Genomic DNA, 142,092 nt, shown 5'->3' on the forward strand with positions numbered 1-142,092 from the left:
AGCTCCATTGACAATGCATCCCTCTTGATTTTTCTTAACTTTATTAATCATGTAGTAGAGGTTTCCTCGTCATTAATTACTGTGCAAATAGAAAAATCAGCCACTACAACAAAAATTTAAAGTTGAGGAGCTATAATGCAAATTTGTCAATGTCACCCCCCGTACCCCACGGCACGCAACATCCCTACCTCGGTCGACAAACTGCGACGTCCCAGGAAACGTCGCCGACCCAATGCCCAACAGAGATCAAGCACAAGCGGAATAAATAAACAAACCCTAACAATAATAAAATACGAGCCAAGGATAGCCAAGCAATAAACAACGATCAACGCAGAAAATATGTACATACTTATATTACTATTTTAAAACTCTTTTTACAGCATTCACTACAACCAAAACGGAAACACCAACAGTGGGAATAACCAAACAGCCACTTCTCATTTCTCGCTCCGTCTCCACCTGGGGTGCATGCTTGACGACCGCTGGATAAAATGCGGTATCCCAAAAGAGGTGATGTCCTCGGCATCCTACGGCTGGGGGTCTGAAAAGTTTCGGTTTACACAACCGTGAGACGAATCTCAGCGAGTTCAACCCCTAAACCTAAGTTAGGCTAGCATGCAATCTCCTGACCGGAAATAAATATTTGAAACCATAATGCAACAACAATCAAATAATTCTCTGACCCTGCAGGTTAGACAGATCAACATATAATAGTCACGGCACGTACGTGGCACACATTATCACACGTACGTCAATCACATGCTCATGCACCGAGTCTCACACACTCGCATGCCAGTCCATGCATGTTTATGCCTGTAAATGTCATCGACATGTCACAGGCATTTCCCGGCCCACTGGCCCACACTGGCAATCGTCCAATTTATTATTTATTACGACGACTCGAGTCAACAATATTCACGGCCCGGTGCGTCTAGCCTGCTTCAAAGTGCATGAGGCGCAACACTCGATCTCCTTACGAACCGAGCCCGCTTCAAAGTGCATGAGGATGGTCGTCTTCGGACGTACGGGCATCGTCTCCCGCTTCAAAGTGCATGAGGACGGTATCGACCCGAAGGTCATGACCCGAAGGTCCTTAGGTGATCACACAACTCATTGTTATCTGAACCCCGCGTAACACGCATCGGGGGTATTTTAGGTGATCACATGCTCATGACAGCACGCAGCCTCACACAATTTCATCACAAGCCTCATTCTCGGCATTCATAATGCGTGCCATGAAATGCAACATGAGCATCCACATAACATAGGCACAGCACACGCTCAATCAAAGTCATTCCACAAGGTGCCTAATTCACAAGCCACGTGCTTACTTGGCCTATTAATACCGTGCGGCCCAATTCCAAATACACAATTCAAGCCATCAATTGGCCAATCACACTCCGCACGATTCAGCCACACAAGCACGCAATATAGCATTTCGCAATTAAACACAATTGATCACCAATCAATCAATAGCCAATCATTCTGGGTAATCCCGGTCATTCAGCTAATAATTCTTGTTGTCCATTATAATCCGGTACATTCCTCAAAATATGGACAGCCGCTATTTCCTCAATCCGGGCCCAATAATTGTCCATAATAATCCCACTAAATTCCTCGGATTTTATTTCCACTAATCAGCCCTCAATCCAGTCCGAATTATACACCGATAATACCTAAATCGCCCGTAAAACGCACTATCGGTCCTAATCCGGGTTTAGGAATTTTACTCACTTAATCCGAGGTCACAACGACGGGGAACGGCAGCCGATCACCGGTGAACGGTGAAACCGGGCGGCGGAATTCCCGGCGACGCGTGAACAAGTGACCCGTACGGACGTGATGAACGATACTTCCGTACGGATCCTGCTAAAGAACTTCCGTACGGACACCGTACGGACAGGTATGGCCGGCGTCATACGACGAGTGGGCCGGATCTGGGTGGTGACGGAACAGCGATCCGAGCTCCGTGAAGCTCGGCTGCCCTTTTTGCCGGACGGGAAAGAGAAAAAGAGGGAGAAAGAGAGAGAAAGGGAGAGAGAAAGGGTCGGCCAGGGCAAGGCTGAGGCTGAGGGGGCTGAGGTGGTCCACGGCGGGGCACGGTGGTCGGCGGCGGTGCTCCGGTGGCGGCGACGAGCTCCGGCGAGCCAAACAAGAGAGGAAAAGAGAGAAAAATGGGGGAGAAAACTGAAGGGGCTGCTGTTCTGGGGAGGTTCTGGCCGTGAGGGGGAGTGAGGAGAGAGAGAGAGGTCAGATCTGGTCAAATACAGCAGCCTAGGGGCGCCACGTGTCGCAAATCCGACGATTTTGACCAAAATACCCCTAATCCAACGGCCGACGTTCGTTCTAGCTAAATAATTGATGGGCAATATGGTCTTTAGGTCCAATAATGCAGCTGATAATCCATATTTAATTACCCCAAAATTTTTCAAAAAATTTCGGACCCGAAAATAGCCCAGGGGCAAAACCGTCATTTTTCCGATCCTAGGGCGAAATTCCAATTTTCACACATACATGTTCCATATGTGCGTGGCCAACATAATATGGCGTCGGATTCGCGAAATTCACTTTTTAAGCCCTCGAAAATTGACTGCAAAGTTTCGGGAATAAAATATTATTATTTTTCCAATTTTTGTCGAAATTCCAATTTTTGGCCAAAACCACTCTAAATGTGCGTGGCCACCCCAAAATGACCTTGGCCGCGAAAAATAACCTCAAACGGCCTCCGAATCCAAGCATCGGTGTCCACGGGGCAAAAATGTAATTTTTCACCCCGGACCAAAATTCCACTTTTTAACTATACTAACTCAAAATATGCGTGGCTAGCATAATATGACGTCGATTCCCAAAAATAGTCTCTTAAACCATCGAAAATCAACATCGAAATCCGGGCCCAATTTCGTGATCAAAACTCGCTCAATTTCCAATTTCGGGGTCTCTCACTAACGGCGGCTGTTTAAAGGTTACGCGTATCGACCTAGGGTTATCCGAGTCATGATGGTCCCGATCATTGAGAGAATGAGAAATTATCACTAGTCCCAAAGGTCACGATCGTCCGTTTAAGTTCAGATGGTTGGCCAAGTGCACTCTCGGTCGTGCGGAATCACCGCGATCCGATTGTACATCGTTGGCCTTGGCCAAACCAAATCCATTACCTTCCCTAAGATCGGCCCACATTGATTCATAATATTCTCTCATCATTTCTCGTGATCGGTATCCGATTCGCGATCGGGTCCCTGATCCACGTACCGCTTTCTAGTTAGCCATACCCTATTGGTTAGTATCCCGAGAGTGATCAGCTCTGGGCGAAACTTACTAAAATGAAATGCGAAATAATATCAATTTTATTGATCCCGGAATTACATCGAAATTCGGGCTGTTACAGTCAAAGTTAAGAGAGATAAACTCTACTTTTTAACGGTGTATTATGAAACCTTGCTAAATTTCAAACTTTATAAGGGATTTTGAGCGATTATCCCAAAAAAACAAATAATTAAAATGATAAAACTTATGAAGCACCTTACTGATTCCATGAACTTGGTAAGACGCAAGTGAGATTAAAGAATGGGGAACGGGGACGTATCCATAATTTTTCCTTGGCTCGGGCACATATGATGCTTGATTACAAAGAAATCGAGTATATTTACTTTGGAAATAAAAATCTCAAAAGTCTGGTAAAAAGTAATGTTTTGTTTATCTACAACTACTATATTTTAGAATTGTTTATTTCTTTTTTTTGAGAGGGCAATTTCCCCATAATATGACTTGTTTATATTTTTTGAGATATTTAACGGGGCAAAACCCAATTTGAAGGTCTAGTAAAGCATTATTTAAGGACTTCATATCACCTAATTCATCTCAACTCCAAAGAGGGGAGTGGGGACAAGAGTCCCCCACGACCCGACATAAATTCTTCACGTGAAGTCATTTGTACTTAATGGTACGTGAAATCGAAATCACAAATAAATTTTTCCACTAATTACTAAGCAATTCTACGAGTGAATATACATATGCATATATTTCGAATCCATATTTCTCTTTACATGAAAATAATGACAACATTATCATCGCTTAATATTTTTCTTTTACCAACGGATGCGAGAGTAGCATTGAAGTCAGTTAAAAGGTGAGGTATGTCTTTCTTACTCTACTCTTTTTTTCCAACTAAATGACAGAAAGACAGTTACAATGATAAACTCAATTAGTCTTATAAGTCTCCAATTTATTCGGCGATAGGGTAACCACACCACTTGCCTTAACCTTTAAAATCGTTGGTCAATCCAGTCTCTTTACATTTTTTTTTTCTGGTTTCAGTATTTCAGATTTGTGGCAATGTGATCCTTTGAATAAATGTGGAACCATGGCATTTGTTTTTGGAATACTTTGACCTCGTGTGAATCGAATTAATTTTCCGTTATCCAATACCATGTATGTGGCAGCGAAGCAATGCCAAAAAAGCAGCACGTTCCTCATCGCGCACATTGAGAGAGAGAGAAAGAAAGAGAGAGCACCATTTGTGGCCTCCAGATTCGAATTCAATAGTTTCATACATGTCCATGTCGTTCTCCCAAAACAGGGAGAAGGACACTATCTTGAACACATAATGTGCAGGTGAGACATCTGTGTACTTCTTAGCTATTCCTATTCAGTTAAAAACAAAGCCAATGAACAAACAGAGAGTAATCAACTGACGGGTTCATGTCCAAGAATCACATATTGTCTGAGATACTTTTAATTCCAGGCTTAGAGAAACTAGGAGCGAAACTACGTACCATCATCAGCTTCGTCATACATTTCACTGTTTTAGTAGTTCCTTCTTGTACTGTTGCTTTTTCGCTTACATTTTTAGGCACTATAGATCTAGAGTAGTCGCGATGGTCTATAGATGTGCTATTCTTAGTGAGGTACGATCGCTCGGAGGCACTTGTCAAACATCCAAATAAAAAGAAAAAACTTCTCATTTCCATAAAGCCGTCTTTCTCACGCGATGCACAATTATTGCATAAAAAATGAGTACTTTTTTTTTATTAGATATGGTTAACCAATGTTACAGAGACACTTGCTACTAAGATCCTTTTTATGCTGCAAGAAATTCGAATCTCTCAACTCAACCAATTTCCTCATATGAATGCGTTCGCTGACTCTGGTTGGCTCTACATTAGGCTTTAAAGTGGGAATACATGCAAGGATTTGGAATTATGCCTTTTCTTTCTACAGATGCTTCCAAGTTTTGGATTGTTGGGTCCTGAGAGATTATTTAGGCTCCATTTGTTTTACAAAAGATGAATGATTTGAAAAATATTTTTCTAAAAACAATCAAATGAATTAACGTTTAATATTTTTATCATCTACAAAAATATTTAGACACAAATCGTTATAGGCGATGAAAATATTTTTCATCAACTAATTATTTCAAGCGACACAAGCGATCTTTTTTAAAAATATAAATATTTTTCAAATTATTCATTTTATGCAAAACAAATGAAGCCTTAGATGAGGTCAATCATCTGCAAAAAATTTTCAAAAATCAACCATTTTGTCTCTTTGATGCGTTCTGTTTCACTGAATAAAGAGTCCCTTTGACTCGTCGTAGACGGTTTGCTTTGGTTCGGATTGATTCGATTTGGTATACAAGTTTTCGGCTTTTGTAGCAACCCTGCATCAGGCGTGTGACTAATCCTTGTATTCTTTGATATGCTGATGATGTCGTATGATGCGAATGAATTGAGTTGTTAACAACTTGCACTATCGGGCCTACCAAATGGAGACTCAGGTTGAAAATGCGAAATCGTCGCAACTTGTTTGGAGCATCGACATGATTAATGAGCAATGTCTAGGAGAAATCTGACCAGAGGCAGGGAAGTCTGCAGACCTTAATGCATAAACATATTCAACCGATGTATTATTGTCAAAGAGGAAACAACCATCAGTAATTGTCTGTTTATGAACACATCCAGTACATATAGTGCTGTCATGCCAAGTTGCTAACTGTGCCGAGCACCGTGACTTCGGTCTCAACAACAAATGAATCATCCGCCAGGCGTTTCCGAACCTCTTCCAGTGGCATGAAAGCAGGCCAACCCCAGTTCGTTTGGGAGCTACTCAACCATACAGTACAAGCTGCAAAGTAGCAAAGACACGGCAAGAGTGCAGAAAATTACAGTTTGGAAAGATTAAAGCTATCAGCGGTTTCTAGCCATACCGACGGACTATATAAAAATCGAATACACTACTTATTAACAGGTGCAATTTATTTAGTGGTGTACTGTGGTGAGAAAGGAGCTCATCGTGTGATTGAGTTTGAGAATTGCTGTGGACTTTCTGTTTTTGCTACTATTTACAATAGCCTTGAAGTGTGGCACTCATCCACTCATGAGAACAAACATTTTACCTCCCCGCTGATAATGTACAACGTTGTTTCGGCCTTTTAACCGAAAGGCGAATCTTGTGTTCACTTTCTGTCTAGAAGCCGGTTTGCCCGGATCAACTAAAACGAGAAATATTGAAAGGCTTTTGCCCCTGGTAGCCAAATTACCCCTCGGGTATAGCCACACCTTCCTGGTGAAGAAAATGAAAATAGCAGCTTTAGATAGGAAAAATTATGTATCCGCAAAAGCAAGAGTTATCATTGAAAAAGTTTGTAAATAGAAGCTACCATTTGTGGCCTCCAACAGCGAACACTTCAGAGAAAGTTCCATCATCCAAGCTTGACAGCCTCGCTAGCTTCCATTCATGAATACAAGATTTGCTCTCTTTTAGCGTTAAACATTCGCCAACTCCCGAACTCTTGATGACGAAAACCTCCACGCCGAAGATACAAGTGTCGTCCACAAGGTACCCGTTAGACGGGTTCTTGAAAGTTTCCAATGGCATGTATTTCGAAACTCCCCATTCGGTTTTCAATGCATGAAACCTTATGACTCTCCCTTCAATTCACAAGCGAAATTTCGTCAATTTTATGTTAGTGTTCACAAGGTGACAATGTCTTGCCTTTTTGCTGTCATTACAGAGCTTTTACCTTGTTCAGTCCAATACCTATTGCAGTTTTGATCATACAAACAGAACCTGACGGCTGCGTGAATCTCCCCACCAAGTTGGAAAGGACTCTTCCCGGAAGCCGCCAGATATATAGAGACGTGATCTTCTCCGTTTCGGCTCTTGTCTCCACTGGGATAGAGGATCAGTTTCCTACAGAATCAAGATGCTCCCGATCACGTAACGTACATGAAAAAAAAAGGTCCAAACACCAGACTGTTAGCAGTAACAGAAATTAATGCCTGTAAAGTATTTAAACCATTCTATGAAAGAAAGGCCCAAATTTGGGGCATAGCCGTAGGATTCCATATGATGGACAATCTCTTCAAAAGTTAGCTGACCCGTGTTTTTGGCATGCGATGTTAAACCACTGTGAAATTGTAAATACTTCTTTTTATGCCTTCGAATGTGAGAGTGTGAGGTGGAGACTAGAGAGTACAGAAACGAACCATTTATATCCTCCTGCTTCGAAGTCGCCCGATTCATACTTCTCCACGTCATTCATCGTGAACAAAGAGAAGGACTTAATCTTGAGCACAAAATGCGCCGGTGCAACGTCTCTAACCTCCGTCGTCGTTACTGCATCGACAAAAAACCAGAAGAAACCAATCAAACGACAAGTTTCTTATGGTAACCTTCAATTCCGAGTGCAAATTATATCCGAGACTCCAAGTTATTCATGTAAAAATTGAAAAATCCTAGTACGTTGACAATCTTTTTACCACCAGAAAGAGAGAGACTCGTGCAGCACATGAACTATGTTGTTATACTTGAGGCGACGTACCGTGGTCGGCTTCGCCGCATTTTTCCATAGAAGTCATTTTCAAAACTTGGAGATCTTCAACTCAACCGAACTTTGAGGGTTGATTGAATGATGGTTGTAGAGGGGATCAATAGAGATTATTTATCATGACAGCTTTCTTCGTTTCCAAGGTACAGTTGCTTCATTCTCTTGCTTTGCCCGTTGCTTTATTCTGAAATCGTACCATTTGAGAGTTGAGAAGGGCAAGGAGAAGAACAGCTTGATCTATCCAAATTCTTTGCTTTTTCTTCTTTATCAATTTCACTAGATTCTTTGATTCTTGCCTGACCAGAGAAACCTAGGAGGAGGATACCTTGTGTTTTAGTTTTTGACTCTTAATACATGTTCGATAAAAAGTGTAAATACACGACTAAAGTTGAATGTACTAATTCGGGGATAATTCTATGATCCTGTACAGAAAAACACGACAATGGTCCCATTCAGTTTGTATCGTTAGATTAGACGATGAATTTCGACCGTAAGTTGATTTTAGAACGATACTAACTTACGAACGTGTAAGGAAAATGATTGTAACTACAAATTTGTCATTCTCGCTATTGGTTGAAGGAAATTACAATATACGAGGATAATTATTCACTATACGGGAACATATAAAAGAATGTTACAATCATTGAAATAAGTTAATAAGAATAGGTAAATTATTTACAATAAACTCGGTTGTTTACAATATTTCATAAGAAATTGCAAGTATTAGGGAAATCAACTTCACGAGACTTTTAGATGAATTTGTGGCATTTGAAGAATGATTACTAACTTGTCATTCACAAGAACTTAAAGGAGAAATAAAATTATTGGGGAAAATTACTAAGTATTGGTGCCGTCACCTATCAAGATTTATGACATTTCACATTGTGAACTCTATAGATGAAATTGTCCATAACGGTAAGTTACTAGCGATGAGTGACAAATAAGCTGTGACGACTTTAGATAAATTACAACCTATAAAGTTAAAGTGTGATTGATACGATAGTTTTAGGTAATGCACAACAAATTTTCAAAAATTACAACCTATGGTGGGACCGATTCCTTTTAATTTTTTTCACACGGGACTCTCAAAGCCCACTTATTTATCTTCCAAATGGTTAATTTCTACTATCTTTCAGTACAAAATTAGGTTTACTCCGACATCAGAAAAAACAAGTCGCAAGTTTCTTTGGTTTGACCCAACCCGACATCGGATATGGACAAAATGACTTCGTTAACAAGCGCTTCATGCCAACAGACACACGGCCTCACTGGTAAAAGGACTGAAGGATGGGGTTAGAGAGTACCAAGTCTGAGATTCGATGCCCCTAATGTGCTGTTTTCATCATTTTGCACGTAGTCGGTGCACCGAAAAAATGAAAAACGTTCCCTTACTCAATATGGCTAAGAAGTGTCCTGGGACACATGTTTAAAAGACAAAGGGAGGAAACAAAGAAGAGAAATTGACGCTGGCTTCCCATGCTTTTTACTATGACCATACCATTGAAATTTCCCTTCTTATTTTAATAGACAGTTATTCCCAGTCAAATTTTCCGCCGGTCCGACTTGAGAACCTGAGAACAATTCACACTTTCCTTCGTTTCCGTTACCTGCAAGAGTGGATCCGAATGATCCCTCAATTTCGGTCCAATGCGCGGCATGGTCCTGAAATTTTAGTTTGATTATGCAATATCGTCCATGCATTTTTAATTATTCAATACGGTCCCTCAATTTTTGGTACACATTCAATTTAGTCCCTGAACTACATGAAGATGCTCAATGTTATCCTCGAACTTAAATCAATGGTCGGGAACTAAATTGAATATGTATAAAAAAATTCATTGGCCGTATTGAACAAATTAAAAGTTCATGGATCACATTGCACGATGAGATAAAATTTAGGGACCATGCTGAAAAAAATTAAAAATTCAGGGATCACATTACCTATTTAAGTAAAGTTAATGGATTGTATTGAATAAAATTAAAAGCCTAAAGATCGTTTTAGTTGTTATCTCCTCGGAAATAACAAAATAATTAAAAGGAAAACATAAGGAAACTTCTCTCGAGGCCCCAAAATTAAAAAGAAGATTACAAAAAATTTCACGATCGAAAATCCAAAATCAGAAAAATTTGTTGCTGCCCAAACCTTTCGCCTCACCCACCTCCATCGCCAATCCGAGCTCGTATTGAAGAAAAATCGAAACTTTGAGGTTCGATCCCACCATAAAAAGCTTCACCTTCATCTTCATCTTCGCCGTCGTCATCGTCATCGTCATCTCGCAAATCTCTGCTCCTCCCGTCTCCGCGGCGATCCTACCCTGCGCGCAAGATTCAACGCTCCCCCCGCGGCGCATCTCCGATCGCCCCCCACCCCACGCCCCTCGATTTCGCCGGCTCTGCAAACCCTAGAGCGGCGCCGCCCTCCTTCCCCCCCCCCCCCCCCCCCCTGCGGAGGAGATGGACGATTCCTGCGCCGTGTGCGCCGAGGCGCTGGAGTGGGTGGCCTACGGCGCCTGCGGTCACCGCGAGGTCTGCTCCACCTGCGTCGCCCGCCTCCGCTTCATCTGCGACGACCGGCGGTGCTGCATCTGCAAGACCGATAGCGACGTCGTCTTCGTCACCAAGGTGAGGGCCCCCCCCTCCCCCTCCCCGACGAGTGGCGTTGATCTTGTCCCTGTGGATCGAAGTGAACGAATTGGATTTTCGTGGCGGTGTTGGGTTTTTTTTTTTTTTACTTTTCTTCGTGGGGGTGGATGGGTTTGCTGGTAATTGGTGTTAGTACGATTGTGTGCACGCGCCATCACCGCTCAGATCAATGATAATGCACCACTGCACACAGGTGATGCGATGAGTTCACGACCCATGATGTGATAGTGTTGACACGGTCTAAAGTCCCATGATATACTTTGTTTGATTGTGCGATTAGGCTTAGTTTGAGTTCAAACGGAAAGACTAAGCGCGATCTTTGATCGACTATGCTTTTGTGTGATCTGCATTCCTCTAAAGGTGTGAAGCCTGCGGAGTTGAAATTCTCTGTGCAGTTGATTGAGAAACTCCAGTGGCTATGGTGTTCTTATTAGTGTAGAAGGATTAAAAGCTGGATTGGTTACCGCCCACGATCAAGTTTAATTTTAGCTAAAGCTTGTATATGCTGAACGACTATGACATACCTTTTCTAATTCAGATAGTTTTCGTCGGAGGGTCTATTGCTAGATGTTGATTTTTTGGTGTGAAGTCCAAATTAATCTGCAGGAGTATTATCTGTTTTTTTAAAAATAATCCTTGTTATCATCTTATATGATACGTTAGCTCAACTGCATATTCTGGGATTCTTATAAGATATACTGATTTTGGGAATCGATATGAAGTCATATGCGGAGTTCCTTGATTTGAGATTTCATTTTGATTGTTACAACTTGCTATATTATTTTCCAAATTTACGCCTTTGCTGTTTCAGTGTGCCTTGGGAGTGATATCCTCTTCCTGGTTCAGGTTTCTTTTAGTTGATTCGGTTGTCCTTGTATTCAGTTCTAGCAGTGATTACTTTGCTTTGAATAATCTCCATGCTGCTGCTTTTTCCAGGCATTAGGAGATTATACGAGGACAATCAACGACTTTTCAGTACTGCCTTCTGAACCAAAAGAAGGTCGCGTTGGGTCATATTGGTTCCATGAAGATACTCAGGCATTTTTTGATGATGTTGACCATTATAGGATGGTAAAGGCAATGTGCAAGCTTTCATGTAGTATTTGTGACAAATCAGAGGAGAAAACCAATGATGTCTCTAAACGTCGGGCGAGGTTTAGGAATATCGAACAGCTGAAGGGTCATTTGTTTCATCAGCATAAAGCACTCATGTGCAGCCTGTGCTTGGAAGGGCGGAAGGTGGGGAGATAGTGGAATCTAACATGATACGAATGCATTTTAGATGGAATTCTTACCACAGGGCTTGCCTTCTTGGCTTTGTCTGCGTTTGATGTTCCGTTTTTTTTTTTTTTTTTTTTTGGTGATTCAGGTATTCATTTGTGAGCAGAAATTATATAGTCGCTCACAGTTGAATCACCACATAAGCACAGGAGATTCTGAGGTTGATGGAAGTGAGAGTGAAAGAGGTGGCTTCACAGGGCATCCTATGTGTGAGTTCTGCAGAACACCTTTTTATGGGGATAATGAACTGTACACTCATATGTCGACAGAACACTATACGTGTTTTATTTGCCAAAGGTAAATTTTTTGCAGTATTACTAGGACTTATAATACTATTTGAAATTCCGAATCTTCAGGAGAGCTCATCTTTACTGCTGATAATGCAGGCAGCACCCAGGTCAATATGAATACTTTAAGGACTATGATGATTTAGAAGTAAGATATCAATGTTCATATATCTTACCCTACAGTCTTAACTCTCTCTTTGGCGAGAGAACATCTCTTACATTTATGTATTATTAAAACTTGTTTCTCACAGATACACTTCCGTCAAGAGCACTTCCTGTGTGAGGATGAGGCTTGCCTTGCCAAAAAGTTTATTGTCTTTCAATCTGATGCAGAAATGAAGGTCTGTGATCATGGCTCATGAAATAGTCCGAATTGGACACTTGTTAGATTTGTTAAATGTTAGATTAGGAAAAAATTGCAGTCATTTGTGTTTTGGTTAGTCATCATCTATTTAGTATATATGCAGTTGTGTTAGCAGTCCCTCTAAAGGCGTGTATATCCGATTATTTCAGCGGCATAATACCTTGGAACATGGTGGGCGTATGTCTCGTTCTAAGCGGAATGCTGCACTACAGGTACATATGGTTTATCGATTTGAGTAATTCTGAGGGAAGAATATCATGCATCCTAGCGTTTTTCAGTTGGTGACCCTACTGTTGATCACTCGTTATTTTGAGTATGCTTATAGGCAAGTTGACTCTGTTATATAATGTTGGCATTCTTCCCTTTCTTGATGCTTTGGCTAAATGTTGTTATTCTACTATTAGATACCCACCAGCTTTCGATACCGTCGGGGCAATGAGCAAGATCGTCGCCGTGGAAGGAGTAGGACATTTCATCGTGATTTTGCTGAAGAGCAGATATCAATGGCCATTCAAGCCAGTCTAGAGACTGCAAACGTTGATCGTCCTCGGCCTGATCCATCCTTATCGACCAATGCACATATAATTACTGATCCTGGAGATTTGGACGATATAGATGAAATAGTCCAGCCGTTTGAGTCCCTTGACACAACTGATTCCGAACCTTCTTCAAGATATCTCCAAGCTTTGGGGCAAAATTCTCAGAGTGGACCTCTACAAGAAACTGCCTTTCCTCCTCTTCCCATGGCTGCAAGCTCCAGTCAACAGGCAAACAAATGGGACTCGGAAGGTCTGTCAAAGAACACAATGGCTGCCCGTCTTCGACGCAAGAATGTTACAAGTCCATCTCAGGCTTGGCCGGCTGCAAGTCGTTCCTCATTCTCATCAACTTCTTCATCTGCGCATACAGCAAATGTTGCATCTGTAGCGACCCCAAGTATGAGTAATGGACTTACTTTATCAAGTTATGCTAGTTTGGCTAAGGGTCAGAGTCGGGCTGCTAAAGCTCGCGCAGTTATGTCAGCTGGCTCTTCTAAGCATACTGAAAGCAGTAGCACCAATAAGATGATCCCTTCTTCATCAGCGCCTAATCTTGTTGAGAGGGCATCTATGGAGCCATCTCCATCTGAATTTCCACCGGTCTCTGCTAACCAGGTGCGCAAAATGGCTCCCACAAGCCAGGTTTTGCCAAAGGTGGAAGATGTCCAAGCTGCAAACAAATCGCTGGTAGAAAAGATACGAGCTGCTCTAGATGATGATCAAGAGAAGTACACTGTTTTCAAAGAGATTTCTGGTCACTATCGTCAGGGTTCAATTGACACAGGAATATACCTTGATTATGTGCAGAATTTTGGATTGTCACATTTGATTCTTGATTTGGCTAGACTATGCCCCGATACTGAGAAACAAAGAGAGCTTATTGAAACACATAATGCTAGAATGCGAAGGAGTGGTGTCGGGGAAAGTGGTTGGAGTCGGGACAACTTCTTAGGGAATGGTGATGGTAATAGGAAAGGTAAGGGTAAATCTACTGGTGCTGTTGATGGCAACCGGAAGAATAAGTTGGCTGATAGCATTATGAGCACCGTTCAGGAGATGCAGTCAAAGTACAAGCCGCCAGAAGAAGAGGTGGAGGTTTTATCAAGGGATGGATACCGATCTGTCAATGGGAAATCAAAGGTAGTGACTAGTGGCGAGCAGCAATTGTCACTGAGTTCTAGTAGTAAAACAAAATCAGAGGCATCTGCTGCCGCTGGTGGAACTAATAACAGTGTTGGTGATGGAGGTGGAGGGAGTAAGCAGCGGAAGAAAACGTCAAAATTTCACAGAGTTCGTTTGGGGGAGGACTCGAAGGCTGCAGTTTTAGACCTGAAGAATTCCGATTCCGATCCTGATCCAGTGGATAACAGATCAAAAGGCAGTGGAGATCCTGATGGTGCATTGCCTGTGCGTGGGGTTTGGAAGAACGGCGGCGGTCAGAAGCTCTTCTATTAGAAGCACTCTAGTGGTTCTGCTATATGAGTTTTGACTATGAAGCTCTTTGGGATTCTGGAGTTTACGACTGAACTCGAAACTCATGAGAATGTCTACTTCTCAGAGCTCATCGTGTTTGTAAGCATCATTTAGGTTCAGTTGGCCAGGGCAGTTAATTTAGGTGCTCAGCGAAGTATCCTTTTGCATCAAAGGCTGTTGGATGAAGGCATGATGCTCGATACTCGGCCAGTTTTTATGCACATGGGTTGCCTGGACCACAGCAGAGAGTGGATAATACACAAAGGTTACTTTTCATATGAGAATTACAGCGCTAGGTTCGATGATATTAGTTTGGTTAAGTTTCTGTTTCCGGTGCAATGGTCCCTCTGGTGTTTATACCCTTTTGTCGAGATACTTCGGGCCCTTAACGAGCAGCTTCTTTAATTGCTGCTGATTTGGGTGCTGTTGACAAACCATATATAAACGTTCGGTTTTGGTTGAAATACAGAATTGTGCGAGATTCCCTTTTAACCGATTTGACAATGTTTGCCCTACTACAGCATCAGCTTAATTTTTGCCGAAATGTCGGTTTTGGAGTCCCTCTCTTGCCAAACTAAGTACACGGCAATTTAACTTGCTAGTCGGGTATCACTTGCTAAACGTAATTTATAGAGTTCGGATAAGCGTGGCTTATCTGTGATCATTTGGTATTGCCTGCATTTTGGTCATCGTCATTCTCCGTGTGAAATGCCGCAATTAGGCCGTTAGAAAAATTGTAAATCATGAAACATCATCTTAAGGTCAACTCCCCTGAACATTTTGCCACCAAACAAAGGCACTCCAAGGCACGAGAACATCGATCGAACAAAGAGACCACGCTGCCCTTTGACTGCACTCCGAATACTTAGAAAAGAATTGAAGTGCAAGCAGAGCAAGCATACATGAAGAGACGGAACAGAAACAAATACTTCTGCATATTGAGGCTAGTGCAGAAAGAAAGCACTAACCCTTGCAGTGGCGTAAAAAGAAATTACGCCGAATAGACATTGAATATCCCGCAATGTAACATGTGGTGAACAATGTAATTTGAATGAATGGACACACGTATGATTGAAAATAGAGAGCTTTTACAAGAGGCCATTATCCACCCATCTACACAATTTGCGAGCCAAAGGTTTTCTCACTACTGTAACACATGTACAGAAATCCGTCCTCGTCCTTGAACGATTCATACACAGAGTCCATCAAACTGGCTGCAGCAAACAATCAAAAGAAGTGGGCAATGAATGCAAAGCTTCCCCACAAGTCATTCATACAGATAAGAGATCTAGAAGGCAAATTTACCTGTCTGTGGCAGCGTGTTCTTTACAAAGACGAACAGGGCTTTTCCAGGAGCTAGACAAAGCCTGCTGCTCAAGATGTGTATGAACTGTCCGACAGACATGTCTCGAGGAACCAAAAATCTGTCAAAGCAAAACAAAACGCTGTGGTTAGGGGCATAGCTGCATTAGCTCCGATGTTCGTTCTCGCCGCTGCGCTTGGAGTACTGGTTGATGTGTTTATGGACAATACATTCCCACTTTTCCCCATTCTTTTTCATCAGAACATACCAACAGCCATCACAAAAATACTCATTAATCGATTTTCCTCATCAACCGGTCGATAAGAAGCTCTAAAAGACACGACTTTTTCAACATCAGCTCTCATTTCTCAAAACTGCAGCGAGCACTTAAGTCGATAGATACAAGAGACCCTTAAGATAGTAGCCGCGACGACCATATGTCATCCGAGACAGCGGCTATCCTGTTCGGCTCAAATGTCCACACAAGCAAGTACCCATCTATGCCACAACTCAACGTAGCAAACCCCGCATGGCATACAGGAAGAAACAAGAACATTTCGTGCTTGCCAGAAAGAACCACAGAGCTTGAGAATTACAATTAACAGTTAGAATCTAAAAGTGGCTAACGAAACATTCATAGCTTCCGCTTGTATATTACGGGCTGAGCGATGCTTATGCAAAGTTCGAATGCTTCCGGTTCAGAACATGCTCACGCATCGCTCCTGCAAGCAAGCAAAACTACTCATTCGACTTACTTCTTTTTCTCCATATCAGGGAGCGCCGTTCTCGAATATCTCTCCACAATTACCTGCAGAAACCGTCCCGATCAGGTCAAGCAAACAGCTTCGCTCAAGAAAGAAGAAAAACAGAAACATCAAAAGCGGATAACGAAAAAGAACACCTTCAATTAGACAAGAAAAAACCACACCCACATCCCAAAATCACCCAGCGCCGTGCCCCGATACCACGATGAACAAGAAATGCCCCGAAAACAAGAAAGAGAGAGGAAAGCAAGGGATGTAAAAAAAAAGGGATTTTGACGGAGCCGGGAAGGGGGACTCACGGGGACGCGATTTGGGTATTTGGCGATGATGTCGCGCGACTCGTCCAGCCTTTCCTCTGCCGGGACAGAAACGGCGGAGGGTCAGTCTTGAGCAAGCATTTCAATTCAAGCACGCGGCGGAGCACGTAAAGATCGATCGAAAGAGAGAGAGAGGGAGAGAGGGAGGGAGAGGGAACGAACGAACCGAACGTGAACTCGTCCCTGAAGGAGGTCATCTTCCCCATCAATCTGCGCAGAAACTACAGAGAGAACTAGAGAGAGAGAGAGAGAGAGAGAGAGAAAAGTCTGGAAAGGTAGGAGGAAGAAGAAGAACCGAAACGGCAACTTATTACATTCGATCGGGACTCTCTTCTTTTTTTTCTTTGGTATTATCGTAATTAAAAATATTATATATTTATCTTAAGACGAGAAGGCTGACGGAAATGCGGGGATAGCTCAGTTGGGAGAGCGTCAGACTGAAGATCTGAAGGTCGCGTGTTCGATCCACGCTCACCGCATTTTTCCTTCTTCGCCATCCTTTTGATTTTTTGGAGAGGGATGACTATACAAAAGTTTGAACTTTATCATGTTTAATAAATTAAAAATTATATTACATATTAAATCGAAATTTAGTCTTAAATTAATGTTATATTTTTAGATTCAATTTATCCACTGAATTATTTAGTTTGTGAATTAAATTAAATATATATCAAATTTTTATTAATATATCAATAAATTAAAAGTTTAACTACATTATTTATTGGATTAAAAATTTATGAATCATTTTGAATAATATATTAAACATTTAGCGATGACATTACGTATTATCCAAAGTAAAGTTAAGGATCGTGTTAATTTTTTTGTTTTGGGTCACGGCAAAAACCTCTCTTGAACCTCACGAAGCGCACGCACACCAGCAGCAACTCTGAGCACGAGCAAGCAACAACAGTCGAGAGCTTCAGCTGCGCATTTCGCAGCGAAAATGGCGGACCCCGTCGAGGAGCAGCCGCCGCCGCCGCAGCAGCAGCGGCGGCGCCAATGGCGGATTCAGAGCGGGCAGTACCTCGGAGAAATCTCCGCGCTCTGCTTCCTCCACCTTCCTCCCCCCCTCTCCTCTCTCCCACTCCTCCTCGCCGGTACTCCCTCTCTCTCTCCCTCTCTCTCTCTCTCTCTTCCCGAAGAATCACCAGTCCGACGTGCTTGTTTCCCGGTTTCTGCTCGCAGGTTCCGGCTCGCAGGTATCGCTGCTCGACCTGGAATCCGGGGCCATGCCGCGGACGTTCCACGTCTTCCGGGGGATCCGCGTGCACGGCATCGTCCTCGGCGGCGCCGATCTCACTGGAGAATCGTCGTCGTCTTCTACTTCGGCGCTCGATCGCGCCGTGGCCGTGTACGGGGAGAGGAGGGTGAAGCTGCTTCGCTTGTCCGTGCGGGTCGGGAGGAGGGAAGCGCCGCAGGAGAGGGGAACCGTGTCGTCGGCGGATTTGGAGTTGATTTCCGCAGTGCCGAGGTTGAGCCACTGGGTTATGGATGTCCGCTTCTTGAAGGTGAGGTTTTGGCCAGCTTCTTGGTTCGCGAAATGCTGTTGTTCGAGCTTTGATTGTTCTTCTGTTTCCTTATGATGGTTTGATTGAGTAGGACGATGGAACTTCTTCGGATGAGCTGAAGAGGTGTCGTACTGTTGCTATTGGATGCAGTGACAACTCCGTACACCTTTGGGATGTCGATAAATGTAGCTTGATTCTTGCGGTTTCTTCCCCTGGTTAGTCATCAATTTACTGTTCTTTTCCGTTGTTTATATTTTGTTGTAGTAGCATGAGGGTATTGCAGTTTCCTTGCGCGATTCAACTGCGCGCAGTCAACGCAATGACAACACCGGACGCATTTTTAATTTTTCGAGATATATAATTCGCAAGCCTCTGCCCCTCCTCCCAATTCCCTGCAAAAACAGAAATCAAAATAAAAAGGAAAAAGATTTGAGAGTTTCCTCGTTTTTTACCTTTGGTTGGATTATTAATGTAGAGAGATGCCTTCTGTACTCCATGCGGTTGTGGGGTGACAATCTTGAAGATCTCCAAGTTGCATCTGGAACGATTTACAATGAGGTGGCAAATCATTCAATCCTTAAATTTTGTGAATATGTATTGCTTGCGTTCTGATTTTGCTCCTTTTTGGTGAACATGTGATCATTTTGCCCCGTTGAACATTAGAGATTTATTGCGAAACTCGACTTCTCTAAATCATTTTATCCTCCATTAGTTGTTGCAAGGGGTGAACTTTATCTTGTCCGTGAATTTCTTTTTTTATTTCATTCTTTGGTGTTCGTTCCTTTTCTGATAGTTAAATTAGGACAAGACTTTGTTGGATTATCTGGCATATCTCCCGAAATTTTACTAAAAGTCTGGGTCGGAAAGTTTTGCTAGCTATTAGCTTGCATCTTTATGCTTCTGGTTGAAACTTAAGCAAATTGCCTGAATGAATTGCACAGATTTTGATCTGGAAAGTGGTTCCCCGTCATGATGCTCCATCTTCGATTGAGCCCACAGGAGAAGGCCTCATAAACTCTCGTGCTTGCAACAGTCTCCTCCATGAATGTCTTCCCTATGAAGCTTTTCACATCTGTAGACTTGTTGGGCATGAAGGTTCAATATTTCGAATCGCATGGTCCTCTGATGGCTCCAAACTGGTCTCTGTATCTGATGATCGTAGGTTGATTTTTTAATCCTGCAGCTCCAGTGTAATTTTTCCAAATTGCTTTGATGATGGAAAATTTGCTGATTTTTGTTTTCTCATGCATGCAGTGCACGTATTTGGGAAGTTCATTGCAAGTCGCGATATTCTAAAGATGCAGGGGAGGTTGGATTGCTTTTTGGCCACAGTGCTCGAGTTTGGGATTGCTATATATCTGATAATGTAAGGTTCGTTAACAGAGTGATATAAGACTGCTGAGAAGGCAAAGGAACAGAAATATTTCGACATTGCCAATTATCTATTTTAAGCTGTGTGTAAGTTTTCTTTTGAGTTGAGTGACATTGATGTTCCTGTTGTTATTTGCTTGTTGCATTCTACTTTGACCAGAGCTAAAAACAAGTTGCTTTGGACTTTTAGTTGCTGCGATGGTGTACATGCAAGTTGGTGCAACATGAGCCATACTGGATTCCTCAAATGCAAACGGAAGGCTCTTTTATGCTCAATGAAATGAACCTTCATTCTTGGAGATTTAATAATATAAAGATTTAATCATGGGCAGTAATGTAAAGTAAACAGCTATTGTATTTCTTTTTGCTAGTGTCTCAGAAGTTGTCTCTCGGATTGTATTTCTTTTCACTAACGTTGTGGAAGGTGTCTTTCTTTCCTAAATACATAAGTCGTCAAGCTGATTCTTACGAAAGAAGCCTTGAAGTTGCATTGAAGTATAAAAATAGGCACAATAGAAACCGCATTGTAAGATCAAAGATCAAGCAATTGGTAGTAGAGATTTGGTATTTGCTATAGATTAGTTCAAATGTCACCATCAAAGGCATTCCATGTATTTTGTTACATATTCAAGTACAGAGAGTGCTCACTTGATGTTATGACCATCTTTTTAAAGTTGCTGTTCAGCAACTTGGAATCAAGTCTGCTTAATTCTTATTACTGTCTTTTCGATACTGTGACTAACTTCTGTTTCTTGTGATTTCACTTAGTTGATTGTTACTGCTGGCGAGGATTGCTCATGTCGTGTGTGGGGACTGGATGGACGACAGCATGAGGTCATTAGGGAGCACATGTAAGTCACTATAGTTGTTTCTTTTCTTTTTCACTGTCTTCGTTTCCATTGATGTTGATTCAAATGCACACCACATGTGATAGTGGCACTTGCCCCTTTTCAGTTGAAGAGAAGATTACTCTGTGTACATCATTGACACCTTGCTTGTGAAGGAGAAGGCTAGGAAGCTGGCATAAAGCAAATCAGAATTCTCAACCCACATTGGATTTTTTTTGTCTTCATTTATGGATAGTGCTGCCTATAGGATTTATTTACTTCATTGAAGAAACAAATACCAATTATCTGTATCCTGGTGAATTATTTATTTAAGTCTTTCTTGTTTGGTAGAAGTAATTACTTTTAGTCTATAGCTGTCCTCAAATGAATATCATTTGTATCTACACAATGATGAGTTGGTAATGGCATGCCACTATTGTGTTTCAGTGGAAGGGGTATATGGCGGTGTCTCTATGATCCAAGATCTTCTCTCCTCGTCACTGGTGGTTTTGACTCTGTAATTAAAGTGCGTAAACTGGATGCTTCTTTAGTTGAGGCTTCTGCAAAACAGTCCAACATAAAAGACTTAAGCGACGGAACTGAACTACTTACTACACATCTTCCGACTTCGTCAAGTCATAGCGGACACATGGACAGGTAATATTAGCTTACTTTAGATTTGGAAAATCAAAATACCGTTGTACTGAACAATCTTAATAGAAAAAGACTAAATATTTTGATGTTGAATCACATTGTTGGTGTTCAATTCAATTGACATGATTGAAGATCATTCTTCTAGGGTTTATAGTGAATCTGTTGTTGTATCGCTGCTTCGTCACATAGATGAGCAGGCTAAATGAGCTGTCACTCGAGACTGAATGAAGATTTTACATGGACATTTATCTGTGTTTGAAATGCTTTTAAGAAGTTCATATTTCTTTTTCTGTTTGTATTTCACTTTACTTTTATCATTTTATTGTTTCATGCACTTTTATTGGTTTTCTTAGAAAGTCTAACCTAAAAGGTTAAGCTATCAGGTGGAGGGAGATCATATGTATATAAAAAAACATATTAACCTAATAGACAAGCGATGTGGGATATTTTTACTCCGTTTTCACATTCAAACCGGACTTTGAACATACTTGGAAATGACGAATAGGGAGCCTAACATGCAAAATGAATCTAAGATGAAAAACCTTTAGTAACAAGTTATAAAGTCCAATGTAAAAGCTTAGGCTATTAGGTAGAGAGAGATCACATGTATAGAAAGATCATATAAGCCCTGTAGACAAACGATGTGTGATACTTTAACAGATTTTTTCTTAACTTGTTGCAGCAAAAGCGAGTACGTCCGATGCTTGAGCTTCTCACGTGAAGATGCACTATATATTGCCACTAATCATGGTTATCTCTATCATGCTAAATTATGCAATGATGGTGATCTAAGGTGGACTGAACTTGTTCGAGTAAGTAATGAGGTGCCAATTATTTGTATGGAACTGTTGCCCTCAAATCCATATGATCCTTGGAATGATGCTGATGATTGGGTTGCTCTTGGAGATGGTAAAGGATGGACATCAGTTGTCAGAGTTGTAAAGAATTCCGATTCTCCTAAAGTGAGTGCCAGCTTCTCTTGGGCAGCTGAAATGGATCGACAGCTCTTAGGAATCCATTGGTGCAAGTCACTGGGACATAGGTAATACTCGCTTCTTGAACATTGGAACATGTCGATGAACTGGTGATAATTAAATTCTCAAAGGAACGAGCAAACATTGTTGGAACCTCATCATGAGTTTAGTTGTAGGGGTTGAACGAGGCGAAAGGGGCAGGCCTGGTTACGCAACAAGTACACGGTTTAGGAAAAAAATGCTTTCATCAAAACCTTGTTAGGCAGGTCACTTTGGGGTGTCGAGAACAAAAAGAGATGCTTCATGTAGGAGAACTATTGTTTCAATAGTAAGGGTGTCAAAGTCAAAGGATAGCCATGTGTCTAATGGTTTTTCCTAATGGAAGTGGAGTGGACTCAGGATCTGGTATGTTTTGCCCCGGCACATTTGATTTAAAGTGCACAATAGTAATCCTAAGGGTTTCGTGTCGTATCAATGTAGTAAAAGCCCAAAGTCAAGTTTCCGAAACTATTGTCTACTGACGTACACAAGAGCTCTCTAGTCTCTGAAAAGCTAGCCTCTGCTATTTGTTTGTCGCTTATATTTATGGTGCTTGATCTTTTCTAGGTTCTCATAATCGTCTTTGGTTTCCATACTGTCTAGGTTCATTTTCACTGCTGACCCTAGAGGAGCCTTGAAACTTTGGAGACTGTTCGAGGTTCCACAGTCTGGTTCTCTTTATCCAGAAAACAATCCACTAATTTCCTTAATCGCTGAGTTCAAATCAGATTTGGGAGCTCGAATTATGTGCTTGGATGTGGCATTTGAGAACGAGGTATATACTTGTGATCATTGTTATCACCCTTCCTTTAATGGCTTGACATTATCATCTGTAAGAAAACCTATAAAAAAAAAGTATCTATAAGAAAGCTAAATTTTTGTTATACTATGAGGAGATACAAATGCTAATTTCTTGAAAATGGTGTTAATTTGTTTGTCATAACTAACATTATCTGTTGCACTCTATTGACTACATCTTGAGGCTAACATTTAAGAACCATGAGCTTTTTTATACTTTTAAGAAAATTTTAGCTTTTATTCCAATCATTGAATGACATGCCCATTTCAACAGTCATGAGTAAGCAAAATCTTTTTGTAGCAAGTGCATGATTATCTACGGTCACCAACGTTGGCCATTGCTGATGGCCGTCAGGGTTATGAATAAAAGGAAACTCATCTTCCTTCCATCATAGCTAGCAATCTTCATCCTATGAATCTATCAAAACAAGTAATTCTGGACCACATATTTGATTAGACACTACTTTTAGGAAACCCAACCTTATTATCAACTAGTCTGTATTATGCAGAGTCCATACAGACATGATCATCTTGCTTGATGTTGCAGCTGCTGATCTGTGGGGATCTACGGGGTAATCTGGTTCTGTTCCCTTTATTGAAGGGCCTGTTGCTGGATACCTTTGTCATGTTAGCAGCAAAAATATCTCCAGTAAGCCATTTTAAAGGAGCTCATGGCATCTCAGCAGTTTCCAGCATTTCTGTGGCTCACATGACCTTCAATCACATTGAATTATGTTCTGTAAGACCTTTAATTTCTGCATCTCTCTTGAGGCAAACATATCTTTACATGATTCCATGGAAATGGTGTCTGCTGGGACATTTTACATTAAATGACGCACACTCTTTGTGGTTTCAGACCGGAGCTGATGGATGCATATGCTATATGGAATATGACAAAGGTCTGCAATCTTTGAATTTTGTAGGGATGAAGCAGGTGAAAGAATTAAGCATGATTGAATCTGTTTCCACTGATAATGAATCTACCAGTGACAGAACAAGTGGCAGTTATGCATCTGGTTTTACATCCACAGATTTTATAATATGGAACTTAGTTACCGAGGCTAAGGTTCTCTTCCTTTTCTCCTCTTTATTTATTTGTTTCATTTGTTTTTTGTTACTTTTACTTATCTTCTCTTGTTCAGGTCATCAGGTAGATATTTGTTTTGATATCTTACAGTACGATTGGAACAGGTCCTGCAAGTTTCATGCGGCGGTTGGCGGCGTCCACATTCTTATTATCTGGGTGATGTACCAGAGATGAAGAACTGCTTTGCATATGTCAAGGTTTGTTCGTATTATCATACTGAAATGAGATCATATTGGAGATAGAAGTAGTGACTCCCGTTGGAAATCTATTCCTACAATTATCTTACATCATTCATTTGATTGTCGGAATTTATCTGTGGAAAAATCTGACATCATTTTATTCGATTGTCTAAGACACTTTCACCACTAGTTGGTTGTCTCCAGTTATTAAACAGTGGGACTTGCAGTGCGTCTCACCTCATAAATGGGCCTTCTCTACTCAAGATGAAATAATGCACCACAACAAAATTCTAGGGACTTCTCATTAAACGAGTCCTAGGAGAAAGCCTTTCCAAAATATGTAAATTTTGGCCCTTGAATTGATCATTCGGGTTTATAATATCCTCACTCTTTTGCCATGCCATGGCTCTTTAGAGAAATTGACATGTAGAACAGCAAACTCTTATTCTGCTAAGTTGGGTTGGCTACATCATCTTATGCCATTTTTTGTCAAGTTTTAGTATAATCCAAGGGTTCCATAAGTCATCTTATGCCATTATTCTCTTTTATCTTATTCCAGTAGGTGGGGTTGGCTACATGAACCATCTTATGCCTTTATTCTCTGTCTCGTATCTAGTTTCTCTAAGATCCAAGGGCTCAAGATCTTATTTTAAGTCTCTATTCACATCTATTTAAGGTCTTCTCCTATCCTTTTGGGAAAATTCGAAAAGGGGCGAAAGTGGAGTATTTTTTCAAATAAGGCAACTTGAAGTGGATATTATCTCAAATAAAGTGCAGGAAAGTGGCCAATGGCGTCTCAAATAAGGACCTTTGGCCGGCCGGTGACTATTCCGTCGCATTTGGAGAAGGGTATTTTAGTAAAAAGAAAATTATAAGTATATTTTTTGATTTTTTCACTTTCTTTTTCTTTTCCTTTTCTTTTCCTTTTTCTTTTTCTTTTCCCTTTTAACATCTTACCCACTCTCTGCTGTAAGATTTGTGTTTAGCAGTGAGATGCTTCCACCATGCATTGACGCACTTTTCCCTCGCCCGACCGGGGGGGGGGGGCCCCCCCAAGGGCGGGGGAAGAAGGGCCCCCAAAAGAAAGCGAAAAAAAAAACCAAAACAAAAAAAAAAAAAAAAAAAAAAAAAAAAAAAAAAAAAAAAAAAAAAAAAAAAAAAAAAAAAAAAAAAAAAAAAAAAAAAAAAAAAAAAAAAAAAAAAAAAAAAAAAAAAAAAAAAAAAAATAAAAAAGTAAGAAGACATGCTCTCTTTTGTTATATGCTTGAAATAGCCTTCTTTTTTCTGGTTTTCAATCATTTTTACTTATCTGGCCTGAGTTTGTAGAGATGCTCCCCCTGCATTACACTTCCTAGAAAACAAGCCCTTTTTGTAGATGCTTGTTTTTCTGGTCAAGCATACTTATTTGAAAATAACATATGGCTTCTACTTCCAAACATTGTTCTCATTCTAACTTATCCATTCCAGGATGACATTATTTACATCCATAGACACTGGACAATGGACTCAAAGGACAAGATACTCCCTCAAAATCTACATTTGCAGTTCCATGGAAGGGAGGTGCATTCTTTATGCTTTGTTACTGGAGATTTCCATCTCAGAAAAAATAGACAATCAAGTTGGATTGTAACTGGTTGTGAGGATGGGACAGTGAGGCTGACTAGGTATTGTAATGACTCTCTTTTACAATTTGGATTGACGTAACTCTGCTTTTGTTGACACCCAGAAAGTTTCTTTAAATTTAAGATGAAGGTTACTTGCTTTCACTTGACCATAGCTGGGTAATAGCCACAAGTGGTGTGACTGTGGCAGACACAGCGCCGTGGATCTCTGGATAAATTTACATATACAATAAAGCTAGCTTTTGTCAGAATCACCGAACCAAAGTCAGCTTCCTAGAGTCTCTTGTGTTGCCAATTTTTCCCTTAAGTGATGTCTCTTTCTAGTTCCTTTGACATTTCACATGCTATCATTAGAACCTAGTTTAGCTATGCAATGCTTAATAGGATCTTGTTCTCATTTTCCTTTCTCTGTTAATTCTTTCTCAATTTGTTTCTGTCCCTCCTTTTTTCTTTATTATCATTTTTGCCGGTTTCTATAAGAACTTTGTTTGATGCCAATTTAGACATCCTCAGTAAGAAATTTTGTTTAATTAAATCTGGGAAACAAGGTTAGAACAACTGCATAGGTAGAGAAAAGCATTTTGTGTATAGATTTTGAAGCTCCCATCTCAGATTTTATCCTTGATAACTCTGGATTTTGTTTTTGATATGGTGGAACTAAAAGTTGATGATTATTAAACACAAAGAAGGAAATCTCGTTGTCCGCCTGCCAAATTGTACAGAGTCACATAATTTTGTTGAACTTATCGATGAATATGCAATGACAAATCCTAGTCTTATGGTGATCTGTCAAACTTCCAACCATCTTTTCCTAGGGACATGCGGATTTAATATCAGTCCTCTTAATAATTTGGTTTCATCTATCTCATCTCATGAGCAATTAGAGATGCAAATTAAGGAATAGCAAACTCACATACTAAGCTATTTAATTGTGCCTGATTTAGGTATACTCTATGCACTGACAATTGGTCTTCATCCAAATTACTTGGAGAGCATGTTGGTGGATCCGCTGTCAGATCGATATGTTGTGTCTCGAATATATATACAACCTCATCAGATACGAACGTGTCTGATATAGAGGATATAGAGAACCTCCCGAAGGATCTAAAGGGAACTCTCATGGAGGATGAACATAATCCATCTTTGCTTATTTCTGTTGGTGCAAAGCGAGTTCTGACTTCTTGGCTGCTGAGAAGAGGAAAACCAGATGGGAAAGAAGATGGTGTTACTGATTTACGATTACAGGAAGCCATAAATGGCTCATTGCCTTCATCAGCTGGGTCCTCTACATTTTCATTCCAATGGCTTTCCACGGACATGCCAGTTAAGTATTCAGTGCCTTCCAAAAAACCAGGAAGCATTAAAAAGCAGAATGTAAGATGTAAATCACTTCTGCCTGAAAGTGAGGCTCTGCAGTCGAAAGTATCTTCAGGTGATAAAAATGAAGATGACTGGAGATACCTAGCTGTCACTGCTTTTCTCGTTAGACATTCTGGTTCAAGGTGGGCATATTCATTTCTGTTTTGTTTGTAACTTTCTCAAATTCTGATGCATTTTGTCTTATCATCCTTTTTGTCTTCGTTTCAGGTTAACTGTCTGTTTTATGGTTGTGGCTTGTTCAGATGCTACACTTGCAATACGAGCTCTCGTCTTGCCCTATCGTCTGTGGTAATTTCAAGGAGCTTATAGAATGGTTCCTTATCTCCACTCCCTCTTTCCTCTTACTCAAATATAGTTACTCCTTCTCCACCCTATTGCAGGTTTGATGTTGCTCTGATGGTACCTCTATCATCACCAGTTCTATCATTGCAACATGTCATCATTCCACAACTATCAGATGGTTGGTTATTTACCTGAGAGCATTGTTTAGCATATGTTGACAACGCTGTCATATTAGATGTGCAATTTAACATGTATATGTCAAATTTTGATAGAAACCAATCATACTTGGCACAGCTTAGGCAGCTCATGTCCACAATATTTTGACTCACATGCTATCGTCCCCTACAGCTATAATATTTAGAGAAGTCGTGTTTCGGACTTATGCATGCTTGATGTTATGTGTTCCTGACAAGAGTTGTTAATTTGATCTTGCATTTTGAATTCCAGAAAATGTGCAGATTGGGAATGTATGTGTCGTGGTTAGCGGAGCCACTGATGGGAGTATTGCCTTCTGGGATCTGACTGAAAGTGTTGAAGCTTTTATGAGGCGGTTGTCAAATATCCATCTAGAACAGCTCATGGATTGTCAGAAACGGCCACGGACTGGGAGAGGAAGCCAGGGTGGAAGATGGTGGAGGTCGCTAAGCAAAGTTGCTCGTGCAGAACAGCCAATCAGTGATCCTGTTACTGTGAAAGCTATAAAGGAACTAAACGGGAAGTTGACTGGTGATGTTGCCTCCGGGTCTTCATCTTCTATGCTAGATGCCTCCCCTGAGTTAGATAGCAAAGCAGCTAATTCCTTATTCGAGATTATTGAAGTAAATCCTATTCATGTTCTTAATGGTGTTCACCAATCTGGCGTGAATTGTCTCCATGTTTGTGAAACAAAACTTGGCCAAAGTTCCAATGGTCGTTTTCTGTACCAATTAGTCAGCGGTGGTGATGACCAAGCACTTCATATTCTTGAATTTGAGGTGTTGGTACAGACTCCAGTCCAAGATCCAGTTGTTCCAAGTTCAGACGTCAGTAATTCTATACTCGTGGAGGAATTTCTTCATGATGAGCAGAACCAGAAAACCAAGTGGACGATTGAATTCATTTCTCAAGAAAAAATAGCTTCTGCTCACAACTCCGCTGTAAAAGGTAGAGGTTGCATCAATTTTTTTTTTCTTTATATGTAATTAACTTTAATTGCCTTCTCTTGAGATTGAACGTGCAAATTAAGTGGTAGATATTTTGGTTCTTGATTCTATCTTTGTCAAAGTCGCATGTCTTCTGCAGTTCTTCTACTTCTGACCTTTACATCCCCTTGCTCTGAACTTTCTGAAGTCAGTCATTGTGATTTGTCAATTTTTCCTCGAGAATATCTTCTCCTACAAACCACATTTTTGCGCATCTTTAACGATATTTGCTTTTTCCCATAGTTTTGAACCTTATCCCTTTGTCCTCAATGTTGTTTGCACATGGTCAACTCCAAGTTATATTTTTTGTAACCATTAGGGATGCTACCTGTTTCTAGAATATCTTTTCCCCTTCTAGATAGTTGCCAGTTGAATTTTCTCCAAGTTTTAACTTCTTTAAATGATATACACGACACACCTCGAATGCCTTCCTCTTCTGTAAGTTCTAACTGTAGTCATTGTTATGAAGGCGTTTGGACAGACGGCACTTGGATTTTCTCGACTGGTCTTGATCAGCGGGTCAGGTGCTGGATTAGCAAGGAACAGGGTACACTAACGGAGTTTGCTCATTTCATCATTAGTGTGCCAGAGCCAGAAGCGTTGGATGCAAGATCCTTTGGCCGGTTAGTGATGCATATTCCCCTGATACTATATTCGCAGTTATTGTGAAAAAAAAGTGAAAAATAAGCCTGAGCAGCACAAAATTATCCTCTGGCAGTTTCTAACGCTGCTTTTTTTTAAAATCCCATTCCAGGGACCAGTACCAGATAGCAGTAGCTGGAAGAGGGATGCAGATGATCGAATTTCACTCGCCTTCTTCTGAGATTCGGTAACAGCAATCAAAGCTTTTCCCTTTCCTTTCTTTCTTCCCTTCTAAAGATTCTTCGGGGCAAAGCCAAAAGGTTTATCCCTCATTGGATTCGATATATAAACTGAGATAGCATCTTACACGTTTTAAATGGCCCATCAACAGTGAATTGCATCTACCTGTCAGCTCACTTTTACTGGGTATCTCTCAACATGTACCTGTCTAGATTCTCTGGTTTTCTTTTCACTCTCCTGGATCTTATTGCTCAAAAAACGTTGAAAACAGAGATGCTCGAGGAAGAAGCAAATCGCTAGGTCTTCCATTTATATGCAATAAATTATCTTCTCATGTGATATGCCGGCACGGGTCGCGATTCCCCCAGTAGGAAGCTTTCTTTAGTTGCTCTCCAGTCCTTATCACCTTTACCTTAATTCGCTATCGTGCATTTATCATGTGAAGCTTAGCTTATTTTAGTTCCCCGTGGGCGTCGGCCTTTGAAAAAGGGCAAAGGACCATGAAGTGAAATATCGTCTCATTCAAGCTGGGCCTCCTTGTCCGAATAGGACCAAGAGTTGCCCTGTAAACGAAGAAGACAACTTGGCTTCGTCGCCATTAAAAAGCTCCAGTAAATGAAGAAAAACGAAATTAGAGGTGTCGGTCCATGGGGAAAACAAAAGGAAAAGATTTGGGACCTGGAAGTGGCGGTAAAGTGTCAGCCGACACGCCAGGAGACAGGTCATTCTCCCCATTGATTGAAGTGCTGAACAGCGTAAACAGCCGTGGCTCCTACCACCACCCATCCTCATTATATATCCCCCATGTGGGGCTCAGAGTTGCGCATTTATAGAGTGAACCCATGTTGTCATTACCTTTGTGTTTGTATTTATCTTTTTGGGTCCCGTTAACGAGTGTATCGGGGTTTTATAAGACGCCCGTGCCTCAGAAATTGAAATCTTTCTTTTCTTCGTCATGTTTCGATGATAATGAGATATGTCGAATGCGGCTGGACTTGGGGTAAAGCTTGTGTAATCTCATGGCGAGCTTGTGTTCAATGACACTTGACTCGAGTGGCTTGTGAGCATGATTAAATTAGCCAGGGTTATGTTAATTAGGATGACATGTCGAAGTTTTGAACATATTAACCTTTTTATTCTTTTCCGAAAACTTGTTAATGTGAACTCAACTCGAGCATTGAAAATACGGTATCAAGATAGTCCCGCGCTTCAGAAATTGAGCTCTATTTAATCCGAGTGCGATCATGACCGATCGATTCCAGAGCGGAGTTGAGTTCAAGTAGTTAGTAAACTACCCCTGCTCGACTTAGTTAACTTTAAACCTCTAATCAAGGCACTCTATTCTTCCCATCACTCTTTAAGATTAGTTCAGAAGTGTAAAACGATGGAGCATATGGGAGGAGTCGTGGGGGAGCACCTAAGCAAAGTGACCGACCGTGTAGAATTGTGGCGACCCACAATTTAAGCATTCCCTTCTCTCTTTCTCTCTTCTGGAAGCAGGATATTAAAATGATGGTCTTGCAATCAGTCGGGTTTGGTGCAGTATGAAGTGTTCTTCTTCTCCGTGGGAAAGTCAATTTCAACAACTTTTTCAAGCGCAAGAAATTGTCTCGAGCAAGATCGGGGACAATTCTCCAATAACACCATTTGCTTACGAATGACCTTTTCTCCCTCTCTTTTTGGTGGTGGGTTGTGGTTGAATTGGTGGTACAAAGATTTTGAGCTCTATATAGTCACAAGATACAGTCTCTTCTATTAGAGTGAATCTGCCCAGTTATGACCTTCACCATACGAGTAGAAGTATCTTGGAAGTACTTTGGAGATCTAATATAAAGCATAGCTTTTTGTGCAAAACAAGAAACGGTCATAACATATCATAATATCTCTTTTTCTTTTTCTCGGAACAGGTAAAACCAAGGTACTTGTAATTTCTTGGGGATGCAACTATGTAGACATCTCTCTCTCTCTCTCTCTCTCTCTCTCTCTCTCTCATATGCCCATATACACATCATGGGGTCCAACGACGTGGCCACTATTCTTATTTTCCATTTAAAGTATGGTTTTTAGAAAATGAAAGATATTGCAACATCACTATAACCATAGAGACGTACCTAACTGGTACAATTCTCTTTAATTATTTATGTATTTTATTTTCGTGCTCCTTATATGCCATGGTCGATGATTTTTCGCTGACCCCGACGAAAGACGACACAATCATAAGAGGGCATGTCATGACTCACGGATGTAATGATCGATCGAATGTCACTACGGTTGATCCGGTCCATGTGTTCAGATAAAATCTTTGCAGGTCAAAACTTTGCTTCTAACCGGTCAAAATGGTTAATCGTGTAGCGAGTATCGTATAAAAGTAACGTCTATTTTCCCTACCAGGAACTCTTGGTGCGAGAGAGAGATGATCGCGATGGCGAGTAGCGGGCGCTGTCCATAATTACATCTCTTAAACACATTTTGATAATTACATCTCTTAAACACATTTTGATAATTACATCACTAATTTTGAAAATTGGGACCAAAAAAAACACGTTTTGATAATTACATCACTAATTTGTCAGCAGTCAGTCACAGCGCTACGCGACACGATTTTCCTAATCTCTATTTTATGTTTAATTTTGTGTTTTTGGAGCCAGTCAATTTGCTCATGTGGTTGACCGGTCATCTTTTGTGGGTGGGCCCCAATCTAAGCCACGGCTTACTTCTTCAGCGGCTCGAGCTTATAGCTCTGATGGCTTTAAATGTAAATCTCTTTGATTTATATTTTACAAACAACGAGATAACAATCTGGTTTATGAGGAAAATGGTAATTCGGTAGGTGACCAAACTCCATGGTCTCTGATTTTGACTCGCGAGCACGATAAAAAAAATAAAAGAGATCTCGATTTTCCAAAGCACTAATTAATGCCACGTCATCAGATACAATATGAAAATTCAAATGTCAATTCCAAAACTGGACCCCAGATTTTTGTATTGGCCCGTCTTTCCATCTAGATCCACGTAAACGGAGTGCTGTTTACGAAATTATTGCATTCATTGAAAGTCTTTCGATTGTTTTCTACTTATTTTTATTTATTTAATTTGGGCTTAGGCAAATTCTAAGATGTGTGCAATAATATATAATGACCAAAAGCTGTTGGGAGTCTGAAAATCTAATGAATGATCTCGTTCGATGTGTTGGGATATGGAAAATGAGCTACTTATATAATCTATGGATAGAGACGAAAACACTCGTGTATTCCAATGGGCAAAAGTTAAGCCTCCTTGCGAACTGTGGAATTTTTTTCTTCAAATTCGTAGTATTTGTGTATTGGGTTGTTATCACGAAAAATCCCAAATTGGAACACCTGTGATAAATTTATCTCAAACTAATTTTTTAACCACCCAAAATCCAAAACCGATACCGTTAAATATGTCTTGAATTTTATGTATTTGGTCCAGTTTATCACCCAACCTGAAATATTTTTGTGCGACCCGAAAGTGGAGAAAAAATTGAGATTTAGTTCGCGACGTGAGATGGTTGGGCCGATAGGCCCAACTCATAGAAAGCGAACAAATCTCTATGGCGGTCCGCTCGAGTTGGAGAAAGCGAACAAATGTCTCGGGGGGTTCGGGGGCGTAGGCGCCGAGGAAATTTTTTGGGGAGCACTATTTATACCGCGGCTAGGTTTTCTCATTGATGAATAGAGAGAGAATTTTGTTTTCGGAGAGTTTTGTGAGCCTTGAGCTTTTGTTGTTGTTTCAACTTCTAAAAACTGTACTCTCTTTGATTATAGTGGAATCTTGTCTTGCCTCGCCCGTGGACGTAGATCACCTTATGATCGAATCACGTAAATCTCTGTGTTCTATATTTGTTTTTTCGCATCTGTTTTCAACAGATACACATGTGATAAATTTATCCTCTGTTAGTTTCCGTTAAATTTTACCATTGAATTGCTAAGTTGGATGATATGTGACATCCGTTAATTATTATTCGTCGAAAGGACTAAATTGACCAAATTGAAAGGTTAATTACTAAATTGGCATCCGTTCAACAAATTTATGATTCTCTATGAAAATGGTCCCACTTCATGGGACATTCTGAAATTTTCCCTATAAAAAAAAGAATGGTGTCTATGTTACAATGGGTTTGGTTGGCAAAAAGAAAAGAAACTCATCAATTTGTTAGCTCGTAGTAAGAGACACTATACATATATGTATCTCCAACAGAAAATTGAAGTTGTTTCCTACCTAACGTTCACATATTGCCCTCATAAGATGAAGGAGGCAAAGAAAATGGAGAAGCACCATATATCCAATGTCATTGCAGATTATCTTATTGTGACAGCCCAAGCTAAAAGGCGGAGCGCGGGGAGGAGGTATGACAGTGCGTCCGTGCCACTATCTCGAACGTGCACAGGGAAGTGGGGTACCTCTCTTGTCCCACATCGCCTAGGGAGGGAGCCTTGTGCCTGCTTATAAGGCTTGGGGTTCTATATCTGTATAACGCGTTTTATACAAACTTTTGTTGTACTGAGAACAAAGCCTTGAGGGAGACCCGTAGTTAGGATGGCGGTGCGTCCACGCCAGTGCGGGAGGCCCTAAGAGGACAATATTGGGCAGGGATGAGGGATGGCAGTGTGGCTGCGCCTCTTCCCCAGATAACGCGTTTTAAAGCCGTGAGGGTCAGTGGATCCAAAGCGAACAATATTACACAGTGTAGACCCGGGGTGTTACAGGTGGTATCAGAGCCGACTCCTAATTGCGTGTGGGCCCACAGCGAGGGCGCTGTGCCTGTAAGGGGTGGAGAGTGTGACGGCCCAAGCTAAGCGGCGAAGCGCGGGGAGGAGGGATGGCTGTGCATCCGCGCCACTACCCCGGACGTGCATAGGGAAGTGGGGTACCTCTCTTGTCCTACATCACCTAAGGAGGGAGCCTTGAGCTTGCTTATAAGGCTTGGGGTTCTATATCTGTGTAATGCATTTCACATAAACTTCCGTTGTGCTGAGAACAAAGCCTTGAGGGAGACCCGTAGTTGGGATGGCTGTGCGTCTGCGCCAGTGCGGGAGGCCCAAAGAGAACAATATTGGGCTTGGATGAGGGATGGCAGTGCGGTTGCGCCTCTTCCCCAGACAACGCGTTTTAAAGCAGTGAGAGTCAGTGGATCCAAAGCGGACAATATTACATAGTGTAGACCCGGGGTGTTACAAGTGGTATCAGAGCCGACTCCCGACTGCGTGTGGGCCCACAGTGAGGGCGTTGTGCCCGTAAGGGTTGGAGAATGTGACGGGCTAAGCTAAGCGGCGGAGCATGAGGAGGAGGGATGGTAGTGCATCCGTGCCACTACCCCGGATGTGCGCAGGGAAGTGAGGTACCTCTCTTGTCTCACATCGCCTAGGGAGGGAGCCTTGAATTTGCTTATAAGGTTTGGGGTTCTATATCTATGTAACGTGTTTCACACAAGCTTCCGTTGTGCTGAGAACAAAGCCTTGAGGGAGGCCCGTAGCTGGGATGGCGATGCGTTCGCGCCAGTGCGGGAGGCCCAGAGAGGACAATATTGGCCTAGGATGAAGGATGGCAGTACGGCTGCGCCTCTCCCCCATACAACGCGTTTAGTGTGACAGCCCAAGCTAAGCGGCGGAGCGCAGGGAGGAGGGATGGCGGTGCGCATCCGTGCCACTACCCCAGATGTACGCAGGGAAGTGGAGTACCTCTCTTGTCTCACATCGCCTAGGGAGGGAGCCTTGGGTTTTCTTATAAGGCTTGGGGGTTCTATATCTGTGTAATGCGTTTCACACAAACTTCAGCTGTGCTGAAAACAAAGTCTTGAGGGAGGCCCGTAGTTGGGATGGCGGTGCGTCCGTGCCAGTGCGGGAGGCCCAAAGAGGACAATATTGGGCTGGGATGAGGGATGGCAGTGCGGCTGCGCCTCTTCCCAGCAACGCGTTTTAAAATCGTGAGGGTCAGTGGATCCAAAGCGGACAATATTATACAGTATAGACCCGGGGCGTGTAGACTTGGGGCGTTACAGGTGGTATCAGAGCCGACTCCCGATCGCGTATGGGTCCACAGCGAGGGCCTGTGCCCGTAAGGGGTGAAGAGTGTGACGGCCCAAGCTAAGCGGCGGAGCGCGGGGAGGAGGGATGGCAGTGCGTCCGCGCCACTACCCCGGATGTGCGCAGGGAAGTGAGGTACCTCTCTTGTCCCACATCGCCTAGGAAGGGAGTCTTGGGCTTGCTTATAAGGCTTGGGGTTCTATATCTGTGTAATGCATTTCACACAAACTTCCGATGTGCTAAGAACAAAGCCTTGAGGGAGGCCCGTAGTTGGGATGGTGGTGCGTCCACGCCAGTGCGGGAGGCCCAAAGAGGACAATATTGGGCTGGGATGAGGGATGGCAGTGCGATTGCGCCTCTTCCCCAGACAACGCGTTTTAAAGCAGCGAGGGTCAGTGGATCCAAAGCGGACAATATTGCACAGTGTAGACCTGGGGTGTTATACTTATGATCTAATTTTTGGTAGTAACTAAAGCCAATTGCCTGCCTTGAAGATTTTTGCTGATTAGTTTCCATATGAAAGATCGCTTGAGCACGAGCAGATAAAAAATCTAGATGCTCATAATCAAGCAAAAACTGAATAGGGAGTAGGCTTGGGGTCCGCACATGATACCTAGGTTTTGATTTTTGAATTAGTACTAGATTTCATGTAGCACCGAAATCTCCTTTCTTTCATCTCATAGCATACACCGATAGGGTAAAAAGAAAATTTTAACTATCCTATAATATGTACTTTTTGTGTTGATACTTATACCGAAGTGACAAATTATTGAATGTGCATGATAACTTACTCTTAATTTTCTCGTTTTAGTCTTGTTATCGAGTCATCTTCGACATTGTAATTCACTCTGAACTGCTCTTTTACTCCCCTACTTCAATTTCCTAGAAAACGGTATTTGAATTGGGATGGCCAAAACAAAAATATGTCGGAATCAAAATCGTCAATGAAGTCACCATCGATGGTTGTGATGAATTGGCGGTTCTTTCTTTTTTGAAATATCTTGGTAATTAATTTCCTATAGTTGTCGACCTAGTTAAGGAGGGAAAAACTAACAACATGTGTTGATTGCTTAATGTCAAGAATTTGAGATTTGAAGAGATAAATTCAAGGCGGCTTGTTTACATTTGAGTATAAATACAGCATTGTTTTTAATTTTTCGGTCAAACTCCAAAATATTAGTCAAACTTTAAGGAAATTATGAAAAAACTATATGTAAAATTGCATGTCAACATTTCTGTATAGTGAAAGTTTCAAGTGTTTCGAGTTAAGAAAATGTCAAAACAAGTCTACTGCATTATTTCGATCAAGCAAAAACAAAAGTAGAAAGGACAGCAAAACTATTGATTGTTGGTTGTTGCACCATATAGGGAAGAACTAGTGCGTGTGTACCTATTGCACTAAAATCGATTCTTGATAGCGACATCTCCTTGGTTAAGTTAAGAAAGATTCTGAAAATCACATGCTAAACTGACTTTGTTCTTACAACTTTTTGGCCTGTGCGTAATGCTTCCCTTTACAGCATTCCCTACAATCACTACCATTCTAAACGTGCAATTAATTTACTATGCTAGCTATCATCCTAGATGGATCGGCAAAATCTATACTAAAAAATAAAAAAGATTCGTGAAACTTTCGGCCTCAAATCTTTACCTAAATCTTTCCCGAAAGCCTTTTGCCTATAAAAAAGATACATTGATAACTTTATGTTGCTTCCAAATGGACAGTAATGCAGTTATGGCTTAATTTCAAACATTCTGTAGTGGGTATGGGGATTCATAAGTTAACACCTAGAGGTATCAATTCAATCAATGCTCTTTTAATTATAAAAAAAAAAAAGATGCCCAGTAATGTAGTTTTCTAACAGTCAACACACCTTCCATGTAATTTCAACAATCAAATCTTTCTCATGGGACATTCATCAAGTTCATTCCTAACAAGATTCAAATGTCTGTACGTTTTATTTTTCTTCACAAATATGTAATTTTTTGATGTTTCGGGTGCAAGTGAGTTATATGTAGTAGATTATATATTCCAATTATTTAGCGACAAACTATGTAGTTGTGTTGTCATTAAATTGATTTACCTGAAAAGTGCAACACACGCAATTTCCACAGTAAAGGGCTAGTGTGGAAAAAGAAAAATAAATCATTCTTAAATCGCCGGAGCTGCCGTGAATATTGATGCACTTCACGTGGTAATTTAGAAATGGAAAGCCAAGAAAAACCTAAAGATCGTATGTAATTGGAATGTCAAAATTTGAATATTCACTAAAAAATAATACAGAAATATCATGAAAAGCATTTGACCACATTCATACTTTTCAGATTTGGGTACAAAAAAGTGGCTTCCAAAGCCGGCTATCATACAGTATTATGCAACCGGCTCAAGTCAAGCCACCCAAGCCGCACAACAGGCTAGGGTTGGTGAGAGACCGGCAGTAGCCGGTAATTTGCAGCCACTTAAACAAAACAGGCAGCAGACAATTGGGAGGGAGAGAGAGAGAGAGGTCCCCCTACTTTTCAAAGCAAAGCAAGCAGATGTCCTTCTCCCCCACCAACCACTAGCCAATCTGAATCTCAACAATCCCTGACACAATCCAACGGCTACATTTCTTGGACAAGGCCCCAACCAACCCCCACTTGGTCCCAATCCTCTTTCACGTTGAAATTTGGTGTAACAAGATTAGACCGCTATGAAAATTGATTCTATTGAGTATGTTGGGATGATTATGTTTTTCTACTTTGACCCCATGTGAGGAAATGCTCTCTAGATATTTGGTTAAGCAGCCACGTCATGCTGAATCGGATGTAATTATTGATTTGTATATCAGTGAAAGAGCAATGCGCATTATGCATGGAAGAAAATGAATGAAAGCATGAAGATTTGGTTTAGCTTGCAGCTAATGTATTCTGTACTGTTTAAGATGAGAAAGATCGTAGTCAAATTGGTTTTGAAGCGTAAGACAAATTAAGAAATCGAGCTCCTGTTGTCGGGACTACTTTTGGATTGCCATTTTGCGTCTTCTTTATTTAAGGTAGAGATCTAATGAGAAAGTTTTAAAAGGCAAGCGTAAGGCACTCGTTGAGGTTCAATCTTCAAATATAAATATGCTTATATGATGCAAGAGTTTCCATTTCAAAAAAAGGGCAATTGCTCGAAATTCCTTTTTTGCCCGTGTTAGCAAGATTCTTGGGACGCCAAGTTAAACGATCCGAAATATTCTTCCGATCTAATTAGTAATCAATGCCAGTGGCCTTCGCAGTTGAGTTTGTAACTTTCTAAACCAATCGAATATTAATAAGAAAACAAAATCGATTCTTCAACCTAAACTAAAAAAAAAGAAATTGCAAAGAAAAAACCACAAAATAGAAAAGAAAAGAAAAAGAGTCGCAACCGATTCACCCGGTTCCCGGTAAGAGTGGCATGGCATCTTGGGCTATAAATGGGCGACGATGGCTGCCAGATTCAGTGCGTTCTGTTCTGCTGATATCTTGGGGGTTGGTCCTTTAGCACGAACAAAGAGGCATCTCAATTCAATCTGGGTACTCCTCGTTTCTCCTCCTTCGTCTTCGTCTTGGTCAAAAGCCTCGTTCTTTACTCGTTATGGTTGCTTTCGCTCGTTTTTTTTTCCGTTCTGGTGTTGTTGCTCTGTTGTGCTTTTCTGTCTGATCGATTCGCTTGAAGTGTTGAAGAAGACGGGCTTTGCTTTCTTGTGGATAAGCCGTTGGATCTGGTTGGCTCTGGCGTTTCGGGGGCTTTTTTGGGTTCTTGGGTTGGTGGGTTTTTTGGGTAGGAGTAATTTGATTGTCGAGTGTTGTTGTGCCGAGCTGAATCTGAGTCGAAATGGGCGTAGATCTGGGAGTTTCGGTTGGTGGGTGTTTGGTAATGCTGAAGATCTGAGAGTTTTGGGCTTTTCCTGCGTGGGGTTTTGTTGAATGTGTCGACTTTCTCGTGGATCTGAAGAGGATGCTGTTGTGGTGAGATGGAAGCTATGAGATCTGAGTGTTTATTTTCTCTTTTTGTCGTTTCTTGTCTCGTCTCCTGTTTGTCTACTTGCTCGAGTAGTAAAAATTAATTGAGTTTTCAAATGGAGTAATTTGTGGAAAAAAGTTGCCAAGTTGTGCGTGCGTGTCAATACGTGGGCAATGTTGACGCTTAGGACACAGAATATGAGTGTATTATGAAGCACTATCAGATCGAGACTCCCTCATTCTTGTTTTCGTTCCAGAGTAAGGAAGTCGAAAGGTTTAGGACTTGTTGTAGATCCTTGCTTAACCTCTTGGATTCGGCTCGAACAATTAAAAGAGAATTGGCAACTTCATTAAATTTGAATGGTTATCTCTATTTGGTAGATGTTTTTCTTTACTTCAAATCGGTTGAGCTTCTTCAAAGTTAGTTTGCCGTAAATTTTCAATTTTTAGTAGTTTCTTTGATTGATCTGGTATTTGATTCCATTAATATGCAGTTTGAAAGAATGGAGACCTTTTTGTTCACCTCTGAATCCGTGAATGAGGGCCACCCCGACAAGCTGTGTGACCAGATCTCCGATGCTGTCCTTGATGCATGCCTCGAGCAGGACCCTGACAGCAAGGTCGCTTGTGAAACATGCACCAAGACCAACATGGTCATGGTGTTCGGAGAAATTACCACCAAGGCCAATGTAGACTATGAGAAAATTGTCCGTGACACATGCAGGACTATTGGATTTGTCTCTGATGACGTTGGTCTTGATGCTGATCACTGCAAGGTTCTGGTCAACATTGAGCAGCAGAGCCCCGATATCGCCCAGGGAGTCCACGGCCATCTCACCAAGCGCCCAGAAGAGATTGGTGCCGGTGATCAGGGCCACATGTTTGGTTATGCCACCGATGAAACCCCTGAATTGATGCCTTTGAGTCACGTCCTTGCAACCAAGCTCGGTGCCCGCCTCACTGAGGTTAGAAAGAATGGAACTTGCCCTTGGCTAAGACCTGATGGGAAGACCCAAGTCACTGTTGAGTACTACAACGACAATGGCGCAATGGTCCCAGTCAGGGTCCACACTGTCCTGATCTCCACCCAGCACGATGAGACTGTGACCAATGACGAAATTGCGGCTGATCTCAAGGAGCATGTCATCAAGCCTGTTATCCCAGAGAAGTACCTCGACGAGAGAACCATCTTCCACCTTAACCCATCAGGCCGATTCGTCATTGGTGGCCCTCATGGTGATGCAGGTCTCACTGGAAGGAAGATCATTATTGACACTTATGGTGGATGGGGAGCCCATGGTGGTGGTGCTTTCTCAGGCAAGGACCCCACCAAGGTTGATAGGAGTGGTGCCTACATTGTCAGGCAGGCTGCAAAGAGCATTGTGGCTAATGGTCTAGCGCGGAGGTGCATCGTGCAGGTCTCGTACGCCATTGGAGTGCCGGAGCCTCTTTCTGTGTTCGTTGACACTTACAAGACCGGAAAGATTCCTGACAAGGAAATCCTCAAGATTGTCAAGGAGAGCTTTGACTTCAGGCCTGGAATGATTTCCATCAACTTGGATCTCAAGAGAGGTGGCAACGGCAGATTCCTGAAGACCGCAGCGTACGGTCACTTTGGAAGGGATGACCCTGACTTCACCTGGGAGGTCGTGAAGCCACTCAAGTGGGAGAAGCCTCAATCTTAAGATAAACTTCCATTTTCGCCCGCGCTTTATGCCCCGCTTCATTAGTATTGATCTATTGGATGAATAAGTTGAATGTTTCCTTCCGCAACACTTTTATCGATGAGCTTAACTGGTAATGTCCTTTTTTATAAGAATGATTCTACTTTCATTTTTTCCCCTTTAAATTTGTACTTTCCTCATATTGTTTTAGCATTGATCTTTGTAATGAATATGAATATCTGGAATTTTGTGAGGATCAATTTGTGGCTAGATCTCCATACTTGCATTCAAGTATAGCAGGCAGGCAAGTATGGCCGCTCTTGCTTGTCCTGTGAAATGATAATTCTAAATGAATTGCGCCTTACTGCTTCTTGGCATGATGTCCTGCATCTAGAGTTGAAAAACAGATCTGCATATCTCTTCTCACTAAGCCATAATGTATCTCATCAAACGAATCAAACACTTATGGCAATGGATGTTTCATCTAGCGTAAGCTTTGTTCGTAGTATGGTAACGAGAACTCCCAGCCGAGTTTCCTTTATAGTGCATGGTTTGTAGTATGGTATTTGGGGTTTGAAGTGTTCGGTGACAATAATATACTCACAGCAAGAATTATTAGTCTCGTGTGTGCTGGGAACTTTGATTTTCTGGTAAGTGGTGAATAGATGTGCACAGCAGGAATGATCGGTCTCGTGTGTGCTGAGAACTTTGATTTCCTGTGAAGTGGTGAATAGATGTGCAGAGAGAGCGACCTATGGTGATTACTCCTACAGTCTTGTGAGGCGGGTACTTATGCATCGATGGGAGCTGTCTAATTCTCGAATCACATCTACAATTCCATTATTTCCTAGTTTTCTGCTGGAGTAATTCTTGTGTGTTTGGATTTCACTTGAGTTTTTCCAGTTAGCTACTTGTGTCAACTTTTTCAGTGCATTGACATAGGCATAAGAATCTTGTTCAACACAAATTTCTGCCATGGGGATGACATTTTGTATAAACCAATATTGGGATTTGCTCAGTGATTGCGGCAAGATGCGACTTCCGTACTCATGGCCACGGAAGTTGTCATGGTTGATGTATGTTGATGGTGAAATAAGATTGATTAGTCAGAAGATGCCGGGTCAAAATGCTCACCGATGATAAGAGAGCACATCAGTCGTGAAAAACGTGCTCTTTTCTCTCGTTTGGTTGCGATTTGGTAGTGTCCTTTCATGGATTTCGCGTCAATTTATGTTAATCTCAATCATTGAGATTTTGAGGGATCACGTTTTCTTCACTTGACATGAAATATGTCACGGGCAATGAATCCAAACCTCACTCTCTAAGGTCTGATCAATTAGCCAACCCAAAAAAAAAAAAAAAAGAGATCTGATCAATTTTAACAACTTGGATATTTTTGTAGATTTGACGGTACTAGTTATACAAATTTTGATGAATAGCGTCCAAAGTTGTTAAATATGTCAAAGAATGTCGATCCATCCTAACTAATCTGGCCAGCATATATATCGTTTCGGGTCGGCAAAGCTATCGGGCTAATATCATTGAAATCAAAGAGGGGGAAGCTAGCATCAGAATATGGAAGTGCAGATAGAGTGACCGGGAAACTGGTATTGGATAGCTGGTATCGATAGGCTAATTTCTTTGAAATTCAACGTTGTTAAATATAACCTAAAGTACTCATACACTACACTTTTTTTAAAATGACCCCTACACTTGATGAGTATGTAGGGGCATGCAATTGGACCGGTTCTACTGGAGAACCGCACCAGACCTCCCTACAAATAGGTCCGGAATCGGACCGACTAGACCGGTTTCATAAAGCTATTTCTTGTTTTTAACCTCAGCATCCCACTCTTCTTCCCTCTTCCTTGCACGGCACCGCAGGGACCCCTCACCGCCAGCTCGCCCATCGGTCCTCTCTCAGTCTCTCACTTCCACCGGCGCCCATAGCAACCTGGCCCGAGTTGAAGTGGAATAGATTTGAATTGCCTTAATATGTGAATTCCGTCCTTCGTCCCCGATGTGCTCTGTTTTTTGAGTGAATGGCCTCCTGCAAAGATGAACGAAGCTCGGTTTATCTCAAGGAGTCTGAGTTTGTAAGAAGATGAAAGGGAAGCTAGAAAGAGAGCTTCCCGTTCCTTGGATTCTTCATGGGCTGCCATTTTTTAAGCAAATCAGTGATGGGCCCGCCCAGTTTTATCCAACTCAAAAGTTTCGCACCACGCTGCAGAAAAATCAAACATAAAACCTAAAGATTGAAATGCACATGAGAACTAGAAAAGTACGGGGAAAGGTGCAATAGAAGTCATAAAATTTATCACGAAAGTGCAATCAAGTGCTAAAAACTTTCAAAAAGTGCAATTAAGTCTTAAAACTTGTCACGTAAGTGCAACTAAGTCCTGAAACTTTCAAAAAGTGCAATCAATTCCCAAAACTTATCAAATTGATCCAATCAAGTCATTCTGTTGATTGCACTTTTTGAAAGTTTTAGAACTCAGATTGTATTTTCACTACATGTTTTAAGACTTGATTGCACTTTTTGAAAGTTTTATAACTCAATTACACTTTTGTCATAAGTTTTAGGACTTTCAATGCACTTATCCCGAAAGTATACATGTGTTGTAACAAAACATACGGGGAAATTACCAAAAAAATTCTAAACCTATTGCACTTGTGTACTATATTTGCTACAAAAAGATAGGTGAAAAAGTTCGCCATTCTTCTCAGCCCATTTAAGACCATTAACTTATTAGGCATTTATTTCTTGGACTCACTTAAGCCTGTTTTTAAAACTTAAGGCAGCCCGTTTATGACATGCGCAATTAAATACAGGCTCTCTGGATCCAATTTTTCCACTCTATCTCAGATGCTGAAACCTGATTCTGTCTTTAAGAAATGATTAGCCTTTAAAAAAATGATTAGCAGGATCTTTTCTACATTCTTGGGTCTTTGTGCAATACAAGAAATAGGCAACCGCACTTCGGTTTTGCCATTTGTTGCTACCTATTTGCAGGAAAAGATTCGCCGGAATGCACGGTCCTATTCATTTGCTCAGGTCACTTGTACATGCTCCGTTGCTATGCATTTTCTTGGCTAATTACTGATGTATTTCTTGTTCTTTTGCATTTTAGCAAAGATATTATGCCCCTCAAATATGTCACAGGTGGTTTTCCCGGCCATACATTCTTCTGTCTCATTCAATAAAATGTTCTTGTAATTCTACACCATGTTCTATACACATCTCTATTTCAACTACTTAGGGATGATGCTTGTTTCACTGACATCTACATACTAAGTGGCTGCGTTGTTCGCGAGTTTTTCCTACACCGTGTTCGCTCTGTTCTCAGGGTTCCTCACTCCCGAACCCGTAATTCCGTGATTCAATAATTGCTACTCTATCAAGAGAGGCAGAAGCATGTTAGTCACTCTCTTCGCACTAAATTATGAACATTAGTTGTGGCTTAATACATGTAACTGCTCATTCTTTTCCGCCGGTTTTGGCAGTAAATTATGAGGTGGTGGCGTTGGTGTTACTGGATATGCCTGAACGAGTGGTCCTTGAGAGGTCTACTTAGTTTGCACTTTGCAATGCAGAGACATCCATAAGGAAATCATTATTTATGGACAACAAATTACAATCAACGCTTTCTAGAAAAGTTCCCCTAGCTTTCACGTCTATGTTCGCTTGTGCCATTGCAAAATTGAACTTCCGAAAGAGATGAAAAAAGTGTGGAGAGTGCTTAGAATAGAAGGAATTCTATTGGAAAGGTTTTAGTTCGCCTCTCATATTGCAACTTACTATTCCTACGTTTTTCCACATAATAGGGATAAACCTCAAAATTACTATTCATTTTTCAAAATACAAGCTTAAAGAATCATCTTTTTAGCAAAAATTGACATTATATAACCCAATCCAAATATATTAATCTATTATATATTTCTCAATATAAACTTAACTAATTTATAGGTTGTACCAAATTCAAAACGGAAGATTTCAATTAACCCCGAAAGTGAGTACAGTTTCGCAAAGTACCTCTGCACTTGACTTTTTTTTAGAAATGACCGCCTACACTTGATGAATATGCATCTATTCGCCCCATCGGCTAAATGCCGGCGAAAAAAGTGGCCAGTCGTGGGGCACGTGCATCTTACGTGCAATACGTGCACGATGCACGTAAAACTTGATTAGGAGCTTGTAAAAAAGTTTATCTTGAGGAAATGACGAGAATAATCTTTTCAACATACTTAGATCGATGGAGCAACAGGATCATTTCAAAACATGCTCGTAAAATAGTTGAGAGCAGTTCAAAACATGCTTGTAGAAACATCTAACCTATTGGAGAAGCCTTAAATACAACCTTGTGCGCCTGCATTACGGGGTCTAACTTGTTGTGTGCCGCTCTTCTTTCGCGGAAAGGAAAGGAAATGTAAGTGGTTCTTCATAAACCCGGTTAACCTGGGAAAAATGTTTTGTAGCTTGTCAAACATCGGGATTAGGAGCTTGTAAAACTTACCATCCAAGATGCTGAAACATGATTGTTTGTTTTGAAAAAATGGCGAGTAGGGTGTTCTCAACATACTTGGATCAATGTTTATCTTTGTGCAATTCATGGGAATAGGCAATTGCACTTCGGTTTTTCCATTTGTTGCTAGTGAACGTATCATTGTCTACGGGGAAGGATTCGCTGGAATGTACTCGTCCTGGTTGTATTCATTTGGTTCTATTCATTTGCTCAGAGCGAACGTAGACGTTATGCTAAATAAATGCCATGATAGTGGACACTCGTTAAAAAGTTTTATGTATATTTTTTTGCTTTTATTAGATCGATTCACAGTGTAAAAAATAGTTTACAAATCTGTGTTAGATGGTTGATACATGAAAGAATTGGGCTATAAAGTTATCTCTAAATGATCAGATCATTCGTTCCATGGCCAACGTGTAATTATATTTTTACAGAAAAAAATAAGTCTCGAATAGACGAGACTCACATGGTTTGTTGAATGCAAATAAATATTCTAAAATGTTTACTAATGTAGTTATTTCTTCAGGTTTTATTGCCAAAATCTCATAAAAGAATTCAGCCTTGAAAAAGCAAACTGCTGCTGAAATGCATATTTTTTTGAATTGGTATGGTACTAAGAAACCATGGAGATAGAGTTGCATTAATGAACATCTAGCTGATGACTAAGCATGAAATATCATCGAATTTTTCCTCAACGTCAAATATAAATAGTTTTTTAATATTTGGTTCACTCATTTGTAAGGACCCGGGGTCTACACTGTGTAATATTGTCCGCTTTGGGCCCACTGACCCTCACGGTTTTAAAACGCGTTACACAGAGTAGAGAACCCAAGCCTTATAAACTAGGCCAGGACTCCCCCCCTAAGCGATGTGGGACAAGAGACATGCCCCCCTTGCCATCCTAGAAGCCTGCCAAGAGCCGCTCCTTGTCCAGGCCCTCTGGCCCCGGCGACCACTTCCCGCCCTCGTCGGACCGGGTCGTTACATTCTCCCCTCCTTCGAGCACAGCGTCCTCGCTGGGGCCCCACACGCGGTCGGGAGTCGGCTCTGATACCATTTGTAAGGACCCGGGGTCTACACTGTGTAATATTGTCCGCTTTGGGCCCACTGACCCTCACGGCTTTAAAACGCGTTACACAGAGTAGAGAACCCAAGCCTTATAAACTAGCCCAGGACTCCCCCCCTAAGCGATGTGGGACAAGAGACATGCCCCCCCTTGCCATCGTAGAAGCCTGCCAAGAGCCGCTCCTTGTCCAGGCCCTCTGGCCCCGGCGACCACTCCCCGCCCTCGTCGGACCGGGTCGTTACATTATATGTCCTTTTTTTATTGAGAAAAAAGCTCCTCAAATTTAGTAATGTGAATATGTAATCAAATAGGATGTCAAGGCGATCAAATGTAAATGATGAGTTGAGCCCGATGCCATGGACCAAGATGCTTGGAACCGTGGGTTGGTTAGCAAATTGACTAGGAAAAAAAGATGGTGGGTCATAATCAATTTGAGGTACGTGTGGAGAACAAGGTCTCGGACTAACAAACCGGTGGTCCATCACATGAGCATGGCTAAGTACCTCATGGTGCGTAATTTCTCCATTTTAACATGCAGAATTCTCACGTCACAACCATCAATAGAAAAGGAGAATAAGAAGAATTTTCATGGTGCAGAAGAATTACTATTTCTATCTTAACGTATCTCTTAAGAAGAGAAATGGAAAAAAAAATGTTAATTTTCAGTAAATTAACTTACATACGTAAATCACTAGGATTTTTCCGGTGACCACCCTTCCTATTTGAAAAGGAAAAGGTGGAGAGTTTGATTCCCGCTTTCTCGGGGGGCTAGGGGTCATGGTGCATAATTTCTCCATTTTAACAGGCAGAATTCTCACGTCACAACCATCAATAGAAAAGGAGAATAAGAAGAATTTTCATGGTGCAGAAGAATTACTGTTCCTATCTTAACGTGTCTCCTAAGAAGAGAAACGGAAAAAAAATGTCAATTTTCAGTAAATTAACTTACATACGTGAACCACTAGGGTTTTTCCAGTGGCCACCCTTGGGAAAGGTAAGAAGTTTGATTCCCGGTTTCTCGGGGGTTAAGGGTAGGGACATTTAGTTTCAGATGTGGGTTTCGACTCTCACGCTCTGTAAAGAAATAGGGTAAAAATCTGAGAGTTAGTTGAGAGTTAAAATAGGACAGATAAAAAAAAAACGGCAAAAGGACACTATAAGTGCCATAATTTGTGTACGGCGCTCACTTTGATGCCATAACTTTTTTTCGGATCACTTTGGTGCCAAGTCGGAGGAAAAACGATCACTTAAGTGTCATAACTCTTTTTTGGATCACTTCAGTGCTAAAATTTTTGAAAAACGATCACTTAAGTGCTAAAATTTTTGAAAAACGATCACTTAAGTGCCAATCTCCGGCGAGACTCCGGCGAGCCACGTCAACTTCAGAAATTAATAAAAAAAATGACACGTCATATTTCCTGCGAAAAATTGTGTACGGCACCGGAGTTGGCACTTAAGTGATCGTTTTTAAAAAATTTTAGCACTAAATTGATTAAAAAAAAAGTTATGGTACTAAAGTGAGCGCCGTACACAAGTTATGGCACTTGTAGTGTTCTTTTGCCAAAAAAAACTTACATATGTATAATTTCTTCGGGAGACGTCACTATGACGAATGACCGATGGCAGGCGGACCAAGGAAGCTAAATTAGGCAACTATTTAAGAATTATTTAATAGAGTATGACCAAAAAGCATGTGATGTAATGGAAAAAATTGGTCAACGAGGGGCCATATTCTTCTAGTTTCTGTAACGCCAGTTGTCTTTCGTGTAGCATGCATTTTATGTCAAAGAAAATCATCTTTGGGAGGCAAAAGTTGACTAACATATAATATAACCCAATCCATATTCATTGATTTACGATATATTTCTCAAAGTGAATTGAACCAATTTTTAATTTGCACCGAATTTAAATTTCTGTGGAAAAATTTCCAATTGGTCCCCAGAAGTGAGCCGAGAAACCCCTTACAGTTGACCTTTTTTTTTTTTTTCTCTCAAATGACCACATACACTAGATGAATATGAATCCATTCGCCTCATCGGCTAAACGCCGGTGAAAAAAAAGTGGCTGGCCGTGGTGCATGCACTCCGTGATGTGGTTGTGCTAAAGTCAGTTTCAGTGCGTCGGAATTTAGAATACATGGGCAAGAAAACCCTAAACGGGACATCTTGATTGGAATAAAGATCAAACTTTTTGAGATATCAATTTGAAATCGTGTCAATAATTAAGCTAACCCTTTTGTAGTTATGCAATCAAATTGCGGGTTGCGGAATCCTGTGTGCAAAAAATGGACATTTGGCAATCTAAGGTTTTTTTTTTTTGGTCAGAATTTAACAATCTAAGTTGACTAGCACGTGTAGCCACGAGGTTTGCCAACCCAAAAGGAGAACAACGCATCTTTTAGAGTATGAAACCTTTAATGCATTAATTCAAATATAATGGCTAAATTGACCCATGCACCTTCTCACGCATTCGCTTAGCCGACATGGCGCCCGCTCCACACTATATAAGAAGAACTTCCCCCTGCCTTTGCCCCAAAAAGATCACACACAATCAGAATGGCACAGTCGGCCGCAACGAGCGATGAGCCGACCTCGTCCACGATGGAGCGAAGGCAGAACCGGAGCTTCTCTTCATCGCTGCGCCATCGCACCTCGAGCAGCTTCAGGAGCGTAGCTGCTGATTCGGATGACCAGACGCCGTCGGCATTTGGTGAGGATCGCCGGCGGGAGGACGACGAGCTGGAGCTGCAGCAGGCTGCGATTGAGAGGCTACCGACGTTCCGGCGGCTGAGGGCGGCGGTGATCGACCGCGAGGTGGTGGACGTGGCGAAGCTCGGGGACTCAGAGAGGCGGGTGTTCGTGGACGGCCTGTTGAAGACGATCAAAGAGGACAATCTCCGGCTTCTCCAGAAGCTCCGTGAGCGAGTGCAGAGGTGAGCCAACCCAACCCAACCCTTCTTACATTTTCGTGATTATGAATTAGTTTATCCAAATGAGTTTCACGATCACTTAAAAAATAAGTAAATAATAATTGTGTAAAATAGCCAGAGTTTAGGAATCACGTTAAATAAATTAAAAATTTATGGATCACATTACACATTGATTTTAAAATTCATGAACTGTTTGCGTCATTTTTCTCAACGTGATTTACATTGCTTTCGGAATATAAAAGTGACTTCAGAACCAAGTCAACATCAATGTGAAGTCAATTCGATAACATAATGGAATCTCACAAAGATGACAACGGAACAGTATTGAAGAATTCCACGGAGAACACAATTTGTCGTCTACCTCAAATGTCAAACCACAATAATTTAATTAACTTTTTGGACTTTGCTAATTTTAGATCATCCTGAAACCTTTGAATACACTTGTCCTTAATGTGATCGGTAGCCCACGATTCGCCTTCTCGTTAGCATCTCGTTCTCATTGGTAAAGCGACCACACTTTGTTGCGCTGGTGTGGCATCGACCCACACACTATAAGATGAACGTCCACACCTACATTTGTCCGAAAAGATCAAAACGATCGAAAGGGCACTGTCGTCCACCATGAGTGGCGATCAGGCCTCGTCCATGAGGATCGAGCCCTCCGAGATGGAGGGAGGACGAAGCCGGAGCTTCTCCTTGGTGCTGCACCACCGCGCCTCGAGCAGCTTCAGCAGCGTCCCTGATTTGGAGGGCCAGACGGCGTAGACATTCGGCGAGGATCGCTGGCGGGAGGACGACGAGCTGGAGCTGCAGTGGGAGGCGATTGAGAGGCTGCCGACATTCCGGCGGCTGAGGGCGGCAATGCTCGACCGCGAGGTGGTGGACGTGGCCAAGCTCGGGGACTCCGAGAGGCGGGTGTTCATGGACGGCCTGTTGAAGAAGACCGAATTAGGACAATCTCCGGCTTCTTCAGAAGCTCCGTGAGCGAGTGGAGAGGCAGACATTCTGTACTTTTATACCTGTTCTAATCTTACGGCTGCAAACGGCAGACATTTTTTTTTGTTTCATGCATCTTCAACTATTTTATATGCCAAAGTGTAGCTAAATATGATATTAAATTCTCAGAGTGGGTCTTGAATTACCGACAGTGGAAGTGAGATATCAGAACCTGTGCATAGAAGCTGACGTCGAAGCGGTTCATGGGGAGCCCATCCCAACTCTTTGGAACGCACTCAAGACCATTTTCTACGTGAGATTTTCCTCTGTATCTTCCTCTCTCTCTCCTCCAAGCTTGTACGTTTTCTAAGATTCATCCAGGACGATTTAACTGAAGTCAAAGAACAAATTTTCTGCTGTAGGAAACTATGTTTGGCCATAGCCTACTACTTTTGACACTTTTGTTGAAAGTTGGAATTTCAAAGAACGTCATTATTGAGACATCAGACCAGGACGTTGATATCAGCCATGCGTTCCAAATAGACCTTACTGTTAGGAAATTGGCAGTTTTAGAACAACCATGTCTCAATGGGACCAGATTGAAAAGCATCTAGTTTCAAATTTTTCACTTATCATGAAACGATGGGGTGCAACGTAAGCGTTGCACCGTGTCTTTGTATAGAAAACCAAGTACTGATTTTTGCAAGAAAAATTCCTAATAAAACCCATGCAGAATCCAGTCGCACCTACTTTCTATTCTAAAGAGTTTTATCAGGAGATAATATATGTACTCTTTCTTAACTTGATTTTTGTTATCTTTAAATGGCGTATTTGATATCAAAATTATTAGCTCATGCAACTGCTGCTCTATTCCATCAAGCTATTGTAGTCCATTCTGGTCAACTTCATAAGACATAAGCACAGGAACCATGATCCCTCTTTTTCCTGTGAAGCAGGCTCCAACAAATAAGGTTGGCTGCAAGCATCAGGGGAGCAAGATAAGAATTCTCAAGAACATCAGCGGCGTCCTTAAGCCTGCAAGGCTAGTAAAGCTTATAAAATACACTGATTTAGATTCACAAGTTGATATACATGATGCGGCTATGCGGCGTAATCTTTACCTCTTGAAATTGTTGCAGGATGACACTATTGCTAGGTCCGCCGGGATGCGGAAAGACCACCTTATTACAAGCATTAGCAGGCAAATCAGAGAAATCGCTCAAGGTATTACCTTTCGGTATTCAGTTAATTGTAGATGTTCCATGCTGAGAAGAATAGCTACTATTCTTAGAACATATTCAGACACAAATGATCACGCATTACTGTAAGATCAGTGGAATTGACAAATGATGTATGATCAAGGTCAAGGGAGAGATTTCCTACAACGGTTACAAGCTGAATGAGTTTGTTCCTCAAAAGACTTCAGCTTACATAAGCCAATATGATTTGCATATTTCCGAGATGACTGTGAGGGAGACGCTCGACTTCTCTGCACGTTGTCAGGGCATTGGAGGAAGGGCAGGTACCAGTTTAGTCTCCGACCTGGAAGTTACTGTTTGTTCCAGTGATCATTTCTGATCGTATTTATGTTGCTTTTGGTTGAAGACATATTGAAAGAAGTTAGTAAAAGGGAGAAGCAAGCAGGAATTAATCCAGAGCCAAGCATAGACACGTACATGAAGGTTAATGTTTGCATAAAGTTGGATTCATCTTTTTTGGGTTTTTCAATTTTCCAGTTATAGTAGCAATTGGCAAATACTGGTTTCTGATGACTTTATTCGATATGAACAGGCAATATCTGTAGGAGGGCTGAAAAGAACACTCCAAACAGACTACATAGTAAAGGTAATGTATCCATGAGAAAAAACAATTAGCAAGTTTATTTTTCACACACAATCGTGCACTTTTTTACCATCTCTCGCCTTCTCAGGTTCTTGGACTCGACATCTGCGCAGATACAATTGTCGGGGATGCGATGAACAGAGGAATTTCTGGTGGTCAAAAGAGAAGGTTGACGACTGGTTAGTTTTATGTGAACTGACAGCAAATAATGAGAAACTTATAGGAACAGCTTCTATGTCACATTGGAAGTTGTAGGCTTCATTACAGATCTTTCACAGTGTCCTCTCTTCCAGGGGAAATGATAATTGGTCCGGCGAGAGTTTTATTTATGGACGAGATATCAACAGGCTTGGACAGCTCCACTACCTTTCAGATCATTACATGCTTGCAGCAATTGGCACACATAACAGAGTCCACAATTTTGGTATCGCTTCTTCAGCCAGCACCCGAGACTTTTGATCTCTTTGATGACTTAATTCTAATGGCAGAGGGACATATAGTGTACCATGGACCTCGGACCGATGTTCTCAGCTTCTTTGAACACTGTGGTTTCAAGTGCCCAACGAGAAAAGGCATTGCTGACTTTCTCCAAGAAGTATGCACTCTCGCTTAATAAAGGGATATCCGAACTGTGAAAGGTTAGTGCTGACATATGCTGTTTTTGGGAATTCTTGGCAGGTAGTTTCCGTAAAAGATCAGGCACAATACTGGCATCACAAAGACAGGACTTATAATTTCATATCTCCAAGCATGTTTGCGAGGATGTTTAAAGAGCTTCCGCCGGCAAAGAAACTAGACGAGGAACTTGCCAGGCCTTTTGAGAAATCTGAGCTTCACAGAAGTGCCTTATCTTTTGAAATTTACTCGTTAAAAAAGTGGGAGTTGTTCAAAGCATGTCTTTCGAGAGAATGGCTCCTCATGAAGCGCAACTGGTTTGTTCATGTCTTCAAATCAGCACAGGTATTGCCTATTGGGACTCAATATATGCAGTCATACCAGATGGTTAATGAGAAATCTACGCGAAATTCATCGAGTTGGTGGTTTCTCTTTGCAGCTTGTGATAGTTGCAGTTATAACAGTGACCGTCTTCTTGCGGACGCGAATGAAACTCGACTTGATGCATGCGGATCTTTTCATGGGTTCCCTATATTACGCTCTCATCCGACTCATGGTTATTGGCATTCAGGAGCTGGCAATGACTGTTTCTAGACTTGCAGTCTTTTACAAGCAACGGGATTTTTTCTTCTACCCTGCATGGGCTTATACGATTCCAGCGGCCGTTCTGAAAATCCCATTCTCTTTACTTGATGCGTTTCTGTGGACAGCTATTACCTATTATGGAGTCGGTTATAGTCCTGAACCACAAAGGTAATTCCAAACTTTCGCTATATCAGAGAGATGATGTGAATTTTAGCCATTCTCATTTCCAACTTGTTGGATGACTGTCAGGTTCTTTTATCAATTCTTCCTGCTCTTCCTAGTACATCAAGTATCAATATCAATGTTCCGGTTGATAGCTTCTGTTGTTCGAAATCCACCTGTTGCGGCAATTTGCGGTCTATTCTCTTTACTCGTTTTGTTTTTATTCGGTGGCTTTGTCATCCCAAAACGTAAGTTCAGTAGTTTTACCGATTCTTGTGGTGGGGACTTTCAAAAAGTGACAGGAACTTAGAAACCTTGTCTCTCTGCAGCTTCTCTACCCGGTTGGTTGAAGTGGGGCTTCTGGTTCTCACCATTGTCATATGCAGAAATAGGTGCTTCCCTTAATGAGTTTCTCGCTCCGAGGTGGGAAAAGGTGACATCTCAAAGAACAAACCAGTATCGTAAGAGTGGATTCAACATGATGATGGTTTTGTTTAGTATTTGACAGGATTATTGACCTTCGCAGGTTTCATCTCTTAATGGCACTCTGGGGCAACAAGTGCTCAAAGAGCGTGGTCTAGATTATAGCAACTACTTTTACTGGATATCACTTGGGTCTTTGATTGGATTTTGGATGGTTTTCAACATTGGGTTCACCTGTGCTCTGAATTTTTCTAAAGGTAATTGAAAATGCAAGCCAAGATAATTCTCAGCGGTCAACATTTTTTCACTATGTAACGTGTATTTATCGGCTAATCACAGCTCCAAGTAGATCTCGAGCTGTTGTCTCTAGTAAGAAGCTCTCCCAGCTGGATAAAGACAGAGACATTAACCATCCTGCTCTAGGAGAACAGGTGGCTAACAAAGATACCACAGAAACTAGAGTTAGAGGTAAGAAGATTCATAAGGAGTTAGTCCATTATCATCTATTTTAAATATGCAAAACTGCAAATGAATGGTTGATATCATACATTCATGAGTACTAGTGAATAGTTTAAATAAGGTTATATTGCCTCTGGTTTTAGTGACAATTGCAATTTTGAAATTGGATAGGGATGGTTTTACCATTTGAACCCACAACTCTAACGTTCGAAAACGTTCGGTACTTCGTCGAAACACCCAAGGTGAGGCATTTCAGTTGTTGAACATAAAGTATTGTTGTGCATATCATATCAATTAATGATTCGCATAATGGAACCTCCAATGTTTGTCAGAAACTGAAAGAGCAAGGTTTCCCAGAGAGAAGACTACAACTTCTTCGAGATATTACTGGAGCATTCAGACCCGGAGTCCTAACGGCCTTGATGGGCATTAGTGGAGCAGGGAAAACAACGTTGATGGATGTTCTTTCAGGAAGGAAAACTGGCGGTTTTATCGAAGGAGATATAAAAGTCGGAGGGTATCCTAAAGTTCAAGCCACTTACGCCAGAATATCTTCCTACTGTGAGCAAACCGACATACATTCTCCACAAGTTACAATTGAGGAATCGGTGGCATACTCAGCTTGGTTAAGGTTGCCAGCCCACATTGACAAAAACACGAGAGCTGTAAGTTTTCTTCATCAGGATAGAATACGCCCGACATTTTGATACCCTCTTCCTTAATATTTGAGCCGGAATTTATCTTGGAACAAACAGATTGAGGATCAGAGAATTCAATAAGTGGATAAAACCGGAAGTTTTTTGTACATCACGCATTGAGACACGAATTTCAATCTTTTTTTACCTGTTGTTGGATAAATCTTGTTCACAGTCTTGTCCGGATATGTGCCAATTAACGGCTAAATCTTGTGCTCAACTGGACAGATTTTAGCACATCATCTGTAGTTATTTATAATTAGCTGATGTCTAGGAAGGACGAAGAACTTGTTCGCTAGATATTTTCATGTTGATCAAACCAGCAAGCAGAAAAAAACTAAATTTGGTCTCTTGCGTCACATATCGAGTGATGAGATTTTGCACCACTCAGTAGCTAAATCTGCATCATAACTGAATTATATGTTGTCAATCAGGAATTTGTGGCTGCAGTACTTGAAATGATTGAGCTAGATGACATCAAAGGTGCCATAGTTGGTGTTCCTGGTGTAACTGGTATATCAACTGAGCAGCGTAAACGGCTTACTATAGCAGTGGAGCTTGTTTCTAACCCGTCGATCATATTCATGGACGAACCTACTTCTGGTCTCGATGCCAGAGCAGCCGCCATTGTAATGCGAGTCGTGAAGAATATTGTTAGCACAGGGAGGACAATTGTCTGTACAATTCACCAGCCAAGCATCGACATATTTGAGGCTTTTGATGAGGTAACTTGTTAATGCATTTATTCCTATAACAGTCTATTCTACTCACTGTAATTATGCTTAGACAATAGAGTTTCGGTGTACATCGCATTCGCATATCAATTCTCGCATGATGCACAACTCACTCCACATATTTTCTCTAAATGTTATAATAACTGTGAAGAACATGACTAAAGCATGTCGCATTTGATAAATTATGCAGCTGATCCTGATGAAAAGAGGAGGTCAAATGATATACTCTGGAGAGCTTGGCGAGCATTCGGATAAGCTTATTAAATATTTTGAGGTAAGTGTTACACCTCTGGCGTGAGCTCTTCAATTTATGCTTCTTTTTCATAATTTGCACGTCGTTAAGGATGAATTGCTCCTATTGTAAGCTGCAAACAATGCTGATATAACTGAAAGGAAGAAAAATATACGAAATAGGCAAAACTATTGAATATTCTTATGAGGTACTCTACACTGGATATGAAAAAACTTAAATTGAATTGAGAAAGCTTGACTAATGAATTCTACATTTCCCTCGTCCAGAGTATTCCTGGAGTGCCAAAAATCAGGGATAATTACAACCCTGCAACGTGGATGCTGGAGATCACAAGTCCTTCGCTAGAATCTCAACTTGGTATAGACTACGGCATCATTTATAAGGAGTCTGATCAATGCAGGTAAGCATACAGTGCTCATTAAGCGCACAATTTGCAAAATTCAGTGCTCCTGTCTCTCATGTCATGCGAACTTGGAGTTCTGACCAGAAACTGACAACATGTGATCATAAATGATGCTTCTTGTGCTTGCTATGGGAAAAAAATGATGTCTGCTGATGCATTTTGTTGATCTCTATAGGACGAACCAAGAATTAGTTGGAGAGCTAAGTTTTCCGGCGGCTGGCACAAAACAAATATGTTTCTCTGCACGCTTCCCGCAAAATAGGTGGGAGCAGTTCAAAACATGCTTGTGGAAACAACATTTAACCTACTGGAGAAGCCCTAAATACAACCTGGTGCGCTTGCTTTTCATTACGGCGTCTTCCTTGATGTGTGCCGCTCTCCTTTGGCAGAAAGGAAAGGAAATGTAAGTAGTTCATAAACCTAGTTAGTCCGGGAAAAATCTTTTGCGGCTTGTCAAACATCAGGATTAGGAGCTGTACAACTCACCGTCTAAGATGCTAAAACGTGGTTCTTTGTTTTAAAGAAATGACGAGCAGGATCTTCTCGACATACTTGGATCGATGTTTATCTTTGTGCAAATCACGGGGATAGGCAACTGCACTTCGGTTCTGCCATTTGTTGCTACCGAACGTATCGTTGTCTACAGGGAAAGATTTGCCGGAATGTACTCATCGTGGTCATATTCATTTGCTCAGGTCACTGATTCAAGCTCCTTTGCTATGTATTCTCTCGATACTGATATATTTCTTGTTCTTCCTTATCTTAACAAAGATATCATGCTCCTCAAGTATGTTGCAGGCAGTTATCGAAATTCCATACATATTCCTGCAAGCAGTTTTGTTTGTGCTGATCACATTCCCTGCCATAGGTTTCTACCTTTCATTCTATAAAGTGTTCTGGTACTTCTACACCATGTTTTGTACACTGCTCTATTTCAACTACTTCGGAATGATGCTGGTTTCACTGACGCCAACGTACCAAGTGGCTGCGTTGTTCGCGAGTTTTTCCTACACCTTGTTCAGCCTATTCTCTGGGTTCCTCATTCCCGGACCCGTAAGTCTCTAATTCAATTTAGCATAACCCCATCAAGAAATGGCGGAAGCATATCTGTCGCGCTAAATCATTAATATTAGCTATCCTTTAACACATCTAACTGCTCGTCTTTTTCCACCCCTTTTGGCAGGAAATTCCGGTGTGGTGGCGTTGGTTTTATTGGATATGCCCGAACGCGTGGTCATTGAGAGGTCTGCTTAGTTCGCAATACGGAGACATCCATAAAGAGATTACAGTTCATGGACAACAAAACCACGATCAGCGCCTTCCTTGAAAGTTATTTCGGATATCACTACGATCAACTCTATATCGTAGCCATCATGCTTTTGGCCTTTCCGCTAATTTTCATGTCTATATTCGCTTGTGCCATTGCAAAAGTGAACTTCCAAAACAGATGAAAAGGAGTGGACACCACTTCATTGTGTACTTCCACCTAGAAAGATCATCATGTAGTTTCCGATAGTAATGATCAATCAAGCCATTGAATTTCCCATTGAATTTCCAATTATCGGAGCCTTCAATTGCTCATTATATTATCACAGTGAACTCCTTTTCTTTTCCTTTCCTAGACAAGCGAGTTACAATCACATGATAAACCAAGTCGAACCATATTGGAGTCTAATATCGCGCTCTCGATTCATGGGCCGTGCGATGTTTTACATCATCATTTTCGTTAAACGAGTGATTGAAAAATTTGAAAGGTGGATCTATTTGAATTGAAGGGAGTGTTGTCGAACTCTTTTGGCCACAAAGTATCTTATACAAATTTGGAAGACCGAGTGAAAAGGCAATTTATCCCTTGCTTTTGCTGAACATGGTTTTCTCTTGTCATATACTCTTATTTCGAACGTTATGCACGAGCTTTGGAAGTGACAAGTGAATTATTGTGGAAGTGAGACATGACTAGACCGACTGGTCGGCATGAAGTTAATAATGGTGCGTTGATGTGCACAAGTCAATGATTCCAGCTCTACTTCAAGCTAATTACAGATGCCGAGACATAGCAAAGTCGATGATTCCAACTCTACTTTAATTAAGCCAATCGCAGTTACATCCGCTCGTAGCCTAGTACTACTGGGTAGTGGGGACAACTCTTCTGGGAGAAATTACTTGGTGAATTTGCATAAAATGAAACTGGACCGTGGATTCGATGATGCACGCTATTATAGTGATTAAATTTGTTTGGATATATGTATGAGATTCATTAAACTACATTAAATAGAAGGATTGTACTTTGGTCTTCTCGACATGGGCTGTGCTCAATTATGTACAGTTTATGGTTAATCAATCTGAACCTCGCGTCAGATAAATGGATATATCATTTACTTTAGGGGCAATCGTGTAGTTTTGCCTAATACACATGATCTTTAGTTTTCTTTCTTCCTCATGGAGGAAATAGAGTACCTAGAGGGGCACATATGTGTTTTGGATCCCCTTTTAACGATATACATTTGATTAACTTTTCCAATGAAACGATCAATTAGAAGATTATACTCGGATTAATTGAGCATAGATGTTGCCTAAAGAGGACATATCAACCGGATTTATCACCATTTAGCTATTTTAACAGTCGGCCTTAGGGTCAATATCACGAAAAGTCCAAACCGGTACACTTGTGACAATTTTACCCTAAATTAATTTTTTTATCACAAAAAATCCTAAACTGATACATTTTTGACAATTTTACCCTCTATTAGTTTCCATTAAATTTTACAGTCAAATTGCTGAATTGGATGACACGTGGCAGTTGACGGGTATACCAGTTTAGGGTTTTACCCCTTTGTTCGTCACAGGTGTACCAATTTATGATTTTTCGTGGTATTAATCCAATTTAACGAAGGGTAAATTTGTAACAAGTGTACCAGTTTGGGGTTTTTGGTGATCAAAAGATTAGTCTGAGGTGAATTTATCACGGGTGTACCAATTTAGGATTTTTTGTAGCAAAAAAATTAGTTTAGGATAAATTTGTCACATCACATGTGTACTAGTTTAGGATTTTTCGTGGTATTAACCCGCCTACTTACTCGGCGCTTTTAAACAAACCAATTTTTTTTTTATGTCTATCAACGTACAGCTATGACGGTCCAATAGGTTTTTTGTTCTTGAGACCTTGAATAATTTTCTTTTATTAACTATGGAGACATCCATAGATAATAACAAAGGAGGATTATGCCTTCTTGGAAAGTTCTTTTGGGTATCACTACAATCACTCTATATTTGTAGCCTCGGAATAACCTGGTTTAGACTGTTGACTACCACGCCGTTTTAGCACTTGTTGCCCAAAGCCAAGCCCGAAACTTCATTAAGCTTTGGCCTTAAAGCTTCCACCGCCTAATAATAATAACAATATTAAAAAAAAAGAGAAAAAAAAAGGGGACGATCGAACGAATAGAGAAGAAAAGAGAAGAGAGACGCTCGTACGTTCCAGGAGAGGGAAATCAAGGAGAAAAGAGAGAAAAATTCGCGCATACTCGCTCTCGACAAGCCGGATTAACTTCGTTTTGTAGTGCCATGTAAGGATTTGTACTTTTTGTTCATCTAATCGGAGGAATTTTCGAAGTTGAGCCCTAAATTATGATCTATATGACTTCTGAGTTTCTAGATCCAATCTAGGAGTTCTTTAGCTATGAAATTATGTGTAAATAATATATCAGAGAGTTGTGGAGCCATGATATTTTGCAGAAGTTGATTCTGAGTTATGGTTTGGTCAGAATGAATTTTAAATTCCATGTGTGAATCTACCGAGTTCCGAATATCTATTTTTGGCAATGATTTTCGCTTGTCTTTGGCCATTTTTTTTGAGTCTGTGAAGTTTTGAATCTTTTAGTATTTAGAAAGGGCTTTCTTTTGATAGTAAACCCACTTGAATTGAAGTTCGGTAGAGAGAGATTATGGCGCGAGAAAATTTATCAAGCAAGTGGTTGTTCTTTGTGTTGGTAGTTTTTCATCCTAGTTGGCTGTTCTTGAGGTCTTTTATCGACTCACTCTATCCTTTCTCGTGTGTTCTATCAGTGTTTTAGAATTTGAAACCTTCTTTATTAAGTATGCTTAAACGATAGTTAAGTTAAGGTGTTATTTTTTGGATCGTGTTAACAAGTCCTCGGGGATCTTCAACATGATAGAGTGTAATTAATTTCAAAGGGAAAATCACCAAAAAAAGTCATAAATCAATTGCAATTGTGTCAATTTAGTCATAAACTTTTTTTTTGGCTAAACAAGTCAGAAATCTTTTGTATTTGTGCCATTCAGTCTTTCGGCCAATTTTAGCCTACGGCACTCCCGTGAACAATTTTTAATAATATATTTTTTTATTTTTCGAATTTTTTAATTAATATTTTCTTTGTCCTTTTTTCTTTTTTTTTATTTCTTCTTCCTCTAGCGGGTCGCCGATGGCGAGGGCCAATGAGGTCGACCTCGCCAGCTAGGAAAAAGAAAAAAATAATTAAAAAATTCGAAAAAATATTATTAAAAATTATTGACGTAATTGCCGGCAAGCCAAAATTGGCCGGGTGTACTAAATTGACACAAATGTAAATGGTTTAGGACTCAATTGGCAAAAAAAAAATTTAGCACTAAATTGGCATAATTGCAATAGATTTATGACATTTTTTTGGTAATTCGCCCCAATTTCAAAAAAAACTGGTAGCACATAACAACACGAGGAAAAGAGTGGATTCTAGACTCCAAAAATTAAGAAAAACCACCGTCCAAAAAGTTTAGGGTTTCCTCTCTGCAGTACCATCATTTTTATAGAAAAAAATGAGCCTCGAATATATAAGACTCCCGTGATTTGTCGATTATAAACGAATATTTGGAAGTTCTTAATCATCTACTCTTTCCTTCAAGCTCTATTGCGAAAACCTTACATAAAATTCAGCATTGAAGAAACAAATTGACGCTACAAGGTGAATTTTTGAATTGTTATGATACTAGGAACCCAATGAGATAGAGTTGCATTAATGTATATCTAACAGATGGCTAAGCATGAAGCACGATCGATTTTCCTCACCATCAAGTATAGATAATTTTCTGTATTTGGTTAACTCATTCCGAGCTTTGCCTCGCTTCTTATTTGGATTCCATATACATAATAGTTGGTGATTCTGAATAACCTATCAAAATGGGTTTCCTCATCACTGAAATAAAAAGTCATGGCTGAGCACAGGAGCCAAATTGGAATAAATGGGCACACTACCTTTTCAGAAGAAAATGAGCCTACGCCGATGCTTACATTGCTACCAACATGACTTGCATCGATTTAGAAAATAAAGTTACTCTAGAATCAAGTCAACATCAATGTGCAATCAATGAAATGATCCAAAGTATTCGAATACAATTTGGTTGCGTTTGGTCGTCTGAATTTTTTTGTCGGATACGATAAGGTCAGATAGGCTATAGATTAGATACGATAACAATGGGATTTATAATAAACGCGCCCAAATCAAATCTTAATCTTTTCACTCCTCCTTCCTTTGTTTTAAGTCTGAAACACAATCTTCTCCCTTCTAGCGATTCCACCCCAAAAAATTGGCTCTGTTTCTTTGTCACTTTCTCGGACCGTGTCAGCTTTTAACTTTCTCTCTATGCTAACTGGGGCAAGTTTCTAAGTGTTTCTTAGCCAAGCGGCCGTAAAGGCCACCGGTCGTGACACAGAGGCCATGACTAACGAAAGGACAAGGCCCAGCCTTAGGCGACCTCCAACCGTTGGCCACGAACTCTAGTTTCGACGAATGCAATCTTGCAGTTGCGATCTCTATCTTTGGCCGCAGCCGACACCGAGTATGAGCCCGCCCTTAGGCGACCCCAACCCTAGGGTCCCTGAGGCCAACAACCTTGGAACCGAGGTCGTAAGTCTCAAATCTGAGGTCTAGAGTGTCGGACCGCATCAATTTAATGGGTCTAAATAGAGAGAGGGCGAGACAAATGGGAATGATGGCTAGGTGGTGCTCCGACGTCAAACGATGATGGAGCACGCGGGAGTGTCTTCTCGTCCATAGTCTTTGACTATGGAGTTTGACGGTATGATAAGACTGCCGTGAATGGGATTGTCGCTTGATGCGCTCTCAATCTTTTTATCCTCTATGGATGGATCTCTTGTGATTTCAACAAAAAGTGTCTTCTCGTCCTTCATCATTTCTTTTTTTTTTCTTTTCATTTTTTATAATCCTTATCATATCCAGTATATCTGACCTCCTAGGTGGGATTTTTATCTCCGGATTATATCCAAGTTATATCCGGAATTCAAGTCACCCAAACGCCAGATGGGATAATTTTATATCCTATCCGAACTTATAGCTGGTCTACTATATGTAGTTTTTCTCCTCTGCCTCAAACATCAAACCGCATAAATATAATTCCTTTTATACTTACTTTCCCTATTCTTACCGCTTGCAACCGTAATGCTCGTGATTTGCAACTTTTGATATGCCTTTAATTAGTGAGCTTCCCTTCCCTTTTTTTTTAACTTTCTTTTCTCTGTGAAAAAGATTATTAAATTTTAATAACGTGGGTTTATAATCAAATAGGATGTTAAGGTGATTGAATGGTATTGATGGGTTGAGCGCAATGCATGTGGACCGACATGCTTGGAACATGGGATGATTAGCAAATTAATTAGGATAAAAGACTATATTTATAATCAATTCGAGGTAGGTCCAGAGAAGGTTCTCAACCTAACAAACCGGTGCTCCATCACATGCGGACAAGAAAACCCTAAACTCCCATCTTCAAAGGACTTGCGCTGTGAATGAATATCGAACTTTTTACATATAAATTATGTTAGCCGTCTCGCTAATTAAGCTAACCCTTTGGTTGTTATATGATCAAATTGTGAGTTACGGAATCTTGTGCGCAAAAATCGAATTTTGACGATCTAAATGGACTAACACGCATGGCAACGAGGTTGGCCAGCCCTAGAAGAAGAATAATGCATCTTTTTGTAGAGCATGAAATCTTTTAGTGAACTTACCGAAGAATATTGGACTATGAGTAGTTTTCTGAAGCAAATCCAATTATATATGTTTTTCTTGATTATATTTTTGGAAATTTCTCTGTTTTGTTGACGACTCTATCTTTTATTGCAAGATTTTCGTCTGCATGTCGGCGCTTGGTTGGGTTCTGTTTTGCAGGATCAATGAGAATGATCTGTTCAAGCATGATCGGAGAAGCAGATCCAAAGTGCAATTGTTGCAGTACATCTTCTTGAAGTGGACACTGCCTTTTCTAGTTGGACTCCTCAATGGCATCATCTCATCAATCTTGCTGTGGAGAAACATTGCCGCATGCAACCTTCTCGGGTGGTTCATTTCATAGAGAAGGAAAGGCGTGATCAGTGGTCACGCCTCCATGTGTTGATATCGTCCTTCATAAGCATAATCGTTTGGGGAAAATTACCAAAAAAGTTCTAAACCTTTTGCGATTGTGCCAATTCAGTCCTAAACCTTTTGCAATTATGCCAATTCAGTCCATCCAGCCACTTTTGGCCGGCCAGTGCTGACGTGGCCGCCGGCCGGCGTCCACGTAGCAATATTTTAATATTTTTTTTATTATTTTCGAATTTTTTTCCTTTTTTATTTTTTTTTTCTTTTCCTTCTCCCCCCTGGCCTGTCTGGCCAGGGGGGAGGCTCGCCGGCGAGGGCCTAGCTCGCCATGGCTGGGTGAGCTCCGCCCTCGCCGCCGCTAGGCGAGCCTCGCCCAACTCCGACGAGGCGGAGCTCGCCATGGCTGGGCAAGCTCCGCCCTCGCCCAGATCTGGCGAGGCGGAGCTCGCCCTGCCGCTAGGCGAGCCTCGCCCAACTCCGGCGAGGCGGAGCTCGCCATGGCTGGGCAAGCTCCGCCCTCGCCCAGATCTGGCGAGGTGGAGCTCGCCTCGCCATGGCAAGCTCCGCCTCGCCAGATCGGGCGAGGCGGAGCTCGCCCGGCCTCCGACGAGGCGTAGCTCGCCTTGGCCGGGCGAGCTCCGCTCGCCCGCATCGGGCGAGGCGGAGCTCGCCCAGCCTCCGGCGAGGGCCTAACTCGCCTCGCCGGAGCCGGGCCCTCGCCGGCGAGCCTCCCCCCTGGCCGGACAGGCCAAGGGGGAGAAGGAAAAGAAAAAAAAATGGAAAATTATATTCAAAAATAAAAAAAATATTAAAATATTACCACGTGGACGCCGGCCGGCACCATGTCAGCCGGCCGGCGGCCACGTCAGCGCCGGCTTGCCAAAAGTGTCACGCCCCGTACCCCGCAAAGCGCGAATATCCCACAAAGAGGTCGAATTTGTTGCGACGTTCCAGGACGCGTCGCCGACCCAACGCCCAAAGGACACAGATCAAAGCACATGTGGAAGCGACGTATATAAATATATATATACACCTGTACAAAAATCAGACAACCAAGGATAGCATAATAGTCAAAACCAATGACACTGGAAACGTACACAATACATTTTTTTGTAAAATGTTTACAATATCCGTTTTACACCAAAAACACTTATTAAAGCCAAAACGGGTCAATAACCACCAACATCAAAAGAGGGTACATGGCTCTGCGGTCAAACACCATATCTATCCAGAGCTCCTCCCAATATGTGTCCGCTCACCTGCCATCCTCAGGGCCGGGGGTCTGAAAAGAGTGGGTTTATACAACAATGAGACAAGCTCAGTGAGTAAAAACCCCTAAACCAAAATTAGGCTAACACGCACCTCCTGACAGGAAAAACCAAGCACACACTGCATAACAATTTCAATCAATTGACCTAGGCCCTCGAGCCCAGATCGAATATACAACCGACCCTGCAGGTTAGGCATTTTATATAAGCCACGGCACATACGCGACACACTGGTCACACGTACGCCATACGCATGCTCATACCTCAAGTGCCTGACTTATATACGAATCACCGGCTCGCACATTAGTCACATACTCTGGCACACATTTGTCATGCTTATGAATCTCCTCAAATCATGCACTCTGGCACACATCTCATTTTAGCAATTTATAAACCGACCCGAAGGCCACGGCCCGAAGGCTCACAACACTCCGCGGCCCGCGCCAAAGCGCATCTAGCCCAGTGTCTCTAGCCTGCTCCAAAGTGCATGAGGCGCAACACCGATCTCCTTACGGACCAACGCCGTCTTCCGGACAAACCGGGCATCGTCCTGCTTCAAAGTGCATGAGAACGGCACGACCCGAAGGCCAAATAAGTGATCACACGGCAGACTGCCTAAATTTTATCTGAACCGCGCGTAAACGCATCTGAGCATTTAGGGTGATCACACATGCTCATGTCAGGCACGCAAACTCGCACACTTTTCTTCTCATGCCCATTCTATGCACACGAAATGCGTGGTCATGCAATTTCGGCACTCGGGCATTCACATGATGTACATTGAGCGTTCAATATCACCTAGGCACATATTCCAAACATGTCAAGATATGTTCACAACCAACCACAATATGCCCAATCAACATATTAACATGCTTAAATGCCCTATTAAATTCAATTTGGCCTCGGCCTATAAATGAGCACATCACAATAGGCCATAATTAGCACACGACCTGGCATCACAAAATTCAAACCCAAATCAACACAATTCCACCACAAATTGCACAATGGGAAGCATTAATCACCATAATACCATTAATCGCCAATTAAACCAACTTGAACCAAATTCGGTTCTAGTAATGGCAGCCACTATTCCGACCCTTCATGGCGTCAAACGACTTCATTAGGCTCCTCAAATCGTCACATTACTAATCCATAAACCATAGGCCATTAATCTAGCCTAATCAAGCCTAAATAAGTCTAATTAACCACTAATTACCTACTAATCCTATCTAGAAAATGCTTAATTATCCTAATTAAGGATTAGGGACTAATACTCACTTAATCCTAAGCTGATTCGGCGGGGAGAACGGGCGGCCAATCGCCGGCGAGCGGCGGTCGGCGGCCAATCGCCGGCGAGCGGCGGTCGGCGGCGGTGTTCCGGCGAACGGCGGCTCAAGGCGGTCACAGCTAGGGCGACGGTGATGGTGATGGTCGACTGTGGTAGGAGAGAAAGTGGCTGTCGGGTGGTGGTGAGGTTGGTCGGTGGCGCGGCGGCGCTCGGTGGCTTCCGGCGAGCGGCGGCGCACGGTGGCTTCCGGCGATCGTCCACGGCCGAGCAAGGGAGGGAGAGAGAGGAAAGGGGCTGATCGTGGGAAATGGTGGGGGAACCGGCAGTGAGGGCTGGAAATGAAGAGAGAAAGAGAGAGAAAGTTGACTAATTGGACCAACATTTTCAAAATGCCCAAAGCGCCCTTGAACACTTGGCCCACATTAATCTTTATCCAAAAATTGAGGGGTATTTTGGTAATTCACTAGGCTGCATTATTGGGCTGATATTATCCATAAAATATCCCCAAAATAATTTTTCAAAAATTCGGAATCCCCAAAATTAGGCCTAGGGGTAAAATGGTCATTTTCCGGTCCCGGGTCGAAATTCCATTTTTCGACCGTACCAACCCCAAATGTTTGTGGCCAACATAATATGGCGTCAGAATCGCGAAAATAGCCTCTTAAGCCCTCGAAAATCGACTGCCGAGTTCTGGGAATAAAATAATATTATTTTTCACTTCCGAGCCAAAATTCCAATTTTTGACCGAAACAACTCTAAATGTACGTGGCCACCCCAAAATGACATCAGCTTCGAAAAATAACCTCATACGGCCTCAAAATCCAAGTCGGTGTCCCGAGGGGCAAAATCGTAATTTTTCACCCCCGAACCGAAATTCCAATTTTCAGCCATACTAATTCAAAATATGCGTGGCCAGCCTAATCTAACGTTAGATTCCCAAAAATAGTCTCTTAAGCCATCGAAAATCAACATCGAAATCCGGGCCCAATTTCGTGATCAAAACTCGCTCGATTTCAAATTTTAGGGTCTCTCACTAATGGGCGGCTGTTTAGGGGTTACGCGTATAGACCTAGGGTTATCCGAGTCATGACGGTTCCGATCATAGAGAGAGAGGAATCATCACTAGTTCCAGAGGTCACGATCGTTCGGGTTAAGTTCGGGACTGATTGGCCGCGTGTACTCTCGGTCGTGCGGAATCACCAGCGATCTGATCATACATCATTGGCCAAACTAAATCCTTCACCCTCCTAGGATTGGCCCACATTGGCCCAAAATATTTCCTCGTTGTTTCTCGGAATCGGCGTCCGAATCGTGATCGGATCCCTGGTCCACGTACCGTTTCCTAATTAGCCATTCTCTATCAGTTAGTATTCCGAGAGAGCTCAATTTTAGGCGAGACTTACTAAAATTAAATGAGGAATAATATCAATATTATTGATCCCGGATACGAGTCGAAATTCGGGATGTTACAAAAAGTGGCCGGATGGACTGAATTGGCACAATTGCAAAAGTTTAGGACTGAATTGGCACAATTGCAAAATGTTTAGGACTTTTTTGGTAATTTTACCTAATCGTTTGCTTAAGCAAGAAGACTGATGGAAATTTTCATTTCTTTTACAGGGTTCGTTTTGTTCATCAGGGCGAATTCCATACAACTCCGTCTGCCGCCGTTCTCTACGTGTGTTTCTCTCCAACGGCAGCAGGGCCGGGTGAAATTAAAAGCTTATCTCAATGGCGCCGACACTCCCGGCATGTTCGGAGCCTCGACACTGAAAGTCAAGGCGGGTCGGGCTTCACCATCAATTTTGAATTGGCAGGATGGTAGGAACAACAAGGTAGAGTTGCATTATTGTATATCTAGCGGTTAGGCTAAGCACGATAACATGATCATTCTTCTCACCATCAATTATGAATAATTTTTTGCATTTGGTTTGCTCATTCGAGCTTTGCCCCGCTTCTTATGGGTCTTCTCAATATTGAAAAGAATAATCATAATGGCTGCCCAAAAAGAGGAGCCATATGGGAATAAAATGAGACTATATTGATGCTTACGTTGTTATTTTAACATGACTTGCATTGGTTTAGAATATAAATTACTCTAGAATCAAGTCAACATCAATGTGAAGTCAATTCAATAATGTAATAGGCTGCCCACGAAGATAGACAATTGATGTTACTTTTAAACTGTTCCATGGCATGTCACTGGTATTAGGAAAGGGACTGTAATTTGATGTGCTTATGAAAAATATTTGCCTGTATATGCTCGAAAATATCAAAACGAAACGAAATGCCGTAGTCATCCATGATGAGCAACGAGCCGGCCTTGTCCATGAGGATTGAGCTTGCCGAGATGGAGCGAGGACGAAGCCGGCGCTTCTCTTCGTCACTGCACCACCCCGCCTCGAGCAGCTTCAGGAGCACCGTTGATTCAGTGGACCAGATGCCATCGACGTTCGGCGAGGATCGCCGGCGGGAGGATGATGAACTGGAGCTGCAGTGAGCGGCGTTTGAGAGGCTGCCGACATTCCAGCGGCTGAGGGCGGCAGTTCTAGACCACGAGGTGGTGGACGTGGCGAAGTTCGGGGGCTCAGAGAGGCGGGTATTTGTGGACGGCCTGTTGAAGACGATCGAAAAAGACAATCTCCGACTTCTCCAGAAGCTCCGTGAGCGAGTGCAGAGGCAGGCATTTTATACTTTTATGCCTGTTCTAACTTTACAGTTTTAGTAAAAGGCAGACATTTTTTTTTTATTTCTCGCATCTTCAATTATTTTATATGCCAAAGTTTAGCTAATATGATATCATTACCGACCGTGGAAGTGAGATATGAGAACTTGTGCATAGAAGCAGATAGCGAAGCCGTTCATGGGGAACCCATCCCTAATGTTTTGAACACGCTCAAGTTCATTTTCTACGTGAGATTTTCTTCGCTATCTTCTTCTCTTATGTTTGGATAACATAACCTACTACTTTTGATTCATCCTTTGAAGGCTGGAATATCAAAGAACTGTCATTTTGGAAACATTAGATAAAGACATTGATATTAGCCACACGATGCAAATGGACCTTACTGCTAAAAAGTTGGCAGTTTTAGAACATCCAAGTCTCAATGGTACAGCATACGTGCGGCACTGTGGCTTTAGACATGTTGAAAGGGTAGTTTAGTATTCTTCATAATTAGTGAGCCTTAATGCTCACTATATATATATATATATATATATATATATATAGATGATGTAATCTGATTAAGTTAATGATGGTTCTGTTTTTCATCATGATATCAGAGCCAATAAACAAAACCCTAGTCCTTCAACCGTTACCCTAGCCGCCGGAGGCCACTGTTGTCACCGGAGAAGTCACTGCCGCCGGCCTTGGAATCTTACCCACCACGCCGGCGGTAGCTACCACGACTCCCGCAACAACTGCATCGCCGGCGTCTGCAATGTCTGCAACGTCCGCGACTCCCGCGACTCCAGCAACTCTTGCAACACCATTCCAACGTCGATATATCTGTCAATTCACCAAATCGACACCTCGTTACCGTTGCCTTGAGTCGTCTTGAGTCGCACCGCCCTATCGACCTCACCCAGCATTGCCCAGTTCTAGTCCGGCATGGCCAGGCCTTGCTGAACTCAGATCTGGCGATGTTCCACCAAGTTCTGAAGCCGCGAGTTTGAGTTCGAAGCCACGACGAAATCCAGAGTCCACGAGTGTTGCTGGTTCTACGAGGGTTGCTGGTTCCACAGAGCCAATGACGATCTTCAGAGTCACTAGTCGCAAGGTGAGTGAGAGGAAAGTGAAGCGAGCTCGTACTCAAGTGTAAACCAGCATTATTGGTTCAGCGGGCAGAAGGAATATTTGAGAATGGGATTATTAATTTTTGGTAAATCATATTGTTACTTGCCCGACGAATATCGCATAGGCATTCTTTTCTTGCGAAATTAAAGTCCCTGCCTGGTGTTGAAGTTTACTCGCGATGATTGATAATTGGGTTTGTTAATGCCCTATGTAGATTTGTGCTTCTGTTCTGATGAGTTATTGTGTTTGGTGGTAATTGGTGGTAATTATTACATTTGGTGCACAAGGTGCAAATTTCGGTTAAGTTCACTTTTCTATTATTTTGAGTTATGGCTGGCGATTCTAGAAACACGGATACCAATCTCACTAATATGAAGTTGACCTCTGTTAAGCTCGATGGGACCAATTACCCTTCTTGGTCTATGGCAATCGAAACATATCTTTTAGCCACCAAACAGCTGAGTTATCTGATTTCATCTCCACCTACGAATAAAACAAAGGAGGATGATTGGCGCTCTGGCGATGCTGCTATTCAGACATTGTTGTGGAATACCATGGATTCCAAGATTAGTTTTCAGTTTATGGAGTGTACATCAGCCAAAGCTATTTGGGACAAATGTGCTCTTATGTTTTCGGGTTGTGATAATATGACCCTTGTTTGTGATGTGTGGGAGGAGATATTTGACCTACGTATTGGAGACATGTCTGCATCTGATTACTATTCTAGGTTCATCACCCTTTGTGAGAAACTGGATACTTATTTGCTTGCCACCGATGACATTAGAGAGTTGGCCAAGTGCCAACAAGATATGAGAGTTGTTTTATTTCTCCTGGGGCTTGGTCCTACTCTTTCTTCTCTCCGACAACAGATTATCTCTCAAGGAGCTCTTCTATCAGTAGATGAAGTCTTTTCTCAGGTCCTTCGATGCGAACCCTGTTAATACTTCGATGGATCCTAATGTGAAGCTTGATGCAAAACATAAGTGAATTACTTCATGATCCAAGTAAGTATCTGAGACTGGTAGATAAGCTCAATTATTTAACTGTTACCTGACCAGATATCTCTTTTGCGGTTAGTGCTGTTAGTCAATTTATGTGTTTCCTCGTACTACACATTGGGAGGCAGTGCTACGTATAGTTAAATACTTGAAGGAAGCACCAGGTAAAGGGATATTGTTCAAGAATCATGGACACCTTGATGTTATTGGCTACTCTGATGCTAATTGGACTGGTTGTCCTTTTGATAGGCAATCAACTTCTGGTTATTGTGTATTCTTGGGAGGCAATCTTGTGAGTTGGAAAAGTAAGAAACAACAGGTGGTGTCTCAATCAAGTGCTGAGACGGAATATCGGGCCATGGCTCATGTGACTAGTGAGTTGATTTGGTTGAGGATGTTATCATCCGAACTTAGTATGTCATCTTCAGCTCCTTCAGTTCTATGTTGTGATAACCAATCTGCTATGCATATCGCTTCAAATCCAGTTTTTCATCAGCGCACGAAGCATATTGAAGTGGATTACCATTTTGTGCGAGAAAAGATTCAAAACAAGGAAATAACACTTCAATACACACAGACTAAAGACCAACTTGCTGATCTTTTTACTAAGTCATTGCAAGGCAGTAGAGTGATTACTTTGTGTAACAGGTTGGGGCACTTTGATGTTTATGCTCCAACTTGAGTGGGAGTATTGAAAGGGTAGTTTAGTCTTTTCCATAATTAGTAAGTCTTAATGCTCACTACATATATATATATATATATATATATATATATATATATATATAAATGATGTAATCTGATTAAGTTAATGACGATTATGTTTTTCATCAAGATACAAAACTATTAAGAGACCAATGAAAAGAGATCTTCTAAATTGTTTTAGAGAGTTTACAAAATAATTTGGGATTTGGGATTTGGGATTCGGACCCTGATTCAGGATCTTGAATCTAATTTTCCCTTTTTCTTGCAAAATCTTTTTCAGGACCCGTATATTTACTTAAAGCAGTAGATGAGGCTTTCTTTTTCATTTAAGAAAGCAAAGATGGATAATATGGGTACAGAAACTTTTTATTTGACCAATCCCATTAATGCACAAAATATCTGACTCATAAAATCTCAGGTCGGATGGGAGAGTTCATGTTGGGTGATTCATAAGTAACATCCACCTCCAAATAGTCACCACCTAGTGGTGTTACTTTTAGCACTCCTAGGAGCTTATCCCACATGAACCAGGTCAGGTCGTTCAAAACCATATGCTCGATTCTTCGATGTCGACATATGGAAGATAATTACGTATATTTGCAAGACATATTCCTAATGAAACCCATGGAAAATCCAGTTGCACCTACTTTACGTTCGAAGGAGTTTTATGAGGAATTAATAGAACTCTTTTTAACTTGATTTTTGTTATGTTTAATTGGCTTATTTAGTATCAAACTCCTTAGCTCATGCAACTGCTTCTCTATTCTATCAAGCTATTGCAATCCATTCTCGTAAAAGTCATAGGACAAAAACACGGGAACCATGAACCTTTTTTTTTCTGTGAAGTCGCTTCAACAAGTAAGGTTCGCTGCAAGTATCCGGGGACCAAGATAAGAATTCTAAAGAACATAAGCGGCGTCCTTAAGCCTGCGAGATTAGTATTAAAGCTTAGCATATGCACTGATTTAGATTCACAAGTTGATAAATATGATTTTACTATATGGCATATTGTCTCTCGAAATTGTGTAGGATGACACTATTGCTAGGTCCACCGGAATGCGGAAAGACCACCTTCTTACAGGCATTAGCAGGCAAATCAGAGAAACCCCTCAAGGTATTATCTTTTTGGTGTTCAGTCTGTTGTAGATGTTCCAAGCTGACAAGAATAGCTACTATACTTAAGCTATATTCGTACGCAAATGATCATGCATATATATAAGATCAGCAGAATTGACAAACGATGTATGATCTAGGTCAAGGGAGAGATTTTCTACAATGGTTACAAGCTCAATGAGTTTGTTCCTCAGAAGACTTCAGCCTATATAAGCCAATATGATATGCATATTCCCGAGATGACTGTGAGGGAGACGCTCGACTTCTCTGCATGTTGTCAGGGCATTGGGGGAAGGGGCAGGTACCAGTTTATTCTCCGACCTGGAAGTTACTATTAGTTCCAGTGATCATTGCTGATCCTAATTATGTCTCTTTTCATTGAAGACATGTTGAAAGAAGTTAGTAAAAGGGAGAAGCAAGCAGGAATTAACCCAGAGCCAAGCATAGATACTTACATTGAGGTTAATGATTTCACAAAGTAGGATTCCTTTTTTTCCAGCGATATTCCAATTACAGTGGCGATTGGCGATACTGGCTCGTGATGACTTTATGACTATATGAACAGGCAATTTCAATAGGAGGACTGAAAAGAACACTTCAAACAGACTACATATTGAAGGTAATCTTTCCAATGGGAAAAAGAATTACCAAGTTTATTTTTCACAGACAAATTTACTTTTGCTACCATTTATGCCTTTTCAGGTTCTTGGACTCGACATCTGCACAGATACAATTGTAGGGGATGCAATGAACAGAGGAGTTTCTGGTGGTCAAAAGAGAAGGCTGACGACCGGTTAGTTTTACGTGAATACGCAGCAAATGATTAGAAACTTATAGGAATAGTTTCTATGTCACATTGGAATTTTAAGGCTTCATTACAGATTTCACAGCGTTCTCTTTTCCAGGGGAAATGATAATTGGTCCGGCGAGAGTTCTATTTATGGACGAGATATAAACAGGCTTGGATAGCTCCACTACCTTTCAGATCATTACATGTTTGCAGCAATTGGCACACATAACAGAATCCACAATTTTGGTGTCGCTTCTTCAGTCAGCACCCGAGACTTTTGATCTCTTTGATGACGTAATTCTAATGGCAGAGGGACATACAGTGTACCATGAACCTCGGACCGATGTTCTCAGCTTCTTTGAACACTGTGGTTTCAAGTGCCCAATGAGAAAAGGCATTGCTGACTTTCTCCAAGAAGTACGCACTCTTGCTTAATAAAGGGATGTCCGAACCGTGCAAGGTTACCGCTAACATATCCTGTTTTTGGGAATTCTTGGCAGGTAGTTTCCGGAAAGGACCAGGCGCAATACTGGCATCACAGAGACCGGACCGATAATTTCATATCTCCAAGCATGTTTGCGAGGATGTTTAAAGAGCTTCCAATGGGAAAGACACTAGATGAGGAACTTGCCAGATGAGGAACTTGCCAGGCCTTTCGAGAAAACTGCGCTTCACATAAGTGCTTTATCTTTCGATATTTACTCGTCAAAAAAGTGGGAGTTGTTCAAAGCGCGCCTTTCAAGAGAGTGGCTCCTCATGAAGCGCAACTCCTTTTTTCATATCTTCGAATCAGCACAGGTAATTGTCCATTGGGACTCAAAATGTGCAGTCACAATACAAGGTTAATGAGAAATATACGCAAAATTCATTGACTAGGTGGTTGCTCTTTGCGGCTTGTGGTCGTTGCAGTTATCACAGTGACCATCTTCTTGCGCACACAAATGGAGCTTGATTTGGTGCATTCGGATCTTTTCATGGGTTCCCTATTTTACGCTCTCATCCGGCAATTGGTTAATGGCTTTCAGGAGCTGGCAATGACTGTTTCTAGACTTAGTGTCTTTTACAAGCAACGAGATTTTTTCTTCTACCCTGCATGGGCTTATACCATTCCAGCAGCCCCACTGAAAATCCCATTCTCTTTACTTGATGCGTTTCTTTGGACAGCTATTACCTATTATGAAGTTAATTATAGTCCTGAACCACAAAGGTAATTCCGAAATACACTACAACAGAGAGATGGTATGATTTTTAGCCATTCTCACGTTTTCATGACTCCGGTTCTTTTATCAATTCTTCCTGCTCTTCCTATTGCATCAAGTATCAATATCAATGTTCCGATTGATAGCTTCCATGGTTCGAAATCCGCCTGTTGCAGCAATTTGCGGTTTATTCTCTGTATTTGTTTTGTTTTTATTCGGTGGCCTAATCATACCGAAACATAAGTTCAATTTTATCAATCGTAATTCTAGGGACTTTAGCAAAGTGACAGAACTTAACAGCCTTGTCTCTCTGCAGCTTCTTTACCCAGTTGGCTGAAGTGGGGCTTCTGGTTCTCTCCATTGTCATATGCAGAAATCGGTGTTTTGGTTAATGAGTTTCTTGCTCCAAGGTGGCAAAAGGTGACATCCTGAAGTCCAAATTAGTCTCACATGAATGGATTTCACATGACGATGGTTGGGTTTAGTATTTAACGGGCTTAATGATTCAGGTTTCATCTCTTAATGGCACTCTGGGGCAACAAGTGCTCAAAGAGCGTGGTCTAGATTATAGTGACTACTTTTACTGGATATCAGTTGGGTCACTGATTGGATTTTGGATGGTTTTCAACATTGGGTTCACCTGTGCTCTGAGTTTTTCAAAAGGTAATTGAATTGAACATTGCAGGTTAGGAATACTCTCAGAGGGTTGACACTTTTTCACCGAGTAACGTGTATTTATCGGCTGATCACAGCTCTGAGTAGAACTGGAGCTGTTGTCTCTAGTAAGAAGCTATCCCAGCTGGATAAAGAAAGAGACATTAACCGTCCTGCTCCAGGAAAACAGGCGGCTAACAAAAGTACCACTGAGCCAAATATTAGAGGTTAGAAGATTCATGAGCAGTTAGTCCCTTATCATCCATTGAAAAAAATCAGCAAACTGCAAAAGAAAGGTTGATATCGTACATTCATGAGTACTGGTCGATATTTTGAATCAGCTCATATTGCCTTTTGACGCCAGTGCAATTTTGAAATTGTATAGAGATGCTTTTACCATTTGAACCAACAACTCTAACATAAAAAATGTGCAGTACTTCGTCGAAACACCCAAGGTGAGGCATTTGAGTTGTTAAAAATAAGTATTCGTGTGCATATCATATCAATAAATGATTGGTATAACAGAACCTCAAATGTTTCCCAGAATTTGAGAGAGCAAGGTTTCCCAGAAAGGAGACTACAACTTCTTCGAGATATTACCGGAGCATTCAGGCCCGGAGTCCTAACCGCTTTGATGGGCGTCAGTGGTGCAGGGAAAACAACGTTGATGGATGTTCTTTCTGGAAGAAAAACTGACGGTTTTATCGAAGGAGACATAAAGGTTGGAGGATATCCTAAAAAGCCGCATATCTTTTGTATGCATTTGTGATTAGCTCATGTCTAGGAAGGATGAAGAACTAGTGTACACTAGATATTCTCATGTTGATCAAATCCAGCAGGCAGACGGAAACTATAGTAAGTCTCTGGCATCACATATTGAGTGATAAGATCTCGCACTATTTAGTAGCTAAATCTGCATCGCAACTAAATTATATGTTGTCAATAAGGAATTTATGGCTACAGTACTTCAAATGATTGAGCTATATGACATCAAAGATACCATAGTTGGTGTTCCTGGTGTGACCGGTATATCAACTGAGCAGCGTAAACAGCTGACTATAGTAGTGGTGCTTGTTTCTAACCCGTCGACCATATTCATGGACGAACCTACTTTTGGTCTCGATGCCAGAGCAGCGGCCATTGTAATGCGAGTCGTAAAGAATATTGTTAGCACGGGGAGGACAATTGTGTGTACAATTCACCAGCCAAGCATCTACATGTTTGAGGCTTTTGACGAGGTAACTTGCTAATGCATTAATTCCTGTAACAGTCTATTCTACTCTCCGTAAAATTATGCTTAGACGACAGAGTTTTGGTGCACATCGCATATAATTCTATCTACTACTCCCTTCACATATGTTTGTAGAGTGCATTAATAACTGTGACAGACATGACTGAAGCATGTTGCATTTGATAAACTATGTAGCTAATCCTGATGAAAAGAGGAGGTCAAATGATATACTCTGGAGAGCTTGGCAAGCATTCAAGTAAGCTTATTGAATATTTTGAGGTAAATGTTACACCTCAGGCATGAGCGCTTCAATTTATACTTCTCAAAATATGCACGTCGTTTAGTATGAATTGGTTCTATGATGAGCTGCAAACAATGTTGGTATATCCAAAGGAAGAAAAACATATAAAATTAACTAAACCTACTGATAGCCTTATCAAGTACTCTACACTGGAAATGAAAAAATGTAAATTGAATTGAGAAAGCTTGACTGCCGAATCTGTAACAGCCCAAATTTCGATGTAATTTCCGGGATCAATGAAACTGATATTATTTCGCATTTCATTTTAGTAAGTCTCACCCAGAGCTGATCACTCTCGGGATACTAACCAATAGGGTATGGCTAACTAGAAGATGGTACGTGGACCGGGGACCCTATCGCGAAAGGGATACCGATCACGAGAGACGCTGAGGAAATATTTTGGGCCAACGTGGGCCGATCTTAGGAAAGAGTAATGGATTTGGTTTGGCCAAGGCCAACGATGTACGATTGGGACGCAGGTGATTCTGCAAGACCAAAAGTGCACGTGGTCAACCAGTCCGGAACTTGAACCTAATGATTGTGACCTCTGGAACTAATGATAATTTCTCATTCTCTCAATGATCGAGACCATCACGATACGAATAGCCTTAGGTCGATACGCGTAACCTCTAAACAGCCACCCGTTAGTGAGAGACTCTGAAATTGAAAGTTTAGCGGGTTTTGTTCACGGAATTGGGCCCGGATTTCGGTATCGATTTTCAAAGGCTTAAGAGACTATTTTTGGGAATCTGACGTCATATTACGCTGGCCACTCACATGAGGAGTTAGTACGAGTAAAAATTGGAATTTCGGTCCGGGGGTGAAAAATTACGATTTTGCCCCCGGGATGTCAGCATCGCTTTTCGAGGCCAAATGAGGTTATTTTTCGTGGCCGACGCCATTTTTGGGTGGCCACGCATACCAGGAGTCGTTTTGGACAACAATTGGAATTTCGACAAAAATTGGAAAAATAATATTATTTTTATTCCCGAAACTTTGACGTGGATTTTCGAGGGCTTGCGCGGTGAATTTCGCGATTCCGACGCCATATTATGTTGGCCACGCATATATGGAACGCGTATGTGCGAAAATTGGAATTTCGGTTCGGGATTGGAAAATTACGAAAATGCCCCTAGGCCATTTTTGATTAATTCCGAAAATTGGATTTAATTTTGGGATTAACCAAGGTGAGTTAAGGTTAAACCAGGTCTGGTCAACCATGGTTAGGGGCAAAAGACCATTTCACCCCTAAATTATTGGATTAGGGCAAATCCTAGCCTTTGGATCAAGGGCAAAATTGTCCATTGGCTTGATTTTTGACACATGGCACCCTAGGCCCTAGTTTTTGACTAAGATAAGCATTTTTTCTCTCTCCTCTCTCACTCCCACGACCAGACCAGCCTTCAGAAAATTTTCTCTCCATTTTTCCCACACTTTCTCTCATTTTCTCTCAAATTTTCACTCTCATTTTCTCTCTCGCCGGAGCTTCGCCGGAGCACGCCGCCGACCGCCGTGCCTCGCCGTCGACCCCCTTGGTCCCCCGCTTCAGCTCAGCCTCGGTTCCGTCCATTTCTCTCTCCCTTTCCCCCTCTTTTTCTCTCTTTTTCTCTCTTTTTCTCATTTTCCATTCTGTGAATAGTACCGCCGGAGCTTCGCCGGACTCCGTCCTTGATTCCGTCGACACCCTATTGCTCAAACATGTCCATACGTCGCCGTTCAGCCCGGTCCGTATAGCGACCGTACAATTTACTGTTCACGCCCCGTACGGTCGCTGTTCATCCAGACCCCGTACGGCCGTCGCCGCCGTGTCCGGCGCCTCGCCGGCCGCCGTTCCCATCCGTCCGTACTGCATAGCTGTGTCCGTACGGTGGTACGTTTCACGCGTCCGTACGGAATCGCTGTTTCACCCCGTCCGTACACCGCGCCGCCGTCCGCCGGGAATTCCGCCGCCGGTTTCACTGTTCATCGTTGATCGGCCGCCATTCCCCGTCGTCGTGACCCTTGTTTTGGTGAGTAAAATTCCTAAACCCGGATTAGGACTGATGTTGCGTTTTTCTGGACTGGTTTAGGTGTTATCGGTGCATTTTTGACTGGCTTAGATAATAGCAGTGTGTATTTGAGACTGGGTTGAGGACCGATTAGTAGAATTTATTATCGGAAAAATTTAGTGGATTAATGAGAATCGTTGGGGAGGATAATAGGGGTTAATGACCAATTTAGGAGTTCATCGGTGAAATTGCCGGGTATGCCCGGGTTGTCTGAATTATATTGGTGCTCGTGGTTCATTGCATTGCATAACATGGACACGCATTGCGTATGCCAAGAGTGAGGCATGTGATGAAAATTGTGCGAGAATGCGTGTCCGCCATGAGCATGTGATCACCTAAAATACCCCGGCGCTATACACGGGTTCGGATAATAATGAGCGTGTGATCACCTAAGGACCTTCGGGTCGATACCGTCCTCATGCACTTTGAAGCAGGACGATGCCCGGTACGTCCGGAAGGCGACCATCCTCATGCACTTTGAAGCGTGCTCGGTTCGCAAGGAGAACAGTGTTGCGCCTCATGCACTTTGAAGCAGTGCTAGAGACACCGGGCCGATCGGATGCGCGCTCATGCACTTTGAAGCGTGCTAGATGCACCGGGCCATGAAAAATTGATGACTCGAGTCGTAATAATAATTAATTGGGCAAGTGTGCCAGTGTGGGCCAGTGGGCCAAAGAAATGTGCATGACATGTCAATGACATTTGCATGCATAAACATGCATTGAATGGCATGCGAGTGTGTGAGACTCGGTGTATGAGCATGTGATTGGCGTACGTGTGATAATGTGTGCCACGTATGTCCCGTGATTATTACATATTGAACTATCTAACCTGCTTAGGGTCATAGAATTGTATGATTATGGTTGTGTTATGATTTTAAATGTTTGTTTCCGGTCAGGAGATTGCATGCTAGCCTAGCCTAGGTTTAGGGGTTGAACTCACTGAGATTCGTCTCACGGTTGTGTAAACCGAAACATTTCAGACCCCCAGCAGTAGGATGCCGAGGTCACCACCTCTTTTTGGGAATATCGCCTTTTATCCAGCAGTCGTCAAGCATGCACCTCGGTGGGGATGGAGCAGACCAGAGAAGTGGCTGTTTGGATTATTCTCAGCTGTTGGTGTTTCCTTTTTGGTTGTCGTGAACACTGTAAAAAGAGTTTTAAAATAGTAATATAAGTATGTACATATTTTCTGCGTTGAATCTTGTTTATTGGATGGCTATCCTTGGCTCATATTGTAATTGTCTGGGTTTGTTTATTTTATACTTCCGCTTGTGCTTGATCTCTGTATGGGCGTGGGTCGGCGACGCTTCCTGGGACGTCGCAATTTATCGACCGAAGGTGGGATGCTTACGCTTCGTGGGGTACGGGGCGTGACAGAATCCCTACATTTCCCTTGTCCAGAGTATCACTGGAGTGCCAAAAATCAAGGATAATTACAACCCTGCTACGTGGATGCTGGAAATCATAGGTCCTTCTCTAGAATCTCAACTTGGTAGACTATGGCATCATTTATAAGGAATCTGATCAGTGCAGGTGAGCATACAGGAGACTAATGTTCAGAGCACACGTTAAGCACACATTAAGTACTCTTCCACCGCACAGTTTTCAAACTTCATTTCTTCCGTCTGTCATGCGATGCTAACTTGGAGTACTGACCAGAGAATGATAATATGTGCTCACAAATGGTGCTTCTCGTACTTGCTATGGGAAATAAATTGTGTCTACTGATTGCATATTTTTTACCTCTGCAGGACGAACCAAGAATTAATGAGAGAGCTAAGTTTGCTGGCTGCCGGGACAAAAGAAATAAATTTCTCTGCACGCTTCCTGCAAAATAGATGGGAGCAGTTCAAAACATGCTTGTGGAAACAACATCTAACCTACTGGAGAAGCCCTAAATACAATGTGGTGCGCCTGATTTTCATTACCGCATCTTCCTTCTTGTTTGCTGCTCTCCTTTGGCAGAAAGGAAAGGAAATGTAAGTTGTTCATACAACCCTGTTAGTCTGGGAAAAACCTTTTGATGCTTGTCAAACATCGACATTAGGATGTAAACCTACCATCTAAGATGCTGAAACATGAACCTTTGTTTTCAAGAAATGACGAGCAGGATCTGTTCAGCATACTTGGATCAATGTCTATCTTTGTTCTATTCATGGGGATAGGCAACAGCAATTCGGTTATGCCACTTGTTGCTACCAAACGTATCGTTGTCTACAGAGAAAGATTCACCAGAATGTACTCATCGTGGTCCTATTCATTTGCTCAGGTCATTGATTCATGCTCCTATTTGATGTATTCTCTTGGTTATGCTGATATATTTCTCATTCTTCCATATTTTATCTAACATATTATTCCCCTCAAATATGTTGCAGGTGGTTATTGAAGTTCCATACATTTTCTTGCAAGCAGTTCTGTTTGTGCTGATCTCATACCCTGCCATAGGTTTCTATGTCTTGTTCTCTAAAGTGTTTTGGTACTTCTACACCATGTTCTGTACACTGCTTTATTTCAACAACTTTGGAATGATGCTTGTTTCACTGACACCGACATACCAAGTGGCTGCGGTGTTTGGGAATTTTGCCTATACCATGTTCAATCTATTCGTGGGATTCCTCATTCGCGGACCCGTAAGTCTCTGATTCAACTTCTGCTATTCCGTCAAGTAACACTCAATCATGAAAATTATTTGTGGCGTAACACAAGTAGCTGCTCGTCTTTTATCACCCATTTTGGCAGGAAATTCCGGTCTGGTGGCATTGGGGTTACTGGATATGCCCAGTTACGTGGTCCTTGAGAGGTATGCTTAGTTCGCCGTATGGAGACATCCATAAGGAGATAACGGTCAATGGACAACAAACGACGATCAGCGCCTTCTTGGAAAATTATTATGGGTAACGCTACGATCAACTCTATATCATAGCCATCATGCTTTTGGCCTTTCCGCTAATTTTCACGTGTATATTCGCTTGTGCCATTGCAAAATTGAACTTCCAAAGGAGATGAAAGGAGTGTAGAGAGTGCTTCATTCCACCTAGAAAATCATGCAGATTTCATCAGGATATAAGGAATTCTTTGTAAACTCTGGAGCTTGATTACACCTCATATTGCAACTTATTATCCCACGTTCTTCTTATAATTGGCTTAAAGGGATACACCTCACTATTGGCATTGCGAAAACTTCCGATATTATGCATAAAATCGAATCAAGCAAAAGGAATTATATTGTGGCAACATCTGAATCAACTCTTCATCATCTAATTTAACGCCATAATTAACAATTAAGCAGATTTTTTGCAAACAAGGACAAGTAAAAACCTCATTGCCACAATTCTTGTCAAATAATAGCAAAAGTAATTATGCATTCGACACTTTTTTACGTATCCGTTAAGAGTGATCTTTAAAATACAAAGTAGAATCGTAAACATCAAAGGTGTAAATCGTTTACACACCAGAGGACCTTCCTGTTGTTGGTTCTTCTCAATACTCAAACTAGACCTCGAGCATGTGTCGCGCATGCGCCGAGTTTGTTTTAGAAACAATTAACTTACCAATTTAATATGTTTGAAAAAAAAAGAAGAAATGGACCTAAAAATTCGGTTTACTTTGAAAGAGCAATCTTTGAGAGTTTAACCGAATATTGAGTGAAAAAATTGATAAATAGAAGATGCACCCCAAAGCAGCAAAACTGTTGAGTCCAGAGCAACAGAGATTAACATTCGATTGTCCTTTGTCATCAAGATGATGATTGATATGAGAAGCGCAATCTGGACTTTTGAAGGTTGGAAAATGGACACCAAATTCCAAAATTGTCTTTATTAATGTTTAGATAGAATGGATAGATGATAGTCCGTTGATAAGTGGAAAGGTACCTATGCGCTCGTCGTAACTTGCTTGCTAATTAAATGACACAAACCAAACAAAGGGCAAACGAAACCTAAGATGTGCTCGTTTTTCTTTAGCGTAAGAACGAGGAAATTACTAAAACAGTCTTCAATAGGGAAAAGTGCCATAAAAGTCCTAAACCTTTTACATTGATGTCAATTTAGTCCTAAACCTTTTTTTGGTGCCAATTCAGTCCTAAACCTTTTGCAATTGTGCCAATTTAATCCTAAACCTTTTTTTGGTGCCAATTCAGTCCTAAACCTTTTAAATTGATGCCAATTCAGTCCTAAACCTTTTATTTTTGTGCCAATTTAGTCCTTCCAGCCAATTTTAACTGGAATTTACAGATGTGGACGCCTGCCGGCCGGCGACCGGTGCCGACGTGGCGCTGACGTGGACAAATTAAATAATATTTTAATATTTTTTTGAATTTTTATTTTTTCCCTTTTTTTTTCTTTTTTTTTCCACTTTTTTTTTTGGGTTTCTCCTTCCTCTGGCCGGTCGCCGGTCCGGTGACCGGCCAGAGGCCAGAGGCCGGCGAGCTCGAACTCGCTGGCCACTAGGGAGGGCGGCCTCGCCCGGTGAGGCCGAGCCTCGCCTTGGTCGGGCGAGGCTCGACCTCGCGCAGATCCGGCGAGGTCGGGCCTCCCGACCATGGCGAGGCTCGAGCCCTCGCCGCGGCCTCCGACAAGGGCTCGAGCCTCGCCATGGTCGGGGAGGCCCGACCTCGCCGCGGCCTCCGGCGAGGGCTCGAGCCTCGCCGGCGGCCTGGCCGAGGCTCGACCTCGCAGATCCGGCGAGGTCGGGCCTCGCCCGACCATGGCGAGGCTCGCCCTCGCCGGCGAGGCCGCCCTCCACGGGGCGGCGAGGTCGAACTCGCAGACTCGGCCTCGAGCGGCGCCGGACCGGCGGACCGGCCGCCAGGAGGAAGGAGAAACCCAAAAAAAAAAGTAGAAAAAAAGAGAAAAATAAAATTCAAAAAATATTAAAATATTATTTATTTTGTCCACGCGCACCACGCCGGCATCGTGACCGGCGCCGCCGGCAAGCGCCCACGTCGGCAAATTCCGGTCAAAATTGGCCGGAAGGACTAAATTGGCACAAAAATAAAAGGTTTAGGACTGAATTGACACCAATTTAAAAGGTTTAGGATTGAATTGGCACCAAAAAAAGGTTTAGGACTAAATGGCACCATTGCAAAAGGTTTAGGATTGAATTGGCACCAAAAAAAGGTTTAGGACTAAATTGGCACTAATGCAAAAGGTTTAGGACTTTTATGGCACTTTTCCCGTCTTAAATATATTACACTTATGCATGAAAAATGTCAAACCAGTAAGTATCCATCTTGCTGCTCATTTTAAATTATCAGCTAGTTTTTGTCCACAAACAGATGAAGATATAAAATATATATAACTATTATTTCCTCCAAAATTTACATGACTCATCGAACTTACTCTCCAATTCAACCGGCAAACTTAGAAAAAAATGGGTTTCTCCTTCCACACGCTCAAAAAAAAAAAACACTCACACAACTTCAACCGCAATGCATTGCAACTTGGGCAACTTCTCGAGCATGTCAAAAGTAAGCATCGAGGCCCTCGGCTTCGCTCGCCGGACTAAGAGCTCGCCGGGAGCGGGCTCAGCGTGGAGCGGTCGCACGTGCCGAGCCACTTGGCTTGCATGTACTTGTGCTTCCTCCACGGGCCCATGTGGATCCCCTTCTCCTTCGTGCACCTCTTGGCGGCTGCGCACAACGCCTTGATCAACAGCCTCAGCCTCTCGGCTTTCCCAACGAAGACCTCCGGCAGCCAGCCGACCAGCCGGTTGTACCCCTCGTAGGCTCTCGCCATCTCGAACTCCGCCCAAAAATTGAGCTCGATTATCACTCTCACCGCTCCCTTCTTGGGGCTTGATTCATCCACCACTTCCAAGTACGTGTGCAACCCTGAGGACCAAATTGAGTAGAGATTTCAACAATCTGGTCAATCCATAAAACAATATTTACTAAAATTGCTATTGGTAGATTAAGTTTATACTAAAGGGCATAATTGCCATTGCATTGTTTTAGCCCTAAACCCTATGTATATATATTATAAATTATTTCATCAATGAAAGTAACGTTTGCCCAAACTCTATATGTTATTAGAGCAGTGATCCTCAAAGCTCATCTCTCACGTCCCTTAAGCAATATCTGGTCCTCCTCTGATTCTGTTAGATTGATTCGTCGGGGTGGTTTGATTTCTCAGTGTCGTCGTTGCTTCCGTCCGGCTGTCTGGTTTTGCTTTCTCGTTGAAATTCTCGAGACCTTGTTTGCCAGTGTTGATCTTTGGCTCCTGTCCATCGTCGCGCATCCACCTCGCTTGCCGCGAACCTATTTGCGATTTGCTGCGTCCTCGCTGAGTCGCCATCATTGCTGCCTTGGTCCTGACATTCCTCCTCATTGGTCGTTGCAAGTTGCCATGGTAGACGATTCTCAAACCTCTTCGGCCATCGCTCCTGCACATGAGCAGCCGAAGAGCCCTTATTTTATGCATCCTTTTGATAAACCTGGATCTAATCTCATCGGCATGGTCCTTTTGGGTGATAATTACAATAATTGGTCTTGTGCCATGGAGATTGCCCTTTCCGCCAAGAACAACATGGTGTTTGTTACTGGAGAAATTGAAAAACCAGCCGCAGCCGATCCTGCCTATGCTTCATGGATTCGTGTTAACAATATGATTCTATCCTGGATTCTTAATTCCATCCATCCAGATTTGGTGCCAACGGTTCTCTACACAGAGTCAGTTGCGGATGTCTGGGCTGATCTCTGCGAATGTTTTTCACCATCGAATGGTCCTAGGGTTTTTCATCTTGAGCAAAAGATATGCACCCTTGCTCAACATGACGATGCTGTGACCAAGTACTACAACAACTTGCGAAGTTGCTGGGATGAATTGAATAATTTGGATCTGTTACCGCAATGCTCTTGTTCAACTCATTTTATCATCACCAAACAATAAGAGAATCGGCGATTGTTTCAATTTCTCATGGGTCTCAATCCGAGGTACGCTAATGTTATAAGTTAGATTTTACTAATGGATCTGTTACCTAGTGTTGCACGTGCATATGCACTAGTTCTTCAAGATGAATCGCACCGCCATATCCAATTGGATCGCCCACCGTCCGACCAGACCAACACTTTGCTTAGCACTCACGGCAGCCATACTCCGCGATCATACGCGGATTCCTCATCCCGCAAACAACCCGGCTCTCTAGGCACTCCTGCTTCGTTCGGCAACCTAGCTAAACGGATGAACACGACCTACGGCTAGTAAAGATGCGCCCACTGTGGCATCCCGGGATATACACGGAATGTGTGTTTTTTGACTTCATGGCTTCCCTCCTAACCACAAGCAGCGTCGTGGACAGCCATCTACCTCCTCCCAGCCCGCAGACAACAAGTCCAACCATACTTCCGATATGGGACCTCCTCCGTTTACAAATGATCAATATAAGCAATTGATGCGCTTGCTGCAACCTCTTAGGTAATGTTCTCGGCTTATCTTCGAATTCATTTAATTATGATACTTGGGTTATTGACACTGGCGCCACCAACCACATCACATTTGAACCCCGTCACCTTACAAACCCGACTCACTATCCCTCTCCACATCCCACCATTGGGATTTCGAATGGTGTTGGTGTCTCTATGACATCACACGATTCGGCCCCTCTTACCCCAATTATCTCCCTTGATAATGTCCTTTGCGCTCCCTCTTTCAAATACAACTTATTATCAATCTCCAAGCTCACTCAAACTTTAAACTACTTAGTCACCTTTTTTTCTAACCACTATATTTTTCAGGACCTCCTGACGAAGAACATCATTGATCGGGGCCATGAGCATGGTGGTCTCTATTACCCGGAGATTCCTACTGAACTTGCCGTCTTCTCTACTGCAACCTCTTCACCTCATCTTTGGCACATCCGCTTAGGACATTCATCTGAGTCAGTTTTATCTACTTTGCAACAAACTTTATGTTTTAGTCTAGCAAAACAACTGAGTCCATGTGATGCTTGTCATTTATCCAAGCAAACGGGTCTGTCTTTTGCGTCTAGCACTATTACTACTTTACGTCCCTTTGAGATTATTCATGTTGACATTTGGGGACCTTATGCTCATTTTACACATCAGACATGTCGTTATTTTTTATCTATTGTTGATTACTATTCACACTATACTTGGATTTTTTTGCTTACTTTTAAGTCTAATGCAATTGATTCTCTGATTCGCTTCTTTGCTTTTGTTGAGACTCAATTTCAAACCAAAGTCCAAAATGTTCAATCTGAAATGGGATAGAATTCATTTCCTCTCGATTACAAGAGTTTTTTCGTGCCCACGGCATTCACCACAAGCGCAGTTGCCCTCGCACTTCTCAACAAAATGGAGTTTTGAGCGCAAGCATCGTCACCTGCTCAATCTTGCTCGTGCATTTTGTTTTTATTTTGGCATGCCTTTTCATTTTTGGGGTAATTGTGTCTTAACTGCTACTCGTCTCATTAATAGACTACCTAGTTCTCTCCTACACAATAAAATCCTTTATAAACCTTCTCTATGGAAAACCACCTTCCTATTCTCATCTTCGTGTCTTTGGCTCATTATGTTATGCTTCTACTGGCCATCTTCACTCCGATAAATTTGGCCCCCGATCTTGCCGGTGTGTTCTAATCGGTTATCCCACAAATCACAAAGGTTACCGTCTCTATGATCTCCAAGACCAAACAACTTTTACCAGTTGCGACGTCGTTTTTAATGAACAAGATTTTCCTTTCCGTCAAACAATCGAACATACCACAACCGAACAGACCCCAATAATTCCATTACCCATACCCGACCTTGGTGAAACCTCCCCTCCTTCCTCCAGCCCGGTACTTGCATCGACCTCACCTCCTCAACCTCCTACACCCACGGCCGCACCATCACCCATTGAACCCGAAGCCGTGCCTCGGCCATCTCGGCCACGACGTCCACTTGGATATCTTCGAGACTACCACTGCGCTATTGTGGCCTCCGATCAATCATCTTCGGACTCTAAGATAACTGAATCAGGTACTCTTTATCCCTTATTCAACTTTTTATCGTACTCGCGTTTTTCATCCACTCACCGCGTTTTTTTAGCCTCTGTATCCGTAAAGCAGGAACCTGAAACTTATGATGCTACATGTCAATCTCCCAAGTGGTATGTCTTCTGAGATACAGGCCCTTGAACATGATGACACTTGGGAAATTGTTCATCTTCCTCTTGATAAACAACCCATTGGACATAAATGGATTTACCAAATCAAATATAATTTTGATGGCACCATTGAGCACTATAAAGCTCGTCTCATTGCAAAGGGTTACACTTAAACAGAGGAGATTGATTACCATGACACATTTGTGCATGTTGCTAAAATGGTAACCGTTTGCACTTTATTAGCTCTTGCTTCGATTCATCATTGGCCTCTCTACCAATTAGATGTGAATAATGCTTTTCTGCATGGTGATCTTGACGAAGAGGTCTACATGAGGTTTTCACTGGGTTTTCATACTAAAGAGGAGAATTTAGTCTGTCAGCTTAAGAAATTACTCTATGGCCTTAAACAGGCATCGAGGCAATGGTTTGCAAAATTCTCTTCTGCACTGCTCGATGTTGGTTTTCAACAGTCAAAGGCGGACTATTCACTTTTTACATTGGTCCGTGGCTCTCTCTTGACCATTGTCATTGTTTATGTTGATGATTTGGTTATCACGGGTGATGATGAAGTTATGATTCAACTTCTCAAGCAATTCCTTGATACACAATTTCACATTAAGGACATGGGTACTCTCAAATACTTCATGGGCATTGAAGTTTCGCATTCCAAGTCTGGGATTTTCTTGTCACAAAGGAAATACACTCTTGATATTTTGTCTAACGTTAGTCTTCTTGGAGGACGTCCTGTTGATACTCCGATGGAACCTAATAAACAATTTTCAGATTCCTCCCCAACTCTCAAGGATCCAGGTTCATATCGACTACTTATTGATAGATTATTATATCTTACAATAACTCGTCCGGATTTACTCTTTGCAGTGCAATATCTTAGTCAATTTATGCACTCTCCTAATGAAGACCATTGGAATGCCGCACTTCGCATTGTGCGGTATCTCAAGCATGATCCTGACACTAGTTTGTTTTTCTCATCCGATTCTACTCTCCCAACTTAATGGTTATACAGATTCTGATTGGGCATCTTGTTCTACATCTCGCCGATCTGTTTCTGGCTAATGCATGTTTCTTGGTTCTTGTCCCATCTCATGGCGTTCCAAGAAACAAACTACTATTGCATGTTCCTCAGCAAAAGGTGAATACCATGCTGTGGCATCTGCCGCTTGCGAAATCACATGGCTTCGCATGCTTCTCTTGGATCTGCACGTCAACACTACCACTGCTGATCTTTTTTGTGATAATAAAGTGGCCATCCACATTGCCACTAATCCCGTCTTCCACGAACGCACCAAACATGTCGAGATTGACTGTCACTTGGTTCGTGAAAAAATTCAAGATGGCACTTTGCGCACTCTTCATGTTCTCGGTCACTCCCAACTCGCGGACTTGATCACGAAACCAGTCACATGTGATTTATTTTGTACTTTTAAGAACAAGTTGTTGACATGTTTGCATTCACCAACTTGAGGGGGAGTATTGGTAGATTTTTTTTTTTTTTGGATAACCCAGGAACCCCCCGCACGGCCGACAACTGGAGGGGTAAACCTGGGGTGACGCTAGCGCAGGACCCACCACCACGGCACCACACTTAAGAATCCCTAACGACTACGCTGGGGTTCGAACTCTGATCCCTTCGTGGGGGGACTAGAGCGCAAGCCAACGCAGCTGCTGCGGGCGGTGGTGAGTATTGGTAGATTAGATTTATACTAAAGTGCATAATTGTCATTGTATTGTTTTAGCCCTAAACCTTATGTATATATATTGTAAATTGTTTCATCAATGGAAGTAACGTTTGCCCAAACTCTACAATTACAAACCCACCCACCAGCTGGAATTGGGTGTACTAATCAGTAATCACATTTTCGTGTCAGAATTGAAATATTTTAGTGTAATTCAAAGATAACCATTCTATAATTACATGACGGGATATTCAGTGAGCTCCTCCATTTGGATTTGCATATGGCGCAGTCGATGCCGTTGCGCCTGAGCTGGTCACAGATGTCCCACCGGAGGCAGCTCCGGCAACCCCTCGTGGCGGATTTGAGACAACCACATTGCGAGTCGTTCCAATTCAATTCCATCAGGCATTCCTTAGTGGCTTGCCTGATTCTGGACTCAATCGAACTGGTCCGATACAGCGTCGCTTGCGAAAAGCAAGAATTGCTCACCATCAATACGCATTCATAAGCTGAAAAATCAATCAAAAACTTCCGACAATCTAATCAACTAATCAATCAGCTACCTAGACGAGATGTTCCTGCGACTCCCAGAATGCTCTGCTCTCTTCGGCACTAGACGACCCGCCGTCCTCCTCGCCGTCCTTCGGATCCTTGAACCCGTCGTCGGAGCCACACGAGCTCTCCGGTGACGGCACGCCTTCGTCCAGGAACCTGAAGAAGACGTCCAGCCACGTCTCCGGCTCGCCGGGGAACTCGGCTTTCCCGAGGCAATTTCGGTGAGCCGCCGAAGTTTCAGCCATGGATGTTTCAATGGAAATTGGAAGGAGACCCTCTTCTTCTCCGCAACCGCAAATCCTAAGCCATGTGTGTCCTTGTATTTATAGCGACGGTACGGATTTTCGGTGATCCCGTCGGCCGGGACCCGCGGTGGTCCAAGGTGGATGAACGGGCCACCGCGAAAATGGTTGTCTGCTCAGTGCCAACGTGGCAGGACGGGATTGGGCAGCGGGCAAGGGAGGGGCTCATTGGGTGGTGGACCGGACAGCTGTGTTCCACGTAGGATTGACCAATGAGATCGGTCTCAGGGAGTTATTGTAATTGTGGATATGCTCGAATATCCTAAATTTAATTATTTTAGGCGGTTTTTCATACTGTAAAGTCTCTCGCGTTGCCACATTTTTATTGTTTATTCGGCCAAAAAAAATATTTAATTAGGTCAAAATAAAAATATATATGAAAAAATTGGTGAGGTCTATCCTGATCTTTGAATTTTTGGGGAGCCCACGTCAATCATGAAGAAAACATAGCAAGAATATTGCAAGTTGATACTAAATGTTGGGGAGATAAAAGATTAATTAACTAAATTAATTATGAATGAGAATATGCACACAAAAAAATACTTGTTACAGATCTGTCGTGTTATTTGCGAATCAATATTACAAATTAACAGATTTTGTTTTCAAAAGTGCATTTTATTGTTGAGAAAAACAATCATAGAGCCATCTACTCGTATTATCAATCTTGGTCGGGTTAAGTTAGTCATCCTATGAGGAGAACCTCACTCGATACTCATGGGGAGCAATAATCGTAAATATTAGTTGAGTCAAAAGATTCAGAAATCTCATGAAATCAAAAAGTTGAGTAAAGAAAAAAATTGCAATAAAGTGGAAATTTTATGTTAAAGTAAGAACCAAGTTAATCATCTATGTAGTCTGGAGTAAAATCTGGTGACATCTAAGTTTGTCAAATTTATAAGTGCGAGTACCTCTTTTTTCGATTCTAGAAATGATGTTAAATCAATCCTTCATCCGGCATGTCCAATCTCCAAATACAAGTCTCCATAACCTTCTTATTTTAGTCTGAGGTACCACAACTTATGCTTAACCAGCGTTTTCTTTTTTGTCGAAATAAAATTATAAAATAAAAGAGGACAACAAAGTACCAATAGGTTTAAGCACACACTCGTTTCAAAAGAACGAATCTGTTAAGCAAAATAATCAGCGGCCGATTACTAGGATCTCGTATTATCGTTAATCATCAGTGATGAGCGCACATTGTAAAATTCTTCTCCAATAACTACGGCATTGTCAGGTGGCAGTGCACAATTAGGTTCAGCTTCCTCTACACCATCGCCGTATGGAGACAACCAAAACAGGTTGAATAAACATAAGTCTAACTTTTGGAAGAGCAAATGTTTGTAGTTCAGCGAGATGATAGAAACTCTTGTAATCACCATTAAAACTAGAGCTAGATGACCTATACACAGACGGAGCACAGGATATCAAATCCATGAAAATATTATTAAACTCCCAAATCTAAATCGGGAGATAATAGTTCCTAGATCAAGAACTTGATTAGAGGAGTTTAAATTCTCAGATCTAAAACTAGAACAGGAGAAAAGAGCTCCCAAAGCTAAATCGGGAAGAAAAAATAAGAAAAGAACAGAAAAATCTAACAAAATCAACAAGAGAAGGAGGGGAGGGTGAGCTCAAACCCTCCCCCATAGCTGAAGGTTGAAGAAGGCGATGGAGAGAGAAGAGAGGGAAATAAATAAACTTTGCAACTGCTTGCCACATGTTTAACTAGTTAATCATCCATATAATCTCCATATCTTATGATATATATATATACACATTTTGTTTACACAACGATTCAAGGGGAAAACTGCCCAAATCAATCCTAAACTTATTGTGCAAATACCAATTCACTCCTAAACTTTTTAATTTTAGACAATTTAGTCATAATCCTTTACACAAAATTCAATGTAATCCAGTCAATTTTCACTAAAAATCGCCGACGTGACGGAGTGTCGCGTGAGACGACCGGAAATAACTGGACTATCACATTAGCCATTTCCGGCGAAAATTGATCTGAAAAACTACACTGGAATTTTCCGCAAAAGTTCATAACTAAATTGGTAAAATTGAAATGGTTAGGATCGAATTGGTATTCTTATAAGCGATTTAGGACTGATGAGGTCATTTTTCCATTCAACGATCATAAGGTCGCTCTTGAAATAGTTAATTTTAAAAAATGAAGATGGTGATGGATGGCATATCCAAAATTGAGCTGGACCCCACCGTTTCCACTAGACAGAAGTAACATCGGGTTATACTAATCTAATCCTTAATTAATGAGACTTGAGGATAATCATCCATGGCATATTCCAAATCAACATTGGCGCCTGTGCTCGCAATATGACACAAAACCCTTCCTGCCAAATTGTGTTCAGTTGATTAAACATGAATATTAATACTTTACAAGTACAAATCATACTCGCGGATGAAGAAGACAAAGATGGAGGAGGGTAAATTTGTCTTTCTGCAAGTGCAATTTTTATTCGATTGCTCTTAGCTTCATCGGTGTTCGGGATCCCGGAAACAAGCAAGTTCAAATACGGTGGGCAAACGGTGGTTTTGTCTGCGTTTTGGGTGTGTTGTGAAAGAGAGAGGAGGCAGTTCGGCGGTGGCCCGGGAATCCGAGCGGAAGTGACTCATGCGCGACCAACCTCACCCCCTGTTTTCTGCTCGCGAACAATGCCGATGAGCAGTTTGGCTATAGACTGACATGGGATCCCGATCCATTCGAGTCCGATACATATAAATGTTTTGATCATGTGAGTCTCACGTGAGACCCGCCTCATTTAGTAAATGTTTTTTTCCTTTTTTTTCTTTTTTAATCATTTGAATGTGCCTCAAGTACGAATGTCGACATTGTGGTGCAAGATAATCAACACATTTCAACATTATGAGGAAAATTTTGGCCATAAAAAATCATTAGGAAAATATACTTTAGAGCTGACTAACTAAAGTTTTTGCACATGTATACCTGATTTTCAATAATGAAAAATTTACCCCATAGTTTCTCCAGATTAGACGTTTCTTTTGTTTTCAAGTTTTTCGTCATTATCCGATTAGAGAGTACTTAGGTTGCTTAGCTAGAGAGCTTTGCAAGGGTGGACTTGACAATGTCAACGTGGACGAAAATGCCTCGAATTTAATCACTCGTTTGTACATGAAAGTCCACAAAAAAAAAAAACATAAGTTCTGAATTTTTTTTCTTTTTTTCTTTTTTTATCATTTGAATGTGCCACAAGTACGAATGTCGACATTGTGGTGCAGGACAATCAACACATTTCAACATTATGAGGAGAATTTTGGCCAAAAAAAATCATTAGGAAAATATACTTTGGAGCTGACTAACTAAAGTTTTTGCACATGTATACCTAATTTTCAATAATGAAAAATTTACCCCATAGTTTCTCCAGATTAGACGTTTCTTTTGTTTTCAAGTTTTTCGTCATTATCCGATTAGAGAGTACTTAGGTTGCTTAGCTAGAGAGCTTTGCAAGGGTGGACTTGACAATGTCAACGTGGACGAAAATGCCTCGAATTTAATCACTCGTTTGTACATGAAAGTCCACAAAAAAAAAAAAAAAACATAAGTTCTGAATTTTTTTTCTTTTTTTCTTTTTTTATCATTTGAATGTGCCTCAAGTACGAATGTTGACATTGTGGTGCAGGACAATCAACACATTTCAACATTATGAGGAGAATTTTGGCCAAAAAAAATCATTAGGAAAATATACTTTGGAGCTGACTAACTAAAGTTTTTGCACATGTATACCTAACTTTCAATAATGAAAAATTTACCCCATAGTTTCTCCAGATTAGACGTTTCTTTTGTTTTCAAGTTTTACGTCATTATCCGATTAGAGAGTACTTAGGTTGCTTAGCTAGAGAGCTTTGCAAGGGTGGAGTTGACAATGTCAACGTGGACAAAAAATGCCTCGAATTTAATCACTCTTTTTTCACGAAAAAAAAAAATTAGCACGGGATAACTTTAAATTTCGGTAGATCTCACGTGAAATTCGCATGATCCAACATTTATGTCACGTTGGACTCGTACGAGATGATGGTACCTCAAAACGACAAGGGTCTTTCCCTTGTAAGTTGTCACTCCATCATGTTTGGTGGCAGGCTCGGAAAGGAAAACGACGAGAAATGACTTGCGAGAAGGTTAAAAGGTGCTCCAATTATTATTATACGCGCGGCACTTGGTATGCGTTGATAATATTCCACCACGATTCTCATGACTACATCGACATAGGACCCGCTCTTTCCACGGCCCTTCCGAAAGATTACAAAAGGGGATTAGAAATTGCAAAATTGGGTTTCGAATGAAGCAAATCTAGTAGCTTGCTAATGGCAGGCAAAATCATGAGATTTATCCCATGTTTCTTCATGAATTTCTACACTTGTGGACGTCAATTCGCCCAAGTCAACATCGTGTGTCTTCCAAGGCATCTTTGGATTATTCGCACAATCAGCGTCTAAGTGAAGAAGTGGGCATGTAAAGCGGCGTTGTGTGGACGAAAAGAGCCTGTGTAATTGAGTGGGGAACATGTTACTTCTTCGCAACATCATAAAAAGAACAAAAGATACATGAATAAGGGCTCGTTTGGCAAGTTATCAAATAGTAAAAATTTCTATTCTTTTGTTCCCAGAATCAATTTGGAAATAGAAATCCGTTTGTTAAACTTTTTGTACCCGGTCACGAATTTACAAAAAATTATTCTCATAATCAGTTTTGAAACATAATTAAGAAGCAAAAAAAAGTAGCTTCTTGATTTTGGGAATAATTTTTCCATTTCTGATTCTTCTTGATTTTCTTCTTTCTTTTTGGCTTGTTGTTCTTCTTCTTCCCGGCCTGCCAGCCACCGACCACCAGCAACCGGCCACAGGCCAGTGCTGGCGAGGGCGTTGCGGCCCTCGCTGCCTAGGCGAGGACGGCTTGTGGCCGCAACTGCGAGGCCTTGCCCAGCCATGGTGAGGCTGACCTCACTGTCGCGACCCAGGCGAGGGAAATGAGCAGCGACGGCGAGGTCAGCCTCGCATTGGCTGGCCGAGGCTCGACCTCGCCTAGATCTGGCGAGGCCGACCTCGCCGTCGCAACCCAGGCAACGGCGAGGTCGGCCTCGCCAGATCTGGGCAAGGTTGAACCTCGCCAAGGCGAGGCCGACCTCGCTGTCACAATCCAGGTGAGGGAGATGGGTCACGATAGCGAGGGCGGTAGCGAGGGACGTAACGCCCTCGCCGGCCCTGGCCGGTGACCGGCGAACAGCCATGGCCAAGGAAGGGAAGGGAAAGAAAGAAAAAAAAAGAAATATTAAAAAATTCAAAATATTATTAATAAAAAGAAATTTTGTATAGTTACCAAACGCATTTCTGTTCCTTTTCTTTTTTAAGAATAGAAATTTTGGGCAGTTACCAAACGCCTTCAAATTCTTAAAAATTGTTCCCGGGCACGGAATCAAAAAGAATCATTTCTAAGCACAATCAGTTCTCAGGCACAGAATCATTGTCATGCGTACCCTAAAGGTTGTCCTTTTCTAGGGTTACATGATTGTGGGTCATGTGTGAATTATGCTAATCTGTCAATAATTCATGGTCAGTCTAGTGTGTCTCTCTGGCTGCACGTACTGTCGATTTAATTGTCATTTTTTGTTTATCGTGTGAGAGTAAATAAATCAAATTTCCAGGTGGCTTTCACCTTCAAAAAAACCCAAAAAATAAAAACAAGAGATGCTTGATTATTGCAGTTTTGTTGTTTTCCATGTGAGTCGATTCCCGATTTTTGTTTATTTTAGCAATTATTAAGATATTATTCCATACGAACAGATATTTTAGAAATTTCGACAAATTGTGATACATCAAGTGGAGGACATATGTTGCCACATTGAAGTTAATTGACATCTCCTTACCCTCAATCGTAAACCTATCGCATGAGTGTCAATTCAATTCTAAACTTTTTAATTTTGTCAAATTAGTCCTAAGCATTTGCGCGACATTCCAATCTAGTCTTTTCTATCAATTTTCACCCAAAATTGTTAATGTTTTGATCCAATCATTGTTGGCTGTCCTACGTGGCACTTCGTCATGTCAGCGAATTCCGATGAAAATTGGCCAAAAAGACTACATTAAAATTTCGTACAAAGATTTAGGACTATATTGACCAAATTGAAAAGTTTAGAACTAGGTTGGTATTCATATAATAGACTTAGGACTAATTGGACAATTTTCCACAGATAATTATAAAAAAAAATGTGCACGTCAATACAGGTCAATCTTGGCTAGAAATCGCTTACGAATATATCAATAGTTCTACGTGGCACGGTCGGCGCTGAAGTACACATTTTTTTAGCACTTTTTCGAAGTTTTTTATTTTTATTTTTTGGTTTTTTCTTTTCTTTCTTGTTTTCCTTTTCTTTACTTTTTTTTAGGGCTGGCAAGGGTCACTAACCGACCCTCTTTGTCCACAGGCGGGGGCTATCGAGGGCGTCATGTAACATCCTCATCTTGGGATTATTAATGCGACGTCCCGTTCGTTATTATCTTTTCGTTACGAACAAGCCGAAGCATAAATTCGGGACAATCACAATCAAAATAAACAACGGAGTTATGACAAGCATCATGAGAAAACCTTGTATTTACATGATAGCATACATGTTTTAACAAGCCAAACTTTTACATGCCCCTTTTTATGTTACAGACTTTTCCTCTTTTCAACGCACTACATGTATCCGTGTAAGTTGGGAGAAATTCCTATTTCCTCTAGCGTGACTATAACTCTCAAAACTAGTGTGAGACGTCCATGCCTACAAATATGAAAAAAAAATAACAGAGTAAGTCGAGGACTCAGTAAGTAAAACTCACTAAACTCCGTATAGGAGAACGCCTCGCCATCGAACAAGTACATGTCATAACCACATCAATTGATAGCAGATCAATAGCAAAGATGCTTCAAACACACTTGTTATTGTGCATGAGATTATCTCAACATGCCTTTCCATTCAAACAACAACATCTCAACCAAAAGCATGCACACGAGAGATTCATTATCTCAACCGTTGGTACGGTTCTTCCGGAAGTTCTCCGGCAACGTCCCCTAATCCAAGGATGACGGCTATTCATCTGAACTTAATCGGGCAACGTCCCCTAATCAAGGGCGACGGCTATTTCCTCCCTCGTGTGACTATGCCAACGAGCATCATGCCACCATGAATACTTCACGTGAAATGTGTGTCATACCATGTAGCCTCTAAATCTTACGCCATGCTAAGCACGGAACCAAGTTCGTGGACCAAACCGACTGATCATGACGCCGACCTACACTAAACAAGGCTTGGATCGATACGCCTCAATACCGATCCTCCAAGCAAGGCTCGTTTCGACACGCCTCGACGCCAATCTAAACCAAGTGAGACTCATTCATGGCCCGAACGTGCTTTCACGCATCATACTAAATACATGAGCAAACCTTACAAAATGCATAAACATGCATGGCAAGCTATATCAAGCGTTCACAATCAACGGAATCCATGCAAGCACAACAAGAACATGGCTTACCCAACAATGTAACACAACACCCTAACCAAGGTTTAGTAAGTTTACTTACTACCCTCCAAGATCATAACCGTATGTGGCCTAGGGGTGAGCCGAACGTCAAGGGCACGGCAAGGACAAGGCGCAGTACGGGCACAGGCACAAGCAAGGGCGCGATCGAGAAAGAGAGGGCAGCCAAGAGAGAGTGATAGCGTGAGAGAGAGAGAGAGAGAGAGAGAGAGAGAGAGAGAGAGAGAGAGGGGGTGATGGTGGAATTGTAAGCCAAAGGTTGAAAATGCAAGAGGGGGCTTCTCTATTTATAAGCCTCTTGCCAACTTACTAGGGAAGTTATCCAACTTGTAATGTAAGTTAGCCAAGCCAATTTGCAAGATAAATTAGCCAACTTGCTAGGGAAGTTATCCAACTTGCAAGGTAAGTTTTTAATATTGGGCAACTTACAAAGGAAGTTGTCAATAATTCCATTGACTTGCTAAGCCAATTCGTCCTCTTTCCCATGAAGTCTTTTGGGCGTATAATCCTTGTGCCTCTCTCTCAAGAACTCCCAATAATTGGTGGCTCTCACTAACTCCAATGGTTCATCTTTCTTTGAGCACTAAACTTCACTAATGCTCTACTTACTAAGCAAATTAGAACCATCAGGAGTTTTATGTGCCATACACAATCGACCATCATATTTGGAACCGAGGTTCGGGGCTAAATAGCACCCAACACGACTGGACCAAAATTTGAAATGACCAGGTACAAAACCTATTCGGCCAAGTCTAACTGGGCACAAAGCCGGGCTGGACAGGCGCTGCGCTGGGCATACGGCCTGGCCTGCACGGGCGCTGAGCCGAGCACACGGCCTGGCCTACACAGGTGCGGAGCCGGACACTACACAGGCACGGGGCCTGCGCGGCACGGGTGTGGAACTGGTCCATGGCCGGCATAGGGCCGGGCGTATGGCCGATCCTGACCGGCGCATGGATGGCCCATAGCCTGGCACGGGGCCTAGTCTATGACTCCGCTATGGCCTTTCCCGATCCGTCGCAACGATCCATGGCCGATTCGCGACCGATCCATATTTGAATATCAACAATCCATGGTTGACTCTCGGTTGTCATGTAGTCGCGTGGAATCGATTCGCGACCAACACACGGCCGCTCGGAGTCGGTCCATGGTCGCCCGCAACCAGTACACGATCAAACGAAATCACTCGCGACCGACACATGTCCGCGCGACATCAATCCATGATCGCCCGTCGATCGGCTCGGTACGCGATCATCCCATTGCCAACCCTTATGGTCGAACGGTCGATCCGTGGTCGATCACTCTGATCTACTTGCGTGATTGGGAAGCCGGTTCACTGTCCATCCCTTGGTTGCCTATTCCGACCAAACCGCTTGATCCATGGCCGACCCTCGAGTTGGTCCACATACCAATTCCCTGTCCATTTCCCTTGGTCGATCCGGGGTCCGAAACATAGATGTTACACGTGGCGATCCTCGTCCGATGCCCTTGCTAGCCACAGCAAAGGCGTCGCGGCCCTCACCCAAATCCGGCGATTACTTGGGCAAGGACCGCAACACCCTCGCCAAATCTGGGCCAAGCGAGGGCACTACGACCCTTGTTGGCTCAAAGTGAGGTCGCAATGCCCAGATCTGGCAAGGGCGTCCTAGTCCGCACCTGTGGCTGGCGACCCTTACCAACGCTCAATCTAAAAGAGTAAAGAAAAGAAGAGAAAAAACCAAAATAAAAAATATCCACGTCAGTGCTGGCTATGCCACGTAGGACAGCCAGCATCCAAAATTGTTCAGATGGATTTAATTGACAAAATGCGAAAATTTTTAGGACTAAATTGATACAATTGAAAAGTTTAAAACTGAATTGACACAAATGCAATAGGCTTATGACTTTTTTTCGTAATTTTCCCGTTCATGTAGCATTTGGCATTTGTGCAGCACAAAGACATATAATTGTTAAAAAGAAAAAGCCAATCCGTATGAGAAAGATGATCTCGATCTTCCTTTCCTCTCGTGTTGAATCTATAGTCCATTGTCAATTAGGTCCATTGTGGGAGAGTTGTTCAAAGGTAGCTCAATTGTATTAATGAATGCTTTGGTTTCATAATTTGGTTCGGCTTGCTCAATTTGCTGATGTTATGAACAAAGTTTAAAGGAAATGGAATATGTATTTTCCTATTTATTTTTCTTGAATTGAAAACCTTTTTTACATCTTGAGCAATGATGATTTTTTTATAACAATTAATATGTGAATTTTCTAAATAGCCGGATTTAGAGTCTTTCCCTTTCTTTTTATTGGATTCATGTATTGGATTCATGAGTTAATGATGATAAGAATGTCTGCCCTTATCCACTAGCGTATTGGGCTGCCATACTGCATTCCTTATTTTAACATGTTGGTGCCAACACGCCTTGCTCCCCCAAATTTTCCATGTATTTTTGTCTTTCTCGAGAGGAGGGAATACCCTCTTGTTATTTTTCGTCCGAGGGATGACGAGGTATGAAGCATTTTAAGGTGTTACTTAGGACCAATGGTACTCTTTCATGGGTGGTTCATAAGGGCATATTTTCCATTTGTACAGATATACAGTTTCTATCAATTAACGAACAAGATAGGATATAAAAATATCTGAATTTATTACTGCAATATACCAAACAATGTGTTAGATATCGCAACATTTATGAATTTGATATCCTATCCCTAAGCCTGTCTTGTCATAACTAGAAATTCAAACGACCATATACGTAGGGGGTTATGCAGTTAGTTGGAAAGCTACTTTACAATATACGGTTGCTTTGTCTACTAAAGAGGTGGAGAATATGACTTTTACAAAGACTGTTAAAAAGGTTGTATGGTTAAGAGGCTTATTTAGAGAGCTTAATGTGGATCATGGTGCGACTGTTGTCCATTGCGATAGTCAAAGTGGTATACATCTCACTAAATGAGAGGACAAAAGCACGTTGATGTGCGATATCATTTTATTCGAGACATTTTTTATGATAGTTATATTAAGGTGTTGAAGATTGGTATAAAATCAATCCAGGTGATATGTTAAAAAAGCCCTTGCCTATTGCCACTATTGCCAAATCCAAGCATGGATTTGGTTAATGTTTACTGCAACTAAGTTTTACTCTAGTGGGAGGAGAAGATTGTTTATTTCTTATGTATAATTAAAGGCATGGTGGAGATTTGTTCAGTATGTCTTGAATTTTATATGGGCTTGGGCCAATGTTAGAGCTTGAGAGCTATATAAATATTGTATATGTTGACGATGAAGAGAAGATTGTTTATTTCTTATGTATAATTAAAGGGGAAAAGTGTCAGAAAAGTCCTAAACATTTTGCATTGGTGCCAATTGAGTCCTAAATCTTTTTTTGGTGCCAATTGAGTCATAAACATTTTGTCTTTGTGCCAATTCAGTCCTTCCGGCTAATTTTGGCCGAATTTTGTTGATGTGGACGCTGGCCAACCGGCGGTCGATCACCGACGCTGGTGTAGATAACTTTTAATAATATTTTAATATTTTTTGAATTTTTATTTATTTTTTTCTTTTCTTTTTTTTTCCTCTCCTCCCTCCTTCCTCCAGCCGGTCTGGCGATCGGCTAGAGGCTAGAGGCCAGTGAGGTCAACCTCGCCGGCCTCTGGCGAGCCACGCTGGCCACGAGTGAGGCTCTCCCTTGCCAGCGATGGCAAAGGTGAGCCTCGTCGTGGCTGAACGAGGCTTGACCTGGCTAAGATCCGGTGAGGTCGTGCCTCGCCCAGCCGCCGGCGAGGCTCGAGCTCTCGCTAGAGGGCTTCGTCCTCGCGGCCTCTAGCGAGGGCTGGAGCCTCGCCGATGGCTAGGTGAGACTCGACCTTGCCAAATCCGGCAAGGGTGAACCTTGCGAGGCCGCCCTCACGGCCATCCGGCGAGGGTGAGCCTCGCTCGTGGTTCGCCATAGGCCAGCGAGGTCGACCTCGCCGGCCTCTAGCCTTTGGCCGATCGCCGAACCGATGACCGGCTAGCGAAAGAAGGGCGGGGAGAAAAAAAAGAAAAAGAATAAATAAAAATTCAAAAAAATATTAAAATATTATTAAAAGTTGTCCTTGTCAGCACTGGTCGACCGGCGTCTACGTCAGCAAAATCTGGTCAAAATTAGCCAGAATAACTGAATTGGCATAAAGACAAAAGGTTTATGACTTTTCTGACACTTTTCCCATAATTAAAGGCAAGGTGGAGATTTGTTTGGTATGTCTTGAATTCTATGGGAGCTATATAAATTGTTTTTCTCAAGTTATTAGGTTAAGAAGTAGAGATAAAAAGAGTCCTAAGGTTTTTTAGTCACCTTTTGTAATCCTTAAAATTCTAAGGTGGACTTTGCTTCTCGTACCCTCGTAAGTTTTCCCATAAGGATTTTTCACGTAAATATGTATGCTCTTTTATTATTCTCAATTGTAATTTTGTGGTTATTTCCGCCTCTGTCATAACATGTTACACATGCACCTAATTCAAATTTATAATATGCACTGAGATCTTTGACTTCTGATCTAGGGATCGCGAAACTGATCCCCCCATTCTATGATGATGTAGACATACTTGTGATTTTATAATGAGTTAATACCACAAAAAACCCCAAAACTGGCACACCAGTGATAATTTTACCCCGAACTAATTTTTTGACCACCAAAAACCCCAAACTGGTACATTTGTGATAAATTCACCCCGAACTATTTTTTTGACAACCAAAAACCTCATACTGGTACACTTGTGACAATTTTATCCCAAACTAATTTTTTGACCACCAAAACCCCAAACTAGTACACATGTGATAATTTTACCCTAAACTAATTTTTGGACTACTAAAAACCTCAAACCGGTACATTTGTAATAAATTTACCCTCCGTTAGTGTCTGTTAAATTAGATCAATATCACTAAAAACCACAAATTGGTAAACTTGTGACAAACAGAGGAGTAAAACCCAAAACTGATGCATTTGTCAACTACCACGTGTCATCAAACTTAACAATTTGATAGTCAAATTTAACGGAAACTAATGGAGGGTAAATTTATCACAGGTGTACTAGTATGGGGTTTTTCTTGGTCAAAAAATTAGTTTCAAGTTAAATTGTCATAGGTGTACTAGTGTGAGATTTTTGATGGTCAAAAAAATAGTTCGGAGTAAAATTGTCACAGGTGTATTAGTTTAGGGTTTTTTGTGGTCAAAAAAATAATTTTTGATAAATTTATCATAGATGTACCAATTTGGGGATTTTCGTGGTATTAATCCTTTTATAATTACTTGTACAGATCCCGATCTGTTCTTTTCCAACAATCGCCAACCGGAGATGTTGTCTGATTGCAAATTGCTTTATCAGAATCACCGTGCTTTTTGGCCTTTACACTAAATTTTACATTTATGTTAAGAAATCATGTAGTTTCATATTATAATTCCACCACGAAAGATCATGTAGTTTCATCAGAATAAAAGGAATTATTGACCTTGATTTCACCTCTTCATTTTTCCTACATTGGAGCTGTAGTTGTGAAAGCTTCTGATATTACACACCTCAAATGTGGAAGGGTTAACATCTTAATTGTGGGCCTAATTCCAAAAAAAACCCCAAACTTTATACTTTGTCCCAATTATACCCTGAACTTTTTTTTGTCTCAAGAAAAACCTCAAACTTTTCTCCGAGTCCCAAATCTACCCTACCGTTATAACTCCGTCCAATTAACGTCAGAAAAAAAAAAAAAAACAGAACCAGCAGCTGCGGCGTGGCCAAGCCTTCGCCGGTGGCCGCCGCCACAGCCGCCGGGAAGGAGCGGCGGCCCTCGCCTGGGCCTTCCCGAAGGCCGGCGACCCTCGCCGGCCCGGGCGAGTCGCCGGCGAGGGTGCGGCCCCGATCCGGGGCGAGGGTCGCGCCTCCCCAGATCGGGGCTGCAGACCCTCGCCGGCGACTCGCCTGGGGCGGCGAGGGTCGCCGGACCTTCGGGAAGGCCCAGGCGAGGCTGCGCCTGGGGTCGGTGGCCCTCGCCCTGGGCCTTCCCGAAGGCGGCGACCTCGCCGGCCCCGGGCGAGTCGCCGGCGAGGGTTCACGGCCCCGATCCTGGGGCGAGGGTCGCGCCCTCCCCAGATCGGGTGCGCAGACCTCGCCCGGGCCTTCGGGAAGGCCCAGGCGAGGGCCGCCGCTCCTTCCCGGCGGTTGTGGCGGCGGCCACCGCGAAGGCTTGGCTGCCGCATTCGCTGGTTCTGTTTTTTTTTTTTTTTTTTTTCTGACGTTAATTGGATGGAGTTATAACGGTGGGGTAGATTTGGGACTCGGAGAAAAGTTTGAGGTTTTTCTTGAGACAAAAAAAAGTTCAGGGTATAATTGGGACAAAGTGTAAAGTTTGGGGTTTTTTTTGGAATTAGGCCCTTAATTGTGAAATCAAATCAAGCAAAAGGAATTGTGTTGTGGTAAGATCTGAAGCCACACTTCATGATTCATTTTTATGACATGATTTAATTAATGAAGCCGATTATTTGCAAACAAGGACAAGTAAATGACTCATTGCCGCGACTCTTATCGAATTAGCGCAAACATAGTTATGAATGGTGATTCATTTTTAACGTTTTCCTCAATAGAGGCAAGAGTGGTTTTTAATATTACAAAATCGAATCACAAACATCAAACTTGTACATAATATGAACTAGACCTCGAGCATGTGTTAAGCATGCACCAAATTCATATTCATAATATGGGGGGAAGAATACTAGAAGTGCCAAAACTTATATACGGCGCTCACTTTAGTGCCAAAAGTTTTCGCCGGCTCACTTAAGTGCTAAATCGGAGGAAAAACGATCACTTAAGTGCTAATGGCGAGAAATTTCGGCCAAATTAATACGTGGCATTTTTAATTAAAATTTTAATCTGAGTTGGATTTTTTTAAAAAAAAATCAGTCTATGTGGCATTTTCATGTGTATAATTCGATTTTTTAAATATATTTTTTGATTTTTTTTTCTTTTCTTCCTTCTTTTCTTTTTTTCTTTTCTTTCTTCTTCTTCTACCTTTGGTCGGTGACCAGACACCGGCCATGGCTAGCCGCCTACCCTCGCCCGAACGAGGCCGCTGTCGCCCGCCATAGGCAAGGCCCGGCCGACCCTCGCCTTGGCGAGGGTAGGCGAGCCCCGGTGAGGGTCAGCCTCGCCTTGCCATATCCGGCGAGGCCGGCCCCCTCGGCCGGGCCTCGCCTGTGGCGGGCGACGGCAGCCTCATCCGGGCGAAGCCAGGCGGCCGGCCATGGCCGGTGGCCGGTGTCCGGTCACTGGCCAAAGGTAGAAGAACCGGCCACCGGCCAAAGGTAGAAGAAGAAGAAAAAAAGAAAAAAATCAGAAAAAATATTTAAAAAATTGAAAAAATATTAAAATATTATAAAAAAATTATCCCCATCAGCACCGATGTGCCATGTAGGACTGAGAAATTAATAAAATATGACTACGTCGAATTTTCGGCGACTCAAATCGGAGTTGGCACTTAAGTAATCTTTTTTTTTTTAAAGTTAGTGATCCGAAAAAAAACTTTTTACACTAAAATAAGCGCTGTACATAAATTTTAGCACTTCTAATGTTGTTCCCCTCATAATATGCACCGAGATCTTTGACTTTGAGATCTGAGGGTTGCAAAACTTATTCCCATATCTCTAATGATGTAGACGTGCGGATCTTATGATCACATTATATAAGAAAACATTCGCCTGCAATTGGCTGAAAGATCAAAATAATAGAAATGGTGCAGTCGTAACGAGCCAGCCTCGTCCATGAGGATCGAGCTCTCCGAGACCGAGCGGATACAAAGCCAGCGCTTCTCTTCGTCGCTGCGCCACTGCGCCTCGAGCAGCTTCAGCAGTGTTGCTGATTCAGAGGACCAGACGCCATCGACGTTCGGCGAGGATCGCCAGCGGGAGGATGGCGACCTGGAGCTGCAGTGGGCAGCAATCGAGAGGTTGCCGACATTCCGGCGGCTGAGGGCAGCGGTGCTCGACGGCGGGGTGGTGGACGTGGCGAAGCTCGGGGACTCGGAGAGGCGGGTGTTCATGGACGGCCTTTTGAAGACGATCGAAGAGGACAATCTCCGTCTCCTCCAAAAGCTCCGTCAGCGAGTGCAGAGGTGAGCGAAGCCAACTGCTTTTGTAACACGACCTTTTCGGAACAAAATGAGTATGCTTACGTTGATAGTCCAACACGACAGACAATGGAACAGTCCGAAGAATTCCGTGCTAAACACAATCTGTCGTCTACCTCAGACGTCAAACCACAATAAACTAATTACTTTATGCTCGTATTGATACTACAGCTCTAAAAAGGGCAGAAATTTTTTATAATACCACAAAAAACCCCGAACTAATACACTTATAATAAATTCATCCTAAATTGATTTTTTTATCACAAAAAATAAAAAACCTGTACACATGTGATAAATTTACCGTCAATTGATTTCCGTTAAAATTTACCGTCAAATTTCTGAGTTGAATGACACGTGACAGTTAACAGGTGTACCGGTTTAGGGTTTTGCTCCTCCATTTGTCACTGGTTTACAAATTCATGATTTTTTGTGGTATTAAACTAATTTAACGGAGGGTAAATTTGTCACAAGTGTATTAGTTTGGGATTTTTGGTGGTCAAAAAATTAGTTTGGGGTAACTTTATCACCGGTGAACCAGTTTGAGGTTTTTCGTGAGTCAAAAAGTTAGTTCGGAATAAATTTATCACAAGTGTACCGATTTAGGGTTTTTCGTGATATTAACCTTTTTTACTTCTTGCATGTTCAATTATTTCCTGTGACAAAGTGCAGCTAATGTGATATTAATTTTGCAGGGCGGGTCTTGAATTACCGACCGTGGAAGTGAGATATGAGGGTTTGTGCATAGAAGCTGATAGCGAAGCCGTTGATGGGGAACACATACCTACTCTTTGGAACACACTCAAGTCCGTCTTCTATGTGAGATTTTCTTCTCTGTCTCATTATCTCTCATTCCAGCTTAAACATTTCCTAAGAGGATTAACACCACGAAAAACCATAAATTAGTACACTTGTGATAAATTTACTCTAAACTAATTTTTTGATCACCAAAAACTCTAAACCAGTACATCTGTGATAATTTTATCCTCCGCTAGTTTCCATTAAATTAATCGTCAAATTTCCGAATTAGATAACACGTGACATTTAATGGATGTACAAGTTTGAGGTTTTACCCTGTTTATCACAAGTGTACCCATTTATGATTTTGGTGATATTAATCCAATTTAACGGAGGGTAAATTTGTCATAAATATATCAGTTTAGGGTTCTTGATGGTCAAAAAATTAGTTTACGATAGGAGTGTCAAAAACCAAACCGAAAATCGAACTGAAACCGAAACTGATCCGAAAATTCATGTATTTTCAATTCGGTTCGAATTTCAGTTAGGATAATAAGTAAAAAAAATCGGTTAGTTGATTATTCGATTTGGTTCGGATTTCGAATAGGATCGGATCAAATTTCGATTTCTTTTTTATTTTCTTCCCTTCACGTACACCCTCTCTCCTCACTCTCACTGTTCAGAATTCTGAACCGCAACTCTCTCCCCCTTTTCTCTCTCTTCCCACTCACTTTTCTCTCCCTGCGTCTCCTTCTGATAGCGATGCCACAGACCATCTCTCTCTCCCTCTGCACAGCATCACAAGGAGAGAAAAAGAGCAAAAGGCACTGTTTTGCCCTCTTCTTCTGCCGCAGCAAGCTTCTTGGCTTCGATCTTTTAATCCCTCCTGTTTCTTCCCCCCCCCCCCCCACATCTCTGCAATCTGTCTCCTCAAACCCTTTAACTTGAAGAAGAAGGGTGGTTGGTTTGTTCGGGAGCTTCAACGAGTGGTTGAGCGAGTACGGCAAGAGGAAGTGCAGGAGCTTCTTGCAGAGAGCCAGAGCTACGATGAAGAAGAAGAAGAGGAGGAGCGGCGGCAAGCCGCATCGGACTTCTTGGCCACCGCCGCCTCCTTGTACTCGGGGAAGCTCGCGGCTGTGGCGGAGGGCGATGGCGAGCTCGGGGACGACGTGGCCATGTCACCGGGCTGGGTCGGGAAGGGGAGGGTAGGGGTGTGCTTGCTCCGAACCAAAAGGCCACACGAACCGGATATGAGCCGAACCGAAAACGCGATTCAGTTCGAAAGACCGAACTGTTCGGTTCGGTTCGGTTCGGTTTTCCTAAAAATTCGAACTGAACCGAATGTTCGAAAGCACACATTCAAACTGTTCGGTTCGGTTTTCCTAAAAATCCAAACCGAACCGAATCATTGACATCCTAGTTTACGGTAAGTTTGTCATGTGCCAATTTGAGATTTTTTATGATTAAAAAAATAATTTTAGTTAAATTTATCAAATATGTAGCAGTTATGGATTTTTCGTAGAATTAACCCTTTCCAAAGATTGGTCAATAATGATATAATTAAAGTAACAACAAACTATTTTATTTTTGTAGAAACTATGCACTGATAACTTGCCCTACTGCTTTTGGAACTTTTTTTTTGAAGGTTGGAATATCAAAGAATCACTTTTGAGACATGAGGAAAAAACATCATATGAGCCACATTATGCAAATCGATCTTACGATTAGAAAATTGGCAGTTTTGGAATATCTATCTCTTAATGGGACATGCATTAAAAACATCTAATTTCAAATCTTTCACTTACTGTGAATGGATGGGGTGCGACATACGTGTTGCACTATGCCTTTATATAGAAACTAATTACCTATTTTCGCAAGATAAATTCCTAATGAAACCTATGGAAAATCCAGTTGCACCTGCTTTACAATCTAAGGAGTCTTAAGGGGAATTAATACAACTCCTTTTGACTCGATTTTGTTATCTTTTATTGGCTTATTTGGTAGCAAACTTATTAGCTCATGCAACTGCTTCTCTATCCTATCAAGCTATTGTAATCCATCCTGGTAAAAATCATAGGACATAAACACCAGAACCATGATCCATTTTTCTCTGTGAAGCAGGCTCCAACAAATAAGGTTGGCTGCAGGTATCAGGGGAACAAGATGAGAATTCTCAAGAACATTAGCGGCATCCTTAAACCTGCGAGGTTAGTATTAAAGCTTAGCATACGCACTCTTTTAGATTCACAAGTTGATTTCTATGATGCTGCAATACAGCATAATCTACATCTCGAGGAGTTGTCGCAGGATGACACTATTGCTAGGTCCACCGGGATGCGGAAAGACCACCTTATTACAAGCATTAGCAGGCGAATCAGAGAAATCGCTCGAGGTATAACCTTTTCGGTATTCAGTCTATTGGAGATGTTCCATGCTGACAAGAATAGCTACTATACTCAAACTATATTCAGACGCAAATGATTATGCATATATGTAAGATTGGTGGAATTGATAAATGATGTATGGATCAAGGTTAAGGGAGAGATTTCCTACAATGGTCACAAGCTGAATGAGTTTGTTCCTCAGAAGACTTCAGCCTATATAAGCCAATATGATTTGCATATTTCCGAGATGACCGTGAGGGAGACGCTGGACTTCTCTGCGCGTTGTCAGGGCATCGGAGGAAGGGCAGGTACCAGTTTATTCTCCGGCCTGGAAGTTATTGTTTGTTCCAGTGATCATTTCTGATCCTATTTATGTTGCTTTTGGTTGAAGACATATTGAAAGAAGTTAGTAAAAGGGAGAAGCAAGCAGGAATTAATCCAGAGCCAAGCATAGACACATACATGAAGGTTAATGTTTGCACAAAGTTGGATTAATCTTTTTTTTATTTTTCAATTTTCCAGTTATAGAAGCAATTGGCAAATACTGGTTTCTGATGACTTTATTCGATATGAACAGGCAATATCAATAGGAGGACTGAAAAGGACACTCCAAACAGACTACATATTGAAGGTAAGTTTTCCAATGAGAAAACAAATTGAGAAGTATATTTTCCACGCATATTCTTTTTGCACTGTTGCTGTCATTTTTCGCCTTTTCAGGTTCTTGGACTCGACATCTGCGCAGATATAGTTGTAGGGGATGCGATGAACAGAGGAATTTCTGGCGGTCAAAAGAGAAGGTTGACAACTGGTTAGTATTACGTGAACTTACAGCGAATGATGAGAAATTTATACGAACAGTTTCAATGTCACATTGAAAGTTTTAGGCTTCATTACAGATCTTTCACAGTGCTCTCTCTTCCAGGGGAAATGATAATTGGTCCGGCGAGAGTTTTATTTATGGACGAGATATCAACGGGTTTGGACAGCTCTACTACCTTTCAGATCATTACATGCTTGCAGCAATTGGCACACATAACAGAGTCCACTATTTTGGTGTCGCTTCTTCAGCCAGCACCCGAGACTTTTGATCTCTTTGATGACATAATTCTAATGGCAGAGGGACATATCGTGTACCATGGACCTCGGACTGATGTTCTCAAGTTCTTTGAACACTGTGGTTTCAAGTGTCCGACGAGAAAAGGCATTGCTGACTTTCTCCAAGAAGTATGCACTCTCGCTTAAAAATGGGATGTCCGAACTGTGCAAGGTTAGCGCTGACATATTTTGATTTTGGGAATTCTTGGCAGGTAGTTTCCAAAAAGGACCAGGCACCATACTGGCATCACAAAGACCGGACTTATAATTTCATATCTCCAAGCACGTTTGCAAGGATGTTTAAAGAATTTCCAATGGGAAAGAACCTAGACGAGGATCTTGCCAGGCCTTTCGTGAAAACTGAGCTTCACAGAAGTGCCTTATCTTTCGAAATTTACTCGTTAAAAAAGTGGGAGTTGTTCAAAGCGTGCCTTTCGAGAGAATGGCTCCTCATGAAGTGCAACTGGTTTGTTCATGTCTTCAAATCAGCGCAGGTAATTGCCCGTTGGGACTCAAAATGTGCAGTCACAACACATAATTTAATGAGAAATGTACGCGGAATTCATCGAGTTGGTGGTTTCTCTTTGCAGCTTGTGGTCATTGCAGTTATAACAGTGACCGTCTTCTTGCGCACACGAATGGAACTCGATTTGGTGCATGCGGATCTGTTCATGGGCTCCCTATATTACGCTCTCATCCGACTCATGGTTATTGGCATTCAGGAGCTGGCAATGACGGTTTCCAGACTTAGAGTCTTCTACAAGCAACGAGATTTTTTCTTCTACCCTGCATGGGCTTATACCATTCCAGCAGCCGTATTGAAAATTCCATTCTCTTTACTTGATGCGTTTCTGTGGACAGCTATTACCTATTATGGAGTTGGTTATAGTCCTGAGCCACAAAGGTAATTCTGACATTCACTATATCAGAGAGCTGATCTGAATTTTAGCCATTCTCACTTCCAACTTATTCGATGACTGTCAGGTTCTTTAAGCAATTGATCCTGCTCTTCCTAGTGCATCAAGTATCAATATCAATGTTCCGATTGATAGCTTCCATGGTTCAAAACCCCCCGGTTGCAGCAATTTCCGGTCTATTCTCCTTACTTGTTTTGTTTTTATTCGGTGGCTTTGTCATCCCAAAACGTAAGTTCAGTTTTACCAGTTCTAATGGTAGTGAATTTAGGAAAGTGACAGGAACTTAGCGACCGTGTCTCTCTGCAGCTTCTCTACCTGGTTGGTTGAAGTGGGGTTTCTGGTTATCTCCATTGTCATATGCAGAAATAGGTGCTTCAGTTAATGAGTTTCTCGCTCCGAGGTGGCAAAAGGTGACATCTTGAAGAACAAACCAGTCTCACATGAATGGATTTCACATGAAGATGGTAGTGTTTAGTATTTAACAGGCTTAATTATCCTTCGTAGGTTTCATCTCTTAATGGCACTCTGGGGCAACAAGTGCTCAAACAGCGTGGTCTAGATTTTAGTGACAACTTTTACTGGATATCAGTTGGGTCATTGATTGGATTCTGGCTGGTCTTCAACATTGGGTTCACCTGTGCTCTGAGTTTTTCTAAAGGTAATTGAAAATTCAACCTAAGAATATTCTCAGCAGGTTGACATTTTTCACTAAAAAACATGCATTTATTGGCTAATCGCAGCTCCGAGTAGATCTCAAGCTGTTGTCTCTAGTAAGAAGCTCTCCCAGCTGGGTAAAGACAGAGACATTAACCGTCCTACTCTAAGAGAACAGGTGGCTAACAACGATACTGCAATAACAAAAGTTAGGGGTAAGAAGATTCATAAGCAGTTAGTTAACTATCATCTATTTAAAATCTGCAAAACTGCAAATGAATGGTTGGATAAGGTTATATTGCCTTTGTTACCAGTGACAATTGCAATTTTAAAATTGTATAGGGATGGTTTTACCATTTGAACCCACAACTCTAACATTCGAAAACGTTCGGTACTTCGTCGAAACACCCAAGGTGAGGCATTTCAGTGGCTGAACTTGTATTGTTGTGCCTATCATATCAATTAATGATTGGCATAACAGACCCTCCAATGTTTCCCAGAAAATGAGAGAGCAAGGTTTCCCAGAGAGAAGACTACAACTTCTTCGAGATATTACCGGAGCACTCAGACCCGGAGTCCTAACGGCTTTGATGGGCGTCAGTGGCGCAGGGAAAACAACATTAATGGATGTTCTTTCAGGAAGAAAGACTGGCGGTTTTATCGAAGGAGACATAAAGGTTGGAGGGTATCCTAAAGTTCAAGCTGCGTATGCCAGAATATCTGGCTACTGTGAGCAAACCGACATACATTCTCCACAAGTTACAATTGAGGAATCAGTGGCATACTCAGCTTGGTTAAGGTTGCCAGCCCACATTGACACAAATACGAGAGCCGTAAGATTTCTTCATCTGGATTGAATATGCCAATCATTTTGATACCCTATTCCTTGATATATGAGCAGGAATCAAACTTGGAACAAACAGATTGAGCATCAGAGCTTTCAAAAAGTGGATAGAACCAGGAAGTTTTTTGTACATCGCGTATTGAGACACGAATTTCAATCTTTTTTATTAATTGCTGGATAAATCTTGTTGACAGTCTTGTCCATATATGTGCCAATCAACTGCTAAATCTTGTCCTCAAATGGACAGATTTTAGCATATCATGTGTATGTATCTATAATTAACAGATGTCTAGTGAGGACGAAGAACTTGTGTGCACTAGATATTCTCGTGTTGATCAAACCAGCAAGAAGACAAAAATTGTATATGGTCTCTCGCGTCACAGATCGAGTAATGAGATTTTGCATTAATTAGTAGCTAAATCTGCATCGCAACTGAATTCTATGTTGTCAATCAGGAATTTGTGGCTGCAGTACTTGAAATGATTGAGCTAGATGACATAAAAGATGCTATAGTTGGTGCTCCTGGTGTAACCGGTATATCAACTGAGCAGCGTAAACGGCTGACTATAGCAGTGGAGCTTGTTGCTAACCCGTCGATCATATTCATGGACGAACCTACTTCTGGTCTTGATGCCAGAGCAGCCGCCATTGTAATGCGAGTCGTGAAGAATATTGTTAGCACAGGGAGGACAATTGTGTGTACAATTCACCAGCCAAGCATTGACATATTTGAGGCTTTTTACGAGGTAACTTGCTAATGCATTTGTTTCTATAGCAGTCTCTTCTACTCGCCGTAATTACGCTTAGACAATAGAGTTTTGGTGTATATTACAATCACATGTCAATTCTTGCACGATTCACTGCTCCCTCCACATGTTTTCTTTAAGTGCATTGATAACTGAGAAGAACATAACTGAAGCATATCGCATTTGATAAACTGTCCAGCTAATCCTGATGAAAAGAGGAGGTGAAATGATATACTCTGGAGAGCTTGGCGAGCATTCAAATAAGCTTGTTGAATATTTTGAGGTAAGTTTTACACCTCAGGCGTGAGCACTTCAATTTATACTTCTTTTTCTACAATTTGCACGTCGTTAAGTAAGAATTGCTTCTATTATAAGCTGCAAACAATGCTGATATAACCAAAAGGAAGAAAATTATACGAAATAGGCAAAACTATTGAATAGTCTTATCAGGTAATCTACACTGGATATGAAAAAACTTAAATTGAATTAAGAAAGCTTGACTAATGAATCCCTACATTTCCCTTGTGCAGAGTATTCCTGCAGTGCCAAAAATCAAGAATAATTACAATCCTGCTACGTGGATACTGGAAATCACAAGTCCTTCGCTAGAAGATCAACTTCGTATAGACTACAGCGTCATTTATAAGGAGTCTGAGCGATGCAGGTAAGCATACAGTAGACTAATGTAGAAAGCACACGTTAAGCACACAGTAAGTGCTCATTAAGCACACAATTTGCAAAATTCAGTGCTTCTGTCTCTCATGTGATGCTATCTTGGAGTGCTGACCAGAAAATGACACCATGTCTGCCGTTACATTTTGTTGATCTTTGTAGGACGAACCTAGAATTAGTTAGAGAGCTAAGTTTGCCAGCGGCTGGCACAAAAGAAATAAGTTTCTCTGCACGCTTCCCACAAAATAGGTGGGAGCAGTTCAAAACATGCTTGTGGAAACAACATTTAACCTACTGGAGAAGCCCTAAATACAACCTGGTGCGCCTGCTATTCATCACGGCATCTTCCTTGTTGTGTGCCTCTCTCCTTTGGCAGAAAGGAAAGGAAATGTAAGTTGTTCTTCATTGTTAAAAAATTGGGAATGCGCGGAAGCATGGTTTCGATATCAATAATAGTTTTTGGTTAATTGTGCAAGTGTGTGTAGGACATATTTGATAGAGGACAAGGGAACAAGGTAGAACATACAAAGTTGTAGGAGGAAATGTTGGTGTTGGTGGAGGAGTACAAGGGTATGGAGTTTATTCTCAACTCCCCATACACTCAACATGAATGAGTATTGCCTATTTATAGGCATTTCCACCGACTTACAGCACCAACTTTAGACTTTGTTTACAATATCTTTTGTAGCAACCATGTTTTCTGTAAAATATTTTTAAGACTGCACATGCCCATCCTAAAAGGCTCTAGAAATTGGATCACAAATTCCAACATTCATAAACCTAGTTAGTCCGGAAAAAATGTTTTATAGCTTGTCAAACATCGGGATTAGTACCTTGTAAAACTTACAATCTAAGATGCTGAAACATGATTCTTTGTTTTGAAGAAATGACGAGCAGGATATTCTCAACATACTTGGATCACTGTTTGCCTTTGTGCAAGTCACGGGGATAGGCAGCTGCACTTCGGTTTTGCCATTTGTTGCTGCCGAACGTATCGTTGTCTACAGGGAAAGATTCGCGGGAATGTACTCGTCGTGGTCCTATTCATTTGCTCAGGTCGCTGATTCATGCTCCTTTGCTATGTATTCTCTCGACTAATTACTAATATATTTCTCGTTCTTCTTCCCTATCTTAACAAAGATATTATGCCCCTCAAGTATGTTGCAGGTGGTCATCGAAATTCCATACATATTCCTGCAAGCGGTTCTGTTTGTGCTGATCACATTCCCTGCCATAGGTTTCTACGTCTCATTCTATAAAGTGTTCTGGTACTTCTACACCATGTTTTTTACGCTGCTCTATTCCAATTACTTCGGAATGATGCTGGTTTCACTGACACCGACGTACCAAGTGGCTGCATTGTTCGTGAGTTTTTCCTACACCATGTTCAATCTATTCTGCGGGTTCCTCATTCCCGGACCCGTAAGTCTCTGATTCAACTTCTGCTACCCCTTCAAGAAACGGCGGAAGCATATCTGTCACGCTAAATCATGAATATTAGTTATCCTTTAACACATCTAACTGCTCGTCTTTTTCCAACCCTTTTGACAGGAAATTCCGGTGTGGTGGCGTTGGTTTTATTGGATATGCCCGAACGCGTGGTCATTGAGAGGTCTGCTTAGTTCGCAATACGGAGACATCCATAAAGAGATCACAGTTCATGGACAACAAACAACGATCAGCGCCTTCCTGGAAAGTTATTTCGGATATCACTACGATCAACTCTATATCGTAGCCATCGTGCTTTTGACCTTTCCGCTAATTTTCACGTCTGTATTCGCTTGTGCCATTGCAAAAGTGAACTTCCAAAACAGATGAAAGGGAGTGTAGAGACCGCTTCATTGTATGCTTCCACCTAGAAAGATCATGTAGTTTTCGATAATAGTGATCAATCAAGCCATTGAATTTCCAAAGCCGTTCATTATCAGAGCCTTCAACTGCTCTTTAAATTCTCAAATCCAAACTCTTTTTTCTTTTCCTTTTCTAGACAAGCGAGATACAATCACATGATAAACCAAGTCGAACCGTATTGGAGTTGGAGGCTTATATCGAGCTCTCGATTCATGGGCCGTGTGCTGTTTTGCATCATATCATTTCCGTTAAATGAGAGTGATTGAAAATTTGAAAGGTGGATCTAAACAGAAATCACCTTGAAGTGAGTGTTTTCGAACTCTTTTGGCCACAAATTATCTTAATACAAATGGGGAAGACCGAGTGAAAAGGCAATTTATCCTTTTCTTTTGCTGGACATGGTTTGTCTTGTCATATGCTTGTATTTCTAAACGTTATGCATGAGTTTTGGAAGCGAGAAGTGAATTATTGTGATTGACTTATTTGATTTCCACGAACCACCATCCTTTGTGATTACAATGTCCACGTTAGTGCGGGTCGTGCCACGTAGGACGGCCAGCATCCACGTTGGACCGCCAGCATCCACGTCAGCAATTTCCGACCTAAATTAACCGGATAGACTGAATTGGTACTAATGTGAAAGGGTTTAGAACTAAATTGATCCAATTGAAAGGTTTATGACTGAATTGGTATCAATGCAATAAGTTTAGAACTTTTTTTGGTACTTTTCCCCTCATGTGCATTATGGGTATTAATAACAATTTTTTTCGCTTAACTTAAGAAATGAGATTTACAAGAGAGGCCGCTTCACACTCGTCGACATTGTTATTAGCACCTAATGCGACGAGTTCTTTCATGTAATTAATATTCAAGAGAGAAACCAGGTGGAGATTATGACCCTAATGTTGATGATTAATGTGCATGCAAGCACGCGCATCGGCGGAACGACACGATTAGGTTGAGTTAACAGCGACGGGCATGGCATGCAATGAACACATGCCAAAGGCTACAGGGTAGAATCATTGTTGGAAAAGAGTACACAATGCGTAATCTTTTAATTAGATTTCATAGCAAACGGCCTATAGAAAATGTCACGCCCCAAAACTTACAGGGATAGAAATATGGCACGGCCATCATTTCACACAAAGGACACAGCCTCACACAGGACCAACAATCTAATATATATATATAGGACGGCCGTGTCATATCCTTATCTCTATAGGTTTTGGGTGTGACAGAAAAAGTTGACAGAGTTTCCTATGTCTCGATAGAATACCCGGATCTTTTTTCCAATATAAGAAAAGTTACAGATGTGGACATGGCAAACTGAATTATTCGAACTCATTAAGAAGCCAATCGGCAGTTGCAGGCGCAAGTGCTGCTGCAAGAGGGGGCAACTCTTCTGGGAGAAATTACTGGCTGAATTTAGATAAAAATGAAATTGGACCATGGACTCGATGACAATCACTATTATAATGATCCAAATTTAATCTTGATATACGTGTCAGATTCATTAAATTACGTTAAAAAAAAGAGATTTGCACAATTCATTAGAAAATTATAGGTGGACTTCCTAAAAAAAGGAAGAAGGATACCAAAAGTGCCTACGGCGCTCACTTTAGTGCTAAAAATTTTCGTCGGCTCACTTAAGTGTCAAATCGGAGAAAAAACGATCACTTAAGTGTCAACGGCGAGAAATTCTGGCCAAATTGATTACATAACTTTTATAATTAAAATTTTAATCTGAGTCACTTTTAAAAAAAAAAAAAATCAATCCATGTGCATTTCCATGTGTATATTTCTCCTTCATCTCCCTCCACGTCATTTGTTTCTTTTTTTTTTTTCCTTCTCTTTTCTCCCTTATGCATGATGCTCCTCCACACTTCATGAGACGGACTATTTTCACCGACGCTCCCCATCACCACCCAGTCCTACATACAAGTTGCGCCACAACCTTCGACAACCCCTCCACGACCTCACTCATTGTCATCGTGAGGGTGTCGTGGGGCTCAGGTGACCGAGGATCTAGGGTCTTCCGAAAACAAGGTTAGATTTGGGCTCAGGGATGTTGAATCCCGAGCAACTCAGTCTTCTTAGTCGACTCTCTTCGAATCGACTCGATCCTATGCCGACTCTCTCCGCACTACTCCCAGGCAAAACACGTTGACGTTCGATTCTTACCGTCACCGTCGCTCCCTCGCCACGGAAGGACACCATCATCCGCCGTTTGCTACCCGCCATCCATCACCCCCTCCACAGAGGTAAAACTCCCCACCACAGCCAACCTACGCGCAACAATCGTCGTCCCATGCATGGCCACCATCAATCATCACACCACCTCAGCCATTTTCCCGAAGGCATCACCCAACCGAGCACGAGCAGAGACATGGGCGGCCACTATTAACCCACACCAGTCGCCAATATCTCAGGCCGGCCATAGATTGAAGCCACTTGCCATTCATAGCCCTTGCTGGTCGCCGGCAAAGCCACAGTCAGTTTGTCCTGTTTCTGCTCTGTTTTTTGCAACAGAGTAAGGCTCTGTTCTGCCTTGTTTCTCTTCAGTGTCAACTTAAGAGATTTTATTTGAACTCTATAAAGAGAAAATTTCGAAGATTTGAGGAGGCAAAATCGTGAAAGAGATCACGGATAGCCAAGAGGAGAAATCAATGGGATATTTTTACTCGAAAATATGGCAGGCAAGAGGCAAGATCATCAAGTGATTGAGCGGGGTTGGAAAGAGAGAAATTAACGGAAAGAATCAAGAATTTAATGCTTCCATGAGCTGGCTCTGAAATCGTGGAAGTGATGAGTGAACTTGAGATGTAAATTATATTTATGGCAGGACAAGACATATCTTGTTCTTCCTTATTATGGATACCTTAACGGTTGCTCCATCCAAGGAAGAGAATATATCAATCCACTACATGGATCGGATTTCTTTTTCCAACTAATTTTCGAGAACACTCTGAATGCAATTGAGTGTCCTTGATACCAAATTGATTTCCTGGTTTCAACTGAATTCTGACGGTCAGTGCTCCAACGGGAGCAAAGACTATAGCCACAAAGCGATATATGTACGCAAAAACACTTGTGTTGGAGCTACGGAGCATAAAAAAACCCAGTATCTGAATGCTACCGTCATGGCATCCACGATGCAATTTTCCTTGCACAAGAGACAAGCACTTAATGGGCAAAAGGACACTATAAGTGTCATAAGTTGTGTACGGAGATCACTCTGGTGCCATGATTTTTTTTCGGATCACTTTGGTACCAACTTTTTTGAAAAACGATCACTTTAGTGTCAATGCTGACATGGCCGCCGAAAATATGAGGTGGCTCTTTTTTTATTAATTTCCGATGCTAACATGGCTCACCGGAAATCTGACGTGGCTCTTTTTTTTGCTGGAATTTTGGCCGGAGTCACTAAAATGATCTCTTTTCCTCCGACTTGGCACCAAAGTGATCCGAAAAAAAATTATGGCACCAAAGTGATCTCCGTACACAACTTATGATACTTATAGTGTCCTTTTGCCGCACTTAATGTATTTGTTTTGATTCAATGTTTTGAGCCCCCGTTCCATGAATGAACCTGATAGAAAAAAATGAAAAGAACAATTACAAGTTAGGGTGACGGATCAAGTGTGAGGCGACATTATCGTGATATTTGAACTGATCTTCTTTCAATCCTCCTCCGCCAGCTCTCTGTGTTGACTCTGTCGCTTGCACTAGCACTTGTGCTGGTGCGCGCTTGGCACTGAAATGAACACTTTTTTTAATAATGACTGGCACTGAAGTGATCATTTTTTAACAACGATTGGCACTGAAATGATCGCTTCAAAAAAAATTTGGCACTCAAATGATCATTATATACAACTTTTAGACGACGTCGTTTAGGGGTTACATGCTGACTGGGCACGCCGGCGAGCCATGTAGGACTGAGAAATTAGTAAAATATGGCCATGTCGGATTTCCGGCGACTCAAATCGGAGTTGGCACTTAAGTGATCGTTTTTTTAAAAAGTCGGCAATTAAGTGATCCGAAAAAAAATTTTGACACTAAAGTGAGTGCTGTACATAACTTTTGGCACTTCTAGTGTCCTTTTTTCTAAAAAAAGACATTAACGGGATTTATCACCACTTTAGCTTCTTTAACGGCTTGGCCACTTACTCAAAGCTTCTAAATATACCAATTCTCTTTTTATTAAGAACAAAGTACAGCTATAATGGTCCAACAGGATCTCGAATTATATATCTTCATTGTCTACGGAGACATCCATAAGGAGATCACAAAATATGGACAACAAACTACGATTTGCGCCTTTATTGGAAAGCTAATTTGGGTATCACCACGACTAACTCTATATCGTTCTCTATATCATAGCCATCGATGTAACCTGATTACTATTGGCTTGTACTCGTCAATGCATGATATCAACCTTTCTTTTGTAGTTTTGCTGATTTTCAACAGATGACAATCAACTTACCGCTTAGGAATCTTCTCAGCTCTAATTTTTGTTTCTGTGGTGTCTTTGTTAGCCATCTGTTCTCTTGGAGTAGGAATTTCACGCCTGTCTTTATCCAGCAGGGAGGGCTGCTTCCCAGAGACAACAGCTCGACATCTATTCGGAGCTGTGATTAGCCGATAAATACGCCTCCATCAGTGGAAAAAGTGTCAACCCGCTGAGAAAATTCTTGGCCTGCATTTTCAACAACCTTTAGAAAAACTCAGAGCACAGGTGAACCTAATGTCGGAAACCATCCAAAATCCAATCAATGACCCAATTAATATTCAGTAAAAGTAGTCACTATGATCTATACCACGCAGTTTGTGCACTTGTTGCCCCATAGTGCCATTTAGAGATGAAACCTGCAAAGGATCATCAAATACTAAACAAAGTGTCGTGACCTCTCCCAAAGGCTCCTCAGGAAATAGGTTTAGAGGTATTGCTTGAAAGACGTCCAAATGGTTTGTTGAAAAGATGATTCCGACGATCCAAGGGGACCATCAATTAAGAGTGCAAGCTCTCCCAAGACCATACATCGCTTGATGTTGAATTTCATTTTTAAAGTTCTTAACAACTTAAGTATTTCTCAGAGTCGCCACTGGCCATTTGAAGTTGGCTAAAAACCAATCGAGACACGAAAGTATCATCTCGATTCCTACGCAACCAGGTTTCTAATTCAGGGACTTGTTTACGCGAATATTTGTTGAGAAAACTTCCTAATATGTTTTGAGGATTGACAAAACCTTCCATAGTGACTATTGAATCTAATGAAAATATTTTTATGTGATATTCACGAAAAAACGATATTCAGACTCTAGTTATTGTCATCTAGATATTATGTATGAAGTTTCGAATATTTACTTCGAGGACATCATAAATGTATGTCATGGATATGATTAGAGTAATATGAGGATATCACCAAAACTTGCACGTGGATATTGTCAAGACGTTTGGCATCTTTAGACTCTATGTAAAGTCTATTCAAACTCAGGGAGTATTCAGACTCAGATAGTATCATCTAATCGAGAAATCTATTCAGACTTAGAATACAACGTATGTATGTGTGTGTGTGTGTACATATATGTCAGAACGATTAGTAATCTGACTCGGATTTTTCTTATAGAAAATGTTGATTGATCTTCGATCTTAAATATTGTTTTGCAACAAACTTACTCAAAGCTAGACATCTTTGATTGATTGACAATCGTCCAAAGGCAAGATATTCTTTCCAATGAAAGAACTCTACTTATGAAAACCCAGCTTTGGTTGTATAGGTGATTGAATTAATGGGAAATTCTGATCTCATCACTCAACATCTACTCAATCTCTTTGAAGCATTCGTGTCCAACGGGTTAATTGGAGAATGATCCTTTGTAGACTGTCCAACGGCTAGATTGGAAGTGGAGGAATATAAAAAGAAATTCTGGTGATGAAGAAAATAAAGATCGTGAATCTGAAATTCCAAAGTTCAATAGAGCTTCTACCCTACACACTTGTCTCAGTAAGCTTCAAAAGTCTAGTATTTTAGAGGTTTTAAAAGAGTGACTCTAAGATAACCTATCAAGATTGAGTGTTATCACTCACTTTTGTAACTTCTGACATTCACTAATAAAATCCAGCCAGTAGGCTGTTTACGTGAAGAGTGGTCGTAGGTTTACAATAAACTAAACCACTAAAACTTTTGTGTGCAATTTTTCCTATCCCTTGACTATTTAGTATTATCTTTGATAGTATATTGCACACAAATAAATATGATTATAGCATAGTCTCTCTTTAGACTCTGTTTTCACATGATATTAATCTTGACTGCTTTAATTCCAATTTAATTTGTCAAGTTGGCTTATAATCACTTATTCACCCTCTCTATGTGATATTGCTAGCCACCTCAATATTTCTATTAACACCCTTTTAGTACCTCTAACTTGAAAGTGTGTTATCTAAGCGTTCATACGATCCTGGAGAAAATTGTCCAAAAAATTCTAAACTTGTTGCACTTTTGTCAATTTAGTAGTAAACCTTTTGATTACGCCAATTGAGTGCTAAACTTATGCACATTTCTAATAATTTATATTTTTGTTTTACAAAATTAACCCCGCATCAAAAATTTAAACTACGCACTACTCTCACTCATATAATATAATTCACAAAAATTTAGTAATAACTCGCAACGCATCCACTCAATTAAATAATAATTTAAATCCTTAAAAAAATTATTCCGCCTGATTCATATGTGACACACGTGCGGTTATAACTTGCAATTTCTTTCACTTTCTCGTGTAGTATTATAACTATTAATTTTCCAGCAATCAATACGAGAAAATGAGTATCTCGCGACCAAAAGATAACAACCAAATAAATTACAGAATTCGACCAATAAATAAATAAAAGGCAGAATTATGAGACAATAACTTAGGACACAATTTATTCCAAGGTTCGAAATGGTGACTTAAGTCACACGTCACCTTTTTCATGTGTATGTTGAATTAGGACATTACATGAGCATATCGGGACTTGGCAAAGAAGTTGAACTTAGAGTTTTGCATTAGATTAGGCAAATCACAATTGGATTGCCTAGAAAAGAAGAAAAATAAATCTCCTGTGAAATTCATAACTTTTATCAATTTCTAACCCAGATCGATAATTAGTAAATTTTATTATACGATGATAATTTTTCCAAATTGGTGTTGGTAATTTTGGGAATGTGTTAGTAAAGACCCTCATCCGATAATACCTTCTTGTGCGTTTCAACGGGCTTAAGCCATTCATTAAGGTACAATCGAATGTCATGGAAAATTTCCAACAACAATTTAACTGATGAAAATTACAAGAATTTTGCACTTAACAATGTTGGGTTCATATATTATGAAAGATTTAGAGTTATTTGTAGGAAAAAATGGGTCTCGAGTTTAAGAGAAATGGACATAATTTTACAAATGACTTCTCGGATTTAGATTTTTGGGCAATTTATTAAATGCACTTCAAACGCATCCCCAATATTATCAAGTTGTGTAAATGTGAATGTGATGCCAAAGTTATCCTAAAACTCGCAACTCATGACGAGTTAAAAATCTTATTAAACTGAGCGCCTCGTTTCAAAGAAAATTAAAGGTTTAGAAAACATTTTTTTAAAATTAACTTACAAAAATGAATTAAGAAAAAATAATTTAAGTCTCATTAAAAAATTTTAAACATAAATTATTATTGATAATAAAAATATGTTTCATTTAATAATTTTTCTAAAACAATACAAATAATTATTCTAAAAAAGATATCTCCTAAATTATTCATATGCGAGGCAAACCTTCTTTTATTCGCTTTCGTTTTCGGTGCTCTCAAAGCACCTAATAATTATCAAAAAGATGCTAACTTAATAGGTCTGATTCCTTAAAAAACAATTCTAAATTTTAGGTTTAGTTCCAATTCTATCTTAAACCTTTTTTTTGTCTCGGAAAAATCCAAACTCTATATCCAGTCCCAAATCTACCCCGAGTTTTATTTTGTTTAAAAAAATCATCAACTTTCAATCTATTATCAAATCTACTTCCGTGGTCTAGTTTCAACTTGACGTAGCATTTCCACATTGATAATAAATCCACAGCAGCAATGTGAAATGGAAAATTATTTCTAAAATAAAACCATTCTATAATATAAAATTAAGGGACAAAGGGCTAATGGGGACGGAATTAGGACTAGTGTAAAAATCGATGATTTTTTTCTATTAGACAAAAAAAATTTGGGGTAAATTTGGGACTGAACTTAAAGTTGAGTTTTTTTTTAATGAAGAAAAGTTTGGGGTAGATTTGAATTAGACCTAAAGTTTGGGTTTTTATTAGATAAAGAAAAATCCGGGACAGATTTAGACGAGGCGTAAAGTTGGGGGATTTTTTAGACAATTGGGCCAACCGTGCTATTCCTTCCCCCAAAAACACATCCCAGGGGCAACATGGTGAATTGACCGTCAACTGCCACTTTCCACACGGTCAAAAACCAGGGTCAACATGGTAAATTCAGTCGTCCTGCTCCTGCCCCCTTCCTCCTATAATATGTACACACGCGATTCCCCACGAAAAATTGCAGAGGCTCCGCCCGTGAAGCAGCAAGCTGTACAGTTAGCAGCCAGTATCCACCCCCGCCCCCGCCGGTAGCCATGGCCGGAGACGTGACCGGGACGATCGCCGCCTCCGCCGCGGCGTCGGCGCCGCCGCCGGCGAGGGCGGAGGCGCATTACGCGAGCGCGAAGACGTCGGTGTGGTGGGACATAGAGAACTGCCAAGTCCCCAAGGGGTGCGACCCCCACGCGATCGCGCAGAACATAAGTTCAGCTCTGGTGAAGATGAACTACTGCGGCCCCGTCTCGATCTCCGCCTACGGCGACACCAACCGGCTCCCGAGCTCGATCCAGAACGCCCTCTCCAGCACCGGCATCGCGCTGAATCACGTCCCCGCGGGTAATCGGTCGCGAAAACCCTATCGTGTCAATCGGTTGTTTCCCTCGTTGCTTCTCTTGTCTAGCGAGGTTGTTGCTGTAGCGATTGCCGAGCGCATGATTTGATGTTGCCGTAACCCTAGCCTGGTAGATTGTGGTTCTTCGAGGTTCTTTACGAAGTGTTCCTTTGTCTCTTCTTTGGTTGGTGTCGTCTCGTCTCGTCTCTTTGGGTGACTGAGCCTGTGATATGTCCAGTTGGTTTGTCTTCGCATCTGCTGCAAATGAAACCTCTGTTAAACCAAATTTGACACTCGACGATTTTGCTGACTTGCTGTAATCAGTGCATTCGTCGTAGTTTGATGATTTTTGTTAAATCTTTTCGCGGATAAGTTAAGGCATCTGGAAGATTGGATGGACTTAGGCATTAGAATCGAAACCGCTTGGGTTAAAATTGTTTGATGTGATGAATTTGGAGGACTTAAAGGATATTGTCATTTAGTTGACGGAGGCACGGACTCGTTCAAATGATGCGATCTCCGGACATTGCTTTGAGATTTTTATTTTGTTCTACAGCTAAAAAGTTCTATTCTTTCCGCTTAATCAATCTGCTATGTGTAGGGCCATGTATACTGTTTCGTGGTCAGTTTCTTATTTGTTGCTATTTCCCCCCGTTAGTGTGGAGGAAGGTCTCAGAGGGTCGGCATTTTGATGTAGATGGTTCATGTGATCAAAACAGGTGTGAAGGATGCCAGTGACAAGAAGATTCTAGTTGATATGCTGTTTTGGGCTGTGGATAATCCCGCTCCAGCAAATTATCTGCTGATTTCCGGCGATAGGGACTTTTCTAACGCCCTCCATCAGTTGCGTATGAGAAGATATAATATACTCTTGGCACAACCACAAAAAGCATCCGCTCCACTGGTAGCTGCTGCGAAGAGCGTATGGTTGTGGACAAATCTTGCTGGTGGAGAATCCCCTCTGGCAAGTGGCGAATCATTGCAGCTTGTTAATGGTAACTATCCATGCATCACTGGGATGCTACAGAACCCAACTTACGAACCAACCCAGACGAGTCAACTCTTGACTTCTGATAGTATGTCCCTGTCTTCAGTAAGGTACCAAACTTCTACTACTGGGAGGTTTGGCGATAGCACACATAGTGCTAATGGAAAACAGGTTTGGAGATCTCCTACGCCGTCAAGCATGACCAGAGCGGCTAGTTTTCCTGGTAATGGTGATACAAAAAATACTAATCATAACAAGTGGGAATTTACACAAGAAAAGCAGTTTAAGAAAGCACCCCATGAATTTTTTAGTGCTGGTGAGTCTATTGTCTCTGCCAGTAGGTCTGAGCCAAACAGTTCTCCTAGCAAACATGATTCCTATGGGACTATCGGCTTTCCACAAAATCTCTATCCTCGCCCAGTTACTCCAAACAACCCTCCAGTGCAACCTAATTTTGGCCATGGTGACCCAAGGTGTTCTTATCCTAATCGCGACTTTCGTCCGGTTCCTCCAAGGCCTGACACTTTTCTACCTGCTTCTGTTCCAGTCACAAGTATACCCAATATTGGCAATCTAAGGCTATCTGAATCCCCAAGCTATGCACAATACCGCAATCAAATGGACAGATATGAGAACAATTCTAGCTTTGATGAATCTACTAAATCAGTTAGCTATAATACATTGAACAGAAGCCATGTGTCCATGGGTCAACAATTTCAACCTGACAGCAGATACACCAGTGCTCCTGAATTTTCATCTTCATCTCCTCAAATTGTTAATGTTGATTCTGGCAATGGTGTCTGGGGAAGTCAGGGATACACACCGCCTTCCCAGTATGTGCAAGGCCTTATTGGTGTCATAATACTGGCATTGAACACTTTGAAAGAAGAAAAAATTATTCCTACTGAAGCAAACATCACGGATTGCATACGTTATGGGGATTCTAAGTTCCGGAATATCGATGTGAAAAAGGCCTTGGCTAGTGCGCTTGAGCAACGTATGGTTGTAAAGCAAAATATAGGGACACTGCAGTTATACGTGGGTAGAAATGAGAAATTATGGAACTGTGTCAACATTATTGGTGGAAATCCTAGTGAATACCTGAAAGAAATATGGGATCGCATAGAAAGTTTCCTGTCATCTGCAGCTGGAAGATCAGCCTTGTTTGCTTCTAGATGCAGGTTAACATTCTGTTCTTCTTGATTCTAGTTTATAATCAGTTATCATTATTTCACTGGTTTGCTCCTTTATCTTATACATATGACTGCTCTGTTCTTTCTATTTCAAATAAATATTCTTGACAGGTACGAGGCAGCTTTAATTATCAAGAGAGCTTGCTTAAAAGATCTTCCTTTGGGCAACGTAATCCAGCTATTGAACATGATAATTACAATCAAGAAATGGATTATTCACCCCCAAATAGGATGGCAACCGATTACTATTACTCTTGCAGAGACTAAAAGTGACGTGGATACTACAGTCGAAGCTTGATTTTGGCGAAGAAAATCATTTATGCATCAATAATTAGACTTTCGGATGCTAAAGAAGCTATATTATAGAAACTAGTTATGTACTCTACCTATAATTTGCATCGCAAACAAACTTTCTTGTTGGTTTTTGCATGGTTGAAAACCATAATGTGGTCAAGGCCAAGAACAACTTTGAGGAAATTACTTGAGATTGCAGACCAATTGTCTATGCTGGATGATTTGAAGCTTCATTTCCAACAACCAGATAGTGCGGAAGATCTTACTCTTTTGACAAGTACATGGACTTATAGAAAATGCTTCAACACGGTTAGTTACAAATGGAGTCTCCACAGAAGAATTTGCAGCGCATCTGTTATGTGTGCCAGAGGTGTCAACGACTTTTCTCAGCAGCTCACAATATATGTTCAGTCAAATGTAGTTCGCATTTACGTTCCATCAGCACATTCTGATCTTTGTGGGTGGATGATTGATGAAGGCATTGCTATTGATGCAAGGCATGATTGCGGTACTAGTTGGGGAAGAAGCTTTTTACTGGCTGTATTTTTGTATTGAACTAGTAATGCCGATGGATAGGTTTAAGTTACTATTTGGCCGTGTGTCTGTTTCTCTAGACCATTATGGAAATAATGCCTACAATCTGGGACTGTTCCTGTATCCTCCTTGAAATTATGTTGGTTTTTCGTAAACCCATTTCTGGTTAGAAATGAATCTCAACGGTGTTAAATTGAACCCTGCGACATGTATATTTGTCGCATTGACCCCTGAAAAAAGAACTGTATGACAAGGGAATGACCTGTGTAGCTGGGGCAATTTGACCAATTGATACTGCCTCACAATTTCTATCACCTTTCCTTCTGGCCAAACTAAAACTTACAATGTTTTGGACTATTTTGATATTGCAGAGGGTGTAGGACTCATTCATTAATTTGATTTGATGTTCACTGGAGTCCTAAGTTGGCCCTGCTTCTTGTTTTAGAGGGGTGTAAATCTTGTGAGCTAACCTATCGCTTTAATAACTCGAGATACACATGGAAGTTTCCCAGCGCTTCTCCTGATTCATAGTCGAGACCGACCGAGCACACATTTCCTCGGCTTGAGAGTTGATGTGATTCGCCGGTACCGTTGAACTATACCAGTTTCACCTAAGTGCTTGCATTTTTTCGTAGCTTATCCACAGTGACAAGTCCATAGACCGATCATACAATTTGAAAAATTGATAGTGATATATGGAGGTGCTACATGACCAGATGACATAAAGAAAGAAAATATACATCAAGAAAAAGGATCTTGCGGAGTGTTTAATCAGCAAGCTAAGATGACCAATGGCTGCAGACAAATTGTATATGACTCTTAAAAAGAATGAAGAAGGTAATCCGGAGATTGATATTCTTGATGGTGTATTCATTTACAGGATTAACAAACACGCACAGGAAAACATCGCACGTTTCTTTGCCTTAGCGCCTTATCTGTCGAACATGCAACTTGATGACCACGATGCCAGACAATTTGTCCGACTTAAGTTTTGGCTATGGTTCCCAAATCAGGGAAGAAAGGGATTATGAGATGGATAATTCTCCTTTTCCCTGTTGTATGCCCTAGACAACACAAACAAATGAAAAGTTGAGTACGTCATCAGTCATTGCTTGTGACTGAAAAATTACGTTCCCACGAGCCTGGCAATCTCAAAGCTGGAAAAACACCTGGAAGCGTTAAGTCCACCTAGTCCGACTGTTCCCAGAACGATGAGTAGGAAAGGTATCCCCACGAGGACACGATGTCCTTTTGCACCATTTGCCGATGAAACTCCCCTTCTCACAACACGAACGTATGAACCTGTAGAAAAAAGGAGATCATTCTGTCACCACAAACGCCCTTCCACAACCCACACACACAGACACGGCGATTTCAAAGTTACCTGACTCTGAATATTCCCATTTCGCACCTATGATGCAAACATGAAACAATGTCAGAAATTCATAATAGGGGAAAGACTCTAGAATATGATTCTAAACCGACAGCCACTAACATCGCTCACGTGCTTTGCAAACTCAAACCCAGATGCACTCATTATTATTTGACAACCTGAGACGAGACCACTACCAATATCAATAGATGAAATTAATATACTAATGCCGCCTTTTAGTTGGCTTCATTAGAATATCGCAATAAGAGTAGTTCTGTCTCTCAATTTATTCAAGTGAGTCATGACCAAAGTTGACATAGTAAAGTAAAACCTATCTCAAGAGCAAGCACAAACAGCTTTGTCATATACAAGAAGCGACTCAGAAAGCTGTCAGGGATGCAACTTTTAGCAGGAATCTGTTACAAGCTAATTATGCCATGCCCTTAGAATTTCAAAGGAAGCACGCAAATTATCAAGCGAGCCCTAGTTCTACCAAACAACTACTGTTCAAGATGCAATTGATTCGTTCCAAATTCTGAAAGACTAGAGAGAATTACCGGACAGCATACAGTTGCAAGCTTCTGAAATCTGCAACAAATAAATATACCAATTGAAGTAACTCAGTTCCTAGAGATATTACCAAAATGCAGCTAACTAAAGATTGAACACAGAAGAAATAAAGAAGAAAATATATATATATATATATAAGCTCCAACATTTCAGGAGCCACAGTAGTTACCCGCTTGAACTTAGATTCTGCAGTTGGCTTTTCATTAACTGGGAAGAGATCGGGGTGCGACTCCCATACCTTCTTCTTGAAAGCCGCTTTAACCTGCAACAAAATCGACCCAACCGCAACAAACCGACATCAAAGTTGGACACCATAGCTCCCACCAAAATGCAGGTCGTGCACATAAGCAAATCTTGATAGAGACCCACAACACAGTCCCACGTTTCATAATTACTGAACCGAGGCAGGTAAAGATTAGACCCATCATCATCCTCCGACCACACGAGTCGCCAACCTCGCGAACCCTCTCGCCCTCTAAAATTTTGAATGAACCGAAGCAAAATGGACCAACGAAACAACAAGAAAAAGATTGCGAACAGAGTGGGACGAATTCCAGCGATCAAGAAAGGGCCGGAATAAGAAAAAAAATACGAAGACCCAGATCGAGCCCGACGACAAATCAACTGTTTTTGGGCAGAATTCTTGCAAGAATCGGAGATGGAGAAGGAGAAAGATCGAATCGGAGCGCACCTGAGAAGGAGTGGGACGAGAATTTGGAGGGAAGCCCAGAAGGACTCTGGCTTCGTCGCTCCGCATCTCGCCACTGTTCTGCTCTTTTTTCTCCTTCTTTTTTCACTTTTTCAATTATGTCGTCGTGATTTTTATATTAGTTCCAAAAAGAGAAAATGACACAAACAATCCCTAAACTTTGACCGAACGTATAATGTTATTCCTGAACTTTTAATTTGTTCAATATAGTCCCTGAATTTTAAACCAATGTGTAATATTGTCCCTAAACTTTTAATTTATTCAATTTCATCTTTGAACTTCTAGTACATGTTTAAAAGACTACATTGAATATTTTCATATAGTTCAAGGACTAAATTGAATCTGTACCAAAAGTTCATGGATCATATTGAATAAATTAAAAACACATAGATCATATTGAGCATTACGCTAAACTCCAAGGATTACATTGAACAAATTAAAAGTTCATGGACTACATTGCATATTAGATCAAGAACTATTTATGTCGTTATCCTTTCCAAAAATCATGTGAGGATTGAGGGTCTAGCTCTGGCCCAGATAATAATAATGATAACTATAACGATGATAATAATAATAATAATAATCTTATACGTGTTAATATATAAAAGTAAGATTTTATGCATTAATGACGCGGGCTTTTGCGAATATTGTTTGTAATTAGGATTAATGTTACGTTCACTACTGATTTAATAACTTTTTACACATTTACCGTTGTTTTTTTCTTTTGCGGTTGGGTACATTTATTGTTGTTGAACGGGTGACATGTGTGCTTGAAATCGTATTTATTCATATGTCACTGATCCAATAATAAATGCTTAACCTCATATGTTAATTAATATATATAGAAATGTTTTCGAGTATTAATAACACGAGCTTAATTAATAGGATTAATATCACAAAAAATCCAAAACTGAAAATTTACTCAAAATTAATTTTTTGACAATAAAAAATCCAAAACTGGTACAGTCGTGATAAATTTACCTTCCGTTAATTTTCGTTATATTTTACCATCAAATTACTAAGTTGGATAACTCGTAACAGTTAACGAGTGTGGCAGTTTAGGGTTTTACCTCTTTATTTGTCACAGATTTATCAGTTTATAATTTTTCGTGGTATTAATCCAATTTAACGGAGGGTAAATTTGTCGTAAGTGTACTAGTTTAGGATTTTTTGTGGTCAAAAAATTAGTTTGGAGTAAATTTATTACAAGTGTATCAGTTTGAGATTTTTCGTGGTATTAACCCTAATTAATATTCCACTTCTTTATTAACTTCAAAAATCTAAGGTTCTTTCTCCACCCCTCTCCGCCGTTGCCATTGTCTCTCGACGCCACTTCCTGTGCCCCCTTGCCGGTAAGCCCCTCACCACCAACGACCCCGCGTCCTCTCCTCTCTCACACGGAGCTCGCTGATGCCCATCGGAAGTCAAACTTGCGCAAGCTGTGAGCTCGGCCTTGCGAGGCTCCCGCAGACCTAGCGAGCTCCTAGCCAAATGCTCACAGGTCTTCCATAACAACCAAGCCCCGACCTGGCCCGCATTGGGTTGCCCAATCAGATGTGGATCAGATTTGAGTCGGCGACAGTCGCAGAAGGCGGGGGTGGGGGCTGGTTGGGGAGGTGGCGGTCGGCCGGTGAAGGATAAGAGAGAGGAGGCGGAGAAATGAGAAATGTGTCTCCAACTTTGTGGTTTTTTTTTTGGAGGTAGTTTGGGAAGGAAAAAGTCAATTTATGTTGACAAGTGAAGTTGTGAGGATGCAAATTGATACGAAAGCGAAAGCGAAAAGCTCATGATCAAAATTGCGGGTTTAAAATGTAATAACGATATATATGATACGCGGCTACAAATTGCAAGAGACTTCATATAATGCTCACTAGAATTCTTAATTCCGTTGTCCATCTTCAAGCAAAGGACTCTTGGAACCTCCTAATCTTCCCCAGGGTCACTAACCATCAGTTCAATTCCCCCTGTAATGACTTAGCGCTCTAATCACGATCCACAACTATGTTCATTTTTCTTTTGGTCTCAGTTCCTATCATGACATTTTAAATGTTGTGCTTAGATATTCTCTTGAAACGAGCAAGATTTGTATTGCCCTTGCCAGTTCATCTTTTCCTCTATTGTCCATACATGTTAGGCTTGATGTAGCTAGCAAGGATCACCTAGAGGGGGGTGAATAGGTGATCTTAAATAATTTTTGATAATTTATGCGGAAACAAAACAAATCACAGAAGAGTTTGAATAAAATTTAGATTCAAGACAGATTGTATAGATGGTGTTCTTGATGTGCAGAATGTAAAGTAAGAGATAATGGATAGAGAATCTGCACACAAGTTTATAGTGGTTCGGCTTATGGCAAGCCTATGTCCACTCTCCCACGCTGACAGCCTACCGGCTAGATTTCACTATATAATCAAGAGGAATTACAACTTCTGAGTGTTAGCACTCTTGTGTATGATAGGACTCTCTATCTCACACAATCACTCTTACAAAGTGTTCCTCAAGATCTTAATGTTTGGCTTAGAAAGACAAGAGAAATGATCGGAGTATGCTCAGACTTTGAACTTGATGATTCTTGATTCTGTTCTCTCTTCTGCTGCTCGTTGATCTCCTTAAATACTCATCTACTTCCAAACTAGCCGTTAGACAGCTTTCAGAGGATCATCTTCCAATCTTCACATTGGACAGATTTGTATAGAAAGGATTGAGTAGCCGTTGGATGACAGATTCTGAATCCCGCTGATTCTGGTCGCCCATACAATCAAAATCTTGGTTTCCATAAGTAGAGCTTTATCCGTTGTAATGCATACTTGTCGTAGTATTTGATTGTCAATCAATTATAGTCTTAGATTAAAACAATCAAAACTTTCCTTCTGTGAAATCCATACCAGATCACTAGCTGTTGTTTTTCGTTCTGAGTTCCGCATCTGAAGAATTTCTGCCTCTGTGTCTGCTTCTGAAAAATTTCAGCTTTTGCATCTACTTCTGAAAATTCCTCCGTCTGTGTTTGAATAATTTCAGCGTCTGAATAATTTCAGCGTCTGAGTCTCAGAACTTAGATTATGTGGGTCTTCAATAATGTATTTACCAGCTTGAAAAGTCTGAAAAACTTCATTCTGAGCTTCCATAATATACATACCTGGAATAAATTAGTTCAGAATAAGTATCAGATTTACAATAACATGGAAGGTTTTGTCAACTTCAAAATCAATAGGAGTTTTCCTCAACAATCTCCCCCTTTTTGATGGTGACAAAACTTTCCTGCAGATTGAATTGATTTGAAATTGATTTGAAAGTAAATAAACATATTAAGCTCATGAAGCACAGATTAAAAGAGCAAACTCTGTTGATATATGTGTCTTTTTCTTCCTTTGTAAATAACCTGCAAATCTGCATATAATTTCTCCCCCCTTTTGTCATCAGCAAAAATAATAATGATAGAGAGAATAAATCATTGATATTAAGCAATCAAACAGTCTAACAAGAATTGTTAGAAATATTACAGACTAATGGAAAAAAAGATGGTTTTGAGAGAAATGTTAAAAAAGCAGGCTATTTTTTGGAAGGGGTACGAATCAGTTGAAAATTATCCAATATAGAGATAGCATATTCAATCTTCGAACTGCATTGTCCTATAGCCTTATCCATGTTGGATGAGCACATAGCAATGGTTTCCCCAAGTTCTGCTTTATCTGCTGCTGCTTGAAGTCGTTGAGTTTTGTTGTTTTCCTCAACAATTCTCTGTAGATTCTTCATATCTTGTTCTAGTACAGCTTGCTTTTCTTTGATCTCGAGTAGAATAGAGAGAATGTTCTGATTGTCAAAAGGCTGTGCTTGGACATTTGCTTGCTCAGACTGATCATACCCTGTGGCTGATTCTGATTGATTCTCCCCCTGAACAGGTGCTTGATCTTCAGAAACATGTTCTTCATGAATTGGTTCTGAAACTTTGGGAACTGGTTCAGGAACATGTTCTGGTTCTTCAGTGTGTCCTGTTTCAAAGTGCTCTGCTTCTGCTTCATCACTTTCATCATGCAGAAGAATTTTTCTTTTCTTTCTATACACTTTGATTGGAATAGGAGAGTCAGTTTGCTTGCTGGCTGGACTAGATCTTTTCCTTTGCCCTTTTTCTTTCTCAATTTTCTTTCCAACATATTTTGCCTCCGACTGTTGAGCCTCTTTTCCTCTTACTCTTTCCTTTACATCTTCAAATTGCTTCATTTTGGAGAGCATTCTTTCTCCAACATACATACAGGGAACAAGGTTCTTGCGCATATCATCAGGAATAGATATTTTTAAGAACATGAAGATGCGAGAGATTAGAGCACCATATGGCAATTGGCCCTTGTCTTTCTGCAATGCTCTGTACATATGGAAGATAATGATATGAGGGAGAGAAAAGGATTGACCTTTCAAGATAGCCCAAATGAGCTTGATTTCTGATTTTGATAGGTCAGTTTTTGAGGCTGCCTTGGGCTTCAAACAGTTGATTATGATCTTATGCAAGATCACAGACCGTCTGGACAAATCAGAGTAGGAAAGATGGCGCTTGGATCCTTAAGCAAAGTTTGGATTTTCAGAGGCCACCTTGGAGGCATCTTCTATGCTCACATCCAGTGGAAAGAAATTGGAATGTTTTGCTCCAATAATCAATGACAACTCCTTCGCTTTTAAATCAAACTTTTTGTCACCAACAGTGAATTGAATCCAGTTGGGTGACAAAATGGAAAGATTAGAGTAAAAGTATGCAGTGAGTTCAGCATAGACATTTGCAGATTGCAAACAAAATTCATGAATGCCCATTTTGCAAACAAGTGCTCTACTGAAATACCAGCCTTTTCTAGGTAGTTGAAATCCATAGTCTTATGGTTCATGACCCCTCGAGCAAGTAACAACTTATAACAGACATTATGCTCAGTACTTCTAAACAATCCTCCTGTACCTGGCACACCAGATGCTATTCCCACCTTCATTTCAAAAATATCAAAAAATCGAGCGTCATCATCAGGAACAACAAATTTTGAGGCACTTGTGAACTTAGGGCTTATAGGAACATATTTCTTTTCAAAAGGAGTGGATGATACTCCGACTTTCTCCTTGCCCTTTCTAGAAGAATGCTCTTTTGGGGTAGAGCTGGCTGGAACTTGGTCAGATTTAGTGCAAAAAAGAGAATAATTTTGCACAAGATGTGCTTCAGAGTAAAAACCGTTGTCTTTCATACATTCATGAAGGATCGATGCAGAAGCATTATTCCTTTTCAACCTTTGATAAGCTTCCCACACAAGTTTGATGCTTCAGAAGCGAAAATCAGTTTTACCAGACGATTTGGGTGGCGACGATCGCTGAGGTGGTGTCGCTTCTGAAGGGTCTTCATGATGGTCCGACTCTGTGTCTGAAACCTCCATATACTCCGCCGGTGATGTAGACTTAGAGTCTTGGTCGAGAATACGTGAAGATCTTCGACGGACCACCATCTTGAACGGCATTTTGATCACTTTTGGAGTGTAAAGATTAGATTTTTGGAGAAAGAAGAGAAGAAGGCGATTCTGAGTATCGAGAGGTTTTGGAGAGAAAGAGTTCGTACGATAGGGTTTTGAAAAGAAAAGGACGGGTTTATAAAGGAGGAGGACAGGTTTTGGAAGGAAAACTTATTTTGACAAAATATAAAAAGAGATTCCAAAAAAAATAGGAAGGAAATATACTTGTTGAAGCACAAACACGCATGATAATATATTAAGCACAATTAATCAGATAAATTAGAATACGTACCTGATTTGCTTCCTAAAGTAACGATTATGAAAATATCCTGCCAAAAATATACCCGCCAAAATTTGAATAAAGGACGTACCTTTCTTTATGAGTTTGAAAAATGTTCAGACTGAAAATATTTGAGTCTGAAAAATTCCTGTCTATCAAACACTTCAAGAAAATGGATAAGTGATGCACAGTTTATTTCTTATGAACTCAAATGAAGATTTTTCAAGAGGTTTTGTGAATATATCAGCTAATTGATTCTTAGAATCAATGAATTGAATATTCACATCACCATTTTGAACATGATCTCGAATAAAATGATGCTTGATTTCAATATGCTTAGCACGTGAATGAAGAATAGGGTTCTTGGTCAAATTGATAGCACTTGTGTTGTCACATTTGATTGCAACACTTGAATCTTCAATAGCATAGTCTCGCAACTGTTGCTTCATCCACAGAATCTGTGCACAGCAACTTCCCAAAGCTACATATTCTGCTTCTGCTGTAGAAAGTGCAACTGTATTTTGCTTCTTTGAGTACCAGGATACCAACATATTCCCAAGCAGTTGACATGTACCTGTAGTACTTTTCCTGTCCACTTTACATCCAGCTAGATCAGCATCAGAATAACCAGTAAGAGTAAAATCTGAATCTTTGGAATACCAAAGACCTAACATTGGATAAGTTCCAATGTATTTGATTATCCTCTTTACTGCAGAAAAATGTGATTCCTTTGGGTCTGATTGAAATCTTGCACACATACATACACTGAACAATATATCAGGTCTAGATGCAGTAAGATATAATAATAATCCTATCATGTTTCTATATACCTTCTGATCAACCATTTTACCATTTTGATCTTTGTCCAGTTTGGATGATTGAGACATGGGAATGTCTGTCTTCTTGCAATTTTGCAAACCAAACTTCTTAACAATCTCCTTTGCATACTTCTCTTGGCAAATGAATGTACCCCCTTTGGTTTGTTTCACTTGTAGGCCAAGAAAGAATGTTAATTCTCCCATCATGCTTATCTCGAACTCATTCTGCATATTCTTAGAAAATTCTTTGCAAAGCAGTTCGTTAGAAGATCCAAAAATGATATCATCAACATAAATTTGAACAAGTAAAAAATCCTTACCTTTTCTCTTAATAAATAAAGTTGTATCAACCTTACCTTTGGTGAAATCATTTTGCAGAAGGAAGTTACTTAACCTCTCAAACCAAGCACGAGGTGCTTGTTTCAGACCATAAAGGGCCTTTTTGAGTTTATAGACATGATCAGTCTTCCTTGGTTCTTCAAAGCCAGGTGGTTGTTCCACATATACTTCTTCTTTGATATATCCATTTAGGAAGGCACTTTTCACGTCCATCTAAAACAATTTAAAGTTATGGGAACAAGCATAAGCTAATAGTAGTCTAATGGCTTCTAACCTTGCAACTGGTGCATATGTTTCATCATAATCTATGCCTTCTTCTTGAGAATAGGCTTTTGCTACCAGTCTTGCTTTGTTTCTTGTGACTTTCCCTTTGTCATCTAGTTTGTTTCTGAATACTCATTTTGTTCCAATTACTGGATGATTTTTGGGTCTTGGCACAAGCTCCCATACTTTTATTGATTCTGAACTGCTGAAGTTCTTCCTGCATAACTTCGATCCAGCTTTCATCTGATAATGCTTCACCAACTTCTTTTGGTTCTATTTCTGATATCAACGTCAAGTTGCTGATGTTCTCCTTGTGTTTAGATCTAGTCTTGATACCATCTTTTATTTCTCCAATGATGAGGTTTTTCGGATGACTGGATTTATGTTTCCAGTTTCTGTCAAATCTTTCCTTCTGAATATCTGCAGACTATGAAGGTTCTGATTGAGTCTGGATTATATCTTCTTTTCCTTCTTCTATGGATTCGACGATCTTTGGAGATTCTTGTTGAGCTTCTGATAATTCTTGAATGATGGGAGAAGGTTCAGATTCATCTTTGTGAGTCTGAATATTTTCATCAAACCTTACATTCATTGTTTCTTCCACAGTCTGAGAATTCTTGTTGAAGACTCTGTATGCCTTACTTGTAGTTGAATATCTAAGGAAAAATCATTCATCTGCTTTCTCATCAAACTTAACAGGGCGATCATTTGGATTTTTGAGAATAAAGCATTTACAATCAAACACACAAAAATATGAAATATTGGGCTTTCTACCTTTGTAAAGCTCATAAGGGGTTTTCTCAAGAATGGGTCTGAGAAAAGCTCTGTTAATGATATAACATGCTGTAAAAACTGCATCTGCCCAGAAATGAAAAGGAATCTTGCTTTCAATTAACAAAGTTCTTGCCATTTCTTGCAAAGAACGATTTTTCCTTTTCACAACACCATTTTGTTCTCGTGTATAAGGAGTAGAAAAATTATGTTGAAAATCATTTTCCTCACAGAATTCTGAAAAACTTTGATTTTCAAATTCTCCCTCATGATCAGTTTTAATGCAGGAAATGGTATAGCCCTTTTCATTCTGAATTCTTTTTGCAAATTTTGAAAAATATGAAAATGCTTCATTTTTATGAGCAAGGAAGAACACCCAAGTAAATCTTGTGAAGTCATCAACAATAACTAAACAATACTTCTTACCACCAATACTTTGAGTTCTGGTTGGACCAAATAGATCCATATGAAGAAGCTGCAAAGCACGATTAGTGGAAACATGATGTATAGATTTAAAAGAACTTCTTACTTGTTTTCCTAGAGTGCAGGCATTGCATAACTCTGTTTTCTTGTATTTCAAATCTGGCAGACCTCGAACCAGTTTCTTGTTTGAGATCTTTGAGATTTGTTTCATACTGATATGCCCCAATCTTCTGTGCCATAGATCTTCATCTTCTTTGATTGAAATCAAGCAATGAGTGGAATTTGGATTGACATCTAGAAGATAAATATTGCCATGTCTTCTTCCTGTGAATGTTTGAGAAGAATCTTTGCTTGTTCCTGAGCATGTATCTTCTTGAAAGTTGATTCTGAAACTTGTATCACATAGTTGGCTTATGCTGATCAGGTTGTAGTTGAGTCCTTTTACTAATGAAACATCATTGATTGTGAGTCCTCCAATTTCAACCGTTCATTTGCCAATTATTTTTCCTTTGTTATTTCCTCCAAAGGAAACTTTTCCACCATTCAAGTTTTGTAGTTCAACAAATATGCTCGGATCTCCTATCATATGTCTAGAACATCCACTGTTTAGGTACTACTTTCTTTTTCTCTTCGTGGCAACCTGCAAAAATTACAACATCTCAAGTTTTCTTTGGTACCCAAATTGTTTGGGTCCTTAAGGATTAGTATAGGCTGTCTTAACAAAGTCTCTTCGAACAGGTCTCCAGATCTTAGAACATTCATTCTCAAAATGTTGTGGATCTCCATATTTTGAGCACTTAAGAGCACTTCGGCCAACAAGTTTAACAAAATTTCTTTTGAAATGATTTTTATAAGCTTGTCGAGGAGGTCTTTGTCTTAATCTCTCCTTGACCTTTGCAAAATCAATCAAGCTATCACTTTCCTTCACAAATCCGAGACCAGATTTGTTATAGTAAGGAATTTGGATAGAAAGGATATGCTTCAAGGTTTCGAACCTTTTGAAAACTTGGAAGCAATTTCGAAACTTCCTTTTTCAAAACAGCATTTTTTTGGAAAGAAAATCTCGACTTTCTTGATTTGATGAAATTCTTTTGAAGAAATCGATTTTTCTTTTTGAAACATCCTTGCCTCGTGATGAACTTTCGTTTTCAAAGAAGAGATTCTTTTAGTTTAAATTCAAAGCATAAATCATCAATATAATTTGATACTTCAATAGGAAATCGAATTTTTTCTGTTTGGTTTGATTTCAAAGGCTGGGCTCTAAAGGTCCTGGCAAATGCAAAGTTGTTTGGTAATTTTTCAAGAAACATTTCATGAATGCACCTCCGAGGTCCCTGGAAATTGCATTTTGAATGCAAGTGAATTTTCCTTTTTCAAAGAAGAGATTCTTTTAAGAAGCGAGGCCTGTCTTAAATTCAAAGCATAATTCATCAATATAATTTGATACTTCAATAGGCAGGGTCGCGCGGAATGCTTTACCTCAATTTTCACTTTAGCCGGATCGGAAATCGCCGTCAGCAAAAATTTTTAAAAATATTAGCAAAGTCCTTTACAAATTAAGATTTTACCAAATATAGACCAAAGTTATTTTCAAATGTGATTTTAAAAGACAGTTACCAAACACTACTTGCATTTGAAACCCTTTAACTCAAAGGTATTTGCATTTTGCCAAATGCATTCCCCAAGCCGACAAAGCTTAGCCATTAGACGAAATTAGAGATATCTTCATCACTGTCTTCGCACTTTGTGTCACTTCAGGTTTCTGCTTTTAAGGCCTTCTTTGCTTTCTCAAATTTGGTCTTCTTTTTCAGAAGTGGACAATTTGGCTTGATATGTCCACGTTTCTTACAGTGAAAGCATATAACATCCTTTGATCTCTCTGTTTCATCGAAAGACTTCTTCTTCTCAAAAGGCTTCTTCCCTTTGAGGTTTCTTCCTCTGATCTTCATCTTCTTATACTTCTTTATGAAGAGAGTTAGTTCTTCATTGTCAACATCTTCATCTTCAGAATCTGCATCAGAATCAATGTTAGTTTTTAATGCAATTGACTTATTACCTCTGGATTCATTCTCCTCATTCCGATGCTCAATCTCATATGATTGAAGAGTTCCAATCAACTCATTTACTGATAGAGGCTTGATCCTTTGTGTCTTTCGAAGAAATGTTTTGATATTATCCCACTTCATTGTCAGTCCTCTCAGTAGTTTGTTGACTTTCATTGCATCTGGGACTGGTTGTCCTTGATATGCAAGACCGTTTACTATGTCAGTAAAC

General features: G+C 41.2%; 9 protein-coding genes, 1 non-coding gene and 3 pseudogenes across 13 annotated transcripts; 9 read left to right on the forward strand and 4 right to left on the reverse strand.

Moving 5' to 3' along the window:
* Positions 1-5,873: 5,873 nt before the first annotated feature.
* Positions 5,874-7,917, reverse strand: LOC115689572 (uncharacterized). The gene is made up of 6 exons (XM_030615659.2): positions 7,820-7,917; positions 7,485-7,614; positions 7,019-7,188; positions 6,656-6,926; positions 6,392-6,558; positions 5,874-6,120 (listed from the first exon to the last, which is right to left on the reverse strand). Exons 1-6 carry the CDS (start codon positions 7,854-7,856, stop codon positions 5,972-5,974), a joined length of 924 nt encoding a protein of 307 aa, XP_030471519.1. The 5' UTR covers positions 7,857-7,917; the 3' UTR covers positions 5,874-5,971.
* A 2,034-nt stretch (positions 7,918-9,951) lies between these two features.
* Positions 9,952-14,908, forward strand: LOC115689570 (E3 ubiquitin-protein ligase HEL2). Its single transcript, XM_030615657.2, has 7 exons — positions 9,952-10,447; positions 11,405-11,707; positions 11,838-12,046; positions 12,136-12,184; positions 12,288-12,377; positions 12,550-12,612; positions 12,805-14,908. The coding sequence occupies exons 1-7, from the start codon at positions 10,280-10,282 to the stop codon at positions 14,392-14,394; spliced, it is 2,472 nt and encodes an 823-aa protein (XP_030471517.1). The 5' UTR covers positions 9,952-10,279; the 3' UTR covers positions 14,395-14,908.
* A 422-nt stretch (positions 14,909-15,330) lies between these two features.
* Positions 15,331-17,116, reverse strand: LOC115689573 (autophagy-related protein 8i). The gene is made up of 5 exons (XM_030615660.2): positions 16,963-17,116; positions 16,779-16,834; positions 16,471-16,523; positions 15,718-15,836; positions 15,331-15,626 (listed from the first exon to the last, which is right to left on the reverse strand). Exons 1-5 carry the CDS (start codon positions 17,000-17,002, stop codon positions 15,526-15,528), a joined length of 369 nt encoding a protein of 122 aa, XP_030471520.1. The 5' UTR covers positions 17,003-17,116; the 3' UTR covers positions 15,331-15,525.
* Positions 17,117-17,202: 86 nt separating this feature from the next.
* TRNAF-GAA (transfer RNA phenylalanine (anticodon GAA)) lies at positions 17,203-17,275 on the forward strand. Its single transcript has one exon. It is a non-coding gene; the product is annotated as a tRNA-Phe (tRNA).
* A 431-nt stretch (positions 17,276-17,706) lies between these two features.
* On the forward strand, positions 17,707-29,731 carry LOC115689569 (uncharacterized). Of its 2 annotated transcripts, none has more exons than XM_030615656.2 (20): positions 17,707-17,893; positions 17,982-18,304; positions 18,396-18,519; positions 18,780-18,862; positions 19,246-19,466; positions 19,559-19,670; positions 20,444-20,526; positions 20,950-21,159; positions 21,839-22,198; positions 22,773-22,944; positions 23,515-23,706; positions 23,824-24,033; positions 24,159-24,251; positions 25,701-25,897; positions 26,800-27,357; positions 27,443-27,523; positions 27,616-27,695; positions 27,965-28,660; positions 29,168-29,321; positions 29,453-29,731. In XM_030615656.2, the coding sequence occupies exons 1-20, from the start codon at positions 17,740-17,742 to the stop codon at positions 29,529-29,531; spliced, it is 4,182 nt and encodes a 1,393-aa protein (XP_030471516.2). In that variant the 5' UTR covers positions 17,707-17,739; the 3' UTR covers positions 29,532-29,731. The 2 variants fall into 2 exon arrangements, with proteins under 2 accessions (XP_030471516.2, XP_056163038.1); XM_056307063.1 differs by having other exon boundaries at positions 29,168-29,304.
* A 9,231-nt stretch (positions 29,732-38,962) lies between these two features.
* Positions 38,963-41,463, forward strand: LOC115689513 (S-adenosylmethionine synthase 5-like). The gene is made up of 2 exons (XM_030615573.2): positions 38,963-39,110; positions 40,034-41,463. Exons 1-2 carry the CDS (start codon positions 39,021-39,023, stop codon positions 41,222-41,224), a joined length of 1,281 nt encoding a protein of 426 aa, XP_030471433.2. The 5' UTR covers positions 38,963-39,020; the 3' UTR covers positions 41,225-41,463.
* A 10,123-nt stretch (positions 41,464-51,586) lies between these two features.
* LOC130136738 (ABC transporter G family member 49-like) lies at positions 51,587-52,517 on the forward strand. The gene is made up of 5 exons (XM_056306992.1): positions 51,587-51,699; positions 51,797-51,881; positions 52,020-52,179; positions 52,263-52,339; positions 52,449-52,517. The coding sequence occupies exons 1-5, from the start codon at positions 51,587-51,589 to the stop codon at positions 52,515-52,517; spliced, it is 504 nt and encodes a 167-aa protein (XP_056162967.1).
* Positions 52,518-52,591: 74 nt separating this feature from the next.
* On the forward strand, positions 52,592-58,354 carry LOC115689511 (pleiotropic drug resistance protein 3-like; annotated as a pseudogene).
* Positions 58,355-69,059: 10,705 nt separating this feature from the next.
* On the forward strand, positions 69,060-82,597 carry LOC115664444 (pleiotropic drug resistance protein 3-like; annotated as a pseudogene).
* Positions 82,598-85,000: 2,403 nt separating this feature from the next.
* On the reverse strand, positions 85,001-91,217 carry LOC115664969 (uncharacterized; annotated as a pseudogene).
* An 18,098-nt stretch (positions 91,218-109,315) lies between these two features.
* On the forward strand, positions 109,316-116,948 carry LOC115689510 (pleiotropic drug resistance protein 3-like). Its single transcript, XM_056306958.1, has 22 exons — positions 109,316-109,883; positions 109,984-110,068; positions 110,209-110,368; positions 110,452-110,528; positions 110,638-110,691; positions 110,781-110,871; positions 110,986-111,287; positions 111,371-111,652; positions 111,749-112,062; positions 112,143-112,303; positions 112,382-112,485; positions 112,580-112,733; positions 112,816-112,944; positions 113,072-113,142; positions 113,230-113,562; positions 114,029-114,319; positions 114,519-114,602; positions 114,850-114,983; positions 115,154-115,381; positions 115,876-116,047; positions 116,159-116,413; positions 116,543-116,948. The coding sequence occupies exons 1-22, from the start codon at positions 109,840-109,842 to the stop codon at positions 116,807-116,809; spliced, it is 3,792 nt and encodes a 1,263-aa protein (XP_056162933.1). The 5' UTR covers positions 109,316-109,839; the 3' UTR covers positions 116,810-116,948.
* An 8,466-nt stretch (positions 116,949-125,414) lies between these two features.
* Positions 125,415-128,921, forward strand: LOC115689549 (uncharacterized). Its single transcript, XM_030615624.2, has 3 exons — positions 125,415-125,794; positions 126,509-127,958; positions 128,082-128,921. The coding sequence occupies exons 1-3, from the start codon at positions 125,494-125,496 to the stop codon at positions 128,266-128,268; spliced, it is 1,938 nt and encodes a 645-aa protein (XP_030471484.2). The 5' UTR covers positions 125,415-125,493; the 3' UTR covers positions 128,269-128,921.
* A 534-nt stretch (positions 128,922-129,455) lies between these two features.
* Positions 129,456-131,559, reverse strand: LOC115689512 (protein CAJ1). 3 transcript variants are annotated; one of them, XM_030615571.2, is made up of 6 exons: positions 131,432-131,559; positions 130,910-131,002; positions 130,728-130,758; positions 130,183-130,209; positions 129,968-130,100; positions 129,456-129,862 (listed from the first exon to the last, which is right to left on the reverse strand). In XM_030615571.2, exons 1-6 carry the CDS (start codon positions 131,495-131,497, stop codon positions 129,808-129,810), a joined length of 405 nt encoding a protein of 134 aa, XP_030471431.1. In that variant the 5' UTR covers positions 131,498-131,559; the 3' UTR covers positions 129,456-129,807. The 3 variants fall into 3 exon arrangements, with proteins under 3 accessions (XP_030471431.1, XP_056162983.1, XP_030471432.1); XM_056307008.1 differs by having other exon boundaries at positions 130,979-131,002; positions 131,432-131,527; XM_030615572.2 differs by lacking the exons at positions 129,456-129,862; positions 129,968-130,100; positions 130,183-130,209 and having other exon boundaries at positions 130,213-130,758.
* Between the last annotated feature and the right edge of the window lie 10,533 nt (positions 131,560-142,092).

This window comes from Syzygium oleosum, unplaced genomic scaffold (genome assembly GCF_021117445.2).
Source record: "Syzygium oleosum isolate NSW1041296 unplaced genomic scaffold, Sole_v2.1 Sole_v2.49, whole genome shotgun sequence".
Classification (NCBI taxonomy): domain Eukaryota; kingdom Viridiplantae; phylum Streptophyta; class Magnoliopsida; order Myrtales; family Myrtaceae; genus Syzygium; species Syzygium oleosum.

Excerpts from the sequence above, each read along its gene's own strand:
- LOC115689549 (XM_030615624.2), top strand. The coding sequence starts at position 125,494 with ATGGCCGGAGACGTGACCGGGACGATCGCCGCCTCCGCCGCGGCGTCG. Across the intron at positions 125,795-126,508 it reads GCTGAATCACGTCCCCGCGG|GTGTGAAGGATGCCAGTGAC; the intron begins GTAATCGGTCGC and ends TGATCAAAACAG. Across the intron at positions 127,959-128,081 it reads TTGTTTGCTTCTAGATGCAG|GTACGAGGCAGCTTTAATTA; the intron begins GTTAACATTCTG and ends TATTCTTGACAG.
- LOC115689573 (XM_030615660.2), bottom strand. The coding sequence starts at position 17,002 with ATGGGGAAGATGACCTCCTTCAGGGACGAGTTCACGTTCG. Across the intron at positions 16,524-16,778 it reads AATACCCAAATCGCGTCCCC|GTAATTGTGGAGAGATATTC; the intron begins GTGAGTCCCCCT and ends CGGTTTCTGCAG. Across the intron at positions 15,837-16,470 it reads CCTGATATGGAGAAAAAGAA|ATTTTTGGTTCCTCGAGACA; the intron begins GTAAGTCGAATG and ends TTGCTTTGACAG.
- LOC115689513 (XM_030615573.2), top strand. The coding sequence starts at position 39,021 with ATGGCTGCCAGATTCAGTGCGTTCTGTTCTGCTGATATCTTGGGGGTT. Across the intron at positions 39,111-40,033 it reads GGCATCTCAATTCAATCTGG|TTTGAAAGAATGGAGACCTT; the intron begins GTACTCCTCGTT and ends ATTAATATGCAG.
- LOC115689572 (XM_030615659.2), bottom strand. The coding sequence starts at position 7,856 with ATGACTTCTATGGAAAAATGCGGCGAAGCCGACCACG. Across the intron at positions 7,189-7,484 it reads GAAGCAGGAGGATATAAATG|GAAACTGATCCTCTATCCCA; the intron begins GTTCGTTTCTGT and ends TTGATTCTGTAG. Across the intron at positions 6,559-6,655 it reads GCTGTTGGAGGCCACAAATG|GAAGGTGTGGCTATACCCGA; the intron begins GTAGCTTCTATT and ends TTTCTTCACCAG.
- LOC115689510 (XM_056306958.1), top strand. The coding sequence starts at position 109,840 with ATGAGAATTCTCAAGAACATTAGCGGCATCCTTAAACCTGCGAG. Across the intron at positions 112,063-112,142 it reads TATAGTCCTGAGCCACAAAG|GTTCTTTAAGCAATTGATCC; the intron begins GTAATTCTGACA and ends GATGACTGTCAG. Across the intron at positions 112,304-112,381 it reads TGGCTTTGTCATCCCAAAAC|CTTCTCTACCTGGTTGGTTG; the intron begins GTAAGTTCAGTT and ends GTCTCTCTGCAG.
- LOC115689569 (XM_030615656.2), top strand. The coding sequence starts at position 17,740 with ATGGCGGACCCCGTCGAGGAGCAGCCGCCGCCGCCGCAGCAGCAGCGG. Across the intron at positions 24,034-24,158 it reads ACTTAGTTACCGAGGCTAAG|GTCCTGCAAGTTTCATGCGG; the intron begins GTTCTCTTCCTT and ends CGATTGGAACAG. Across the intron at positions 27,524-27,615 it reads GTCTTGCCCTATCGTCTGTG|GTTTGATGTTGCTCTGATGG; the intron begins GTAATTTCAAGG and ends ACCCTATTGCAG.
- LOC130136738 (XM_056306992.1), top strand. The coding sequence starts at position 51,587 with ATGATCCCTCTTTTTCCTGTGAAGCAGGCTCCAACAAATAAGGTTGGC. Across the intron at positions 52,180-52,262 it reads GGGCATTGGAGGAAGGGCAG|ACATATTGAAAGAAGTTAGT; the intron begins GTACCAGTTTAG and ends TTTTGGTTGAAG. Across the intron at positions 52,340-52,448 it reads GCATAGACACGTACATGAAG|GCAATATCTGTAGGAGGGCT; the intron begins GTTAATGTTTGC and ends CGATATGAACAG.
- LOC115689570 (XM_030615657.2), top strand. The coding sequence starts at position 10,280 with ATGGACGATTCCTGCGCCGTGTGCGCCGAGGCGCTGGAGTGGGTGGCC. Across the intron at positions 11,708-11,837 it reads TGTGCTTGGAAGGGCGGAAG|GTATTCATTTGTGAGCAGAA; the intron begins GTGGGGAGATAG and ends TTGGTGATTCAG. Across the intron at positions 12,185-12,287 it reads AGGACTATGATGATTTAGAA|ATACACTTCCGTCAAGAGCA; the intron begins GTAAGATATCAA and ends TGTTTCTCACAG.
- LOC115689512 (XM_030615571.2), bottom strand. The coding sequence starts at position 131,497 with ATGCGGAGCGACGAAGCCAGAGTCCTTCTGGGCTTCCCTCCAAATTCT. Across the intron at positions 131,003-131,431 it reads CTCGTCCCACTCCTTCTCAG|GTTAAAGCGGCTTTCAAGAA; the intron begins GTGCGCTCCGAT and ends ATTTTGTTGCAG. Across the intron at positions 130,101-130,182 it reads ATGGGAATATTCAGAGTCAG|GTTCATACGTTCGTGTTGTG; the intron begins GTAACTTTGAAA and ends TTTTTTCTACAG.